Raw genomic sequence first — 144,179 nt, forward strand, 5'->3', positions numbered from 1 at the left:
GTATACGCGTCGAAGTCTATAACAAAATTATTTTTCAACAGCTCTGATAGCGTCCACGCAACAATGGTTGCATGTGTACTGTCAAATGCTCGCATTCTGCGGCCTAAAGCTCACGGCATGGTGCGAAAACGCCCTCACAGCGAAAGCAAAACATTGTGCGCGGACATGCATGCAGAGGCGCAGCCGGTCGCTACGAACCCATGCGATCGCCGCATTGAGGCTTCATTCTGTTATGCTCCATTCGGTTATACAGACAGCCTACTATAAGAACATATTTCCCATAGTTTACTCTCAGCGTTTGGCTACGTTTCACGTTCGGGAGACTCCATCGCGGTGGCCGGACGCAGTGGCGTTCACGGTACGTATTCGGTAATGACATAGCGTCTGTAAACGATTCTGTGGTTTCAGTTTGCCCAAGATTATTGTTATGACAGTAAAAAATTTCCCTCGTTTTGGGAGTACTTACAGAAATATTCAGGAGGGCTGCCGCCTGGTGTTTTTATTGAGCGCCGCAAGCCAAACGCGCCGCGTTATCCCTCATACTACGCAAGGGTGGCGCTTCCGACAGATGGCGACTCCTTAAGTCCTCGCCCGCAATAGTTTCGGGCGTAACTGGCCGATTATTGGGTATACACTAGAAAGATTTATTTTTGATCGCTTCATGACACGGTACAGTGATACGTGACATGTTAGGACGTTTGCACATGCACGTCATGTACCGAGATTTCCTGCGGCAGTTGCCGCCGGTAACCGTAATAGCCGCCATAACCGTGATGAACTATAACAACATGGTAGGCGCTCCAACAGCGCCTATACCACCAGCTTCGATCCGAATTCGCGCTTGTTACTGGCTCTCCGCCCTGTCAGAAAGAAACCACCGGCAAAATCTCTAATTCCTAAGTCTCATCTCAAGCTGAGGTCAAATCATTAGGCATGTTTCGTCGTAATTATTGAGATCTGCTGTTTGTTTTCGCGCTGCTAGCGCTAAAGACACGGCGCCGAGCCGTAAACTGGTTTGATTTCCAGTTAGCAGATGGCGCCACAGCTGTTTTAGCTTGAGAAATTCAGTTAGTTCGGTAGCTTCCTTGCGCCACGTGGACAGCCTGGGAATGGCTGGTTCGGAAATGTTTTGCCGAAACGGCGTCCGATGCTGGACGCGGGACGCCGTCGCATTTCTGCGCCACGGGACCCTTGCCGCAAGCCGCACCGCACGCGTGCGGTCGCGCGAAAGATTGCACGTATCAAACATTTGTTCACAAATTTAGGTTTACAATGTGCAAGGTATACACTGTGCACACAGTGTAAATGGTAATTTGCGCACAAGTGCTGGATACGTGCAATTTTTCGCGCGACCGCAAGTGTGCGGTGCGGCTTGCGGCGATGGGCGGCTCGAGCGTAAATCGGCCCTTTTAACGCGTTTAGTAACAAAGCGGCTATGCGAGCAAAGGAGCGAGGAGGGAAACCGTGGGAATAATCGGATACTTCCCACAGTATGTCGCCCAGAGCTTTGGGTATTGATATCCATCAAATGCGTTTCACGCGCACAAGACAGAAAAAGAAAGAAAAAGACCGTGAGAAACAAAACAACTAAACGCAATTACAGCACTGTAAGCTTAAAAACCAGACATGGTTTTACTCGAAAGGTGTTTGCTCTGCGCGGTATCGTTTAAACGAATTTCAATGCCTAGCTCCCACTTGAAATCAAGTCAGAGGCAGACAGTAAGACCTTGATGCAAAATGGGAGTGTTAAAGATACACTAGCATAAAGGCTTGGTCCACGTATATTGCTGCCACCTGCACTGTACTCCAGGAGACTATAGCCAGTACAGGTTCGTGTCACCAGGGATGCTGCGCCAGAGTTCGACGAAGGCTTTCACGTATTTTAGCATCAGTATGTGGAAAAAATAAAATAAATATAAGGTTATTTAAAACGGATTTATCAGGACATTGCATGCCGCGATGTAAAGATCAAGCATTGTGCGATGAAGCCGAACGAGAGTTCAAAGAAAAATGAGAATGAATATAAATATATCAACCTAAGCATGGATGCCTTGAAGATTAGTGGCAGTACTACAGTGCATTCACCTATCAACTTGACAGTCTGCACTGTCTCAATGGGTTCAAGGGTGTTCCTGGAGAACAGCCGAAAGCTTCAGCAAACTCTGGCATGAATTGGAAGCTCGAGTCACAGAGTCCGAGCACGCTTGCCTTTTGCGTGACCTCGCACTTCATATAGCAGGCAGCGATGAACAAGAGCTGCCTGTTGTCATATAATTCAAGTCCCATAAGTCGGTCGCCGTCCTCCTGCGCACCGCTCGTGTAGGCGTTAATCAGTGCTTTGCTCGTGATAATCTCAGCTAAGGCAACCATGGCGTTCCGGCCGTGCAAGAAGCTTCCGGCCGTAACGCAGTCCAACAAGGCGCTGATGTGCTTGCGCCTGGAGACGTCCTGCAGGTAGGCGGAGATAAATAGCATGCCCAGCGCTTGGGCAACTCCTAAACCCAGGCCTCCATAGTTAAGCGCGGGAACCAGGTCGATGTTGAAGTGCAGGAAGGTCAGGGAGTAGACCATCACTTGAAAGTCTTCTCCCGGCCGCAACGCGGCAAACTCGAGCGACGCGATGGCGCTTATGACGGCCTCGTCCCACTCACTCCAGTCGGGCACCAGGACTGACTTGCGCCAGTTCGCGACAAACGAGTCGCCCAAATCCAGATATTGAGGCGCGAATGAATGGTTGACGCCATGGCTCCCGCTGACTTCGATTTGGCTGTGGAATGCGCCGAACGACGTGTCCAGCGAGCGCCAATCGGCTACTACAGGAATGCTCTCGTCGTAATGAATCCACGTCGATAGCAGCTGGTGCACGGCTTCGCGAACCCGGAGAGCGAGTTGTCCGGCAGCGGTGAGCGTGTGCAGGTTTAAAGCCTTGTCACTGTATTTGTGGGAGAGGGCGTGTCTCGACAACCGGTAGGCTCTGCTCAAACAGAAGGCACCTTGACGAACCAACGCGCGAACGTTCGCTCCACCGTAAAAAGCTAGGATAAGGTCTTGGTTCGCGTACAGCGCTGCCACCTGCACTGTGCCCCAGGAGACTAGCCAGTACAGGTTCGTGTCCCCGAGAATGCGCCACAGCTCGACGAATGCTTTCACGTATTTTAGCCTCAGTACGCGGAAGACCAAGTCGCCGGTCACATTGAAGTCGAGTTCTGCGAGGACGCGGCGCCAGCTGCTCTCGGAGAGACTCTGCGACCCCCACCTGCTGAAGGTGCCAGGCGGCAGGTCTACTGGCGCTGTCATGACGTTGTACACCTGTGACAGCTCGCCCATGGCTATCTTCTCAATGTGAGTCAACTCCCTGAAGGTCGCTTCGTTGCCCGCGTCGCCGTTTTCAAAACTATTTTTGAGCGCGTAAAAGAAGTCTTCCTTCTCGACTAATGTCCTCTGCATCGTGAACTGATGGTTTAGCTGCACGAAGGACACACCGCGACTGACGACCACTACATCGCGACCATCGACCTGCATGGGAAATACGCGCAGGAAGACGTCCCAGCCGAGCTTGACGCTTGCGTACAGGGCCACGCGAAGGACGTCGACTTTGGCGGGACGGCGTGGCCACGTGATGCCGGCTTCGGCCAGGGCTTGCCTCACGGCGGGGAGTTCATCTCTATTGCCTTGGGCGACGTCGTAGCAGCTCTTGTAGGCGGCGGCCGCCCTCTGCAAGTCATTCTGGCCACTGCTGGGGACCTTGATACGGCGCACAAGGCGCCCGATGCGGTCCAGCGTCTCCCACACGAGGTCGTCCTGCACCGAGAGCGCGCTCTCTCGCCGCCAGCCATCGCAGACGAAGTTGGTGAAGCTGTGGCAGGGACTGACCGATGTGTTCAGCGAGGAGGCAAGTCGGCGCCCGTACTCGAGGCACTCGTGCGTCTTGCACGGGACGCTTCTCACGTCTGGCAGGAACATTCTGCTCAGCAAGAGGGCGAACACGATGGTGCAGGCGATGAGTGCGATGAGAGCCGTGATGAACCACTGAGGCATTGACGGGCCAGTTTCGGTGACCTGCGAGTACCGTGTACGCTTTTAGCTGCTACAAGAATGTAGGGTGGAATAACTATAACGAACGACGCCGCGCACTTGCCGAGAACAGATCAAAAGAAATAAATACTAACCAAGAGAAATTACTACCTATATTCACAATGTTATAACATCCTAAATATGCTCCAAGAACATAAGGTATGTGAACCGCCTCCCACCACCGTTGCCTATAAATGTAGGCAGCAGGTCGGGCAATCCTCGCAAACTGCAGCATGTTATGAAAATGTATGAAACTATACGGAATAATCACGTTGCTGTCATTGAAAGAGTGCACCAAGTTCAAGAAGTTGGCATTCTCTGTGCTTGGGCCAATAATTTGTAAAGAAGGCTGCTTTCTTTAGCGAAATAAAGAGCACTGAGTGTTCCGTCTAAGATTTTCGGGGTAAGGACAAAAGGCGAACATGACAAAAAAACGCTGAAATGCAACTCAGATGTTTTTTTTTTTTCTCTCAGGAGGGCTTGCCAGGACTCGGCCACGGCGACTTTATTCCCTATGCCAAATTTGTAGCTAACACGAAGACCTTTTCCAAGGTACCTAAGCCAGAATCACCACAGAAGATAAATATGAGGTCTTACAGTATTACACTTCTGAACCAGCAAGTAAGGCTTGGGAGCGGGCGAGATGGTAATGCATAAGTAGGGTTTTAAGCACGAAGTCGACACAGGGGACAGGGTAGCGCGTGTCCATAGGTCTGGTTCCCTGTCAGCTGTGTCAATTTTGCGCTTCAACTCGACTACAGAAAGCAACGCACATTAACCCAGTGGAAGAGCTTATTTTAATGCTATAGAACATGAATTGCTTTCCAGGGTTTTACGTGCCAAAACTGCGATTCGATTATGAGGCACGCCATAGTGGGGGACTCCGTATTAATTTTGACCAACAAAGGATCTGTAACGTGCCCCCAATGCACGCGGACACGGGCGTTCTCGCATTTCGTCCCCCATCGAAATACGGTCGCCACGGCCGGGATGGTCCCGCGACGTCGTGCTTAGCAGCGCAAAGCCATAACCTCTAAGTCACAGTGACGGGTTTACAGAAAGTAACGTATATGTGACACGAAAAGTGCCTTAAATGAAAAGAAAAGTCTGTCGAGACCCAACCTTTGAATTCACATTGCAGCTTTCGGTCCGTCAAGTATAAAGTGAACGAGCATACTCGTTCATTGCTTTGCCTATAGGCGAAGCAGTTGAGCAAGATTTTGAAGTTTCTCTAGTTCGCCATCCGTGCAGCCACTGACGTCACGGACGTGTGTCGGCATGTATTTCGCAGTCCTTTGCTGATATGGTTTTAGTATTTCGCAAAAGAGGTACAAAATAGCCTTTAATAGAGGACGTGCCCCGACTGTACTATACTGGAACAAGATAATTGCTCTAGCACAAGACGCCGATCTCTGAAACCAACCGTGGACTTGCCAAGGACCACAAGCTATTCTGGAGCCCTTCATCAGCCTCTTGTCCCCAGAGTTGACCGGCATTCTCACTTCAGCAGGTGTTTTCAAGATGACTCTCATTAAGAGAGCGCTACTACAGTTCCTGTTTGATGCACGATTGCATAAATTTCTATAAGCTTCTTTAAGTTACCCTGCCTTAAGATAGCCTACCTTGAATAAGGAAGAAAACGTATGCCTGCTTGAATTTTGTTTTTAAATGCTACGTCATTATCTCTTATTAGTGGAGAATAAGAGAACGGGAGAAGGAATCAAGTCGGTAAAAGACTCCAACGTCCGCAATTTTGGACCTATAGAGAAACGGGGGGAAGAAACGCTTGGTATTATTTGCGATTTATTTCTCCTCTGAGAATACATTTTTCCTGAATCATACAAAAGGCCGGCCTGAGCGAGTTCGGAAACAGTGATTTGCCACTCAGCGATAAAAAAAAAATAGAAAGCGCATTAGGTTATCGACTCGAGCTTCCGCGCTGTTTCCTTCTAGCGCTGCCTCTTTGTTTCTCCGAGGACAATCATGGCACTCCCTGATCCATGACATCTAAATCATTTGAGCATCCCGCGAAAAGCACGGCTTCAAAAAGTGTTTGGACGTGGTGTCAATTTAGTCAAGAGGATCGAAACTGGCCTGTACCACGCGGAGTAGCTGAGGGGGCCGGGATTGCCCAAAATGCGACGGTCAGTGTCTGTTGCAGTGTTCGAATCACGTGTCACGATTTTTCGGACGAAATATCGTGGCCTTTGATCAAATATTTAAAACTAACTGAGCACATGTGCTCAACTTTCCAAATAATTTCCTACCACACGGGGCGGATTGCAATATAAGCGGATCGGTATGTGTACCAGTCTTCGAATTGCGTTTCGCAGTTTATGTAGAACGAATTGGCGCACACTCAAATTCATTATTTGAAACGAACACGCGCAGTGTTCGACTTGTCAAATAATTTTCGAACATTCATATATTATTATTCAAACGTACTAGTGGCTCGGCTTCTGGGTAACAGAGCAGAGAGCTCGAAATCTGAGTGGAGTCGCCAACGGAGGATAAAAATAGAGAGCTCTAGGATAGCGTAAAATGCTTGCTTTAGCGTTAGCGAGCGAGGAAACGATATTGATTTCGTACGTTTCGGAGCAGCGCACAAACTAGTATTTTAGTACAGCGAAACCGAACGGAACGATAACGCAAAAGCAAACAGCTGCGATGCTATGTAGATGTAAATGTTCACATAGTAGAAGTAAACTTAATGCATATAAAATGTCAAACTAATACACTGATGTATCCACATTGTGAGCACAGCAGTCACCACGGTGGCGCTTCGTTTTTCCGCGAATTATTATTTCGCTTGGGGTCCCACCTGTACTAAAAACAAACAAGCATCCGTAATCTATGGCCTCTGAGATCGGGCTGCGCACGTGCCTTGCCGCTCGAGCTGTTAAATCTCGGAGGCCGCGTACGTAGCGCAACGATTGCTGTTAAGCCCAAAGTCCCGAGAAATAGAACGGATTTAGGAAACAGTGCTCTGTTGTCACTAATACTTTGTTATCCAGGTAACATGTCACCAATCTAAAACAAATTCAAGCATCTGTTGGGAACGAATGAACCAAACAGCGCAGGGCGATGAATTGATATGAAGCGGGTGACTCGAAGGCGCCGCCATGTTTTCCTCGATAAACCGTCGTAGCGAGCCGTGGAAGTAAGCGGAAAACGATGGAGGCATGCAAAGGCGCAAACCTAACGCACCGCCTGGAGGACGCATGCGCAGTTTGAACCCGCTATTTATTTGTGTATAGCATGGTGCCACTTGCGCTTTACTGAAACTGTTTAATCACCCCTAGAAGATTTTGAACAGCTAGCCGTCACCATAGACACATGCACATCAACAAATTCGTGCACGCACACACGCACGCACGCAGAACCGCAATTTCCTCGCTAAAAAAAATAATAATTTAATTTTTGTTTACAGGCAACTGTGCAAACGAATATGATGTCCTTGGACTAGTGTGCGAAAGTCTACTTGCCAATACATGCCGTTCTGGTGGCTGTTCATATAGTAGTCCGATAATTTCAATTATAATGTTACGGAATAGTTTTCCACGAATAACCTCTTAAAGCAGCTAAAGCTCAAATAAAATACGGACAGCAAAAAGAACAAGGACATACAGAGCGCTGTATGCGAGATTATATGCAGGTTTTCTCGCGTGATAAACTTAGTTGGAAAAGCGTTCTGTACGAGCTCGTTCTTTCCACTGTCCGTGTTTTATTTGCGTTTTACCTGCCTCAAGATGTCGCGATACCTCGGATACGGACCTATAGTTATTGAACTATAGGGTCCGTATCACATTGCTTTAAATTTTTTTTTTTTCTAGCATGTGAACCCGAACCCCATTAGAGGGTTCGAATGCATTTCTTTATCTTACGCTCCTATTAACCAAATGCAGTAGCCAGACTTGTTCCAGCACCAATAAATATGGAAGTGAGCTTTAGCCGAATTGGCGCTTGATTGAGTCGCATGAATCCAAAGATTGAGAAGAACATGCAGTCGTCCTGCTCTATAGTTTCGTGCAAACAGGTAACTATATTATTTTCATCTAAATTTTATTAACGCTGCTTGCAGATGCCGTTAATACCGCTGTTCGAGGTTAACGCATCGCTAGAGAATTTCCTCCTCCCCCCATTTTGCATTCTATAAAAATGCTGTCCCTTTAACAAATATTAGAGGCTATTCTCGCCTCAACTCACGCTCCGGTGTTGACATTTGCTTGTGCTTAAAGGGCAGAGAGTACGTTATTGGCATGACCTACAGTTAAGTAGATCCACAAAACCAAAGCACCATTAAGTCACGAGATGCACCTGAACGGCTTAAATCAACTTGGAAAAAAACTAGAGGGTAAATTATTTTGGAGACCAATACCAATAAGTTCGTCCGTTCGAGAATTATTCATGCCGTAGAGAGAAATATATCCTACATACATTTCAGAAGTGTCTCATTTGTAAATTATGTTTCGGAAATCGTTCGCTACATCCGCGATCTCTTTTTAGTACGAGTTTGACGCGCGCATGCAAAAAGGAAAAAAAAAACACGCACATCGACGAGGTCTGGTTGGACGTCTTTCCGCCACCGGGCGATCCCGCTATGAGGGGTGAAAACGTCGTGCGCCGTGGTCATGCGTGTCTTCATCACAGACTCGTGCTTTGCCACCGCGCCCTTGGTTGCGTCTTTCCTCTGTGTGAAAGGACGCATTGACATCATCGTTGAAGGTGGCAGGGTCGCCAGTGGCACCCGCGAAACCAGGTCCTCTTCGGGTATGTGGTGCGAAGCGGGCACCGCTGGCTCAGGCGATGCGAAAGCTGCCATCGACTCCGATGCTGCCGGCAGAAATGTCAGCGCTGATCGGGGTATCTCTGAAAAAGAAAAGGTGGCAGAACCCATCTCACGTATGAATGTCCACGGTAATGCGTTTAGCAATTAATGATATAGCGACACAACTTTGCCACCGCTGAAACGAGTTATGTATGAAGCATGTTCAGCAGCAAGACTGCTCTTTCGCGCTTACCTACAAAATTTATTCCATTCCCTAAGAACACTCAGCGCCATCTAGCGCCGCCACCACGAAGCCTGCGCGTGACCTCCGAAATGCAAGGCGCGCCGGTGCGTGCGACCGCGTGGGACGCGTCATGCGGCAACCGGTTTCCTCTCCCACCGTGATTATGTGGAGCGTGCCAGACGTGACGGAGATCTTCGAGGTAGTGCTACATCACTATGCATCTTCGGCGTGACCACCGTTTGTCCCATCAGACTGCGTTCACCAGCATAGGGAGCTGTGAAACTGGTTGCGTTGACATTAACTTAGATGAATAGAAGAAAAAACCGAAAGAGGTAAACCGGTGACCAAAACCTTTTGCGCGGTCTGAAGTATCTATAGGTTATCTATCCATATCTTACATATTGATAGAACGGGCGCGAAAATTACGCGCAACAACGGAAACACAGACGAATAAAGGGGCGTCCACCAAATTGGCGTTTGTTTGTGTCTGAGTCCGTCGCTTGCGCACGTGTATAATTATCGTGACCGTTCTACAATGGCATCAAAGCGACAACTCACTCAACAAGTATTTTCTTGCATCGTTTCTTTTTCTTATGTTGGTCTGACGTGTTTCTTTAAATGCAAACTGCGCAATACATTCGGTCGCGTTCTTTGGCGTCTTCAATGCACGAAATTGCGACACCGTGACACTGTGGTGCCACCTAAAAGGCTTTCTAGGGTGGGCGCGTTGTAAAGCACTTTCAATTGAGCGCATGTGAATATCGAGGTCGATACGCAAGAACTCTCGTGTTTTGAGTTTAGCATGCACTTTCAGGAATACCACTTGGGAGCCCTACGGTGTCGCTTATAACGCGTGCTCTCTTGCTTTCTCTTTTCTTCTTTGGGGATTTGGGAGTGGAGTTCGTAAAGAAAGTAAGACAGGCAAATAAACAAATAGGCGGATGCTGGAATAAATAAATAAATAAATAAATAAATAGGCCATAACGGAGTTGGCGCCCGCCCACGCGCATCGTACGACTATAGCCTGAACCACCAGCGACTGGCTTCATCGCCGCTCGAATGACCACAGGCGTCCCCAGTGCAGGTCACTATAATGGTGCAGTATAAATACCTGAGTTAGCGATGGCGCTTTGGTCCTCAGTGACACCCATACTCCCAGCGATCGACGTCCGTTCGCTCGCGGCTCGAGGGTCCTTGTGCCGTTCAGTGGAGGACTTCGTCGACGCCTCGGCCTGCGTGGACGTACTAGGCCGACGGGAATCCACGGACAGCGACAGGACTGCATCCTCCACCTCGGCGACGCCGGGAGAGGTTGTACTGCGTTTGCGGGCCCGCTTTGAGGATCGCCGCGAGGACTTTTTCTTGGGCTTAGCCCTGGACTTGGAGTGGCCAGAGGTTTTCTTTTCGCTCTCTGTCCCAGACCACATCGAAGAATCCATCCTCTTCGTCAGCTGCTGCTTCTTCTTCTGCCCGTGGCATGCGCCTACGAGGAGAAACTGCCATGGCGCGTGGTCAGCGTAGAGGCCTGCAAAAAAGACGAAATTAAATAACTGAATCAATCAAATTTATTTACTTTGTTAGTTAGTCATTTAGTTATTTAAACACTCTGAGGGCCGCTAGGGCGTTACGGAGAGGAGTGAGTAGCACATGAATAACAATGTAGAAATCGCGGTCTTGAATGAAGGCTCGTCGGTATTGCTGGCGATGGAGGCGGGGAGGTGGTTACAGTCAGAGGCAGTCTTCGGTACGAAGGAATTCGCGCACCGGTGTGTGCGGCAGCTGGGCACGTGGACCGTCAGACTGTGACCAACGCGGGAGTAAGGAAATGTTTGAAGCGGCAGCGACAAGTTCACGTTTTAGCTTTGGAATATGGATAAAAAGTTCTACCAGAAAAGAGGCACAGTCGGGCCCCTTTCCGTCTAATTGCTAAGTCAGGCAGTTCGAGAGAATGCTTGATGGCTGACCCGCTTCCGCTGCGAACGCAGTTGCGCACAGTAAAACGGGTACATCGATTTTGAATTGATTCAAGGGAACAAGGTAGAATCGAGTGGGGATCCCAAATATATGCGCCATATTCGAGTTTTGACCCGACGAGAGTTTTGTAGAAATTCCAATGGCGGAGTCGGAGCAAGTTTTTCTGCTCGTTTCGGAGCAAGTTTGTTCCAATGGCAGAGTGAGGGCGGGAGGAAGGTGTTCCAATGAGAGAGTCGGAGGGGATTCAGAGCGGGAGTCACTCCGTGGAGCAGAAAAAGATGCTCCGCCAAAATGGGCGGCAAGGACCGGAACTCTGCGTGACGTATTTCCTCTACCACGTTTGTCTGCTGGGAGGAATCACCATTCACGACTCGCGAGGAAGCAAAAGTTGCTGCACGCTTGGCAATATATCCATTCACACACTTTAAAAAAAACAACAGGTGAACGGCGCTGAAGAGACAAGTGACCGGTGCGGCGGCGCTGGGAGCAAACAGCGCAAGGAAATGACAACAAGCAAGGTATCCTGGGTAACTCGGTGATAGAACTTCCGCTTCGGCTTTGCTCTGCTGGCGCAGGTTGTGTTCCACTCGCGGATCTGGGGGCATTGCTCTGAGCCAGAGTCGAGTGCTCGCTCGCGGAATCCGTCGGCTGCTCCGACTCCGCCATTGGAATTAGCGCGTCTTTCTGTAGCGCGCACGCCCGTACCGGCGAGTGGAGGAGGAGGTGCGAAGCCGGCAGCGGCGGGCGCTTGGGAGAGAGCGCGCATGCGCATAGAGCAGGGAGGCGCTGGGCCAATATCGGCCAACGAGAGGGCACATGGGGTGCGCGTGCGTCGGCGACAAACTGTGACCTTGAACAAATTCGCGTTTGACCTTGGCTCCGAATGGGCAAAGAAATGCTTCGCATTTAAAATACTCCTTGAAGCTCCGTTTCGCCCGGTTGCACTTTCCCTCACCTGAACAATTCTTCTTTCTATCGAGACATCGGCTCTGCGTGTTTATCTCGACATACGCGATTTACTTTGGCAACACCAAACGATTGCTCCGCTAGTTTGACACTGGCTTTCCACTTTCTTTTTTTTTTTTTGCAATTCCCATCTGAATTTTGTTTTTCACTTAATTCATTTTTAAATACTACTGCATTGTTTCTCTTGGCGCTTTTTGAAATTTATTTCTACCACATTGCATTGGCTATACCTCCATTTTTTTTTGCTATGGTGTTGGGCTGCTGAGCACGAGGTCGCGGGATCGAATCCCGGCCACGGCGGCCGCATTTCGATGGGGGCGAAATGCGAAAACACCCGTGTGCTTAGATTTAGGTGCACGTTAAAGAACCCCAGGTGGTCAAAATTTCCGGAGTCCTCCACTACGGCGTGCCTCATAATCAGAAAGTGGTTTTGGCACGTAAAACCCCAAATATTATTATTATTATACCTCCATTTTTATGTAATTATGCATCTAAAAATAACTCTGGCTTCATTACTTGTAACGATGACGATGTTATTTGCAAGAACAAATTTAGCAATATTAGATGTGGTTGTTCACAGCAGTACAATGTTGTAGTCGTTGCGCTTCAAATAAATCAGCTACTGACTACGGTGTATGGGACACGAATCGTGTGGTAGGGATTTACGCAAAAATTATGAAATAAAGAAGGCAAAACAAATGAGAAAACCAAGTGGGCAATAGAAATCAGCTGAACTTCGACTTAGCGAAGTACATCTAAAACAATTATTTCGTTAAATCGAGAACTTAAATAGAAAACACTTAAAACACTCACGTGATTAGCAGTATTTATCCAACGGCGAAATAAAGGTGAATTTTTCGCCGGTGTAGGCTCTGTCGGACTAAGTGATTGGGAACGCACGTTTCAACTCTGCTACAGCAGAGCAGCTGGCGCTATTTGGTATACAGCCAACGCTAAGCTTGCAATGCTGAGCCACTGAGACTCACGGTTTCGTAAAAAGTAGCATGCCCCGCCTGACACCGGCAATGTAACGCAATTTCTCTAGGAATACGAATGCATTTCGTGGCATTTTTAACGCTACGGGTCTCTTACGACGTGTTTACCTACTTCTTTTATCACCACAAAAAAAACTTTCTTATATAGAGCGAAACGTTCGACTCACTTTGCTGTTTCGAGGCTTTCATCCCATTAGAATATATAAATAAATTTCCAGGAATCGGAGGCACTTCGCTAAACAAACAAATTTCGTAAAGTTAAGTTTCATTAGGCCGGGGCACATCTATTCGAATAGGACGACCATATACAGAAATAAACATGTTCTGCGCCAAATAGACACCTCAAAAAGAAGATGAACATCACAGACCATTACTACCTGCTGAATTCTAATGAAATGACTGTTTACTGAGTGGTCTTGCATTTTACTCGCTTTAATTTATCCGGTAAAATTATTTTTCTCTAAATTCATTAACACATGTATAAAATCTGCCCGGCTCTTGGTCAATGCGCCTGAGTGGGTATGAGCCATTGACTTTAGTCGTCGTCATCATCGTCATCATCATCATCATCATCATCGTCGTCGTCGTCGTCGTTTTCTTTTCCTGCTTGGTGAACACCAATATGCGAATGCACCATGTTCTACGTAACTTGAACCAAGAATTTAAAGAAAAATTAAGACTTTATTCTGTGAGATGCAGTGATCAAGCATCTGTGCTCTTCAGTCACTGCTAGAATGATCTGCCCCATATACAGCTGACTTCTGTTAATTCTTCCCTGACAGGACCAACGAAAGAAGCCATTGGAAAATGCCGCACGACTAGTTTCATGGCACTTTCATGTTTGCAGGCTTTCTTTCAGGATTGGAAAAAACTTCTATTATGTAGCATGCATTTGCAGCAGAAAACTGGATTGTGAAATTTTCAGGATAGTCTACAATTTCCTCATTGACACTTTTGCTGTGAATAGTTCATGAAGTTGATTAATAAATGAAATGTGTAATTAGGCAAACAACAAGAAAATTGACTTGCTCCAAGCAGCAGCAGACAACATTACCTTGGTTTTGTCCAGCTATGTGGCACTTTTTTAAACTTCGGCACAAGTTGTGTGGGACACATGTTATACATATGAAACTAATTATGCTTTAAAGTTTGAAATCGAATATAGAATAATTGTAATTAGAAAACTTGTAAAGAAGCTCTAAATATCTGGAATTTTGCTACAAAATTGTATAAACTGGCATGTGCAATATTGTGACACATGAGGTCAATGTAGCAAGCTTAAAATTGGAATTAAAAAAAAATTCCAAAAGGACTTCTTTTTGGGCAAGTTGGTGCTTAGATTTCCTAGGTACACTTTGTGGCGCAAAATACATTTCTTGAAAAGGGACAGAAGAAAGGAAGACAGTGAAGTGCCAAACTACCAAGTGTTTAGTGACTGCCTGAACAGACGTATAGAAGAAAATGCGGAAGTTGTATTTTCTTCTATACGTTTGTTCAGGCCGTCATTAAACTGTTGGTAGTTTGGCGCTTCACTGTCTTCCTTTCTTCTGTCCCTTTTCAAGAAATGTATTTTCGCCACAACGTATACCTAGAAAAAAAGAATCCGTTTTGTTAGCTAAAGCTGCAAGCAATGTCACAAAACAGCATTAGTAAGTACACTTCAAAGAGAGTTTCCTTTCTTCGAAGTGTTCTTTATTGGGCCTGGAAGCATACTTACAAAATGTATAGAGCTCCAAGTTGAAGCAGAATGGTTCCTATAGTTCTCAAGGTGTCAAAATGGAGCCAGTGCAAATCACTTTTAGAGTGCTACTTTCAACCATAAATGTCGTATTTTTTTTTTTTTTTTTTTTGTCGTCGAAGCATGTCACTGAAAGTAAAGCATCAGGAGCAAGCTATGCAGGCAGGCGTTTGGTCACTCAGCTTTTTAACCCTCAATCCCATGCCCTACTCCCCACAGGTTGTACGAATATTGCGAATGAAGAGTCGCGCTTCTTGAGACCGATTCTGCGCTGCTCCCATTGTCAAAGGCAGCTTACTGTCGGCAATGAGGGAAAGCTGCCCTCAAGGGCAGCTTTTCTGTATCTTTAATTTTTGTGTTATTTCTAACCAAAAACCAATCAAGTAATATATTTTCAGCATCACAATGACATAAAAAAAGAATTCTGACTGTACAAAAAAATTTCAGGAAATTTATGTTTTTGCTGGAATTATTTACGGGCTTAAAGGGTTAATAAGTTATCAGAAATCATTACATTGTTACAATAATTGATATTTATGGGTAATAAATCTACCTGTGTATGCAGGCAGCATGCAAATGACATTTGCGGTTAACGTGCGAGTACATGATGCCATTAAATGTGCCTGTGAAACCGTGGGATAACCTTTCGAGTGCCATATTCATCCTAATGAACCAATAATCGGCACATATTTAATCTTGCTGAATTATTATTGGTATTTTCTCAGCTTGAGAAAAAGGTATTGTTTTAATTTTTGTCTTCAACAAGGTTATTAATATGTTGAGAAAAGGCTCTTTTTCAAAATGCAAAGTTTTAATAAAACTGCCTAACCATGCTATACTGAAAGCATTATAAACAGTTCTAAAATTGTATGCAAGCTCAACCTCACAACCTGAAATAAGTACCCTTTCATTGTTATTTTACATTACAATAAAAAACATAGTTATATCTCCTGTGCTTTTCTTATCATGGCCAAAATTTTTTTGGGGAAACAACTTGGAAAAATGTGTGACTTGAACACGCTGAACGTGTGCACTTTCGGCTTGACAGACTTATCAAAAAAGCGACGCAGCACAAAACCGACAAGGTACTATCCTTCTACCCCCCTCGGGCGCCGTCTCTAGTGGCGTTTCCCACTGGTCGATTCCGAGCAGGATTTCTTTCGAGTCTCATCCGAACTGCGATACGAGCAGGTCGCACCACTCCTCGATCCCCCGTGGATCGCTTTTGCGCTCCGCTGGCCGATTCGGGTTTTAGCGCTCGCTCGAGGACTTCGGCGACCGCTCCAGATTGCCCAGTGGAAAACGCCATAAGCTTGGGCAGCCGTCGCGCCATATTAAGCACGGGAACAGGTATTTCTGTCACGCCTGCTAAGCGTGAAGAGGGGTTGCTGATGACTCCTAGTAGGCGGAATATGTACGCGTGGAGAAATATCATGCGTGGATTAGGCTTGTAAAAAAAAACTGCAAGCGTACGTTTAGATAAGCGTCGATTTTTCAGTGTACGTTGTTCATATTTTCTTCACCTGAGGCGTTGCCACAGGGACAGGACCACAAATTCAGGCTACGTCCTTAATTGTGCCACGCGTGAGAGCCATGGGACAATACAATGAAAACTTTTTATGAGGCAGCTTGTTCGTTTATTACTCTTCGGCCCAGATCTGGATCTCCAGGTTGATACTGCCGTTCGCTGTCATGTCTCGGGCAAATTCTTCTGTCACCCTCAACGAGTGCGGGTTTTCGCAACCTGGAACGACTACTTTCGTTTGCCAAAGATTTGATCCAACGGGGCTCCGTAGCTGAACCCTGTAAACATAATTGTCCTCACTGGAGCTCAGTATGAAGGTCTCAAAGGCGACCTCCCGGCTTGTCGGTCCATTTCGAGACATCACAAATGCGAAGACTAGACCTTGCCTCAATAGCAAGGCAATTCGCGTCGGATTTGATCTGGCGAATGCGTCTTCAATCCTGAAAGGATTTTCACCTGCAAAGGATGGTCAGAGAAATATAGAAAGAATTTCTAAGAGAGGACACTTGGCGAGAAATGGAATCAAAGAACACGTCATGGCCTAGTTACAACACCTATCGCTGCTTTGTAGCTCGTTTGAAAGCACGAACGCCGCTCCGCGCAAGTGCCTAATCACTCTTTATGTGCTTTTTATAGACCTTTTTATAAACCTTTGTAAGTCCTGGAACTATACACAGGAAAACACACTATATGGGTATTAGTCAAGAGCCTCCACAACTTCTCCATATAAGAATTTGTGTTTAAAGGAATGCTTCAAAAGTTTGTCTATTAATAATGGTTCATTACCTAGGCTGATAACAAGCATACTCTGAGTTGTTCAAGAAAGCATGAACCATACTGAACCGTTTTCTTAACGCATACGTGAATATTGTAAGGCTTGGCACGGGAGTTGCGTTAAACATCCAGCATTTCCCCGGTATAGTAAGAGCGTAGTTTCCAGCTTCGGCAACGATCCGAATCATGGGCTCTATGCAATTACTGCTCCGCACTGTGCTGCTCTTCTTTTATCCCCTGTGCTTCGCGTACACCTTGAATGCACCATTCTGAGCCTTCCTTGTATAGTGCTCATCCGAATTTTTACTTTTCGATCAGCATAACAACCCTGATTCATGCACGTCTTGGCGATCTAAGTAAATATTCATGTATGCGACGCGCCTTGTTAGTCACATTGCACAGTGTAAGGTGCCCTGCTCACTCATCCAATTGACCCATCGAATTAAAAAAAATGGCAGCAACTCATGCAAAGTTGTGGCAGAAGCGCACGATCAGCTTCGACTTTTTCTGTTCAAACACTCTTGGCTCCAATGTTGCGCTCCAAAACACTCTACAATGGCAAATTTGGTTTTAAAGAGGCTAACGTTATTATAAGTGTTGTCTTTGCCACGTGCCGAGAGAACTGTGGATTCGAGAATGCGGCATTTAGGGTTAATATGCATTCAGCAGTCAGCTTTACTATAATTATACCATATCTTAATATCATACTACCATGCTGTTCTGCCATACTACGTGGCTACCGCGAGGCGACGAGAGCTCCCACTTCTAATCAAGAATTCGACACGTTGTGCCATGCTACGAGCACCCCGTGGCGACCACGAGGCGACGTGTGCTGCCATACATGCCCCACATGGCTACCACGGGGCGACGAGGGCTCCCACGTCTCCGCGACGAATCAAGAATTCGACACGGGCGATGTCATCACCCTGCCCCGCATGGTCCCTGCCGACGAGAACTCGCCCAAACCGGTTCCTGCCGACGAGGGGTCGCCGAAGGGATTTAAGGGAGAACTGGCCCATTGTGAGATCAGAAGTTGTTTGCAGCCGCCCAGCCGGTCTAATGCGCTCCTACTGCTACCTGTACGCTATCATCCACTATCTGTAAATATTCAGCATAACAACCCTGATTCATGCACGTCTTGGCGATCTAAGTAAATATTCATGTATGCGACGCGCCTTGTTGCTCACATTGCACAGTGCTTATAAGGTGCCCTGCTCACTCATCCAATTGACCCATCGAATTAAAAAAAATGGCAGCAACTCATGCAAAGTTGTGGCAGAAGTTTCTCGTTTCTTCTTCGTCAACGGAACGCGTCCGGCTTTCGTCCTCCGCCCCGACGTCACAACAATGCCCAAACGTAAATACAGGACGTTTCACACTTAGGGCAAAACTCGGAGCGCATTGCATCGCGATGCGGCGAACGCTGGAGTCTGGTAGCGGCAGCAGCTCGCGCAGGCGCAGACGCCCCAGGTGCACAGTCTTGAACCGCGTTGTCTGCTACAGCGGCTCGCTCCGGCCGCATTGTCGGGAAGCGTGCTATTGTCAGTAGCAATGCGCGGATTTCTTTTTTACTGCGGGAAACGAGCCAACATTCCTTAGTAAGCGTTGTGCGACGCCAAACTCGTAGGTTTCGTTGGCCGGATTGTGGTTCTACAGACTTCTTCTGACAGCACGCTTCTTTAGTTCTTTCGTAAGGCTGGAGTACTGATTGCGTGCACGTATATTTCTTCGCTGTGTGTGCTGCCATAATACGCGTCGACAAAAAAGGGACACCAAATTGTTCGCGCAACATACTCGGTCTTTATTTGACACAATAGAATATAAACCACTCAACAATAATAACTATGCGGGTGAAACACGATGAAACAAACGGATAAGAATAAAACAAATGCTTCAAGTTAAGACAGTGCGCTGAAAGTTTCTTTTCGGCAATAGTTCATTGCTTAAGAGAGGCTCTGCCAGCCGGCGGGGAAATGCAAGCGTCACACTCCGAACATCACTTAGCATATGGTCATGTCCCCAGCGGCAGCGATGACAGCGCTCATGCTGGAGGGCAGTGAGGTGTAAATTGACTCGGTAAGCGATGTGTTCATTCGGAGCACGTCCCACTCGCTGATAATGTCGGACTAGAGCGTATCCTCGGACAACCCATGCAGAGGATGGCGCGCCAGCGGTACTTTCAACGAGCCCCAGGCATTTTCAATGATGTTGAGGTGCGGGGATGGGGGCGGCCACTCCAGGACAGCGACGCCGCGCTCATCGAGCAGTTCTTGCGCAGCACGTGCAGTGTGGATCGGCGACCTATCGTGCTGAAATATACAGTCACCTTTTGGAAACGGGCCGTCGAGAACGTAGGCAATCAGTATATCGTCTATGATTGCCCCACACATTTCAACGGTGAACTTGCCTTGTAAGCGTATCAGTGGACCAACACCATCTTTGCTACTGCAAGCCCACACGCTCGCACCAGTGCGCGCACTAGATGCGACCCGCTGCAGTTACAGCGGCATATAGCTGGGACAAGAAAGGAAAGCATACATTGATTACGGATATTTTATGATAGGTAATCGACTTGTCTAAAGAATCTGCGCCAACCTCACTTAAGCTGATGTTTACAGCATGGACTGCGAGCACTGGCTCGAATCACAAGCGCATGCACTGCCTCAGGCTCGACGATAAATCTGAAATACTGACCGCAATAAGCTGTTCAATCGCGGTGCACTGGCCCACCTTGTTAGGCAAATATGTAAGTCTAATATAGTTGCACTTTTTACTTCTAAAGTGGAGAAATATCTTAGCAATGACTTATTCGTGTGCCGAACGAAGTAAAATTAGACTGGATCTGAATGCGAGGTAAACCAACATAAATATTACAACTACCATCTTAAATGTATAGATGATTAATAATTGGTTCTAGAAGATAACTTACCGTGTCTCGCTGGTCGCCAGCGGTCGTAAACGTGGAATCATCACCGAATACAACGTTTTTCCCTTGTGGCACAGTCCACCGTTCATGTTCTTGTGCTAAACCGAGCCGCTTTGCTCTGTTTGTGGCCCTAAGTAATGGCCTTTGGGTGGCTGATCTGCTCCTTAGGCCGGCTTCATTGAGCCGCCGCCTCATGGTAGACCTTGAAGCCTTCAGCTTCAAGCTTTGTCGTAGCTCTTGAAGCGAGGCTTGGGGGGCGTCTACAGCAGCCGTAACAATGGACTCCCCGTCCGTTGTGGCCCTTGGTGGACGTCCGCGAGGGGTACCCTTGATGCGTCCTTCCTTCTTGTAGGCCTCCGGTATCCTGTTCAGAGCTTTAAGCGACCGTTTTGCCATCTCTGCTATGTTTTTTGAGTATAATTCCTAGAACACAGTTCAAAAACCTTCAGTCGTTCTTTCTCCGGTACACGGGCCGTGTGAACAAGGCAAACGATTTAGCACCGTTCTGGTGATACAAGAAGCTGAAATGAACTAAGAGAGGTGCGCGCCAGCTTCATTCAGATCAATCTTGAATCCTGTAAACCTGCCTGTATGTGCAGAAAGCCGCACCGTTGTTCGCTCACCAATGAGCGAAGGAAGGAGATGATACTGCATCGGCTTTTCAAGGTCATCTACTTAAGAAGTTTAAGAGCGCCAGATCACCACAAAGTCCACCATCGTCAGCGAGTGGGACGTGCTGCGAATGAACACATCACTTACCGAGTCAACTTATACCTCACTGCCATCCAGAATGAGCGCTGTCAACGCTGCAGCTGGGGACATGACGAGATACTAAGTGATGTTCGGAGCGCGACGCGTGCATTTCCGCGCTGGCTGGCAGCGCCTGTCTTGAGAAATGAACTATTGTCGAGAAGAAACACTTTCAGCTCACTGTCTTAAATGAAAGCATTTTTTTTTTATTCTTATCCGTTTGGGTCATCGTGTTGGACCCACGTAGTTATTATTGTCGAGTGGTTTATTTTCCTTTTGCGTCAAATAAAGATCGAGCATGTTGCGCACACAGTTCGGTGTGCCTTTCTCGTCGCTGCGTAATACGGCAGCCCACACAGCGAAGAAATATACGTGCACGCACTCAGTACCCTGGCCTTTCGAAAGGACAAAAGAAGCGTACTGTCAAAATAAGTTTGTAAAAACCCAATGTGGGGCCAATGAAAGCTAGGAGTTTGGCGTCGCACAACACCTAATAAGGAATGTCAGCTCAGTGCCCGCAGAAACAATGAAATCGGCACACTGCCCCTGACAGTAGCACGCTTCCCCACAATGCGGCCAGCGCGTACTGCCGTAGCAGACGACACGGTTCAAGAGTATACGCACGCGGGACGTCTGCGCCTGCGCGAGCTGTTGCCGCCCACCGATTCCCGCGCTCGCCGCATCGCGATGCAATGCGCTCCGATTTTTCCCCTAAGTGTGAAACAACCTGTACATGCTATGCAAACTGCAATAAAATAGCTTATAATGTGTCCCTTTGTCAAGCATAACAATACTTGAAGTTATGGGAGCTCAGAGATGCCGTGATGGAGAGTGCATGTACTCATCGATATCAAATCTGTTATTCGTTCGTTGTTATTATTCAAGCAGTAGCTTTCAATGAGCACCACGTTTTCCCCCAATATTCCGCCCACAAGCTATCAACGAGCTATCTTGAAGACCAATGCAGCTAGTTGCAGGCAATTTTCTTTCAGTGGAACTTCTTTGAACCTCATTTACATCCCCGTCCGTATACGCTCATAAGTTCTTGCTGATATAGAGAATAATCGGTTACCTCAAGATTACTTCCCATGTCTAGCAACTCTAATTATAAAGTATGACTCTTGAACGATCTGTACCCTAAATTCCCACAATTGAACGCAGGAATTCCTATAAACGGGCAATTACTGCCCTCCCAACCCAACAAGAATGCACCTGGAATTCTACCCTGACCGCAACTTCATCCGTAATATGAGCCAACCTGGGAGAAATCCCCACCAACGGTATTTCGCATACGCGCCGATGCACGAACATCAGTGACTAGGACGATGTACACCGTCTTCCAGGTCACGCCAAAGATACGCATTCAACTTAGCAATGGACCTGGTCCTTTGTCAAAAGCGTCAATGGGTATAAAAGTAATTACGTCCAGTAAGTTGTGGAAATATGTTAACCCTGTAATCACGAAAGGAGGATAACGACATCCCGATCATCATCAAGAGCGGAGGGCACGAGATTGGCGCTCGAACACCACCATCTTGTTCTCCCGACGTACTGTTCAGAGCTACCGCCTGTTCGCTGAACTCGTCCAATAAACCTCCCTACATTTGGTGGATCTTGCTGGGTACGCACATCACCGGCACCCTGAACTCCGATCCCGTACGTTGCACTCGACCATGCAAGCTGACGCTGCCCAACCGCCGCCATCTCTCCCGGCCGCCGTTTGCCCCGGCCCGGTTCGCCAGCGAGACCCCCCGGTATTTTCGGGTACGGAAGACCAGGACGTCGAGGACTGGCTGTCCGCCTACGAAAAAGTTAGTGGGCCCAACAAGTGGGATGACGCTGCTAAGCTGAGTACCGCGAACTTTTTTTTACTTGGCTGGCGTGGCGAAGCTGTGTTATACGAACCACGAATCGGAATTTGAGAACTGGCCCGCGTTTAGGGAGGCAATATCTGCCGTTTTCGGTCGCCCTGCCGTGCGGAAGTTACGCGCCGAGCAACGGCTGCGCACACGGGCACAGGAACCAAACGAAACTCTTACCGCCGATATTGAGGACATAATCGATCGCTGCAGGCGCGCCTATGCTTCAATGAGCGAGAGTGCCAAAATACAGCATATTATGAAGGGCGTCGACGACGATGTCTTTCAAATGCTTCTTCCGAAGTCTCCTGGCACAGTATCTGAAATCACACGTTGAAATCGCTGAAATCGTTAAAGAAGAGGTCCAGCGATCGCTTGGAGGCCCTGAGGCGCAACCACAATCACCGCAACCTCAGCCGGAAGCGATGACCTACGCCGCGTTGCCCGCCGTCAAGGTCCCACTCCGCTACAACACCAGGGCACTGTAACGCCGCAATTTCGTCATCCACAGCCGCCGCCGCCAGCACGCCCACCCGTCGCCCAGCGCAGCTACGCGACGAAGACGGACGTTTGGCGAGCCCCCGACCACCGCCCGCTCTGCTACCACTGCGGCGAAGCCGGCCATGTGTACCGTCGATGCCCAGACCGCGACCTGGGATTGCGAGGATTCACCGTCAACGCACCACGCCTTCGGGAAGGTGAACGCCCTCACGACATCGCCGACTACTTCGCCGCTACTCAGTGGAGCCTCCCGTTCGCCGTCACCAGGCCACTAAGTGTCGCTGCAGCGCCGTCCATACACTGGCCCAGCACGGGGCCGTTCTGCGAGCCCATATCCGGAAAACTAAAAGCAGCAACCGATGGAGGTGCGGTTGCTGTTCGTCGAACTGACGAAGATCCTACACCACCGACGAATACGCCAAAAATCTTGTCTAGACGACATGTCAACGAGACACCGCCATCCCGGCGGAGTCTGGAAGCAAAGAATACGCCGATGAAAGACGACCTGAGGACGCCACGTGCCAGCCACAGGTCAACGCGACGCAGCCGCGATCCGATGCCAAGGCCTAACTGTAACGCAAGACAAAAAACCAGTGGCGTAGCCAGAAATTTCGTTCGGGGGGGGGGGGGGGGGGCTCACGTTGCAGCTCGGCCTCATCCTTAAGAGGAAACTTTAGGTGGGTCTCCTATCTAAATACATGTAGAAGGAGAATTTGTTTTTCTCCGCGACCACTGCACCACATTTGATGATGTTTATCGCATTTAAAAGAAAAAACTTAAATTCTAGTGACTGTTTGTTTGGAATTTTCGGTTTAGGTAGTCAATATTTTATTGAAAAGTGGCAATAATAAAAAAAATTCGGTAGACTAAACAATGAAGTTTACAACTCTGTAAATCAGCAATGAAAATTGATATCATCACAATTCTGTGAATTGCATCTAGTAGTACATCTACAGCGGACAAAATATGTTACACATGAATCTAAAAAAATAAATATTATGGAAATACAGATTTTGCAGAACCCTTCTACATAACGTAACAAATTCACGTCAGATACAAATTGACATATCGAATTTGTCCGCTTTGAATGGTCTAATGAATGCCGTTTACAGAACCGCGATATCTGTTCTTGATGTAGAGCTAATAATTTACAAACTTCGTGCTTCTATTTTCTTGTTTTTTGAACTTTCAAAATTTTCAAAAATTTTTAACAAAGTTCAGGCCCTAAATCGAAATTCCGCTTCCAACAGACACTAGGCTTCAACTTCCTCTCTCAAATGCAACAAATTGCAATAAATGAGATTGAGGGGTTATCTCAGAAAAGCGTTTCTGCGTTTTACAGCTATTTGAATAGGCCGCGTTGGAGTTGGGCCCGAGCTAAAGCTTCCTGTTAAATACTTTGTCTAGCGATCAAATACATGGATAATACCTGCAGTGCCATTGCCAAACATGCTGCAAACGAATTCTTGAACGCTAGACACTGTCAATACAAGTAAAATATGTATTTTTTCATAAAAGAATGTACTCGTATGTGCCAAAAATTGTGCCCAACATAACTGATATCAACGCTTCCATGTGTTTTGTCTGTTTAATAAGTATAGAAAATATCACACGATCTTTAGAACTAAATCAATTCGAAACCAGCAAAGCAGTGCATTCCGCTGAAATGGAAAATGTAAAGGCCATGAAATGAACAAGTTGAGGACAAATATGTTAATGAAACTTCGTCATTCAAGATCCTTGTTTATATTCTTGTATATGTGCAATGGCCAGTGAAAAATCTCAATGACGCAGTCATTTGTTCCAATGTATTACGCAGGAGCAGCTGATCACCGGTCGTGTATCGTGAGTAATTGCACCGAAATTATAGTCGCAACAGAGAGCACGTATAAAAAGCAGGAGTTCTGCAATATATACGAGGGCAAGTCAAATAAAAGTGAGCCAATGTGAATATATGACAAAGAGGGTACTTTTTGGGGAGTGTAGTCCCGCAACTGAAAATCTAAGGCACCTGTTTGGAAATGTCAATGCACCTTTCACATGAAAAGTTTATGAGAACTTTATACCCATAAAGTTCCGGAATTGACATCCACGCGCTCCGTCGATTCCATGATAGAGTAGATTCCACGGCGAACCCGTTCACCATCAAAACGCCCTTGGAACTTTGTGATCGGATGGGGCTGCTTGCGTTATGTGACTCCCGGTACATGGGTGTTGCCGCGAAGTCCAGCCCGAGTTCCCAATTTTCGCGCTGAAATGTCTTTTCGAACGTAAAAAAGACGTTCTAGACAAAATCCAGAATGATTTCCGGCGTTGGGAGTTGCTTTGGTGGGCGGTGCATGGACAGCACGAAAATTTTGGGGGGGGGGGGCGAAGCTGAAGCTCCATAACCCCCCCCCCCTTGTCTACGCCCCTGCAAAGAACTACCCACCTCGACGTGCTTCTTAGCGGCCACGCAGTCACCGCCTTAGTAGACACAGGAGCCGATTACTCCGTCATGAGTGGACCCATCGCCGCCTTGTTGAAGAAAGTTACGACTGCGTGGGAAGGCCCGCAAGTTCGGACCGCTGGAGGAGACCTCATAACGCCGACTAAAATGTGCAAAGCAAGAATTACCATTCATGACCGGACTTGCCCTGCCACCTTCGTTATCCTCCAACAGTGTTCACGAGACATCATTTTCGGTATGGACTTCCTGAACAAACACGGCGCAATCATCGACCTGAAGTCGAAGTCCATAACGCTGTCGCAAGATCAGGCGATACCGCCGGAGAGCCCTCGTAGTCACTACGCTTTGAGTGGGCTCGAAGATCAAGTGAGCATCCCGCCTCGCTCCAGCATTGTTATTTCGGTCGGCACCGAAACACCCGCTGACGTAGAAGGCGCCATCGAAGGCGACCAACATCTACTGCTCGACGGCGAAATTTGCGTCGCAAGAGGGATCGCTCGACTGCACGGAGGAAACAGGAAAGTGTTGCTGACAAACTTCAGCCAGGAGTTCAAGCACATCAACAAGGGCACGACGATCGCATACATCGAGCAAATTATGGAAAACAGCAATGCGTTTGTCCTCTCGGATTCCGCCGCATCTACCCCGACGACCTTAGTTCCCGAGCCAGACTTCGACATAAATCCAAGTCTCCCCGCGATTAAGCACCAACAGCTCAGCAGTCTACTTCGACGATACAAAGAGTGCTTTTCGACGTCATCAAGTATTCGACAAACACCAGTCGCAAAGCACTGCATAACAACCGAAGAGTGCGCTCGACCACTCCGCCAGAGCCCTTATCGAGTTTAGACGCAAGAATGCGAAGCTATAAGACAAGTTGACGAAATGCTGCGCCATGACGTCATCCAGTCGTCAAAAAGCCTGTGGGCATCTCCTGTAGTCTTGGTGAAGAAAATGGACGGGACTCTGCGTTTCTGCGTCGATTATCGTTGTCTGAGCAAGATCGCGAAGAAGGACGTATACCCCATCACACGGATAGACGACTCATTGTAACGGCTCTGCAACGCTAACTACTTCTCGTTGATGTACCTCAAGTCTGGCTATTGGCAAATAGAAGTCGGCGAAAGGGATGGCGAAAAGACCGCCTTGATCACCCCAGACGGCCTCTACGAGTTCAAGGTTATGCCATTTGGACTGTGCTCGGCGCCTGCAACGTTCCGGCGCGTGATGAACAGGGTTTTAGCAGGATTGAAGTGGCAGACCTGTCTCGTTTACTTGGATGACGTCGTTGTCTTCGCCGGAAATTTCGACGATCATCCTAGGCGGCTTGAAACGGTACTAGAGGTCGGAAAAGGGCCGCTTCGCTTACGACAAGCTTCCGTTTATAGGCCACATCATCAGCAAATCTGGAGTCCGCCCCGGTCCGCAGAAGACAGCTGCCATCGCAAAGTTCCTGCAGACCATCGACAAGAAGGCAGTGCGTAGATTCCTTGGCATGTGTGCCTGCTATAGACGCTTTGTCAAGGACTTTTCGCGCATCGCGCAGCCGCTAACACATCTAACCAAATGTGATATCGAGTTAAAGTGGGAAACGCCGCAGGCCGATGCATTTCAAGAACTAGAACGACGCATGCAGTCGCCGCCGGTACTTGCACACTTCGACGATGATGCCGATACCGAAATCTACACTGACGCCAGTAGCCTAGGCCTCGGTGCCGTCCTAGTCCAGAGGAAAGACGGACTTGAGCGGGTGATATCTTACGCTAGCCGGTCGCTGTCAAAAACGGAAGGCAATTATTCTACGACTGAAAAGGAATGCCTCGCCATCATTTGGGCTACAGCAAATTCCCGCCCTTACCTCTATGGGAGGTCATTCAAAGTGGTCAGCTACCGTCACGCGTTGTGTTGGCTGGCGCGGTGGAGCCTCAGACTACGAGAATACGACATCACTGTAACCTACAAGTCCGGACGAGAACGCTCAGATGCCGATTGCCTATCACGCGCCCCCATTGACCTGCCGCCGCAAGATGACGAGGATGACGACGCCTTAATTCTTGGAATAATAAGCGCGAAAGACTTCGCTGAACAGCAACGAGCAGACGCCCAACTAAAAGGCCTCGTCGAGTATTTGGAAGGACACACCGACGTTGTCCCTAGGGCATTTAATCGCGAATTGTCTTCGTTCAGGCTTCAAAACAACCTAATCGCGAAGAACTTCTCACCAGTCCGCGCCAACTACCTCCTTGTTGTTACGTCGGCGCTGCGCCCAGGGCTACTGCACGCCCTACATGACGATCCAACCGCTGGGCAGCTCGGTTTCTCCTGGACGCTATCGAGGATACAAGAAAGGTACTACTGGCCGCGCCTAACCGCCAATGTCGCCCGTTACGTGAAAACCTGCCGAGACTGTCAGCGACGAAATACAATACCGACAAGGCCAGCGCGATTACTACAGTCGATCAAGCCTCATTAACCGACGTTTCAGCACATGGGGATGGACTTGTTGGGACCGTTTACGACTTCAGCTTCTAAAAATAAATGGATCGTCATGGCGACGGACTATCTCATCCTCTTCGCTGAAACTAAACTCTACGGAAAGGCAGCGCAGCCGAAGTGGCAAAATTTTTCGTCGAGAACATCCTGCTGCGACATGGTGCTGCGTAAGTCCTCATCACCGACAGAGGAACGGCTTTTACAGCAGAGCTCACCCAAGCCATTCTGCAATACAACCAGAAAAGCCACAGAAGGACAACTGCCTACCACCCGCAGACGAATGGTCTCACGGAGCGCCCGAACAAGACCCTCGCCGACATGCTAGCAATGTACGTCGACGTCGTGTACAAGACGTGGGATGCCGTCCTGCCGTACAAACCTTCGCTTACAACACGGCGGTGCAAGAAGCAACACAGATCACGCCGGTCAATCTGGGTTACGGCAGGAAGCCGACGACGACGCTCGACGCCATACTGCCGCTCCTCACTGACGAAGATAATCTTGACGTCGCTACCTACCTCCAGCGCGCCGAAGAAGCCCTAGAGCTCGCCCGCCTACGGCTCAAGAACCAGCAGCGTAGCGACAGCCGACACTAGAACCTCCGACGACGCTGCGTCCAGTACCAGCCTGGCGACCGTGTTTGCGTTAGGACCCCATTACGTCGACGAGGACTGAGTAAGAAACTATTGCGACGCTATTTTGGACCCTACAAGGTCGTCCGACGTATTGGCGAACTGGACTATGCGGTTGTGCCAGACGGCATTTCTCATTCACAGCGGCGCCGCTCACGACCTGAAGTAGTTCATGTTGTGCATCTTAAGCCGTTTCACCAGCGCTAATGAACTTTGGGGACGTCGCATAGCTGAACTTTCGATTTTTTCTGGACTGCGTCACCTTGGGCTTTGTTTCTATGTTTTCACTTTGCTTAACAAGTGTCCTTTTGTGTTTTACTCTCCTGTTATGTTTGCAGCATCGGGACAATGACTTTTGAGAGGGGGGAATTGACACGTGAACTCGTTTATCTTTTACGAGTGAGCGCTTTTACCGTCCACGAAATGTTATCGCTCAGCGCAGGTCGCGTCTACATGTATCGGAGTTTCTAGAATGTTATCGATGCTTCTATCCGCTGTCTGTCGTCGCCGAACTTTGTGTAATCAGATTGCATTGTATGCGCGACGCGAATGGCATAGAACTTTGTGGAAGGCATGCGGGTCCCAGCGATTACTCTGGAACATTCGACGACTGACCTGTATACGCCGACGCACTTGACCCGCTACTCAGATTTTCGACGATCACCGACTGTGTTCGCTGCTGTCGCGGTTCTTTGAGCGTAGCCTGTTTTTGAGGGCACAAGTTCGCCGAATGAAACGCGAGTTCCGTCTTTCCCAGTTTGGCTGCTTTCTTTACCGTCACTACCACGTGGCAACAAAGGAATACTCCGCACTTGACAAAGAGAGAACAGCCCGCGCTAGGCTCCAATCATCGTCGTCGTCTTCTCACTGCTCGCCTCTTCGTCATTGTAAACATTGTTCCGGAGCACTACCCCAGGCGGCGAAAGCGCCGTCCCGGAGCGACTAAAGGTCGGACTCGGAAGCAGTTTAGTAGGCCTTGAGCCTACTGACGTGCACGACATCAGTAGAGGCCAGAGTAGAGGACGAGGTTGAGCTCACAGGAGCGATTTCGTACGTCACAGGCGTCACCTGGTGCAGCACGCGGTAGGGCCCTGTGTATCGCGAAATGAGCTTTTCGGAAAGTCCAACGTGACGAGAGGGTGACCACAGGAGAACAAGCGCACCAGGCGAAAAGTGTACGTCATGGTGGCGGGCGTTGTACTGACGCTGCTGAGTGGTTTGCGAGGCCGTCAGTCGAGCACGGGCAAGCTGGCGTGCATGGTAGGCGAGAGCGATGGCGTGGCGCGCATACTCGCTTGTTGAGATCGCAGCACGAGGAAGTGCCGTGTCAAAGGGCAAGGTCGGCTCGCGACCATACAGTAGGTAAAATGGAGAAAATCCGGCGGTGTCGTGCAGGGAAGAATTGTACGCAAATGTGACGTTAGGAAGGGCAATGTCCAAGTCTTGGGGGTCCTTGGAAACGTACTTGGAGAGCACATCAGTAATAGTACTGTTTAACCGCTCTGTCAAGCGATTGGTTTGAGGATGGTATTAGGTACTCAGCTTGTGTTGAGTGGAGCAGAAACGCACAATATCGGCGATAACTTTCGAGAGGATGTTACGACCACGGTCAGTTAGCAGCTGACGCGGGCCTGGTGCGCTTGTTCTCCTGTGAGCAGTCGCGGCCTCCGCGCTGTACGGAGCCGTGTCCGCGCCTCCGCACCAAAGAGAAAGAGAGAAATCGCGTGACGGCGCGCTGTTCTCTTTCACGGCCGTTATGAGCGAGCATGAGCCGACCGCGGCTCATGCTCGCGGTCGCATCCGTCCGTGCGCTGGAATCGTGCCAACTGCAAAACCCCTCAATGTCCCAAAGTAGCGCCATTCACTTCCCTCCTCCTCCGCTCGGCGCGGCCCCGACGGTGGCGCCGCCGGTGGTGGGCCTGCCGTAGCAGACGACGACTAACACGCTCCCCAGAAAAGTTCGTTCGAGCCCTGCGGAGCAGTTTTTTGAGTCGAGATCGCGAAGAGTTTGAAGCGGTGGCGTTTTTGTTGCTTTTGTGCTTTTCCTCCTTTTCCGCGCGCTATCGACGGAGTAGCTGCTGTGCTTGGGCCGCGTTCTTTGTGTTAGACGTGGGCGACGGCGAAGGACCACCACCGGCGGCTGAAACGCTGCACTCGCTCGAAGTTCTGAGGCGTGCTATGGCCGCGGATGAAATCAGCGATGACACGTGCACGCCTTCTTATGGATTTGAACAAAGTCTGCTAAGTGACCTGACAAAGAAAAAGAAGCAGGAGGAGATTAGACTTTTTCTTCAAGAAATAAATGCTTTTTACGTGCGTGTGCCTGAGTGAATTCACCTCTGACTCTTAAATTTATCTAGTTTTCATTTTCCCGATGATACGAATTTCGGCTAATACAAATATTTTTCGTGACCCCGTGAGATTCGTATCATCGAGATTCCACTGTATAATGCAATTCGAATAGCATCTGCTGTTTGATTCGAAACTCACTATTCAGAATTTTTGAGTATTTGTTTCTCTTCGCATATCAGGGGACTAACAACACTTACCACCAGCCCATAGAAATGAAGACAAATGCAAGTGGAGACTTTCTAATGATTAGGCTGCGAGGGAGCAGGAGCTGCTATGCCGAATTACCAAATTTTGCCACTGTAGTACTATTGAACTAGCTAAGTGACATATCTCAAAAACTTATTTTACAAATGAGTTGGTTTTTTTTATAACAAAAGTGATTAAGGCCTGTTTTGAGATTGCTTGGTTAAAACTCGTTGCCTAAAAATATAAGCGGACGAAAGTTTTTATTTCTAGCGGCAGAAGCATTTCCTGCCACCATGTAAATGAGCTGTCATTTGCTTATTGCAGTGGTTCTTGCATTTTCAAAACATGCGCTGCATTTCCTTCTTGTTGAAATTCATTATTGTTATACAATAATTTCATGTTGCTGTGGTCACTGCCTTTCCTTAATTGCAGGGAGCTTTTGCCCATCTCCTGTCACTCGGTATGCTTCTACCTCACGAGATCCAGTTGCTTCTAGCCAAGGTATGGCGAAACTAACATTTTTGTGCAGAGAGGTACTCAGCATTGATAGTAAAGTGGCTAAGCCTCCTGTATTTGGCTGAACATTGTGTCTCTATCAGGGACCTGATGCCTGTGCTTTAAATTAGGCTACAAGTGATACTAGCATAAGTACTTCTAAGCTCTATGATCTATAGGCTAAAAGTATGTTTAAACCAATCCAGTTAGCATTTTTTGTCAATTTTTCTAGTTCTCTAAAAGAGCTATAAATTGGGCTACTTGGTGTGCATTCACTTTTTTTCTTGTGCTACGTACAGTAGGACACAACAGGACGTCAAGATGACAGTCGTCGCTAAAGAAAAAGTTAATATAACCAGGGAAATCCTAGAGGCTTTAGAAATAGAATAAAAAGACAACTGCGTGAGCACCCTTTAATCATGCTAACAAAAGCCGAAATCACTTGCGCAATGAATGCATACACACACAGAATGTACTTATAGAATCATAACCAGAAACGTGAGAACGCGATCCGAGTGTAGCTGCTGTAATCATAGTTCACGCAGTCGCAATACTTCGTTGTGTGCTTTAAGATAATGTGGTATGATCTGACGATAAACCAGTTGGTAGTTTGCGCTCTCGTGTGTCACTTCGTGTCCGCTTCATATTCAGTGTCCGGTTTGTCCCTGTTGCATCTTACTGTACATAGCGCAAGAAAAAATAAATGTTGGCTATTTGTAACCACCATTGCTGGTATAATTAGGCGAAAATATTTGCGGTTTGAGTCAGATTTTCTCTGCATATAGTTTTATTAATATATGTACAATACCTAATTTTGTTCCTTTTCTAACCACTAGATGATCATATTCTGTTAACATCTGATGAAACATATATTTAGTAGTTTGTTTTATGAGTGCTTGTAACTTACTCTTGTTCAGAGTTTTCCCTTTCTGTTTGACCGATTAGACCCGACATTCTTTTGCCCTTCTGCTTGAATGAGGTTTTCACAGAAACCTAAATATTATTTATATACTTGTACATCTTATATATAAGACGATGATACCATTAGTCTAAAATGCTCTGATATTGTTTACAGAAAAAGCAGCCGATGCCCCACACTTCAGGAAATATTTGATCTTGTACAATAGCTTCACATGAGACAGCTTGGTACGAATCACATTAAATGCACTGCTTGATAGAGCAAACACTGATACTTCCGTGTGTTGTTAAAGGGACTAACGCCAAATTTCATGCTTAGAACTTAGCCTTGCTGGGTCACCCTGATTACTGTGTTTCATGAACATGAATGCGTCTTGAATGAAAAAATTGCAAGTGGTTTGAAAATATTGCATTTTAGCCATGTGAAATATTGCCTGGGTAGCCAAAACTTGCGTGATCTAGCTACACCGAAGCAGTACAAATATCTGTAAAAGCTGTTTTCTTGGAGAATTAGGAATTTTGCAAGGTGGTAAAGTTAAACTATAGACCTTATCAGGCAAGGATGGCTTGTGCAAGCTGACGCGGTGCTGCTTGAATGTGTTGCCGTTGCGTGCTGTGGAACGATTTGGACATGTTTTAGATTGTTTTCCGCGAACTTTAAGTCATGTCAATTCATATGAGGTCATTGGGAAACCACTGTGTAGCCTTTCAGTGCAGTTGTAACCACAGTGTGCGGGAATTTCTCTTGGCTGCATATATGCTTGCGACGTGCATCAGCAGCTTAGGTGTGCACGTGCTGTTAACTATTTTCGCAGTATCGGTTTCCGCTTCACGAGGAGTAGCGATGTCTGAATGGCCATTGTGAATTCGAAAATTTTCTCATTGTGATCACATGTTGTGGTAACTAAAACAGAAAAGGGTGCTCGTGTATGGCCAACCCAGTGCGACCCGGAAGCGCCAATCATGATAAAATATTTGCATTGGTCACCGGCATAGTTCTCACGCATTTCAAGTCCAGTAGACTTGAAATCACCATGCTATATCTACACGAGCCTCCTGTATGGCGTTACTCAACACAGCAATCACTGCGGTTGGTAAACCAGCATGATGCATATAGCTTTGTGCATCGGAATTGCCTTTTTGCCGTGTAAAGCAGTAACGTCCAAAGGGGATCGCACAGAAAGAATCTGGCGGCCATTTGCGAGGACGCCATTTCCGTAAGACGAGTGAGGTGTCGTAGAGGATGGGATGAACAAAGCCAAAGAAAAAAAAAACCTGTTCTCATCCTCCTCTTCCACGAGAAAAAAAAAATGGGCTAACGTTGCAATAAGACCTTGCATGGTCATGCCACATGCTTGGATCATGTGCTACAAGGAACAACCACATCTATAACCCAGCAACTACCACTGCTTCGGATGCTCGCGCAGTCTACAGATGAGCATTCGACAAGTGTAATTCACTATATACGGCATGCTGTTATTACCAACAACAACTATGTTATTCGCGGGCAGAAGCCTTGTCCAACAAACAAGGTAGTCCCGCAATGTATCTGCAGGTAACAGTTCCAACGCTTGTCAAAGTAAACAGTACAACAAAAATTGCATTTTACAAGAACTGAGGCCTGCACACTTACTGCTTTTGTAACATTTAATGACAACTTTTCACTACAGGAGGTTAGCTTGTGTCAGTTCGCAGGAGTTTCTTTGCTGCTTTAAAGATATGGTAATTTAAGAGATATGGTAATTTAAGAGATAAAATGTTTTTTCCTATCATTGCAAGATTATCTTGCAATGACAAAATTCAAGGTGTAGTTTAAATGTTTGTCAAATCATTTAAACATAACAAAACGGTTCTTCACTGAACTTCTATTTGGATAGTAACTATCTGGACACTCCAAGTGCATTTATGCCGTCGGCGTCGCCGTGAGATTCCGTATAAAATCCAACGGCGATAAAACCGTCGCTGTGTGTGCGAGTGAAAGCGTGTGAGGGTGAGCCGCCAACCGCAGCTTATTCTCGAGCATGCGAGTGAGGAAAGTGGCCGGAAGCGCGTGGACTTAGTTCACTCGCGGTACACAGGGAGGAGGAGTCGGTAGGGGGGGGGTGCGTTCTGCTGTCGTGGCTGCTGCTGACGGAGCTGCCGCGTGGGCACTGTACCTTGAAAGCGATCTGCTTTGTGGCCGAAGTGTGCGCCCGCGGGGCCTCATCTTCAAAGCAATCTGCGATGGGTACGAAGTGCATATGCCGAGTGCTGGTAGCTTAGTATGCGCTGTGCTTTCGGTGTTCGCGTTGAAGCGAGACAAGCGACAGGGCGAAGGTCAATTTTCCTGCTGCTGCTGGCGTTCTTTCCAGGTTTTGACGAATTTCCGCGGTCATCAAGCGAGATGTGTTCATGTTTACCTGTACGCACGTGACACCGTGCTTGTTTACTTAGTAAGCGAACATTTACAACTTTATACAGATGATAAAACTACTATCCTTACTTCGGATAGCTGTCTACTAATTTGCTATCGCAATCGATGCTTCGCTTTTTGGGCGAAGCGGCAACTTTTTTTATTCATGTATTGCATTTCGTGTTGCAGGTTGGCTATTTCTCTATGAAAGGTGGCAGCGATGCAAAAGACGGAGTTCGCGGGGTGCTCTGACAAATCGTCTCCAAGACAGTTGCACTGCAGTGCAGCTGGGCTGGCTCCTGAGGGAAAAAATTTCCATTCAAAAGCCTCACAAATGTGCTGCATCTTTTGCTTGGTAAGCATCAACGTAAAACAAATAGTACTTTGTCATCTGCTGCGGCTTTCAATATTTCCCCCATTACGAGATTTAGTGTTATATAAACTTCTCTATGCTATGGTGTTGCAGTTACAGTTTAGATAAAATATTTGACCATGATCAGTATATTACAGACACTCCATTACTGATGTTTGTTTGGCAGCACATGCTATAGGTGCTGTTTTGCTCAGTTTTCAACAGTGGCTGGCCTCCTGAATACTGCATAGTTGTGCCATCTAGAGTAACAGAGTCAACAAGTTTGAAACACAGTTTCGCTACAATCATTGCTTCCCCAGTTCAGAGTTGGATCACCTTAGTTTGTGTTGTATGAACTTTCCTATTTTTTAAGCTCATAATGAAAGCAAGCACGCAATTTGATGGTTTACTACTGAGCTACACAACTAAGGTACAGGTTGCTTAGGGGAAGATAAAAAGTTTACCATAAAACAATGTGTTTCAAAATTTTCAGAAGACAGATTTATGCATTTAAGTGTGTAATTTTAAGGCGAAGCCTTAGGTGTCTATGTTGGCTGTGACATTGAAGAAAAGTGGCCAGCACCGCAAAAAATGCTTGAATTGACGTCACATTTCTCGGGGAGGTTCCTGTAAACAAAAACGTCGCGGCTGCTCTCTCCTCCCCCTGCTCCCCCACCCACAGCGTGGGTCGACGAGGAGGCTGGGCTCTGGGGAAGGCTGTCGTTGGTGTCCTCCTGGCTGACATTGAGGCGAGATGCCCGCTCCTCGTAGTCGGCCTTCTGTGGTGCCTGCAGGTTGCGCCACTCATTGCCCACAAGGCGACTGATGTCTCCAAAAGAGCGGTCAGGGTTGGACTGCACTATCTACTTGCGGATTTCACTTGAAAACAGCACGTAACCCGTGACGACACGCTTGGTACTTTTCTTTTTGCCAGAGGCAGATGACAGGTTGCTGTCATCCCTTGCCAAGGCAGAGCAGGGCACATCGTTGGATTCTTCATTGTCTGTCTCAGACATAACCCGGGAAGGCATTGGGGACATCTCGTCTCCCGTTGGCTGCATGTCAGCACCATCAGCGAGGCCAGCGTCACACTTTTGTGGGGTGATGGGATTCTTGAAGTAGTACACCTCGTCTGGTGTTGCCACTTCAGAGTGTGCAAATTTCTTGAGACCTTTTGGCAACTTTCGAATCTGTCGCTCGGCTTCAAGATAGCGAGATTCACAAATGTACACGTCAGTCTCATTGATTTCGGTCAGCCGGCAGGTGGTGTACTCCTTGCAGTCAAGCACGCTGCAGCGGCCAATGATGCTGAGCAGAGGATTGGTGTCTTCAATAGAGCTGAGAAACACCTCCTGGCGGTAGAATACCCGTGATGGTGGGTGTTGGATCTCACTCGGCAACACAAACCACGGTCCATGGAAGAAGCCATTTCCCTCCCTGTCCATCCACATTTTGTCAATGCGGCCGATAAGTGTTTTTGAGTGTTCTGTGCGAACATAGCAGCAGTCACCCAACTTAAACACCCCAGAAGGAAGATTGAGCTGCTCATAATATGTCACATTTTCCTCTTCATTTGGAGCACTTATTGTAACATTCGGACGAGGCCGATCAACAACTTTAAACTCCTCTTCGAGGGCGAAGCACATGGAATTGCTATTGTTGTCTGCAGACCGTTCAACGCCGTCCTTAAACACAGATGGCACCCGTACAGCTGACAAGACCTCTTCTCTGGGCACCAGCTTTGTGTGCTCATTCGGAACAAAGTTCCATATCTTTATCTTCTTGAATGCCTTGGCCTTTGCAGAGTAGCGTGACTCACACACGTAGACATCCTTGTCATCAAATCCCTCATCAAGCCACCAATTGGTGGCTTTGAAAAAAAATTTGGTACGTATCGGTCTGATTGGGTATCAAACCCGGGCACACCGGGGTGCGAGACAAGCACGCTTCCCTGAAGCCACGGCCGCTCCACTGTTCTCGCTTACTAAACGTATGCCTAGTGCGTGCCTGAGTTCACACGTCCCGTTGCAGCCATCTTGCTGTCTAACGGTGTGGCCTAGTGCATGCAATAACATACAGCATTTTAGGTACTACGTTAAGTGTTCATATGTGGCGTTAAGGAGGTCGCCTTAGTGCCACACCTGTACTTTCCATTGCGGCTCGTTATGTCTTACAAAGAAGTCTAGCCCTGATTGTATAACTTGATGCATCACCAATTGTCTTACAAAGAAGTTCAACCCCAACTGTATAATTTAAAGGATTACCAAATGTGCAGCAGGCTTTTGCCTTCTTGTGTTACAAGAGCGTAACACCTGCCGAACTCCTTTTCACTGGTGCAACACGTGCCCTCTTCGGCACGACTGATGCAGCTGTTGTGGACGCCACCAAAAGGTGGCTGACGTTTGCTGCGGACCAGGAGGGAGGCCGGACACACAGACGGCGCGTCGCCTTGTTGAGGCGATCTGATGCAAGCCAAGACAGCATCTCGTAATCTCTAGAGTTTGATGTAGCCTCTTTTCTAAATACAGTTCTGCTACATGTTATTTCACATATCAGAGATGTAAAGCTTGCCTAGCGTGGCGTACAGCGTCAATAATGCACAAGCAACTTCAGTGTCGTTGCTGGCAACGATGTGCCGGTAGCACTCCCTGGCAAGCAGTATTGCACATTTTCCCAGAACTGGATGGACTTGAAACCTATCCTTCAAGTTGATAACGCGTTCAAAGTTCAAATTCTGATGTGATTAACGATGTAATTTCCTGTGACGGAGAGCTTTGTCAATGACGATTTAGCGTGTTTGTTCTAGCACATGTTGCTCGCAGGGGGGGGGGGGGCATCTCACTGAAAGTGTGCCGTCTAGGTCACTCTTCTGAGGTCTCCACATCCACCCTCAGCATCTCATTGTCGCACATGCTTTTCAGAAAATCCTCTGTGATCTTGAGCTCTTCCACGTCTGGATGACCAATCATGAGCACCCTGCTCTTCCATAGGTTGCTTGATTTCCCGTTCGACATTTGTATGGAGTACATAAGGGCGGTAGGCAGGCAGCTAAGTGTGGTTAACTTGAGGCTAACTTCGCTGTTAAAGTTGCCTTCCCTTGTCAGCTCAAACAAGAAGACTGCGTCGTTCTTTATCAGCAGAGTCGTGATGGTTGACGTACTCCGTCTACAGGCTTCGTCGAAGAAGATGGCCTGTGCTTCGTCTGCAAAGGTTGATCAGAGAAATATAAAAAGAATTTCTAAGAGAGAGCATTTGGGGAGAACTGGAATCACGTAACACGTCATGGCCTAGTTGCTACACCTATCGCTGCTTTATAGCTCGTCTGGGAGCACGAGTGTCGCTCCGCGCAATTGCTTAGTCACTTATTTATGCTTTTTATAAACCTTTTATATATCTTGCGCGCTTTTTAACAGCGAGAAAAGACAGTCTTGCAGCTATCCACAGGAAAACAAACTACACGGGTATTCGTCAAGAGCCTCTACAACTTCTCCATATAAGAATATGTGTTTAAAGGGGTGCGCCAAGGTTCCTTTATTAATAATGGTTAATTACCTAGGCTGATAGCAAGCATACTCTGAGTTGTTCAAGAAAGCATGAACCATACTTAGCCGTTTTCTTAACGCATACGTGATTATTGTAAGCCTTGGCACGGGAGTTACCCTAACATCCAGCATTTCCCCGATGTACAGTAGCGGACAGATTAATATGGACCACTGCAAAGGCAGCCGGAGCTGCTGCGAGGCCGGCGTTGCTATCCCGCTTCGCGCGTTCACGACGAGAGTACCCCGAGTTGCGCCAAACTTCTCCACCGCACCCTCGCTCTCGCGCTGGAGCTTGTCATGCTTGATAAATTTGTAGTGCCGCGTTCAGCTGCTCTGCTGCTGACGGTCGGGACGAAGGGGCGCGTGAATCCCCAATAGTTCAGCACTTTGAGCTGTTGCGCAGTAGCGGATGGCCGCAGGCCATCAAACCGCCGCTCTGTGAAGGAACCAGAACCCATCTTTTTTTTAAAGCGAAAGGTTTTCTGGCCGCGAACTTGCGATTTCGCCGTGGTGGTGCTCCGAGGAGGCACATAAGGTCACAACGCGCGCCACGCCGCGGATATTACTCTCTCTCTCACTCCCTAGTCACTACTGCGCATGCGCCACCAGTAGCACCGAGCCACAGATGCTCTGCCGCTGCGCAGCGCCGCGCCTTACCGTAGCCGCCGTTTGGTATGACGTCGCACGCGTTCCTCGTCGTTGCCCTCGCCTCCGCTCGCTTCGCCAGCTGCGTCGCATGCCTGATAACATGTAGGAGGATTGCAAAGGAGAGTTCGCGTGCGCCGCAACCACATTTGAGGCGGCAGTATGGACGGCGACAATTCTGATAGGCTGGAGGAGGCCTGGAATCGACGTCGGAACGAGATGAAGAGGAAACTAGTCGCCCAGGAAACGGACGAACAGCGCGCCGAACGACTGGCTAAACGCCGCAACATAGCTAGACAACCAGACTAAACTAGACTTGCAATCAAGATTAACCACGGCTAACCATGATATGCCTTAGCTTTCGCTACGTATATCCTGGCATAGCCGAGCTAAGCAACTGACAATTTTGTCGGTGATTTGCAGTCGCGGACAATGAAACCAAGCATGGCTTCGGGTAAAAAACGCGGACCAGTGCCGACTGGTGAAAACGGCGCCTGGTGTCGAGACGTCTGTTCTTGCATGCGCATCCCTTTTAGCTAGCAGCCTCTCCAAGCCTCTAGCAACAGCTTTGCGCTATTTAATCGTAGGGAGCAGCGCGAGATGACACCGCTACTAGCGGTGAGAATTTGGAGTGGCTCCCTCCCGCCAGTGACGTCACGGCCAGGACGCTGCTCGCTCCGGCTCGCTCGGCTGCCGCGCGCGCTCGTTCCCTCCGTGCATGCTTGGGGTTTTTGCGGCGCGAGCCGTGCTTACAGAGGGATATTTCGGATTATTTCAGCTGCCATCCTGAACCGCAGTTTCTGCTTGAAAACCGCGTGAATCAAGACAATAATTTGCGACTTGGATATCGCAAGCTATGTAGCGCTGAAGGGGTCGATTGTCCCTACGATGCATATATGCGCCGTGTCTGTCCATAAATGTTGCTTAAACAGAATGTCTGCAAGCTCAACACTCGGAGTTATGTATTATGCTCCTCTAAACACTTAATATTCTCTCAGTACTTAGCTGTGAGAGACATCGCATTTTACATGAAAGGAAACCTGGATATTTGGTGTCAATATTATAAAATCGTGTTAGAAGGAAGCGTTCATCATGATTCTTATCACTCTGGTGAGTTTTAGCCAAATGTGGCTACTGTATTAAGGCCTAAAAGGAAGAGTTAGGCGCGCATTTTTTTGTGAAAAGGTTTGGTACTACTTTCACCGCTCTCTGAAACAGGCACCCAGAAGCGCATTGGCTGTTAACGGCGCATCATGTATTGTATATATATATATATATATATATATATATATATATATATAGAGAGAGAGAGAGAGAGAGAGAGTTAGCGAATATCGTAACAGCAATGACATGAAGAAAATTCGTGGTTATGATCGAGAACCAATCAACCGTAAGCGATAAAATTTATCATAGTGGCCTTCGCTAGTTTTTATTGACGACCTGGCAAACCCCACCCGCAACGGAAGCAACCGACTGTCATTGTGGCGAGGCACGCATTGTTCGCGAAACCGAGCCGTTTACTACAACTTCCAATTGAAACCATGAAGTAGCTCTTTACAGCGCCAATTACAATGCCTATAGCATACTCGAGGAACTACAGCGCAGCTTAGGCTCCCTTGAAATGGAAAATTCAACCACATTATTCTGCCTCGCCATGTTTCGATCCTGCGTTGTTTAATTATACAAACTTAAAGCTATTCCCTTCGTACGTACGTACGTACGTACGTACAATAAAACTTCGCATACCCGCCTCAGAAAGAAGACACCACAAGCCTTACACGAATTCACTTGACTTTGGCCTCCACTGGCGAACAATGATATCTTCAATATCTGCCACACTACTAATGAATGAGGCTTCGGTTTGTTGCTGGCTGCAGCGAAATGGTACAAAAGGCATATTTCACTCAAATATTTGGCCCGAGCAACCTGTGTGAGTTCTCCAAAGAGGTTCATCATGTCTGTTTCTCAAGCAAGAAGCACCAGTAAATTGCTCAAGTGAGCTGAACGTGTAGCATGGAAAGGCAATAAATATTGGCACATTCCTTTGCGTGCGCTGCAAAGAGCTGTAAGCCTCAATCAGCTTTGCTTTAAATTACCCGCACCTAAGTTTAACCAGTGCAGTACGGCCTTTTGAGAAGCAGTTAAAAACGCAAGTGGTGCTAGCAGAATCTAAATTGCAGTGTTAGTTAAGTCATCGTAGTATACTGCCGAGCGTTTCTGTGAAGAAATAGAACAATTAGATATTGTACCATGAACTACTCGTCGTCAGCAAACATGTTTTAGTGGTTTAAAGTAAAGATAAACGTTGTACAAGTCATATATAGCGAGCGTTTGATTGTGACAAGCATGTTGCACCATGGTGAATATGGAATCCTAACTGGATTCTTATGTGCTGCGCTTTTGCGTCTATGCTTTTATCATTCACGTGAGCTACCGCTGTGAAGTGTAGATCCGCGCATGAGAAACCCGTAATGGGCTGATCTGAGCTCCCTCGAGTGGCACTATAAAAAATTATGGCGTTTTACGTGCCAAAACGACTTTCTGATTATGAGGCATGCCATAGTGGAGGACTCCGGAAATTTCGACCACCTGGGGTCCTTTAGCGTGCACCTAAATCTAAGTACACAGGGGTGCATTTCACCTCCATCGAAATACGGCCACCGTGGCCGGTATTCGATCCCTCGATCTGATGCTCAGCAGCCCAACACCATAGCCACAGGGCAACCACGGCGCGTGAGTGGCACTATAGCGTTGCATTTGAGAAATATGTTGTCGTCTAGGAAATAAGCTCCTTGATTAAATTTTCGCGAAAGAAGACTTCGTAAAAGATATATTTGAGAGGCCCGCCATAAGTATATAAGCATAGTGAACGGGAGCGAACAAACGGAAACACTGCAGAAGGCGCCCGGCCGCCGCCCGAACTGCAGCAGACGACAACAGGCGCGAGTCCATGGAGCGCGAGTCCGTGCCCTGACGTCACGCGAGCGCCGCTCGCAGCGCCCCTCTAGCCCGTTCTGCGGACTAATAGCCCCAACGTCTGATGCGCTGCCGGATTGGGTTGTCGGGGGTGCGACTGTTCTCTGGGCCCAGCTCGCGCTGCAGCTGACGGCTGCCACCTCAAGAGCAAGCTTCAGCTCGTGCGCTACTCTTTTTTATTATTATTATTATGGGGTTTTACGTGCCAAAACCACTTTCTGATTATGAGGCACGCCGTAGTGTGGGACTCCGGAAATTTTGACCACCTGGGGTTCTTTAACGTGCACCTAAATCTAACTGCACGGGTGTTCTCGCATTTCGCCCCCATCGAAATGCGGCCGCCGTGGCCGGGATTCGATCCCGCGACCTCGTGCTCAGCAGCCCAACACCATAGCCACTGAGCAACCACGGTGGGTGTGCGCAACTCCGGCGTGGCCTATTCAAATACATGTAAAACGCAAAAACGTTTTTCTGAGATAACCCCGGGACCAATTTTAATGAAATTTGTTGCATTTGAGAGAGAAAGATAAATTCTAGTAACTGTTGGAACCGGAATTTCGATTTAAGGCTAGAATCTTGTTGAAAACATTTTCAAATATTTGACTGTTTACAAAAAATAGAAGTACGAAGTTTACAAATTCATAGCTCTGAATCAAGAACAGATATCGTGGTTCTATAAATGGCATTCATTAGGTCAGTCAAAGCGGACCAATTTTCTACATCTTACGTGAATTTGGTACGTTGGTTATAGAGGTTGTGCAAGAGCTGTATTTCCATATTACTAAATTTTTTTACATTCATGTGTAACATATCAGTTTTGTCCGCTTTAGAAGTACTATTAGCTGCAATTCACAGAATTGTATTATCATTTTTCGTTGTTGAGCTCCAGAGTTTTAAACTTCCTAGTTTTGTTTCTCGAAAATTTTGCATTTTTGCCAGTTTTTGATTAAAAATTGACGACCTAACTCAAAACTACGAAACCAACAGTCACTAGATTTTAAGGTTTTCTTTTAAATGCAACAAACCTCGTCAACTTTGGTGCAGTGGTTGCCGAGGAAAACGAATTCTCCTTTTACATGTATTTAGATAGGAACACCCGAGCTAAAGGTTCCTCTTAATGCCACAGGCCCTATACATTTTTTTTCTATAGCGTGATCACGATACCGCGTAGGCAGAGGATCGCTGCGGCGTCTCGTCTGCTAGACTCGGAATTACCCCGTGCGCGATAGATTGTTGGAATGACGGTGAGCGACCCACTCTTTACATTTGGCCATGCTATCTCGCACTGCTGGGTTTATTCGCAGTAGATGAAGCGGCTTCGGTAGGCTTTCTCCTATATTAACTGCTATCATCGAACCTTAGATTTCTTTTTCTCTTTGCTGGAACGTGGAGCGCTTGACGCCATGCAAACCATGCGGCCTGATGCTCTACCGCCAGCGGCTCGCTATTAGCAGATTGCTTGGCCGTGTCGTGAGCTTGCTGGCGGGCAGTTTTTACTCCGGCATGTCCCAGGCGACCGTTGCACTGAAGGGGCCTCGTTAGGGTGACGATCATGTTGAATGGAATTACCTCTGTTTATGGCGCATGGTATTCAAATCTGTTCGTCCAAGATTCTACAATAGCAATTATAACAGAGAAAGCCTACCGAAGCCGCTTCATCCACTGCGAATAAACCCAGCACTGCGAGATAGCACGGGTAAATATAAAGAGTGGGTCGCTCACCGTCATTCCAACAACCGATCGAGCACGGCTAATTCAGTCTAGCAGACGACAAGCCGCGGCGATCCTCTTGCCTACGCAGTATCGTGGTAACGCGACAGAAAAAAAAAAAAAACTTATAGGATCTGCGGTTTCAAGGTGGCAATTCCGTCAAATGCAGCGTGAGCTGGGTCCACAGAACAATCCCACCCCGACAACCCATTCTAGCAGGGCTCAGACGTTGTGGCTATAGCGGCGTTATCTCTCGTTGCTCCCTAGGATTCAATAGTGCTGAGCCGATGCTGATGGTTTGGAGAGGATGCGAGCTAAAAGGGACGCGCATGCAAGAGCCGACGTCTCGGCACTAGGCGCCTTTTTCACTAGTTGGCACTGGTCCGCGTTTTTTACCCGAAGCCGTGGTTCATTTTATTGTGTCCGTGACTGCAAACCGCCTACAAAAGTAAAAAGAAAACATCTAGTTTTGGTTCCTTCACAGCGCGGCGGTTCCTTAACAGCGCAGCGCGTGGCCCGCAGCCGCCCGCCGCTGCGCGACAGCGCAAAGTGCTGAACTATTGGCGATTCACGCGCCCCTTAGTACCGACCGTCATCAGCAGAGCAGCAGAACGCGGCACTAGAAATTTACCAAGCTTGACAAGCAACAACGTGAGAGTGAGGGTGCGGAGGAGAAGTTTGACGTCACTTGGGGTACTGTCGTCGTGAGCGCGCGAGGTGCGATAGCTGTGCTGCACATGGCTGCACCGGCCCCGCAGCCGCTCCGGCCGCCTTCGCCGTGGTCCATTTTAATCTGTCCGCGATTGTACGAGCGTAGTTTCCAGCTTGGGAAACAATCCGGAACATGGGCTCTCTGCAATTATTGCTCCGGACTGTGCTCCTTTTCTTTTATCCCTTGTGCTCGTGTACACCTTGAATGCACCATGCTCAACCTTCTTTGTATGGTGTTCGTCGGAATTTGTACTTTTTCTTCAACATAACGACCCTGCTTCTTGCTGGTTTTGGAGATCTAAATAAATATTCATGTATGGGACGAGCTTTGTTAGTCACATTGCACAGTGTAAGGTGCCCACCTCGCTCATCCAATTGGCCCATCGATTTCAAGAAAGGGCAGCAACTCATTCAAAGCTATGGCAGAAGCGCTCGATCAGCTTTGATTTTCTTGTTCAAACTCTCTTGTCTTCAATGTTTACCTCGAAAACACTCTACAATAGCAAATTTTCCTTAGAGAGGCTAACGTTATCTTCAGTGTTTTCTTTTCCACGTGCCGTGAGTACTGTGGTTTCGAGCATGCGGCATTTAGGGTTAATTTGCATTCAGCGACAAGATTCACTATCACTCTACCATATCTTACTATCCTACTAGCATGCCCAAACGTAAGTACAGGCTGCTGCGCATTCAGGGGTAAACTCGGTGCGCATTGCACCGCGGTGCGGCGAGCGCTGGAGTAGGGCGTCGGCAGCAGCTCGCGCAGGCGCAGAAGCCCAACGTCCGCAGTCTTGAGCCGCGTCGTCTGCTGCGGCGGCGCGCGCCAGCCGCATTGTCGGGAAGCGTGCTACTGTCAAGGGCAATGCGCGGATTTCTTTGTTACTGCGGGAAATGAGCCGACATTCCTTACTAAGCGTTGCGCGACGCCAGACTCATAGCTTTCATTGGCCACATTGGGGTTCTACTAATTTCTTCTGACAGCACGCTCCTTTTCTTATTTCGAAAGGCCGGGGTACTGAGTGCGTGCACGTATGTGTGTGCTGCCGTGATACGCAGTGACAAGAAAGGGACACCAAACTGTGCGCGCAACGTGCTCAATATTTCTTTGACGAAAAAGGAAAATAATCCACTCAACAATAATAACTACGCGGGTCAAACATGATGACACAAACGGATAAGGATAAAAGAATGCTTCAAGACAGTTAGCTGAAAGTGTTTCTTATCGACCATAGTTCATTGCTCAAGACAGGCCCTGCCAGCCGGTGGGGAAATGCACGCGTCATGCTCCGAACATCCCTTACTATCTCATCATGTCCCAGCGGCAGCGATGACAGCGCTCATTCTGGAGTGTAGTGAGGTGCACATCGACTCGGTAAGCGATGTCACCATTCAGAGCACGTCCCACTCGCTGGTAATGGCGGACTAGAGCATATCCTCGGACAAACCATGCAGAGGATGGCGCGCCACCAATACTTTCAATGAGCGCCAGACATTTTCAATGATGTTGCGGTGCGGGGATCCGGGTGGCCACTCCATGGACAGTGACGCCGCCCTCATCGAGCAGTTCTTGCCCAGGACGTGCAGTATGGATCGGCGAGCTATCATGTTGAAACATATAGTCACCTTCCGGGAACGGGCCGTCCAGAACGTAAGCAAACAGTACATCGTCTATGATCGTCCCGTACCTTTCAACGGTGAACTTGCCTTGTAAGTGTATCAGTGGGCCGAGCCCATCTTTGCTAATGCAAGCCCACACGCTCACACTAGCGCGCCCACTAGCTGCGACCCGTTGCAGGTACCGCGGCATATAGCTGGGATAAGAAAAGAAAGCCTATATTGATTACCGATATATTATGATAGGTAATTAACTTGTCTAAGAATGTGCGCTAACCTCACTTAAGTTCATGTTAACAGAATGGATTGCGAGCACTGGCTCGAATCACAGGTGCATGCACTGCCTCAGGGTCGACGGTAAACTTGAAATACTGACCGCAATAAGTCATTTATTTGCGGTGCATTGGCCCACTTTGTTAAGCTAATATGTAAGCCTCATATAGTTGCACTTTTTACTTCTCAAGTGGAGAAATATCTTAGCCATGAATTATTCGTCTCGCCGAAGTAAAATTAGGCAGGATGTTAATGCGAGGTAAACAAACATAAATATTAAAACTACCATATTAATTGTATCATCATCATCATCAGCCTGGTTACGCCCACTGCGGGGCAAAGGCCTCTCCCATACTTCTCCAACTACCCCGGTTATGTGCCAATTGTGGCCATGTTGTCCCTGCAAACTTCTTAATGTCATCCGGCCACCTAACTTTCTGCCGCCCCTGATACGCTTCCCTGCCCTTCGAATTCAGTCCGTAACCCTTAATGACCATCGGTTATCTTCCCTCCTCATTACGTGCCCTGCCCATGCCCATTTCTTTTTCTTGATTTCATCTAAGATGTCATTACCCGCGTTTGTTTCCTCACCCAATCTGCGCTTTTCTTACCCCTTAACGTTACACCCATCATTCTTCTTTCCATAGCTCGTTGCGTCGTCCTCAATTTAAGCAGAACACTTTTCGTAAGCCTCCAGGTTTCTGCCCCGTACGTGAGTACTGGTAAGACACAGCTGTTATACACTTTTCCCTTGAGGGATAGTGCCAACCTGCTGTTCATGATTTGAGAATGCCTACCAAACACACCGCAGCCCATTCTTATTCTTCTGATTATTTCAGTCTCATGATCCGGATCCGTGGTCACTACCTGCCCTATAGGCAGACGTATTCCCTTACCACTTCCAGTGCCTCGCTACCTATCGTAAACTGCTGTTCTCTTCCGAGACTGCTAAACATTACTTTAGTTTTCTGCAGATTAATTTTTAGACCCACCCTTCTGCTTTGCCTCTCCAGGTCAGTGAGCATGCATTGCAATTGGTCTCCTGAGTTACTAAGCAAGGCAATATCATCAGCGAATCGCACGTTGCTAAGGTATTCTCCATCAACTTTTATCCCCAATTCTTCCCACTCCAGGTCTCTGAATACCTCCTGTAAACACGCTGTGAATAGCATTGGAGAGATCGTATCTCCCTGTCTGAGGCCTTTCTTTATTGGAATTTTGTTGCTTTCTTTAAGGAGGACTACGGTGGCTGTGGAGCCGCTATAGATGTCTTTCAGTATTTTATCATAAGGCTCGTCTACACCCTGATTCTGTAATGCCTCCATGACTGCTGAGGTTTCGACTGAGTCAAACGCTTTTTCGTAATCAATGAAAGCTATATATAAGGGTTGGTTATATTCCGCACATTTCTCTATCACCTGATTTACAGTGTGAATATGGTCTATTGTTGAGTAGCCTTTACGGAATCCTGCCTGGTCCTTTGGTTGACAGAAGTCTAAGGTGTTCCTGATTCTATTTGCGATTACCTTAGTAAATACTTTGTAGGCAACGGACAGTAAGCTGATCGGTCTATAATTTTTCAAGTCTTTGGCGTCCCCTTTCTTATGGATTAGAATTATGTTAGCGTTCTTCCAAAATTCCGGTACGCTCGAGGTCATGAGGCATTGTGTATATAGGATGGCCAGTCTTTCTAGAACAATGTTGCCACCATCCTTCAACAAATCTGCTGCTACCTGATCCTCCCCAGCTGCTTACCCTCTTTGCATAGCTCCCAAGGCGTTCTTCACTTCTTCCGGCGTTACTTGTGGGATTTCAAATTCCTCTAGACTATTCTCTCTTCCATTATCGTCGTGGGTGCCACTGGCACTGTATAAATCTTTATAGAACTCCTCAGCCACTTGAACTATCTCATCTGTATTAGTAATGATAATGCCGGCTTTGTCTCCTAACGCATACATCTGATTCTTGCTTATTCCTAGTTTCTTCTTCACTGCTTTTAGGCTTCCTCCGTTCCTGAGAGCATGTTCAATTCTATCCATATTGTTACAGTTAATGTTAATCCGGCTTTATTTAGGGACGAGATTGATGGTGAAGTCAAGATGGCGTCCCGAGGCTGCACCAGCTAACGTCTTCTTCCTCTTCTGCTCGCCCGGCTCATGCCGTAGCAATCCCCGGTTGCCAGACGAAGCCCGCTGGGCAAGTCCAAATCACTCAGAAAGCGTAGGGTAAAACTGCTTAAGACGGGCAACATGTACTAACTGGGTCCGGCTAGACCGACGACCAGCGGACGTCAAGCGTACCACCACGTACGTCAAGTCACTCAAGCGATCTACAATGACGAATGGGCCCGTGTACTGGGGTAAAAACTTTTCGCATAGGCCACGTTTACGTTCCGGAGTCCACAACCACAGAAAGTCTCCTTTAACGTACGAGACAGACTGGTGTCGGCTGTCATAACGCTATTTCGATCGGTGTTGCGATGCCACAGTACGAAGACGAGCGATACGCCGGGCTACTTCGGCAAGACAAAGCGTCTTGGCAACAGAGTACTCGCAGTGAAAGTCAAACGGTAGTATAGTGTCAATGCAGCTTAGCGATGAACGTGCGTAAATGAGATACAAAGGACTGTAATCGGTCGTCTGATGCTTTGCAGTATTATAAGCATAGGTGATGAAGGGGATACGTCATCCCAGTCCTTGTGATCGGAAGATACGTACATGGCCAGCATGTTAGTTAGAGTTCTCTTCGTGCGTTCTACAAACCCATTTGTCTGAGGGTGATAAGGCGTTGAATGACGGAACTGCGAACTGCAGAGACAAAGCAGCTCTTCTACGGCATCCGCAACGAACTGACGACCGCGATCGCTAATGATGACACGGGGGGGGGGGGGGGCATGTCGAAGAATAATGAATCGAAGCAAAAACCTCGCAACGGACGCAGCTGTTGAAGTTGGTACGGCTGCCGTTTCCACGTAACTGGTCAGATGGGTCGACCACCTGACCGATGGTGCGGCCGCCGTTTCAGCGTAACGGGTCAGATGGTCAACCCATCGGTTGTCGTTCGATGATCGGGGAAATGGGCCCAGAAGATCGATACCCGCTTGTTCAAATGGCAGGCGAGGCGGCGGCAGAGGTTGGAGAAGACCTGGCGGACCGGTCGTAGGGCGCTTGTAGCGTTGACATTGTTCGCAACTGGCGACGTAGTGCTTGACTGTGTCCCGCATTTTGGGCCAGTAACAACGCTCCTGTGTCCGGTTCAAAGTTCTGGTGAAACGTAGATGGTCAGAGGTCACATTGTCGTGCATGGCTCTCAGTATGTCCGTTCGCAGACTCTGCGGCACCGCCAGAAGGAAGCGTGCACATTTAGCTGAATAATTGGCCTTGTAAAGCAGACCGTCGCGGACACAAAGTCGACCGGTGGCTCCAGGACGCGATGCGGCTACAAATAGAGGTTCCAAACTAATATAATTTTCCTGCTCGGCTTTGAAAGTCGTCGAGTCTGGGAATGTAGAAGAAATGGGAGCAAAACAGTAATCAAAATTGTCTTCGCCACACTCCGTCGTCGTCAGAGGAAGGCGGGAGAGACAGTCCGCATCTGCGTGGCGACGCCCGGACTTGTAGGAAATAACGAAGTCGTACTCCTGCAGTCGAAGAGCCCAACGTGCCAGTCGTCCACTCGGGTCACGGAGATTCACCAACCAGCACAACGCGTGGTGGTCAGTAACGATAGTGAACGGGCGTCCGTAGATATACGCCGAAATTTGTGGACAGCGAAAACAGCTGCCAAGCATTCTTGCTCGGTCACAGTGTAATTGCGTTCCGCCTTAGTCAAAGAGCGACTAGCATAAGCCACAACGCGTTCAGCTCCGTGATGAAGTTGCACTAGTACGGCACCGATGCCGATGCCACTGGCATCAGCGTGCACTTCTGTAGGTGCGGATGCATCCAAGTGACGCAATATGGGCCCTGACGTTAGTAGAAATTTTAGCTGGCGGAACGCGTCGCCGCAAGCCGATGTCCAGTTGAAAGGGACGGCTTTTTGGAGAAGACATGTTAGGGAGTACACCACGTCGGCGAATCTTTGGACGAAGCGACGAAATTACGAGCACAGGTCCAAGAAACTCCTCAACTCCCGCACTGACTTCGGTGCTTCGAAGGCGCTGACTGCCTCAATCTTCCGTGGATCTGGCCTCACACCGTTTTTGTCGACCAGATGCCCAAGTACTAACGTCTTGGTTTGCCCAAAACATTTCCTGGAATTTAGGATCAAGCCGGCTTGTTTGACATAATCCAGAACAAGACTGAGACGGCTGTTATGCTCACTCAATGTGCTGCCAAAAGTCACCACATCATCTAGGTAGCACAAACAAATTTCCCATTTAAGCCCTCAGAGGATAGTATCCATGAATCGTTCGAATGTTCCTGGCGCGTTACAAAGGCCGAACGGCATAACGTTAAATTCATAAAGACCATCTGGTGTCACGAAGGCCGTTTTATCCTTATCGTGTGTGTGCAGGGGTATCTGCCAATACCCTGATCGCAAATGCAGTGCTGAAAAGTAGACAGCGGAATGTAAACAATCAATGACATCATCAATTCTAGGAAGTGGATACACATCCTTTTTGGTGACTGCATTCAGTTTCCTGTAATCAACGCAAAACCGCCACGATCCATCCTTCTTCTTTACTAAGATTACTGGTGCTGCCCACGGACTAGAGGACTCTCGAGCAACATTTTTTCCGCAGCATGTCTTTCACCTCTTCAGCAATAACTGTCCTCTCTGTTGAAGAAACGCGGTAAGGCTTTTGCCGAATGGGGTGCGCAGATCCGGTGTCAATTCTGTGGCGAGCACGAGAACGCGGGAGTGAAGCCTGCTTGTCGCCTTGTGTGAAATCGAATACAGAAAGATGTGCCCACAAAACTTGTGCGAGAGCGTGGCGCTCGTGTGAGGGCAGCGCCTTGTTGATCATCCATAGGATCTGCTCTTCAGAAGTGCTTTGTTGAGGATCGCTAGTATGAGACTGCTCCTCCTCGCTTAGAACTGTAATGGAGCTGTAAGTAATCTCGTCAAATTCAGCGAGCTTCATATCACGCGGAAGAACAGCAGGGACGCAAGAACAATTGAAAGCCCACAAATTTGAGGCACCATTCACTACTCTCACGACAGAGCGTGGTACAAGTACATCTTTCTTTGCGCAGCTCGACGTAAGTGGCTGGACTTGCGCGTCAAACGATGAAAGGTCGGCAGCAGCGAAGTTGACAGGGATACGTGACAGAGACCAAGGCGGTAGCAGCAAATCGTTGGAAACAACACAATAGTTTTTCACTGGTAAGGATGTGTCGGCAAGGGTGGCGAGAAGCGCGCTATTCAAAGTAATTTCGCCTGTGCCACAGTTAACGGATGCACCACAATCCTGAAGAAAGTCAATACCGAGAATCACATCATGAGTGCATCGCGGTAGTACGAGAAATTCTGTTTTAAGATCTTCTTCTCCAAACAAAACACTTGCAACACAAATACCAAGGGGAACTAGGCACTCTCCACTGACACCACGAAACGTCACATCACCATTCCACGCGAACATAACTTTCCGACCCAGCCTCTCTTTGAAAGTCACACTCATAACGGAAACGGTAGCGTCAGTATCCACTAATGTTGTTGCAGGTATACTATCAATCAACACATGCACTTTGTTCTTTACCATCACAATAGGCAGAGGAGTATTTCGCAGTGACACAGACTGTCCGGCGACCTTATCTCCATCGGCCGCACCGGCTAGTTTCCTGACTGCGGTGGTGACGCAGCACGTCGCCGTGGGGACGGTGAACGACGTTGGCGACTGGTTGGGGGCGTCAGGCTGCGGTCTGAAGCTGGCGAGCCACTCCTTCTACTATATTGACGGAAGGTATTCCGGGGTGGCGCGCCTGTGGTGTTTGCAGTATCAGGGTCTGTCGGCCAACGGTCGTCATAACTGTCACGTTAAAAATTAGGCCAAGTTGGCGGTGGGCCATATCTTGTTGTCTGTCGGGGCCGGCGACAAAAACGAGCAATGTGTCTTGAGGCGCCACAGCTGGAACACACAGGCGATGCGGGACCGACGTTGTAAACCTCGGGGTCAAACCTGGGACGCTGCGAATAATAAACGCGATCTTCCGAGCACCGATTCGTGGTGGTAGCTCGACGAGTTCGTTGATCGTGCGTCATGTCGTCGGGAAAGGTACGTCGGTGCTGTCGCAGCTGATCGACTCGACACACTACAACGCCTGGCATGGCAAACATTGCGGAAACAGCAGATGCATGTTTTGAGGTTGGCTGGGAGCGCAGCCAAGCTGTTCGACATCCGCCCCATTGGTGTGTCTCAAGTTCTTCGCGGACAATTTGCCTTATAGTTGCCGCAAGGTCAAATTGAAAACTGTAGTTGTGATTGTCTTCAACGCTTGCCACCGTTGTGACATTTGCTAACCTGCCGAATTTTGGCGTGATACGGCGCAGCTTCAAGGCCTCAAATGTGCGGCAAATGCTTGATGAGGTCGGCGACCGAGGCGAGACTCTCCTTTCCGATTAAATAATTGTACACATCCTCGGCTATGCCTCTGAGAAGGAGTCCAACCTTGTCCTCTTCGGACATTCGAGGATTGACCGTTCTGCAAAGCTTCAGGATTGCCTCTATGTACGTAGTACAGGTCTCACCTGGGACTTGAGCGCGCTGAAGCAATGTTTGCTCCGCCCGCTTCCTTTTCATGGTGGAATCGCCGAAGCACTCTGTAAGCTGAGTAACGAAGCTGTCCCACGTTGTGCAGATATCTTCATGGTTCTCGAACCACACTAGCGCAGTGTCTGTGAGGAACAGAACCACATTGTCGAGCTGGGCCGTGGAGTTCCAGCCGTTGTACTTGCTCACACGCTTGTAGTGGGTGAGCCATTCCTCCACGTCCTCGCCGAATTTTCCTGAGAAAGGGCGGGGCTCCATCTGATGCATCCAGGCGCTGGTTGTTCGCACTGGAGCTGCCAGAGAAGGCTGTTGGTCACCGCTGTGGGACATCGGGATCTCAAGTGGTGTTGGGGGCAGTCGTGCGAGGCGTCGGCTGCGGCGTGGTACTTGCTGCAGCATCTCCGTCGTCTTGGTCGAAGTACCCAGCACCTCCACCACAAAAAAGTTTTACGGTTAATGTTAATCCGGCTTTATTTAAGGGACGAGATTGATGGTGAAATTCCTCTTCTGCTCGCCCGGCTCATGCCGTAGCAATATTATAGTTCCTCATTTCAGCTGTCTTACGCTTGTTGATTAACTTAGAAAATTTTGCCAGTTCTATTCTAGCTGTAGGGTTAGAGGCTTTCAAACATTGGCGTTTCTTGATCAGATCTTTCGTCTCCTGCGATAGCTTACTGGTATCCTGTCTAACGGAGTTACCACCGACTTCTATTGCACACTCCTTAATGATGCCCATAAGATTGTCGTTCATTGCTTCAACGCTAAGGTCCTCTTCCTGAGTTAAAGCCGAATACCTGTTCTGTAACTTGATCCGGAATTCCTCTAGTTTCCCTCTTACCGCTAACTCACTGATTGGCTTCTTATGTACCAGTTTCTTCCGTTCCCTCCTCAAGTCTAGGCTAATTCGAGTTCTTACCGTCTTATGGTCACTGCAGCGCACCTTGCCGAACGCGTCCACATATTGTATGATGCCAGGGTTAGCGCAGAGTATGAAGTCTATTTCATTTCTAGTCTCGCCATTAGGGCTCCTCCACGTCCACTTTCGCCTAACCCGCTTGCGGAAGAAGGTATTCATTATCTGCATATTCTTCTGTTCTACAAATTCTACTAATAACTCTCCCCTGCTATTCCTTGAGCCTATGCCATATTCCCCCACTGACTTGTCTCCAGCCTGCTTCTTGCCTACCCTGGCATTGAGGTCACCCATCAGTATGGTGTATTTTGTATTGGCTTTACCCATCGCGGATTCCACGTCTTCATAAACGCTTTCGACTTCCTGGTCATCATGATTGGATGTAGGGGCATAGAGACCTGTACGACCTTTAATTTGTACCTCTTATTAAGTTTTACAACAAGACCTGCCACCCTCTCGTTAATGCTATAGAATTCCTGTATGTTACCAGCTATATCCTTATTAATCAGGAATCCGACTCCTAGTTCTCGTCTCTCCGCTAAGCCCCGGGGGGTAGCACAGGACGGGCCCGTTTTTTAGCACTGTATATGCTTCTTTTGTCCCCCTAACCTCACTGAGCCCTATTATATGCCATTTCCTACCCTCTTATTCCTCCAATAACACTGCTAGACTCGCCTCACTACAAAACGTTCTAACGTTAAACGTTGCCAGGTTCAGATTCCAAATGGCGGCCTGTGCGGAGCCAGGGATTCTTAGCACCCTCTGCTGCGTCACAGATCTGACCGCAGCCGTGATCAGTTGCTTCGTGGTTGCTGGGGACTCAGGGCCGGGGTTTGATTTTTGTATTCATATAGGAGGTTGTGGCCAAGTACTGCACCAGGGTGGCCAATCCTGCTCCGGTAAGAGAGTGCGTTACCAGTTTTGGTCACTGGGATCAGGCCGCACTCCAGTCCTGTTTATGGAATTTTCTCATCACGCGTTTTTTTTTTTCGGTGGAAAATTCAGCGGCACCGGGATTCGAACCACGGTCCTCTTGCACGCGAGGTGGATACTCTGCCCCTTCGCCACCGCAGGAGTTGTACGCCTCATTCAACCCATAGTGGTGCCTTCTCCGATCAGTCAAGGTGGACCAATCTGAGCTCGGTAAAACCGCACAGGTGCGCTCAACTGGAAAAACCTGGTAGTTTATGACCTGCACATGAGTGGCCATACATAATAGAGGAGAATGTTTTTTTTTTTTGTTAAGAGGGTCCCCATGCGGACGGTCTTGGCAAAGATATGCAATTCCCTCGTATAGTGATAATATAAAAGAAAAGAAATATAAGAAAGGGAGGAAAAGAAGGAAAATAAAAAAAGGAAGACAACACGGGATTTGAACTACTGACCCTTAGATTTTACCCGGAGAGATAGCTCAGTTGGTTGGTCCGTCAGGCCCGAGGTTACATTAAAGCGCCATAGCTCCTGTCCAAAGCCTCATACTTACGTGGAAAGAGACTGATATTGTCCGCGAAGGTCGATTTTGGTTTGGTTGGAAGGTAGAAAAACCTGAGTGGGCCGTGAGATCGTTCACATATTTGTACCGGAAAAACACTGATTCACAGAGGAAGAGAAGGACCAGGAAGCTTAGTAGCAAGTATGCGACCAGTATGGTGAGCAACGTGAAAACAAAATACGTCAAGCGGTAACTCGGAGAGGCTGACATAATCTCATAGGCGGCGGCAACGGGAAAGAAACCTGCAATGAGTAACTACTTAGAAGGAAAACAAGTGACAGCAGGGAGGAAACAATTGATGATAACTGAAGGGGAATCTCTTTCATTTTCTTCTTTAATCTCTTAAACAAGTGGTTGGAAGGCATACTTTCTTGGAAAAAATAGCCGCCCGTCGATGAAAGGGAACTCGAGCGGCTCTAGAGACTAGGAAAAGCTTAAGCAGGTGCGCGCGCGGCACGCTTAGCGTGGGAAGCTAGCCCGAGTAACTATCCCAACGACTGCTGCTCACGAGAGCGAAATACCTTTGTGTAATAATAATAACCCTAATAAGAGTACTTTCGAATGGCCCAGAGGGCTGTACTACGAGTGCTATGACTGATAATTCTCTCTCTCTCTCTCTCTATAGGATCGAATGCGACCGCTGTTGCTTTGTTTCTGCGTGTAGTAGTTAAGAGAACGAGTTTAAAACGAAGGAAAGGCAAATTACTGAATCATCATTGCAGCGCCGTGGTTCTAAAGCGCAGCAGCGGTAGAGAAACGGAAGGAGATATAAACGTGCGTGGCCATGGTACGCAGGCGAAAAACTGCCTCAATAAGTTTAGAGACTTGAGAATAAGTTTCGTTAACAGCCGATAACATGGTAATCAGCATTCGAATACGAGAAGAGAAATTATTGAAACATGGAAAATTCCCTTGAATTAAGTGTGGTTTGCGAGAGAAATGCTTGTAAGTATTGAAAAATTTTAGAAGATGAGGGAATATAAGATAGTCTCTTAATTGTATGGATAGTAATAATTCGTTCTAGAAAATACCTTACCGTGTCTCGCTGGTCGCCAGTGGTCGTAAACGTGGATTCATCCCTGATTACAAGGTTTTCCTATTGTGACAGAGTCCACTCGTTATGTTCTTGCGCAAAACCGAGCCTCTTTGCTCTATTTGTGACCCTAAGTAATGACGTTTGGGCGGCTGATCTGCTCCTTAGACCGGCTTCATTGAGCCGCCACGTCGAGTAGACCTCGAAGCCTTCACCTTCAAACTTTGTCGTAGCTTGTTACGGATGGCCGGCGGAGGCTGCCGATCTTCGGGTAACCACGACGGAAAGGCGCCACCATGGCTGCTCCAACGACTGGCTTTGAAAGGACGAAATCTGCCTGGCCCGCTGCTATGACTCACTTTGTTAGGACTACAATGCTCGAATAAACAGCATTTCGACGCTGGAAGGTCTGCGGTGACAACCTGCTTTGTGACGACAAGAATGCGCCACGTCAACATGGGGACGGCACCCAGATGGCTATTTGTAGCCGCAGTCGGCGGAGGAAGTATTGTTAGTGTGTATGCCGTCACCGTCAAGGTTTGGTTGGAGAGGGGGAATTCCTGGAAGGAGATGCTTGGCGGTGCCGTCTCACGCAGCATAGAAGTCGTCGGTCAATGGACAGACGCGGCAGCCATTGTCTGTGGAGTCGACTGTGGGATAAAGAGGCGCCTGCTAGGGTCCAGCACCGTGTCTGCGAGAACCCACTCTTCTCGAAGTGGTCAGTGCAACCTGTGCGGAAGTGAGTGCGTCGGCCCTTTCCCTCAAAGGCGGCTCGGCTACGATGCCGTTGGACGCTCCGAATTGGCAGTGAACTGCCATTTTCCCTCACTTAGGGATCTAGGGATGACAGCGTGTATTTAAGGAGCCGTTGGCGGCTCCTCAGGGTACATTCCTCGTTCAGTCATGCTAGACTGATGAACTGTAACGTTCTCATGTAGATACTGCAAATAAGTCCCCAACTCCTCGTTCTCGCGGTGGAGCAGTCCTTCCCTTCAACAACGTCCTCAGCGTAGATTAGTTGGACGACGGCGTGGGCCAGCTACCATCTATTTCATGCCCGGCTCCAACCATCACAACTGGCTGACAGCGGTGAGACGGACTTTGCGACGCGGTGCTGTGTCTGCGGTGAGTGCTTGGTTCTTGCTTTGAATCTCTAGGCTTCATTTTGTGGTTGTTCTGTTTAAAACAGAAGGGAAGCTAGATTGTTGATTGTTAGCTAGGTTGTGTTTTCCAAGGTAGGTTTAGCGAGCAGGGCCAAGGCAGTAAAGCTGCAATCATGGAGTTAAGGACACTGCTGAGATACGAATTGCTGATTGTTGGTGAGGAACTGGGCCTAGAGGTACGCAAGGAAACGCTAAAACCGCAATTATTGCTGCTGATTTCCGAAAAGACCAGTGAGTAGGACATGTAAATGCGGTTGTAACTTCTTAAGGAAAGAGAGAAACGGGACAAAGAGAGATAAGAATGGGACAGAGAGAGAAAGAGGAATGCGAGAAAGATCGCGAGTTAAGAAAAATGCAACTTGAACTTGAAAGCAAACGTTTGGAATTGTCTCAAGGAAGTGAAGGAGCTCTGGGACGAGCAAGTGAGCCAGAATTATACCTCATGGACAGGCTGTTAAAGCCATTTGAGGTCAGGAATGACATAGGCTTGTTCATGGGAAATTTTGAAAGGACTTGCAAAAAGATGAACTTCGGCCCGAGTTCATGGCCACAGCGGTTACTGTCTATGTTGCCGTGTGAGGCTGCGGAGGTAATCGCCAGACTCAGTGCGCATGATGAATATGATTGTGCGGAAGTTAAGGCTAGTCTTTAGAAAAAGTACCGCCTTTCTGCCGAAGCCTTTCGGCAGAGGTTTAGAAGCACATGCAAGAAGGATAGCGAGGGATATCCTGAGTTTGCATAGAGCTTAAAAGCCAACCTAGTGGAGTGAATTAAAAGCGCGGAAGCGTACGAGAGCAGAGACATGATAATTGAATGCATGTGTCTAGAGTAGTTTTACAGAGGCATCCCACAATCTGTGAAGCTGTGGGAGCAAGGCAGAGGAAATGCCAACACTGTGGAAAGGGCGGCTGAATTAGCCGAAGCGTACGCACCACGTAGAAAGCTGAACGCCGAGGACGGAAATTGGGGCGGCCGAAATGGACCACGGGAACAATTTCCATTCAAAAAGGGTTCACACACTAGAAGACCGGAGCCTGTAGACGTGGAGGAAAAGCCCTCAGAAAAGAGCATGGAGAAATCAAACAAATCTTTCGAATTCGAAACAAATTCGAATCTTTTAGACCAATCCGCTGCTATAAGTGCTACAAACTCGGACATATCACTGTAAACGGACATATCACTGTAAATTTTTCTTTCGACGTCACTGCTGCAGTATATTGACACGTGGACTTGTTTATTTCTTACGAGTGGGCGCTTTTCACTGCCATACAAATGTTATCGCTCAGCGCGGGACACGCCCGCATGTATGGGAAGTTTCTAGAATGTTATCGATGGTTCTGTGGTCACCAAAGCTTGTGTAATCTGATTACATGTGCGACGCGAATTGTGCAGAACTTTCTGGAAGACACGCGGGCACCGCCGATGACTCTGCAACTTTCGATGACTCGTGTATAGAAGCAGACGTACTTGACCGGCAGATCAGTATTCGATGACTGCTGACTGTGTTCGCTGCTATTACTGTGCTTTGAGTGTAACTTGCTTTTGTGGGCACAAGTGCGCCCAATAAGAATTTAGTTTTGTCATACAGAGTATTGCAGCTGCATTATTCACCGTCACGACAACCGTGACAATGTCACTAAATACCTTCCGAGTACACGCCGTGGTTGCTCAGTGGCTATGGTGTTGGGCTGCTGAGCACGAGGTCGCGGGATCGAATCCCGGCCACAGCGGCCGCATTTCGATGGCGCGAAACGCGAAAACACCTGTGTGCTAAGATTTAGGTGCACCTTAAAGAACCCCAGGGGGTCGAAATTTCCGGAGTCCCCCGCTACGGCGTGCCTCATAATCAGAAAGTGGTTTTGGCACGTAAAACCCCATAATTTATATTTTACTTTCTGAGTAAAGGATAAATTGAATGTATCACGCTTCCGTATTCTGACCGGCCCCTGTGCACGGTAGTTCCATACGGCTATTACGGCTATCTGCACGCTACAAAGGCAAGTTTTCATGTCGATGTTACGGCGACGTTCAGTGCAAGTAATGACCTATGATTATTACATTGGAATACACTTCGCACTTTCTTTCTTGGTATAGTGACTTACCTGCGACATGGTAATATGGGCACCCGTGTGCGCTCACTAGATGCCCCGCCATGTCCCCGACCCTTCCGATGTAACCACAGGTTCTTCGATGGACGCAGCGTAGCAGACTACAGGAAGATAAAAGAAATGACATTCATCAACATCTTTCAGGTTGTACCAAGAGTCGAACTAGTTTTACAGCGAAGTTCTCGAACACCTTAAACGCCTGCTCCACAATTTTCTCAGAAATATAGATAACTCCTGAAGGTTAGATTTGGAGACAAGAGGATATATTGTTACACGAAGGACGAGTCAGTAAGACGAGCAACTATTTACACGTTACAATTACAAAAGCGGTTGCAGCGCTGAGCGGTTAGATTCGCCGCGCGAGCCCAGCTCGTTCTTTCTTCTCGTTTCTCGGGTGATGGCACCCACCACGCGCCTCGTTCAAACAATCAAATGCCACTCGCGTGTAGCATAATCCCCCGGCGACAGAAGCGATGTCCCGGAGCGTCTAAATGTCATCACTGGGAGACTTATACTGCTTCAGTCGTGTGACGTGCAAGATGTCACTGGACTGAGGAGCAGATGGCGCGTAAGGGGCAATCTCGTATGCGACAGGAGTCACGGCACGACGCACTCGGTATGGGCCTGTGTAACGAGACAACAGTTTTTCTGACAGGCCGACCTGACGTGACGGAGACCATAGAAGCACCAAAGAACCAGGCGGGAAGTATACGTCTCAGCGTCGCCGGTCGTTCAAACGCCTTTGACTCTCTTGGGATTTCAGAAGGCGCTTCCGGGCAATTTGCCTTGCGTGGGCACAGCGGGCGATAACGTCAAGTGCATATTCACTCGTCCGTGCCACATGAACAGGGAGGGTGGTGTCGAGGGGCAGTGCTGGTTGTCGGCCGAACAGAAGCGAAAATGGGGAATAACCGGCAGCGTCCTGGCGCGAGGAATTGTAAGCAAATGTGACAAAGGGTAGAGCGAGGTCCCAGTGAGGGTGGTCTGAAGAGACATAATTCGCGAACGTCTGTGAGAATGCGAGCGAGACGCTCCGTGAGGCCATTTGTTTGCGGATGGTATGACGTGGATAGCTTGTGCCCCGTGGCACAGGACTGCAGGATGTCCGCGCTAACTTTTCAAATCAATTCAAATCAAATCAAGTCATATCTTATTCTCCAGCAAGTACCTGGATGGTCTGGATGATAAGAATGTCCGGCCACGGTCTGTGAGAAGTTGTCGTGGAGCTCCATGTAATAAAATTACGTGGCGTAGAAGAAACTCGGCGACATCTGTGGTGCAGCTTGTCGGAAACGCTCGGGTGATGGCTTATAGAGCGTGGCCTAATTCGTGGCCACAGCGATCCACCTGTGCCAAGAGGTAGAAAGAGGAAAAGGGCCAAGTAAATCCAAACCAACCAGAAAAAATGGTTCCTCATAGAACGTCGAGTGGTTGAAGGTACGCAGCAGGGAGCGTCGATGGTGTTTTGCGTCGCTGGCATTTCTCACACACAGCTACGTATCTTCGAACAGAGCTAGCTAGCCCTGGCTAAAACAAGCGTCGACGGATCCGGTCGTAGGTGCGTGACACACCCAGGTGACCGGCAGTGGGGAGGTCGTGAAGTTCGCGGAGAACAGCCGATCGAAGGTGTTTAGGGATCACAAGGAGTAATGCAGGGCCGTCGGGGTGAAGGTTGTGGCGGTAGAGTACGCCATCTTGAAGTGTGAATAGGCGAAGGTGCCGGCAATTGACGATTCGAGGCGGTCAGTGATGAAAAGCAAGGACGGGTCGCGGCGCTGCTCGTCGGCGACACGGAGCAGTGGAAAAACACAGAGAACACAGGCGTCGGCGTCAGTGTCAGACGTAGAAGGCGCGTCTTCAATTGGGTAGCGAGAGAAGCAATCGGCGTCCATTTGCAAGTCACTGTGTGGGCATACTCTTGTAGTCGGAGGGCCCAACGATCGAGCCGGCCAGTAGGATACTTGACCGACGAAAGCCAACAGAGAGCATGATGGCCTGGGATTACTGAGAAGGGCTTGTCATATAAATATGGACGGAACGTTGAAACAGCCCAGACAAAAGCAAGGCATTCGCGCTCGGTAATCGAATAGTTGCATTGGTTGTTAGGAAATTATTGAATATAGCTTGACCTTTCTGACTAGCATGTTTGGCGGCTTTCTATGAAACTCCTACTATGTGTCCTCCATGCATTGGAGGGAGGGGGTGGTGGCGGGGCGAGGAAGTGCTGCGATTTCTTATGTTGAACAAGACAATAACGCCATGCTATCACTTGGGCACATTAAACGTTTTTAATGTGTAGGTTAGTATTGTGTTTTAAAAATATTTACTAAATGCTTCTTGTACTTGTTCACTCCCTATTTCGATACGTTCTACGGAGCGTGTACTTGGCTTTCCGTGTCGCCTCGGAGACGTATGCAAAGCAAGCAGGTTTAGTTTCATTCATGTACATATGCGTATTGTGTAGGATGTACGAGCAATGTTTCGTATAGGTAGATTATTTACAACCTTTGTACAAAAATGACCATTCAAATTATACGCGATGTCGCACAGCTTCTATCCAAGATGTGTTTCTTGCAATCGTAAACATACTGACACTGTGTTGAACATTGATAGAATTGTAGGGTATACACTCTTAGACAACATTACACCCACACAACAATAACTGTCACCTGTCTTGTCCGCATTTCTTTTAACGCTTTGAGCTCAGTACTTCGAAGTCACGAACGGCATGCGCGTCCTGAGCATGACAGAGCATTCTCGACAGGAAAGCAGCCAGCGCAACGTTTTCAAGAGAGGAAACGCAAGCAAGACAGATGATTATTATTGTGTGGCAACGTACGATTCAAAGGAGGTACATTTGTTTAATTGTTTAAGAACATAGTAAGTTCGATGTATGTGCAAACTTAAACGATCGCAGGCTAATTGGACATGTTGCAAGTAGCTCAACCCTCCTGTCTCCGCCTATCTTTAGCGATATACAAGTTATGTTGTTAGTTTCACCGTTGTTCTCTGCGAACGGAACAATCACGTTCTTCGACCTTAAGGGGACACGGTATGTGTAATTGCAGGCAAACATTAATGACTGTAGCTTAATAGCGACTTTTGCAATATATCAGTTATTCAAGTGCTCCCCAGTGTTAGGATTGTGTTTAATGAGCAGCGCAATATCCACCCCGCTCTATTGCAATAACAAATTACACCGAGTGTTATCAAGAGAAAATAGTGGAGAACGCTATGGAGAAACTGTATACGCTTCTAAGTGCTTGTGGACGAAATACTGTCTTTGCGAAAAATTCCTAAAGGTGTGCCAGAAAGTGTCTCAGCACCGGAGTCAGCTATGTTTCCTAAACACGTGAGACCATTCTACGCTACATCTAATATATGTTTGGCGGAAATAGGGGGCATGTTAGGTCTAATGTGTGGCCATATTATAACTTTGGTGCCTTAATGAGCAGAGTTGAAGATATCTGCTGAACCCACGTTGTCATTTGGGTTTATGCGTTATACGTTGTTCATATTACCGTGTCGTCTGTAAACTAAACTAGACATCTCTCAAATATTCAGCTAAAATTAGGGAAAATTTATTGGTTAGGTGTAAGAAAAGTTGAGAACGTGTGGCCTTTCATGATTTAAAATTCAATAGAGATGGTCGGCTGGGTGCACGAAAGTGGTAACCGTTGCCTTCGCTACATTTATATTGCTCTACAACCAGTGACAAATGTAGTACGGGAGTTGAAAGGCCGCAAGCATAATGAACAAAGGGCGCAATTTTTCATTTTTGCTTCATCTAGTTATTCGTCGTGAGATTCGGGAAACAAGAGGTTATGACCACCGAGAATGGACACTATATTGTGCAACCTATGACGATCAGCAAAACCAGCCAAGCGCGGACAAATCAGCGGATCTCTTAGGCATGTAGGGCCCTCTGGGCCGTACTTTTCGGTGGCAACGTAGCCTAGCAACCTGCGAGATTATCTTACTGAGCTATGCCGAATGCTCGGCTGCGGCAGTCGGAAGTACAAATCCCCCCGTCTTTTTTTCTTTACATTTGCAGGCTTGGAGTGACACCTGACACCGGTGAAAGATGCCGAGATCGAGTGGGGCTATACTAATCCAGGTACAACCAAATTAGGAAGACCACCACTAAGCTGAACAAAGACACTCTCTCACCAGAACAGCAATTGGCCTCCTTGGTGCAGCTTTGGCAGCAACCTCCCTAGTGATATATTCAATTAACCAATGGCCCTCAGTCCCCATCGGCTGCAGAGCATCTGATCAAGGCGGCGGTCATACTTGTAACGCTGCAGAGGGCGGTAATATTCTCTGGGTCCGGACAGGCTGCCAATGGAAACTGACCCTGCAACGTTTAACACCCGAACCCTCTCGAGTGATGCTAGCTTAGCAGGATTACTTGAGGAACTATCAAACATTCTTTGGTATATTATCGGTCTTATGGAGATTAGAAGAACTGGTGAGGCTTACACATTGCTGAATAACGGCCATGTCCTCTGCTATAGAGGTCTCCCGGATAAGAAGGAATACGGGGTAAAATTCCTAATCCATAAGGACATAGCGGGTAGCATTGACGAATTCTACAGCATTAACGAGAGGGCAGCAGTAGTCGTAATCAAACATAACAAGAGGTATAGATTAAAGGTGGTACAAGCCTACGCTCCAACATCCAGTCACTACGATGAGGAAGTAGATCAGTTTTACGAAGATGTTGAATTAGCGATGAGAAAAGTGCGAACTCGGTATACAGTAGTAATGGGTGACTTTAATGCAAAAGTTGGGAGAAAGCAGGCGGGGGAACTAGATATTGGCAACTACGGTGTCGATTCCAGAAACACTAGAGGAGAGATGCTGGTAAAATACGCAGAAAGCAATGAGCTGAGAATAATGAACACCTTTTTCAGCAAACATAGCGACAGAAAGTGAACCTGGAAAAGCCCTAATGGCGAAACAAGAAATGAAATTGACTTCATACTTATTGCTGATCCCAGCATAGTGCTGGATGTAGAAGTGATAGGTAGGGTAAAGTGCAGTGATTATCGGTTAGTGAGGGCTAGGATTCACCTCAATTTGAAGAGAGAAAGAGCAAAATTGGACAAGAAGAAAAAGGTCAACTTGGAGGCAGTAAGGGTAAAAGCAGAGAAATTTAGGCTGGTACTTCCAAACAAATTTGCAGTCTTAGAACAGAGAGATAATGATGATGACATAGAGGTCATGAATGAAACCGTAACGAAGCTCGCTTCAGAGGCAGCAACTTAAGTGGGAGGCAAGGCAACCAGCCGGAAATAAGCTCCCCCAAGTAAAAAAGGACCCAATAAAGAAACGACGAAAAATGAGTGTCCAACTCAAGAGATAGGATAGAATTCGTGGAACTGTCAAAATTGATCAACAAAGCGAAAATAAGAGATATTCGAAATTATAACGTGAGAAAAACTGAAGAAGCCGTAAAAAATTGGCGCAGCCTGGAATCAATGAGAAGGAAACTTGGTATACGACAAACCGAGATGTATGCACTGAAAGATAAGCACGGTAATATCATCAGTAATCTCGAAGACATAGAAAAAGTGACGGAAGAATTCTATACTGACTTGTACAGTACCCAGAGGAGTCACGATACCTCAATTACAAACAGTAATGAACAGGATACAGAAAATACTCCTATAGCTACAGATGAGGTAAAAAGGGCCTTGTAAGGCCTGAAACGGAAAAAAGCGGCCGGAGAGGATAGAATAACAGTCGATTTAATCAAATTGATTTGTTATATATGTTATGTGTATATGTTATATGTTATATATCTGTTATGTTAATAGTCGATTTGATAGAGGAGACATAATGCTATGAAAACTGGCGGCTCTCTATACCAAGTGTATATAGACTGCAAGGGTCCCAGAAAACTGGAAGAACGCAAACATTATACAAATCCACGACAGGGGAGACGTTAAAGAAGTGAAAAATAATAGGCCCATTTATCTTACTCCCAGTTATATATAAAATATTTACTAAAATAATCTCCAATAGAATAAGGGCAACACTGGACTTTAATCAACCAAGGGAACAGGCTGGCTTAAGGAAGGGATACTCTACAATGAATCACATGCATGCCATTAATCAGGTTATTCAGAAATACAGAGTACAATAAGCCTCTGTACATGGTTTTCATCAGTTACGAAAAAGCATTTAATTCAGTAGAAATACAGCAGTAATAGAGGCATTGCGTAATCGAGGAGCACATAGCGCTTACGTAAATACCCTGGAAAATATCTACAGAGATTCCACAGCCCCCTTAATTCTACACAAGTAGGAAGATACCTATAAAGAAAGGAGTCAGACAAAGAGACAATCTCTCCAATGCTATTCACTGCGCGCTTGGAAGACGTGTGCAACTGGGGAAGTTTAAGGATCGACGGCGAATACCTCAGTAACCTTCGCTTTGCCGATGACATTGTTCTATTCAGCAACACTGCGGACGAGATTGAAGATTAATATGCAGAAGACAAAGATAATGATAAATCACCGGGCAAGGGAACAAGAGTTCAAGATCGCAATTAAGCCTCTAGAGTCTGTGAAAAAGAACTTTTACCCTTGTCAACTGATCACAGGGAACCCTGACCACGAGAAGGAAATTCATAAAAGGATGTAAATCGGTTGGATAGGGGGGGGGGGGGGGCTGGAGCGGAGAGGCATATGGCAGAAACCGTGAGCTCCTGACTGGGAGCTTAGCGTTATCATTGAAAAGGAAGGTATGAAATCCGTGCATTTTACCGGTGCTGACATATGTGACAGAATTGGAGACTGACAAAGAAGCTTGAGAACAAGCTAAGGACCGCGGAAAGATCGATGGAATGAAAAATGCTAGGCATAACTTTAAGGGACAGAATGAGCGGCTTGGATCATAGAGCAAACGGGTATAGACGATATTGTAATAGACATTAAGAGAAAAATATTGCAATGAGCAGGTCATGTAATGCGCAGATTAGATAACCGTTGGACCAATAGGGTGATAGAATGGATACCAAGAGAAGGGAAACGCAGTAGAGGACGGCAGAAGACTAGCTGGTGCGTCGAAAGTAGAAAATTTGCGGGTGCTAGTTGGAATCGGCTGGTGCAGGACAGGGATAATTGGAGATCGCAGGGAGAGGCCTTCGTCCTGCAGAAGACATAAAAGAGGCTGATGATGATTATGATGATGATGATGACTTATTCATCAGAAACAACTCTAACGGGAAAGCTGATAATTGTTAAATGTGTCTCGAAGTGCTCAACCTTACTGCTTTCTTACCCCCTTCACCTTGGACGCCTCAACCGCTGCTAGCCACTCCCGCTGCCTGCACGGCGGAAACTTCTAATAGAAATCTACCCTATACAAACAAGTTTGTCTGCTTCCTGCTTGCTGGCAGCACCCTAGCATGGTTCATTCGATGTTCTCAAGCATTCACCCTTCCGTTCATGGTCACGAAGAGGCTAACTCCAAGAAGTACTGGAGGCCAATTACCTTGACCGGACACGGCCATCCTGCACACTCTTCACGCTTAACAGCACAAACCCCTACGCAGTCCACTTCTTGCGGTCCCTTCTTTCGCAGGCAATCCGTCTCCACGGCCGCTCAAATGAGTTCCTCATTAGCCAAGTCTTCCACATTATAGCAAGAGGGGGGGTGACGTTACCCCTTCTACTGACTTTCCAGGATGTTGTGGTCTTGCTGATGCGCGCCGCTAGGTTCCTTGCAACACCACAAGGTGGCACTCGCCTCGTGGTCAGGCTCGCTTGCGCCACGGTAGTGTTTCACAGTGTGTGCATACGGTACGTCCTGTGCTTGCTTTCATGTGCAATGAAAATGCAGGTAGTAGGTTGTAGAGGTCGCGTGCTGGACTGTGATAGTTTAAACATTACAATCGTCCATAGGCTGAAGAGAGAGCTTGTAGCTGGCGTGTCAACAGCGTGCTGCCAACGTATGCAGAAGGAGCGCGTAAACACGTGCCAGCAGATCGGCTCCAAAGCGTGGAGTCAGCGTCGAGAACACTCAGACTCAAAAGAAGCGTCGCATGGAAAAGGAACGCCTTCGCCACTTAGTGAAACGTGAAGATCGCGGCTGTATTTATGCAATGTATGCATAAAATTGCAAATTAACTGATTGCCATACAAACTCGTGATTCAAATAGAGTTTAACACTTCTGCCAGGTCAACCAAAGTAAACATCCCCCAAATCTTCCCTTACATCCGACAGTGCTTGAGATCCGCCAATTTCTTGTAAGACTGAAACTACCTGTCTTTTTTTTTCTCTCCGCACTTTCCGAACCATCTTGGAGCGTTTTAGCATTGCAAACGAAAGTAACATGTCAACAACGAGCACCCTCAGACCTTATTTGAGGCTCCAGTAGTAGCATTTTCTGTCACATTTCTCGGTTTGTTATTCAGCAACTAAAAAGAATGCTTAATGTTTTTTTCCTCATTGTGTTAGTCTATGTCAAATCACCTAATTTAACAAATTTATAAGGTAGAATCCAGGATTAGTTATTTTTATGAAGAGGTGTTTAAAATCGTGTTCATTTTTTAACATGCCAGAACATGAACGCTTCTTGTGGATTTCTTACCCAGCGAGAGGAAAGTATTTACTTCAAATTTCAATGAATTTCTTGCGGCGAGTTTCCAGGCTGGCAAAGTTGAAAAATGTGCTCTCTTCATAAGCGGAGGTAAAAATATTTGATCTTTCGCCAACGTTGTGCAATGTTCACTCCTTGCATTTTTTGTTTATCTTTCACAAATTAATAGCTGTCATACTTTGTAGTAATACTTTAGAATCGACGTTATTTACCCGTAAGCTCTCTTGCTAAATATTCTTAGACCCGTGGACATAGTGCCTTTTCTATTCGAGCTAACCATGAGGTGAACTTCTACGACGAAATCCGCAAAAAGCTCTTATTACGGACACGGCGCTTCTGCATTTCTTTCGTGATGACATCTTTTTCTCGCGATAGTAACACTCATTTATTTGTTATTGGTACTCAGGCAGAACAGTGCGATCATTTTTTGTTTTTCAAAACTAAGAGTGGCCACCAGATATGTTCGGCCGAACTCATCTGACCTTCTCACACGTTCGCCGCCTTCAGGATCGGCGTAAGCAATAGCAGCACCCAGCGTTGCGTTTCACGTCCCGCTCTACACGTCAATGGAGAGACCGCCGTTTGCGAATAACATCACGAACAGCAGCGCGTATCACCGTCGCGTAGGTCATGGATTACTAAGTGTAGCCACGGAACATACGTACACAACGGCGACAAGACCTTTCAACAAAAAGAACGCAAGACGGACGCGAGCACAGTTTATATGGTACAAAACAACATCACGTTTGCTTATTTTATACAGTTGCTTGATAAAAGCGCATTTTCACACGCATGCTACCTCTGACTCCCAGCGTTCCGGTAGAAGTAACACATGAAGGCTGGTTAATCAGCCAATTCTATGTGTACTTAGAATTAATAGTACGTGTCGCACAGTAACCACAGTGATAGCAGCAATTAAGATCTCGAGGTATCGTGTGTGTGCTGCAGAAGTACTCTTTCATATCCCTGCAAGGACACAGCAAGTGGCCTGCAAACTTATAAAGCTAGTTTATTTTATCTGACAGTTTTGCCACGTGCATAGTCGAATTGGGATAGACGTACAGACGAACAACAACCTCAATGAGTTCTAAACAAAGGTGTTTATTGGAGAGCTCCGGGATCATTTTGGCATTTTGCAGGTTTTAAACAGCCCCTAAGGTTGCAGGTCGCTTTCATTTCTGCCCCCTAGCAAGCCAGAAGTAGAGCATACACACACGTTGAAATTGTACAAGCGAACGGGCTTCCGCCAACCTGACCGCGCCGTGAAATACTTTCTTACCTGAAAGGACATGCTGCTTCGTGGTCCGTGACTGCGTCCATCGGGAGAACAGCGGGGCAACCATGGGCGCGGTTGGCACAGATTGTGAAAGTCATCTACATCAAAAAGTAGGCAAAGTTATTAATCGTACAAGGCACGAAAATAGGAGCGACCATTTTGATGCTGATAAATAGCTCGTCTTCACTACTGTATCGTAAAGAGGCCATAAACGACAATTTTCGAAGCCCGAAAATCCCCTTTGAATGAGTAGGGTGCCTCCAGGGATATATAGCCGAAATAGTTTTTCAAAATGACGTTACGCGCTTAGTTAATACGTGCGCGCTATTTATTTATTTATTTATTTACTTATTTGTTTGTTTGTCTGTTTGTTTGTTTATTGCATACTGCAGACCGATCTGGTCCAAGCAGGACGGGCAATACAATTTACAGAATATTTCTATTGCACAAAAAGAGAACAACAACAAGAAAAGAAACATAATAGTACAGGAGGAAAGAACACAAAAGAACATAATCATCTAGTCATATAGTGCGTCATTAGGTTCTGTTAGGCTATTCCAGTCGGACACAGAACGCAGAAAAAAGGAGAACTTATATATGTCTGTTCTTGCAAAGTAAGGGGTTAGAAAGTGTGTTTGGTAATGTCGCGTAGGTCTTGTGGCCAAAGGGGAAAGAAACTGCGCCTGATCAATAGCCATTTTACCGTTAAGAAGTAAGTTTAAAAAATTCAAACGACATTTTTTGCTTCTCGATTCAAGTAGTTCAATGATGTTAGCTTTCATGAGCTCAGAAGGAGAATCAGTATACTTAAATTTAGAATAGATAAACCTGTCAGCTTTTCGCTGAATCCTCTTTAACTTTTTAATGTTATCCTTAGTATAGGGATCCTAAAAATATAGCAGTATTCAAGCTTAGGGCGTATGAATGTGAAATAGCTAAGAAGTTTGACCTTAGGAGGAGAATTACGAAGATTATGTCTTAAGTAACAAAGTTTGTGGAAACCTGAAGAGTAAATGTTATCAATGTGCAGATTCCAATAGAGGTTATTAGTGATTGTGACTCCTAGGTACTTGTAACTGGTAAGTGGTACTAGTTTGACTCTTAGGAACTGTAACTTGTGACTCCTAGGAACTGTAACCACTAATTAATGTCCCATTCGCCCAGCGTTTCTCTGTTCCGAAAGAGCGGAGGAGCATTTCTGCCGTCGCCGTCGCCGTGAGGTTCCGTATAAAGACCGACGGCGATAAAATCGTCGCCGCGCGCCGTATGCAGTATGTGTGAGAGAAAGCGTACGAGGCTGAGCCGGCGATCGCGGCTCAACCTCGCGCATGAAAGAGGAGAAGCGCACCGTCTGCAGCACTTGCAAGGCTCAGGGAAGCGGGTAGAGTGGAGGGACGCGTTTTCCTCCGGGCGGCCCGGCCCGTGCGCCTGCGCGCGCGCGTTTGGCCCGCTGTACTTTGAAGGCCATTTGCGATGGGGACAAAGTCCGCCGGGGGTAGGGTAAGTGTGGGGAGGGGGGGGGGCGGTGCGTTATACTCAGTGGGGCGCGGTCGGTGGTAGTAGTAGCAGTAGAAAACGCTTATTCACGAAAGAGCGAAAAAAATACGGAGAAAAAAAATGTACAGTGAGTGTAGTCTTCATTTCAAAACCCCAGTGGCCTTGGTCGCTGCTCTCGCCTGGATTACCAGTCCGCGCTGGGTCTCCAGGTCTAGGCTAGACAAGGTGGCTTCCCACTGCTCCTCCGGCTGTTGTGATTGCATGTCTGGCGGTTTGGGGCCCGTACACCCCACGTGACGTGATAGTCACTGGGCTGTTCGTTACACCAGGGGCATGCGTCTTTGTAGTGTTCTGAGAAGATGCTGTATTTGTGTAAGTTGGGGAAAGTGTTGGTCTAGAGCTATCTCCAGTCCCGTGCTTCCTGTGCGTTTAGCCTCTTGTGTGGTTGGGGGGGGGTGGGAGGTAAAGCTGTCGTTGTTTGCGCAGGTATTGAAGTCTCGCGCCGTAAGCCGCTGGGACAGGGACGATAGAAGAGGAATCGAGGATTGTGGCCGCTCGGTTTGTTTGACCTCGAGCTAGCCTGTCCACGACCTCGTTATCCTCATGCCCCGAGTGCCCCGGGGCCCACGTAATCTGGCGTTTGAGTGATGAATTTGTAGCCATTGAATTAGTCGTGAATCTAGCTAATTACTGAAGTATTCTTCCTGCTAGAAGGAGCCGACACGCTGCTTGGTCGTCTATTACTACTTGTAGTTCTCGGTTTGTCGCGTCCCCGTATTGAACAGCCAGCACGATCGCCGCAGCTTTCGCTTCTGTGACCGTACAGTGCGGAATGGAGATATTGTAGACTTCTGTGCTTGATTTAGCACCAATAAGTACTTAAGCACGGAAGAAAAGTTTTACGCCTGTCTTATTTGTACCAGTAGTTAAATCGAAACTTTAAGCCAAATAAATTTAGTGAGACCGTGACTGTAAGAATTCTTGTCAGAAGGAAGATTAAAAGTTGCGAACGTTTGGTTTCTGATGGCCCGAGAGCGTAAGTAAAATACAGATTGTTGTAAGGGCAGGTTATTTTTAAGAAAGCTATAGATATGCGGAAATTTTTATTATATGTATCCTATCATAGGGCAATACATTCTACTAACAAACCCAGAGTAGGTTCATAAATCTTGAGTGAGTAATTATTCACTAAGCTCGTTTAACTATCTGGCGAATGGGTTCAAGAGAAATTTTGTACGTCGCACCACAAGATTCATTACGATACCTTAGACGACAGTGAATTAACACAAAATATAAAATATGCAATGTTTATACTAAGTTATGTCATGCTCGTGAGAGTGCATAGCATCCTTTCATCAGTGCAGGTTATCAAATAACACGCCGCGATATTGAAATGAACTTCATCCAATGTGATTTCGTTTATTAATAACAGTAAATCTTCAAGTGCCAGGGAGTTGCTACATGTCCTAAATACAACATATTTAGTTTTCCTAACGCTAATTGCAAGTTTGGCGAATAAAACCATTTTCAGACGTTTTACCTCTTCGTTTCCGTTATCTTCTAGACCATAAACGATGTCGGCTTTAAGCAAAATACAAGTGTCGCCGGCAAACAAAAGGGCTGTATTTGATTTCATTATTGTTCTTAGGACATTACCATATAAAGAATATAGTATTGGTTCGAGAAAGGATCTTTGCGGGATCCCAGTACTCACGCTCAAATTTGTTGGAAAGGATGCCCTGTCCATAGCTTTGGGATCAAGCTGCGAGTGACTGCAACCAGTGATCGTGGAACTGCAGACATGAAGGGAGCATAATTTCAGTATAAGAGATAAATGTACGATTTGAAAAATACTTATCTAGCACGAAGAATACTTAGGACGAGAAGGACAAGAACGAAGAACATGTCATGAAAGTCCTTTTAACTCTAGATAATTTTCGATTTATTTCTTTTTCACTTGCCATCTTGCACACTTAGAAAGATTCACTCATACACCTTGTACACTCATACAGATGGGAAGACTGGGTAAAAAAGCTGATTTTTGGCAGCTTGACGAGGCCCGCAGCCCCTGAAGTCAGTGCTTGGAAGCACGCAAGGAAGCACGCACGAAGCATGCAAGAGTCCTAGGCCAATTTAATAGTCCAATGAGTATCTCTAAGATAATATCTCTAAGGGAACGCGGCAAATCAAAGTTTACCAATAGGTTCCGTGTCTTCCCCATGATTCGAAATCCTAAACTGTTTACAGATTCGCCGCGAAGGTGATTTGTGATGTATTCCTTGGTGTGACCCGATCGAATATTCATGACTCCCTTGCCAGTGACTTGAGCAGGTTGGCTTGCGTCGAATATTTCAACAGGAATCCTACGCGCTTTAGCTGGCGATCCCATGGTTAGTGTGAGCTCTCGTTGTGCCGGCAAAGTTTTGAAGTACATTTTATTCCAATTGGAAAGCGTTAACAGCATTGGCTTTAGCTATGTAGCCAAATGCCAAGTGTTCGGTTGCAACGCTTCTAGGGGCAGTTTCTCCTATGAAGTCGTAAATGGTTGACTTGGGGATTTCTTCTGCAGACATCTGGTTAAGCGGCCTGACGAACTCGAAAAAGTGGGGCCCACCCACCCGCTCCGATAGCAGTTCAGCTTCGAGTATTCGCATCGTGTATCTGCGGTAGTTGCGTCATCGTCTGATGCGTCGACGTCGTCTTGCTCCATACTGTCCGTCATCAGGGGTGCCGAGCCGGCGGATTCTCCCTTCGCCTGCACCTCGGAAACCGCGCGCCTTCCCCGCCGCATTGAGTTGGCGCCCGGAAATTTCACGGTGATTTCATCCGAACGAGAAGGCATGGTTCATTCTACGGGACGATCTTATTGCTGAAGTGGGCCTGCGAAGGGTATAGGGGCGTTCGTCGAGTCCGTGCTGAAGAAACCTAGTCGCAGTCGCAAGTCAGCGAGGCCATACTCGAGCTAAGCCTAGGCGCAGTTAGGCCTAACCCGTCGACCAAGAGCAACAAAAATTTGGAGGACTCTTAAGCTTCGCATTTGAGAGTGGAACGCCATAGCATTCAAAGGTCCCTGACTACTTGTCACGCTTCCTGGCAACCGCAGCTCTCTTTGAAAGCGAAAGCTTCACTGGCCGCGAACTTGCGATTTCGCCGCGGCAGCGCTCTGAGGAGGCACATGACGTCACAATGCGCGCCTCTCCTTGAATGTTTATCTCTCTCTCTCTCGCTATCTAGTCACTACTGCGCATGCGCCACTAGTAGCACCGAGCCACGGATATTCCGCCGCGGCGCAGCGGCGCCCCTCAGCACCGCCGTTTGGTATGACGTCACACCGCGTTGCTCGTCGTTGAGCTCCCCTCCGCTCGCGTCGCCAGCTGCGTCGCATGCCTGATAACGTGCCGTAGGATTGAAAAGGAAAGCTCCAGTGCGCGGCAACTACAGTTGAGGCGGCAGTATCGACGGCGACAATTCTGATAAGCAGGAGGAGGCCTGGAATCGACATCGGAACGAGATGAAGAGGAAACGAATCGCCCAGGAAACAGACGGAACAGCGCGCCGGACGACTGGCTAAACGCCGCAACATAGCTAGACAACCAGACTAACCTGTACTTGCAATCAAGATTAACCAAAGCTAACCATGTTATGCCTTAGCTTTCGCTACGGATATCCTGGCATAGCCGAGATAATTAAGCCACTGCCAATTTTTTTTCTCCCCCTTCCAGGCAAGCGCCATCTAGATGAGTGTGTTTCAAGGAGCCCAGCGGGGGCGCCGCTCTATGAATGGTAGAAACGCTGGAAGGAGGGGTTTTGTTTCAGCTTCTGTATAACAATTTTCTCGTATATTCAAGTTACAATCCAACGCTGTCATCTCCGTAGGTTGCCTGTAGGTCGTAGTTTACGATTTTTCTGGCATATTTTATATCGAGGAATGGAATTAGTTCAGTAATGCATCTGTACCACGCAGAGGGACTGCGTGGTTGTGGTTCAGAATGATCTTTAGCTAAACGATGGTCGGCGCCTGAGCATCCGAATGGCGACACCGGATGTTTTGCAACATGGGGCCTTTAACGTTGTCTGGAGAGGTTCACGGTCCCGTACACAAAGATTAGTAAGTAGACAGTGAGGATATTCGCTGTAAAGCTGAAAAAACAGAGTCCTTACGAAGCACGCCTTTATCACGCTGCGCGTTCGAAGCCATCCACTCCGCCCCCCCCCCCCCCCACCCCCCACCTACGGTGTGAATGCACCTCGAGCGTTCGGTAAGTTGCTTGCGTAACGCTGAAACGCTAAACTTGAGAGGAACCGTGGCTAGAGTGCATCGCGAACGCACGACTGCTCCCGCAGGATACGATTCCTCCGCGCGCTAAGCAATGTGATTCGGCAAAAGAAAGCTTGAGCGCGTAGTGCCGCTGAATCAGAAATTTCGATCGTTTAAGCACATGGCTAGCTATAAGCTTCACACTGAGCGTCCCACAGGCGGACGTTTGGCAGGAAAGTCGCTCACCTCTGGTGCCTCTCTCGGCTGACCCTCTTCTGGACCGGATTCTTGAAGCCAAATTCTTGAACGCTCGAGCAACGCTTCCACGAGCTTTCTTCGCCTGGCCTTCTTTTTCTTCCAGTGTTATTGGGGGCAGATTCAAGATATTTCCCTTAAGTGAAAACGCTACCTTAAAAATGAAGGAACTTTGTTAGCGTCTTAATTAGTTGTGGGAGATAATTTTTCAGCAATAATTATGTCCTTACGCTTTCTCTGAAGAAACACAGCGAAAGTTGGTCCCCCACCCAGCGTTTGTGAAACCGAAACTCAAGGTCACAGTTTTATGCTGAAATTGTGTAGTCTTTCTTTTTCAACGTTTTGCATTATTAGATTCAAACAAGTAATATAGGCTGGAAAGCATTTGAAACGCGTTCCCATATGTTATAACGATGATGATGATGCATAATGTTCTGCGGCGCATGAACCACTAATTGGCCAAGAGCGCCTCCCTCACCAAAAAAAAAAAGTATGATATGATTGATGGTGGGACACCGGAAATATCGGACATGGCTGTATAGTGTAGGCCATTTGTTGTAAGTGCATAAAATGTATATGTATTAAAGGAGCCCACAACCACTTTATATCAAACTGCGGAAATGCATCTGAAGTGAATATAGGATATTTAAGAGATACTTTGCTGCCAAAAGTATTTCCAAGCGTTCAGCAGAATCGGAGTTATTGGCAATCAAACACGGCCTCCGCTGTGCTCCCGTTCCTACTACGCCTACTGCGCAGGCTACGGCGGCGTAGGGCGCGCCTACGACACTCCGCACTCTAAATGTCACCGTGGCGCGCTGTTCAAATTGCATTTTGGATGGTGAAGGCCAACTGCAACGAAATTTCACTTGTGATAAATTTATTACAAATGCTCCGCGCATTCCTCAATGTAATCGTGGCAAAGACGCACAGGCTGGTAACTGCATAATTCTGTTATTAGCAGCTATTAAACAGCGCCTATGCACGACGCATGCACTTGGCGGCAAAGCGGCAGCCATCCGGGTGTGGCGAGTGAACCGTACACAACTGTTGATCTCCTGGTTGCGCCTAGGCAGCAAGGCGCAATGCTCGCTCATCATGTACGAGTTGACGGCCGCCTGTGTAGGCGTTCGTGCTTCCTTTCGCCCTCGCTATTCGAGCTGTTGTAAGAATGTCGATGCGTTGGATGGCCGTCGGGTGCTTGAATACGTACTCGAACACGAGCGATGGTTGTGCGGTTGGAAAGGTGTTAACGCTAAAATGCGGGATAGTCCATGCCGCTGTGTTCGTTGGGGCAGCAGATGCCTGCATCACACGACTGCTTCGCAATGGAAGTTGCAACGGCAATTGTTGGTTCACACAGATGGGACGCTCTGTCCAATCCGTTGTACTGCTGGTCGCCGCTCATTACCACGCTACCAAGCGCCACGAAGGCTAGCACTATGCCTGTAGGTAGGCGGCTGAATGTACCGTAAGAGACACGTGTGCGCGAATTTATTTAATTTTATTTATTTCACAATAACCCTAAAGGCCCTCTAGGGAGGGTATTACATAGGGTAAATGTTACATAGATGAGGTGAACAGTGCGTAACTGTAAATACAAAACAAAACTGGGGAAAAATTAATTACAGTGCATCAATGTACAAACACAAAAAATAATGATATTTATCAGTACAGCAACTCTAAATGATTTGTACATAATGTGACTCTGTAGTGGAAGCTTTGGTTAACGGCGCATTAAAAAAATGTTTACAAATGCTCGCTGTTGCCATATGGTTGGCAGCCAATGCGAAATGTATTGTCTGAACTTTATGCAGTGATTGAGTGCCGTTTCATGTCGCTGTTATCTCACTTGGTTACGGTTCAAGTGTTATGTTTCTCGGATGTGACGACCTGGTCAGTTGCATTGGGAAGCAGTAAGCTTTTGTTCCTGCAATCTGCGCACCGATATATCTTCCAATTTCCATGCCCCGTGATTCGTGTTCCCCGCTCGTCCTTTATTGCTACAGCCATGGGCAAATTATGCCTGTGGCCTCTCCCTGCCGGTGGAAAGGCCTGCAGAAATGCAAAATGGGTGGAAAGGCCTGCAAAAATGGCTGCCGAAGGTGATGGCCACAAAAGCGGCTTGCCCACATTCAGACAAAGTCGGACACCAAATGTGAGCCATACATTAACGGCCGGCGAAAGAAAACAAGCGTGAAGGTTGAAAAGGAATCGACGCTGAAATGCCGGGTAGTCCATGTCGCTGTGGAGGTAGCGGCAGCAGATGCCTGCATCACTCGATTGCTTCGCAATGCAAGTTGCTCGTCATTAACGGCGACTGCCGATGGAAACAGGTGGGACACTGTCCAATGTGCTTGTGCCGCTTTTTGTCGCTCGTTACCGCCATGTGCGACGACGATGGTGAGCCGTTTACGAGCTCGCGTCAATGATTCCAGCAATGGCTGCGATTAGACATGAACGGAGACCAACATACGTGCCTACATGGTCCGATGCGTATGAAGTTGATAGCCACATGGGTGGAAATGCCCGCAAAAGTGGCTGCCGAAGGTAATGCTGACGAAACCGATTTGTCCGTATTGAGACCAAGTGGGGTAGCAAGTGCGAGCCACACATTAGTGGCCCACCGAAAGAACCGAAACGTGCAGGTTCAAAAGGAGTTAACGCTAAAATGCAGGTAGTCCATGTCGCCCGCAGAAACAATGAAATCCGCGCACTGTCCCTGACAATAGCACGCTTCCCGACAATGCAGCCAGCGCGCGCCGCCGTTGCAGACGACATGGTTCAAGAGTATACGCACGCGAGGCGTCTGCGCCTGCGCGAGCTGTTGCCGCCCACCGATTCCAGCGCTTGCCGCATCGCGATGCAATGCGCTCAGAGTTTTCCCTTAAGTGTGAAACAACCTATACATGCTATGGATCCGCAAACTGTAATAAAATAGCTTATAATGTGTCCCTTTGTCATGCATAAAAATACTTGAAGTTATGGGAGCTGAGAGATGCCGTGTTGGAGAGTGCATGTACTCATCGATACCAAATCTGTTATTCGTTCGTTGTAATTATTCAAGCAGTAGCTTTCAATGACCACCACGTCTCCCCCAATATTCCGCCCGCAAGAAAACCCAACAAAAACAACATTGATTTGTTTAAGGAGCTGTTACATCCTGTGTTATGTGCCGTGCGTGAGTGTGCGGCCTTTACACATTCTCATTGCGCTGATGTGCCTTCCTTTGTACCTGAGATGTGGGATGGTATTCCACTACAAATATAGTTAAGTGCGTTCATATCACAATTGGGCTGTATCAAACCTGGAGCTTAGGGGGTACGCATCAGTGGGCTTCTGATGCTTAGCGAGTCCTAGCAGCAGAACACAAAACGCCAAAACATTTCCTCACGTGTGTTTTGCGCGTTACCATATGTTCAGTCAGTGCGTGGCATTAAAGGTAATTTTTCTTTCGACGTCACTGCTACAGTATATTGACACGTGGACTTGTTTATCTTTTACGAGTGGGCGCTTTTCACTGCCATACAGATGTTATCGCTCAGCGCGGGACGCGCCCGCATGTATCGGAAGTTTCTGGAACGTTATCGATGGTTCTGTGGTCACCAAAGCTTGTGTAATGTGATTACATGTGCGACGCGAATTGTAACTTTCTGGAAGACACGCGGGCACCACCGATTACTTCGCAACTTTCTATGACTCGTGTATCGAAGCAGACGCACTTGACCGGCAGATCAGTATTCGATGACTGCCGACTGCGTTCGCCGCTATTACTGTGCTTTGAGTGTAACTTGCTTTTGTGGGCACAAGTGCGCCCAATAAGAAGTTAGTTTTGTCATACAGAGTTTTGCAGCTGTATTATTCACCGTCACTACAACCATGACAATGTCACTAAATACTTGCCGAGTACCCGCCGTGTTTGCTCAGTGGCTATGGTGTTGGGCTGCTGCGCACGAGGTCGCGGGATCGAATCGCGGCCACGGCGGCCGCATTTCGATGCGGGCGAAATGCGAAAACACCTGTGTGCTTAGATTTAGGTGCACGTTAAAAAACCCCAGGGGGTCGAAATTTCCGGTGTCCCCCGCTACGGCGTGCATCAAAATCAGAGAGTGATTTTGGCACGTAAAACCCCATAATTTATATTTTACTTTCTGAGTAAAGGATAAAATGAATGTATCACGCTTCCGTATTCTGACTGGCCCCTGTGCACGGTCGTTCCATACCACTATTACGGCTATCTGCACAATACAAAGGCAAGTTTTCATGTCGATGTTACGGCGACATTCAGTGCAAGTAATGACCTATGATTATTACATTGGAATACACTTGGCACTTCCCTTCTTGGTATACTGACTTACCGGCTACATGGTAGTACGGGCACCCGTGGCCGTGCACCAGATGCCCGGCCATGTCGATGACTCTGCCGACGAATCCGCAACTTCTCCGATGGACGCATCGAAGAACGCTACAGGAATATAAAAGAAATGACATTCATCAACATCTTTCAGGCTGTACCAAGAGTCGAACTAGTTTTATAGCGAAGTTCTCGAACACCTTCAACGCCTGCTCCACAATTTTCTCAGAAATGTAGATAACTCCTGAAGGTTAGATTTGGAGACAAGAGGATACATTGTTACACGAAGGACGAGTTAAAGCCCCTCCATACACGTTTCCGCCGATCAGGTTAAGTACCGCCAACCTGCCCTCCTCCTCCACGCTCCTCTCCGACTCACCCCCTTAGCTTCCGGCGGCAAGCGGAACTTGCGTAGCTGCAGCTTCCTGTTACGAGTGGAAGTGGCGCTTTGTTTTTTAGCGTTGTTTACTTTCGCGTCGCTGGAAAGTCGTTAATTCCACGAGCTGCGGTTGAAACTGTGAATGCGATTCCATCCAAGAACCACCGCCTACTGTAACCAGCGATCTGCTCGTGTTCGCTGCATCGCGTCAACCTGCAACGGGTTGTGGCACGAGCGACGACGTACAGCGGAATGTAGTGCCTAGGCGCTAGGAGACCACTGCCGTTTTTCGTGCATTTGGAAAACAGCGACCGCGAACTACTACTTCAGCGGAATACACAGCTTCTCCCCTTTGCATTCTTCTTCTGGTGACTGCCACAGCTCTGCTAAGCACGCGCGGGCGTCTCACCATCTTCCAACGGCAGTCAACGCGGAAATTCCCGCAGCGCAACTCCAGGAAGCGGAAACGCCGGAACCGGAAATTTTTAAACCGGAAATGCCGGAACCGGAAATACCGGAACCGGATTTGGTGTGAGGGGAAAAGGCGGCGCACAACAAAGGTTGTCGCTACTTAAGAAAGCGGCGGTGGCGCGTGGATGTAGGGGCTTTAGGACGAGTAAGTAAGACGAGCAACTATTTACAGGTTACAATTACAAAAGCGGTTGCAGCGCTGAGCGGTGAGATTCGCCGCGCGAGCCCAGTTCGTTCTTCCTTCTCTTTTCTCGAGTGGTGGCACCCACGCGCCTCGTTCAACCAATCAAATGCCACTCGCGTGTAGCATAATCCCCGGGCGACAGGAGCGATGTCCCGGAGCGCCTAAACGTCATCACTGGGAGACTTATACTGCTTCAGTCGTGTGACGTGCACGATGTCACTGGACTGAAGGCTCAACCAGACGTACGCGTTGCAATGCGTCCGCACACGCCGCGCTGACTCGACGTCGCGTGGCGCCCGACGGAGGAAGAGGGCGCGCACCCAAACGATGCACGAGTTGCCGCGCGTAGCCGCGCGTCTCGTCGCGGCGGCGCAGTGTTGCTAGCTTGCCATGTTCAAGGCAGTCTAGCCTTCGCTTAACGGCCTCGTTAAGCAATGTGTTACATATTAGACAGTTTTAGTTTAGCGTCAGCAACTACAGCGTACGCTATACGCTATAATATAGCGTACGCTAAGCAGCGCACGTGTTCTACAATTTTAGTTGACCGGCGATATCTTCGAATCTCAGAGGCCATATGCCGTTGTTGCGGCTATTTCGCGCCATTAGCGACAGGTGGCGTTGACATCTCGAACGTTTCTTTCGTTAGGCTTCGACTCGTTCGAAACGAGAAATGATCTCGAAAACACCACGAGGTTATCCATAATACTCTGTCGTCGAAGCGGCCTGAGACTAAGCGAAAGCCGTTTACACAGTCATTTGCTACGAACGAAGTGCATTTTACAAAAGCAACGCCAAATTCAATTCGAAGCGGGCAGCCGGGACCGCCGCCATGTTTCCCGCAAGCTCCGCAAACCCCGCAACAACGCTGGGGTGACCCGGCCTTGCCTGAACCTCGCGCGAAGAGTCGTTCCGGAAGTGACGTTGGCTTGCAGTGGTCATGTGAGGTGTGTCATGCTACTGACGCGAGCGGCAGCTTCCGGCGTGGGCGCAAGAATTCTAGCGGTTGTAGGTCTCCACGCCGCCGCGCGCCGACACGCGAAACAGCCTCCGCGCCTGACGCCGTACGCGCCCAGGCGTGGTGCGGCGCGTGCGGGCGCATTGGAACGCGTACGTCTGGTTGAGCCTTGAGAAGCAGATGGCGCGTAAGGAGCGATCTCGTATGTGACAGGAGTCACGGCACGACGCACTCGGTATGGGCCTGTGTAACGAGACAACAGTTTTTCTGACAGGCCGACCTGACGTGACGGAGACCATAGAAGCACCAAAGAACCAGGCGGGAAGTATACGTCTCAGCGTCGCCGGTCGTTCAAACGCCTTTGACTCTCTTGGGATTTCAGAAGGCGCTTCCGGGCAATTTGCCTTACGTGGGCACAGCGGGCGATAACATCAAGTGCATATTCACTCGTCCGTGCCACATGAACAGGGAGGGTGGTGTCGAGGGGCAGTGCTGGTTGTCGGCCGAACAGAAGCGAAAATGGGGAATAACCGGCAGCGTCCTGGCGCGAGGAATTGTAAGCAAATGTGACAAAGGGTAGAGCGAGGTCCCAGTCAGGGTGGTCTGAAGAGACATATTTCGCGAACGTCTGTGAGAATGCGAGTGAGACGCTCCGTGAGGCCATTTGTTTGCGGATGGTATGACGTGGATAGCTTGTGCCCCGTGGCACAGGACTGCAGGATGTCCGCGCTAACTTTTCAAATCAATTCAAATCAAATCAAGTCATATCTTATTCTCCAGCAAGTACCTGGATGGTTTGGATGATAAGAATGTCCGGCCACGGTCTGTGAGAAGTTGTCGTGGAGCTCCATGTAATAAAATTACGTGGCGTAGAAGAAACTCGGCGACATCTGTGGTGCAGCTTGTCGGAAACGCTCGGGTGATGGCTTATAGAGCGTGGCCTAATTCGTGGCCACAGCGATCCACCTGTGCCAAGAGGTAGAAAGAGGAAAAGGGCCAAGTAAATCCAAACCAACCCGAAAGAATGGTTCCTCATAGAATGTCGAGTGGTTCAAGGTACGCAGCAGGGAGCGTCGATGGTGTTTTGCGTCGCTGGCATTTCTCACACACAGCTACGTATCTTCGAACAGAGCTAGCTAGCCCTGGCTAAAACAAGCGTCGACGGATCCGGTCGTAGGTACGTGACACACCCAGGTGACCGGCAGTGGGGAGGTCGTGAAGTTCGCGGAGAACAGCCGGTCGAAGGTGTTTAGGGATTACAAGGAGTAATGCAGGGCCGTCGGGGTGAAGGTTGTGGCGGTAGAGTACGCCATCTTGAAGTGGGAATAAGCGAAAGTGCCGGCAATTGACGATTCGAGGCGGTCAATGATGAAACGCAAGGACGGGTCGCGGCGCTGCTCGTCGGCGACACGGAGCAGTGGAAAAACACAGAGAACACAGGCGTCGGCGTCAGTGTCAGACGTAGAAGGCGCGTCTTCAATTGGGTAGCGAGAGAGGCAATCGGCGTCCATTTGCAAGTCACTGTGTGGGCATACTCTTGTAGTCGGAGGGCCCAACGATCGAGCCGGCCAGTAGGATACTTGACCGACGAAAGCCAACAGAGAACTTGATGGCCTGGGATTACTGAGAAGGGCTTGTCATATAAATATGGACGGAACGTTGAAACAGCCCAGACAAAAGCAAGGCATTCGCGCTCGGTAATCGAATAGTTGCATTGGTTGTTAGGAAATTATTGAATATAGCTTGACCTTTCTGACTAGCATGTTTGGCGGCTTTCTATGAAACTTCTACTATGTGTCCTCCATGCATTGGAGGGAGGGGGTGGTGGCGGGGCGAGGAAGTGCTGCGATTTCTTATTTTGAACAAGACAATAACGCCATGCTATCACTTAGGCACATTAAACGTTTTTAATGTGTAGGTTAGCTATGTGTTTTAAAAATATTTACTAAATGCTTCTTGTACTTGTTCACTCCCTAATTCGATACGTTCTACGGAGCGTGTACTTTGCTTTCCCTGTCGCCTAGGAGACGTATGCAAAGCAAGCAGGTTTAGTTTCATTCATGTACGAATGCGTATTGTGTAGGATGTACGAGCAATGTTTCGTATAGGTAGATTATTTACAACCTTTGTACAAAAATGACCATTCAAATTATACGCAATTTCGCACAGCTTCTATCCAAGATGTGTTTCTTGCTATCGTAAACATACTGACACTCGGTTGAACATTGATGGAATTGTAGGGTATACACTCTTAGACAACATTACACCCACACAACAATAACTGTCACCTGTCTTGTCCGCATTTCTTTTAACGCTTTGAGCTCAGTACTTCGAAGTCACGAACGGCATGCGCGTCATGAGCATGACAGAGCATTCTCGACAGGAAAGCAGCCAGCGCAACGTTTTCAAGAGAGGAAACGCAAGCAAGACAGATGATTATTATTGTGTGAGAACGTACGATTCAAAGGAGGTACATTTGTTTAATTGTTTAAAAACATAGTAAGTTCGATGAATGTCCAAACTTAAACGATCGCAGGCTAATTGGATATGTTGCAAGTAACTCAACCCTCCTGTCTCCGCCTATCTTTAGCGATGTACAAGTTATGTTGTTAGTTTCACCGTTGTTCTCTGCGAACGGAACAATCACGTTCTTCGACCTTAAGGGGACACGGTATGTGTAATTGCAGGCTAACATTAATGACTGTAGGTTAATAGCGGCTTTTGCAATATATCAGTTATTCAAGTGCCCCCCAGTGTTATGATTGTGTTTAATGAGCAGCGCAATATCCACCCCGCTCTACTGCAATAACAAATTACACCGAGTGTTATCAAGAGAAAATAGTGGAGAACGCTATGGAGAAACTGTATACGCTTCTAAATGCTTGTGGACGAAATACTGTCTTTGCAAAAAATTCCTAAAGGTGTGCCAGAAAGTGTCTCAGCGCCGGAGTCAGCTATGTTTCCTAAACACGTGAGACCATTCTACGCTACATCTAATATATATTTGGCGGAAATAGGGTAATGTTAGGTCTAATGTGTGGCCATATTATAACTTTGGTGCCTTAATGAGCAGAGTTGAAGATATCTGCAGAACCCACGTTGTCATTTGGGTTTATGCGTTATACGTTGTTCAGATTACCGTGTCGTCTGTAAACTAAACTAGACATCTCTCAAATATTCAGCTAAAATTAGGGAAAATTTATTGGTTAGGTGTAAGAAAAGTTGAGAACGTGTGGTCTTTCATGATTTAAAATTCAATAGAGATGGCCGGCTGGGTACACGAAAGTGGTAACCGTTGCCTTCGCTACATTTATTTTGCTCTACAACCAGTGACAAATGTAGTACGGGAGTTGAAAGGCCGCAAGCATAATGAACAAAGGGCGCAATTTTTCATTTTTGCTTCATCTAGTTATTCGTCGTGAGATTCGGGAAACAAGAGGTTATGACCACCGAGAATCGACACTATATTGTGCAACCTATGACGATCAGCAAAACCAGCCAAGCGCGGACAAATCAGCGGATCTCTTAGGCATGTAGGGCCCTCTGGGCCGTACTTTTCGGTGGCAACGTAGCCTAGCAGCCTGCAAGATTATCTTACTGAGCTATGCCGAATGCTCGGCTGCGGTAGTCGGAAGTACAAATCCCCCCGTCTTTTTTTCTTTACATTTGCAGGCTTGGAGTGACACCTGACACCGGTGAAAGATGCCGAGATCGAGTGGGGCTATACTAATCCAGGTACAACCAAATTAGGAAGACCACCACTAAGCTGAACAAAGACACTCTCTCACCAGAACAGCAATTGGCCTCCCTGGTGCAGCTTTGGTAGCAACCTCCCTAGTGATATCTTCAATTAACCAATGGCCCTCAGTCCCCATCGGCTGCGGAGCATCTGATCAAGGCGGCGGTCAGACTTGTAACGCTGCAGAGGGCGGTAATATTCTCTGGGTCCGGACAGGCTGCCAATGGAAACTGACCCTGCAACGTTTAACACTCGAACCCTCTCGAGTGATGCTAGCTTAGCAGGATTATTTGAGGAACTATCAAACATTCTTTGGTATATTATCGGTCTTAGTGAGATTAGAAGAACTGGTGAGGCTTACACATTGCTGAATAACGGCCATGTCCTCTGCTATAGAGGTCTCCCGGATAAGAAGGAATACGGGGTAGGATTCCTAATCCATAAGGACATAGCGGGCAGCATTGACGAATTCTACAGCATCAACGAGAGGGCAGCAGTAGTCGTAATCAAACATAACAAGAGGTATAGATTAAAGGTGGTACAAGCCTACGCTCCAACATCCAGTCACTACGATGAGGAAGTAGATCAGTTTTACGAAGATGTTGAATTAGCGATGAGAAAAGTGCGAACTCGGTATACAGTAGTAATGGGTGACCTTAATGCAAAAGTTGGGAGAAAGCAGGCGGGTGAACTAGATATTGGCAACTACGGTGTCGATTCCAGAAACACTAGAGGAGAGATGCTGGTAAAATACGCAGAAAGCAATGAGCTGAGAATAATGAACACCTTTTTCAGCAATCATAGCGACAGAAAGTGAACCTGGAAAAGCCCTAATGGCGAAACAAGAAATGAAATTGACTTCGTACTTATTGCTGATCCCAGCATAGTGCTGGATGTAGAAGTGATAGGTAGGGTAAAGTGCAGTGATTGTCGGTTAGTGAGGGCTAGGATTCACCTCAATTTGAAGAGAGAAAGAGCAAAATTGGTCAAGAAGAAGAAGGTCAACTTGGAGGCAGTAAGGGTAAAAGCAGAGAAATTTAGGCTGGTACTTCCAAACAAATTTGCAGTCTTAGAACAGAGAGATAATGATGATGATATAGAGGTCATGAATGAAACCGTAACGAAGCTGGCTTCAGAGGCAGCAGCTTAAGTGGGAGGCAAGGCAACCAGCCGGAAATAAGCTCCCCCAAGTAAAAAAGGACCTAATAAAGAAACGACGAAAAATGAGTGTCCAACTCAAGAGATAGGATAGAATTCGTGGAACTGTCAAAATTGATCAACAAAGCGAAAATAAGAGATATTCGAAATTATAACGTGAGAAAAACTGAAGAAGCCGTAAAAAATTGGCGCAGCCTGGAATCAATGAGAAGGAAACTTGGTATACGACAAACCGAGATGTATGCACTGAAAGATAAGCACGGTAATATCATCAGTAATCTCGAAGACATAGAAAAAGTGACGGAAGAATTCTATACTGACTAGTACAGTACCCAGAGGAGTCACGATACCTCAATTAGAAACAGTAATGAACAGGATACAGAAAATACTCCTATAGCTACAGATGAGGTAAAAAGGGCCTTGTAAGGCATGAAACGGAAAAAAGCGGCCGGAGAGGATAGAATAACAGTCGATTTAATCAAATTGATTTGTTATATATGTTATGTGTACATGTTATACGTTGTATATCTGTTATGTTAATAGTCGATTTGATAGAGGAGACATAATGCTAGGAAAACTGGCGGCTCTCTATACCAAGTGTATATAGACTGCAAGGGTCCCAGAAAACTGGAAGAATGCAAACATTATACAAATCCACAAAAGGGGAGACGTTAAAGAACTGAAAAATAATAGGCCCATTTATCTTACTCCCAGTTATATATAAAATATTTACTAAAATAATCTCCAATAGAATAAGGGCAACACGGGACTTTAATCAACCAAGGGAACAGGCTGGCTTAAGGAAGGGATACTCTACAATGAATCACATGCATGCCATTAATCAGGTTATTCAGAAATACAGAGAGTACAATAAGCCTCTCTACATGGTTTTCATAAGTTACGAAAAAGCATTTAATTCAGTAGAAATACCAGCAGTAATAGAGGCATTGCGTAATCGAGGAGCACATAGCGCTTACGTAAATACCCTGGAAAATATCTACAGAGAATCCACAGCCCCCTTAATTCTACACAAGTAGGAAGATACCTATAAGGAAAGGAGTCAGACAAAGAGACACAATCTCTCCAATGCTATTCACTGCGCGCTTGGAAGACATATTCAACTGGGGAAGTTTAAGGATCGACGGCGAATACCTCAGTAACCTTCGCTTTGCCGATGACATTGTTTATTCAGCAACACTGCGGACGAGATTGAAGATTAATATGCAGAAGACAAAGATAATGATAAATCACCGGGCAAGGGAACAAGAGTTCAAGATCGCAATTAAGCCTCTAGAGTCTGTGAAAAAGAACTTTTACCCTTGTCAACTGATCACAGGGAACCCTGACCACGAGAAGGAAATTCATAAAAGGATGTAAATGGGTTGGATCGGGGGGGGGGGGGGGAGCGGAGAGGCATATGGCAGAAACCGCCAGCTCCTGACTGGGAGCTTAGCGTTATCATTGAAAAGGAAGGTATGAAATCCGTGCATTTTACCGGTGCTGACATATGTGACAGAATTGGAGACTGACAAAGAAGCTTGAGAACAAGCTAAGGACCGCGCAAAGATCGATGGAACGAAAAATGCTAGGCATAACTTTAAGGGACAGAATGAGCGGCTTGGATCATAGAGCAAACGGGTATAGACGATATTGTAATAGACATTAAGAGAAAAATATTGCAATGAGCAGGTCATGTAATGCGCAGATTAGATAACCGTTGGACCAATAGGGTGATAGAATGGATACCAAGAGAAGGGAAACGCAGTAGAGGACGGCAGAAGACTAGCTGGTGCGTCGAAAGTAGAAAATTTGCGGGTGCTAGTTGGAATCGGCTGGTGCAGGACAGGGATAATTGGAGATCTTAGGGAGAGGCCTTCGTCCTGCAGTAGACATAAAAGAGGCTGATGATGATTATGATGATGATGATGACTTATTCATCAGAAACAACTCTAACGGGAAAGCTGATAATTGTTAAATGTGTCTCGAAGTGCTCAACCTTACTGCTTTCTGACCCCCTTCACCTTGGACGCCTCAACCGCTGCTAACCACTCCCGCTGCCTGCACGGCGGAAACTTCTAATAGAAATCTACCGTATACAAACAAGTTTGTCTGCTGCCTGCTTGCTGGCAGCACCCTAGCATGGTTCATTCGATGTTCTCAAGCATTCACCCTTCCGTTCATGGTCACGAAGAGGCTAACTCCAGGAAGTGCTGGAGGCCAATTACCTTGACCGGACACGGCCATCCTGCACACTCTTCACGCTTAACAGCACAAACCCCTACGCAGTCCACTTCTTGCGGTCCCTTCTTTCGCAGGCAATCCGTCTCCACGGCCGCTCAAATGAGTTCCTCATTAGCCAAGTCTTCCACATTATAGCAAGAGGGGGGGGGGGGTGACGTTACCCCTTCTACTGACTTTCCAGGGTGTTGTGGTCTTGCTGATGCGCGCCGCTAGGTTCCTTGCAACACCACAATGTGGCACTCGCCTCGTGGTCAGGCTCGCTTGCGCCACGGTCGTGTTTCACAGTGTGTGCATACGGTACGTCCTGTGCTTGCTTTCATGTGCAATGAAAATGCAGGTAGTAGGTTGTAGAGGTCGCGTGCTGGACTGTGATAGTTTAAACATTACAATCGTCCATAGGCTGAAGAGAGAGCTCGTAGCTGGCGTGTCAACAGCGTGCTGCCAACGTATGCAGAAGGAGCACGTAAACACGTGCCAGCAGATCGGCTCCAAAGCGTGGAGTCAGCGTCGACAACACTCAGACTCAAAAGAAGCGTCGCATGGAAAAGGAACGCCTTCGCCACTTAGTGAAACGTGAAGATCGCGGCTGTATTTATGCAATGTATACATAAAATTGCAAATTAACTGATTGCCATACAAACTCATGATTCAAATAGAGTTTAACACTTCTGCCAGGTCAACCAAAGTAAACATCCCCCAAATCTTCCCTTACATCCGACAGTGCTTGAGATCCGCCAATTTCTTGTAAGACTGAAACTACCTGTTTTTTTTTTTTCTCTCCGCACTTTCCGAACCATCTTGGAGCGTTTTAGCATTACAAACGAAAGTAACATGTCAACAACGAGCACCCTCAGACCTTATTTGAGGCGCCAGTAGTAGCATTTTCTGTCACATTTCCCGGTTTGTTATTCAGCAACTAAAAAGAATGCTTAATGTTTTTTTCCTCATTGTGTTAGTCTATGTCAAATCACCTAATTTAACAAATTTATAAGGTAGAATCCAGGATTAGTTATTTTTATGAAGTGTTTAAAATCGTGTTCATTTTTTTAACATGCCAGACAGAACATGAACGCTTCTTGTGGATTTCTTACCCTGCGAGAGGAAAGTATTTACTTCAAATTTCAATGAATTTCTTGCGGCGAGTTTCCAGGCTGGCAAAGTTGAAAAATGTGCTCTCTTCATAAGCGGAGGTAAAAATATTTGATCTTTCGCCAACGTTGTGCAATGTTCACTCCTTGCATTTTTTGTTTATCTTTCACAAATTGATAGCTGTGATACCTTGTTGTATTACTTTAGAATCGACGTTATTTACCCGTAAGCTCTCTTGCTAAATATTCTTAGACCCGTGGACATAGTGCCTTTTCTATTCGAGCTAACCATGAGGTGAACTTCTACGACGAAATCCGCAAAAAGCTCTTATTACGGACACGGCGCTTCTGCATTTCTTTCGTGATGACATCTTTTTCTCGCGATAGTAACACTCATTTATTTGTTATTGGTACTCAGGCAGAACACTGCGATCATTTTTTGTTTTTCAAAACTAAGAGTGGCCACCAGATATGTTCGGCCGAACTCATCTGACCTTCTCACACGTTCGCCGCCTTCAGGATCGGCGTAAGAAATAGCGGCACCCAGCGTTGCGTTTCACGTCCCGCTCTACACGTCAATGGAGAGACCGCCGTTTGCGAATAACATCACGAACAGCAGCGCGTATCACCGTCGCGTAGGTCATGGATTACTAAGTGTAGCCACGGAACATACGTACACAACGGCGACAAGACCTTTCAAGAAAAAGAACGCAAGACGGACGCGAGCACAGTTTATATGGTACAAAAGAACATCACGTTTGCTTATTTTATACAGTTGCTTGATAAAAGCGCATTTTCACACGCATGCTACCTCTGACTCCCAGCGTTCCGGTAGAAGTAACACATGAAGGCTGGTTAATCAGCCAATTCTATGTGTACTTAGGATTAATAGTACGTGTCGCACAGTAACCACAGTGATAGCAGCAATTAAGATCTCGAGGTATCGTGTGTGTGCTGCAGAAGTACTCTTTCATATCCCTGCAAGGACACAGCAAGTGGCCTGCAAACTTATAAAGCTAGTTTATTTTATCTGACAGTTTTGCCACGTGCATAGTCGAATTGGGATAGACGTACAGACGAACAACAACCTCAATGAGTTCTAAACAAAGGTGTTTATTGGAGAGCTCCGGGATCATTTTGGCATTTTGCAGCTCTTAAAACAGCCCCTAACGTTGCAGGTCGCTTTCATCTGTGCCCCCTAGCAAGCCAGAAGTAGAGCATACACACACGTTGAAATTGTACAAGCGAACGGGCTTCCGCCAACCTGACCGCGCCGTGAAATACTTTCTTACCTGAAAGGAAGGGACACGCTGCTTCGTGATCCGCGACTGCGTCCATCGGGAGAACGGCAGGGCAACCGTGGGCGCGATTGACACAAACGGTGAAAGTCATCTGCATTAAAAAGTAGGCAAAGTTATTAATCGTACAAGGCACGAAATAGGAGCGACCATTTTGAAGCTGATAAATAGCTCGTGTTCACTACTGTATCGTAAAGAGACCATAAACGACACTTTTCGAAGCCTGAAAATCCCCTTTGAATGAGTATGGTGCCTCCAGGGATATATAGCCGAAATAGTTTTTCAAAATGACGTTACGCGCTTAGTTAATTCGTGCGCGCTATTTATTTTTTATTTATTTATTTATTTACTTATTTGTTTGTTTTTGTTTGTTTGTTTATTGCATACTGCAGACCGATCTGGTCCAAGCAGGACGGGCAATACAATTTACAGAATATTTCTATTGCACAAAAAGAGAACAACAAGAAAAGAAACATAATAGTACCGGAGGAAAGAACACAAAAGAACATAATCATCTAGTCATATAGTGCGTCATTAGGTTCTGTTAGGCTATTCCAGTCGGACACAGAACGCAGAAAAAAGGAGAACTTATATATGCCTGTTCTTGCAAAGTAAGGGGTTAGAAAGTGTGTTTGGTAATGTCGCGTAGGTCTTGTGGCCAAAAGGGAAAGAAACTGTGCCTGATCATTAGCCATTTTACCGTTAAGAAGTAAGTTTAAAAAATTCAAACGACATTTTTTGCTTCTCGATTCAAGTAGTTCAATGATGTTAGCTTTCATGAGCTCAGAAGGAGAATCAGTATACTTAAATTTAGAATAGATAAACCTGTCATCTTTTCGCTGAATCCTTTCTAACTTTTTAATGTTATCCTTAGTATAGGGATCCTAAAAACATAGCAGTATTCAAGCTTAGGGCGTATGAATGTGAATTAGCTAAGAAGTTTGACCTTAGGAGGAGAATTGCGAAGATTATGTCTTAAGTAACAAAGTTTGTGGAAACCTGAAGAGTAAATGTTATCAATGTGCAGATTCCAATAGAGGTTATCAGTGATTGTGACTCCTAGGTACTCGTAACTGGTAACTGGTACTAGTCTGACTCTTAGGAACTGTAACTTGTGACTCCTAGGAACTGTAACCGTTAATTTATGTCCCATTCGCCCAGCGTTTCTCTGTTCCGAAAGAGCGGAGGAGAATTTCTGCCGTCGCCGTCGCCGTGATGTTCCGTATAAAGACCGAGGGCGATAAAATCGTCGCCGCGCGCCGTATGCAGTATGTGTGAGAGAAAGCGTACGAGGCTGAGCCGGCGTTCGCGGCTCAACCTCGCGCATGAAAGAGGGGAAGCGCACCGTCTGCATCACTTGCAAGGCTCAGGGAAGCGGGTAGGGTGGAGGGACGCGTTTTCCTCCGGGCGGCCCGGCCCGTGCGCCTGCGCGCGCGCGTTTGGCCCGCTGTACTTTGAAGGCCATTTGCGATGGGGACAAAGTCCGCCGGGGGTAGGGTAAGTGTGGGGAGGGGGGAGGGCGGTGCGTTATACTCAGTGGGGCGCGGTCGGTGGTAGTAGTAGCAGTAGAAAACGCTTATTCACGATAGAGCGAAAAAAATACGGAGAAAAAAAATGTACAGTGAGTGTAGTCTTCATTTCAAAACCCCAGTGGCCTTGGTTGCTGCTCTCGCCTGGATTACCAGTCCGCGCTGGGTCTCCAGGTCTAGGCTAGACAAGGTGGCTTCCCACTGCTCCTCCGGCTGTTGTGATTGCATGTCTGGCGGTTTGGGGCCCGTACACCCCACGTGACGTGATAGTCACTGGGCTGTTCGTTACACCAGGGGCATGCGTCTTTGTAGTGTTCTGAGAAGATGCTGTATTTGTGTAAGTTGGGGAAAGTGTTGGTCTAGAGCTATCTCCAGTCCCGTGCTTCCTGTGCGTTTAGCCCCTTGTGTGCTTGGGGGGGGGGGAGGTAAAGCTGTCGTTGTTTGCGCAAGTATTGAAGTCTCGCGCCGTAAGCCGCTGGGACAGGGACGATAGTAGAGGAATCGAGGATTGTGGCCGCTCGGTTTGTTTGACCTCGAGCTAGCCTGTCCACGACCTCGTTATCCTCATGCCCCGAGTGCCCCGGGGCCCACGTAATCTGGCGTTTGAGTGATGAATTTGTAGCCATTGAATTAGTCGTGAATCTAGCTAATTACTGAAGTATTCTTCCTGCTAGAAGGAGCCGACACGCTGCTTGGTAGTCTATTACTACTTGTAGTTCTCGGTTTGTCGCGTCCCCGTATTGAACAGCCAGCACGATCGCCGCAGCTTCCGCTTCTGTGACCGTACAGTGCTCGAATGGAGATATTGTAGACTTCTGTGCTTGATTTAGCACCAATAAGTACTTAAGCACTGAAGAAAAGTTTTACGCCTGTCTTATTTGTACCAGTAGTTAAATCGAAACTTTAAGCCTAATAAATTTAGTGAGACCGTGACTGTAAGAATTCTTGTCAGAAGGAAGATTAAAAGTTGCGAACGTTTGGTTTCTGATGGCACGAGAGCGTGAGTAAAATACAGATTGTTGTAAGGGCAGGTTATTTTTAAGAAAGCTATAGATATGCGGAAATTTTTATTATATGTATCCTATCATAGGGCAATACATTCTACTAACAAACCCAGAGTAGGTTCATAAATCTTGAGTGAGTAATTATTCACTAAGCTCGTTTAACTATCTGGCGAATGGGTTCAAGAGAAATTTTGTACGTCGCACCACAAGATTCATTACGATACCTTAGACGACAGTGAATTAACACAAAATATAAAATATGCAATGTTTATACTAAGTTATGTCATGCTCGTGAGAGTGCATAGCATCCTTTCATCAGTGCAGGTTATCAAATAACACGCCGCGATATTGAAATGAACTTCATCCAATGTGATTTCGTTTATTAATAACAGTAAATCTTCAAGTGCCAGGGAGTTGCTACATGTCCTAAATACAACATATTTAGTTTTCCTAACGTTAATTGCAAGTTTGGCGAATAAAACCATTTTCAGACCTTTTACCTCTTCGTTTCCGTTATCTTCTAGACCATAAACGATGTCGGCTTTAAGCAAAATGCAAGTGTCGCCGGCAAACAAAAGGGCTGTATTTGATTTCATTATTGTTCTTACGACATTACCATATAAAGAATATAGTATTGGTTCGAGAAAGGATCCTTGCGGGATCCCAGTACTCACGTTTGGAATTTGGGGAAAGGTTGCCCTGTCCATGGTTGGGGTCGAGCTCCAAGGGACTGCAACCAGGAATCTGGGAACTGCAGACTTGAAGGGAGCATAATTTCAGTATAAGAGATAAATGTACGATTTGAAAAATACTTATCTAGCACGAAGAATACTTAGGACGAGAAGGACAAGCACGAAGAACATGTCATGAAAGTCCTTTTAACTCTAGATAATTTTCGATTTATTTCTTTTTCACTTGCCATCTTGCACACTTAGAAAGATTCCCTGATACACCTTGTAGACTCATACAGATAGGAAGACTGGGTAAAAAAGCTGATTTTTGGCAGCTTGACGAGGCCCGCAGCCCCTGAAGTCAGTGCTTGGAAGCACGCAAGGAAGCACGCACGAAGCATGCAAGAGCCCTAGGCCAATTTAATAGTCCAATGAGTACCTCTAAGATAATATCTCTGAGGGAACGCGCCAAATCAAAGTTTACCAGTAGGTTCCGTGTCTCCCCCATGATTCGAAATCCTAAACTGTTTACAGATTCGCCGCGAAGGTGATTTGTGATGTACTCCTTGGTGTGACCCGATCGAATATTCATGACTCCCTTGCCAGTGACTTGAGCAGGTTGGCTTGCGTCGAATATTTCAACAGGAATCCTACGCGCTTTAGCTGGCGATCCCATGGTTAGTGTGAGCTCTCGTTGTGCCGGCAAAGTTTTGAAGTACATTTTATTCCAATTGGAAAGCGTTAACAGCATTGGCTTTAGCTATGTAGCCAAATGCCAAGTGTTCGGTTGCAACGCTTGTAGGGGCAGTTTGTCCTGTGAGGTAGTAAATGGTTGACTTGGGGATTTCTTCTGCAGACATCTGGTTAAGCGGCCTGACGAACTCGAAAACGTGGGGCCCACCCACCCGCTCCGATAGCAGTTCACCCTCGAGTATTCGCATCGTGTATCTGCGGTAGTTGCGTCATCGTCTGATGCGTCGACGTCGTCTTGCTCCATACTGTCCGTCATCAGGGGTGCCGAGCCGGCGGATTCTCCCTTCGCCTGCACCTCGGAAACCGCGTGCCTTCCCCGCCGCATTGAGTTGGCGCACGGAAATTTCACGGTGATTTCATCCGAACGAGAAGGCATGGTTCATTCTACGGGACGATCTTATTGCTGAAGTGGGTCTACGAAGGATATAGGGGCGTTCGTCGAGTCCGTGCTTAAGAAACCTAGTCGCAGTCGCAAGTCAGCGAGGCCATACTCGAGCTAAGCCTAGGCGCAGTTAGGCCTAACCCGTCCACCAAGAGCAACAAAAATTTGGAGGACTCTTAAGCTTCGCATTTGAGAGTGGAACGCCATAGCATTCAAAGGTCCCTGACTACTTGTCACGCTTCCTGGCCACCGCAGCTCTCTTTTAAAGCGAAAGCTTCACTGGCCGCGTACTTGCGATTTCTCCGCGGCAGTGCTCTGAGGAGGCACATGACGTCACAATGCGCGCCTCTCCATGAATGTTTATCTCTCTCTCTCTCGCTATCTAGTCACTACTGCGCATGCGCCACTAGTAGCATCGAGCCACGGATATTCCGCCGCGGCGCAGCGGCGCCCCTCAGCACCGCCGTTTGGTATGACGTCACACCGCGTTGCTCGTCGTTGAGCTCCCCTCCGCTCGCGTCGCCAGCTGCGTCGCATGCCTGATAACGTGCCGTAGGATTGAAAAGGAAAGCTCCAGTGCGCGGCAACTACAGTTGAGGCGGCAGTATCGACGGCGACAATTCTGATAAGCAGGAGGAGGCCTGGAATCGACATCGGAACGAGATGAAGAGGAAACGAATCGCCCAGGAAACAGACGGAACAGCGCGCCGGACGACTGGCTAAACGCCGCAACATAGCTAGACAACCAGACTAACCTGTACCTGCAATCAAGATTAACCAAAGCTAACCATGTTATGCCTTAGCTTTCGCTACGTATATCCTGAAATAGCCGAGATAATTAAGCCACTGCCAATTTTTTTTCTCCCCCTTCCAGGCAAGCGCCATCTAGATGAGTGTGTTTCAAGGAACCCAGCGGGGGCGCCGCTCTATGAATGGTAGAAACGCTGGAAAGAGGGGTTTTGTTTCAGCTTCTGTATAACAATTTTCTCGTATATTCAAGTTACAATCCAACGCTGTCATCTCTGTAGGTTGCCTGTAGGTCGTAGTTTACGATTTTTCTGACACATTTTACATCGAGGAATTGAATTAGTTCAGTAATGCATCTGTACCACGCAGAGGGACTGCGTGGTTGTGGTTCAGAATGATTTTTAGCTAAACGATGGTCGGCGCCTGAGCATCCGGATGGCGACACCGGATGTTTTGCAACATGGGGCCTTTAACGTTGTCTGGAGAGCTTCACGGTCCCGTACACAAAGATTCGTAAGTAGACAGCGAAGATTTTCGTTGAAAAGCTGAAAAAACAGAGTCCATACGAAGCACGCCTTTATCACGCTGCGCGTTCGAAGCCATCCACTCCGCCCCCCCCCCCTCCCCCTCGCACGGTGTGAATGCGCCTCGAGCGTTCGGTAAGTTGCTTGCGTAACGCTGAAACGCTAAACTTGAGAGGAACCGTGGCTAGAGCGCATCGCGAACGCACGACTTCTCCTGCAGGATACGATTCCTCCGCTCGCTAAGCAATGTGATTCGGCAAAAGAATCTTGAGCGCGTAGTGCCGCTGAATCAGAAATTTCGATCGTTTAAGCACATCGCTAGCTATAAGCTTCACACTGTGCGTCCCATTGGCGGACGTTTGGCAGGAAAGTCGCTCACCTCTGGTGCCTCTCTCGGCTGACCCTCAGCAGGACCGGGTTTTCCGGGCTAGATTCTTCAACGCTCGAGCAACGACTTCCACGAGCTTTCTTCGCCTGGCCTTCTTTTTCTTCCACGTGTCTGCGGGGGCAGAATCAAGATATTGCGCTAAGGTGAAAACGCTACCTTAAAAACTGAAGGAACATTGTTAGCGTCTTAATTAGTTGTGGGAGAGAATTTTTCAGCAATAATTATGTCCTTACGCTTCCTCTGAAGAAACACAGCGAAAGTTGGTCCCCCACCCAGCGTTTGTGAAACCGAAACTCAAGGTCACACTTTTATGCTGAAATTGTGTAGTCTTTTTTCTTTTTCAACGTTTTGCATTAGATTCAAACAAGTAATAGAGGCTGAAAAGCATTTGAAACGGGTTCTCATATGTTATAAAGATGATGATGATGCATAATGTTTTGCGGCGCATGAACAACTAATTGGCCAAGAGCGCCTCCCCACCAAAAAAAAAAGTATGATATGATTGATGGTGGGACACAGGAAATATCGGACATGGCTGTATAGTGTACGCCATTCGTTGTAAAGTGCATAAAATGTATATGTATTAAAGGAGCCCACAACCACTTTATATCAAACTGCGGAAATGCATCTGGAGTGAAAATAGGATATTTAAGAAATACTTTGCTGCCAAAAGTATTTCCAAGCGTTCTGCAGAGTCGGAGTTATTGGCAATCAAACACTGCCTCCGCTGTGCTCCCGTTCCCACTACGCCTACTGCGCAGGCTACGGCGGCGTAGGGCGCGCCTACACTCTTAGGCAAAGTTACACCCTTTGGCTTGCCGCTTCTGCCACACAACAATAATCGTTATCTGCCTTGATGCGTTTCCATTCTTTAACGCTGCGAGCCCGGAACTTTCCAGTTACGAACGGCACGCGCGTTATCAGAAGGGGCACTCCAAACGGTCTAAACTGTTCTATGCTGATAACGCGCGTGTCGTTCGTTACTGGAAAGTACCGGGCTCGCAGCGTTAAAGAAAGGAAACTCATCAAGGCAGATAACGATTATTGTTGTGTGGCAGAAGGGGCAAGCCAAAGGGTGTAACTTTGCCTAAGAGTGTACGACGCTCCGCACTCTAAATGTCACCGTGGCGCGCAGTTCAAATTGCATTTTGGATGTTAAAGGCCAACTGCAACGAAATTTCACTTGTGATAAATTTATTATAAATGCTTCTCGCATTCCTCAGTGTAATCGTGGCAAAGACGCACAGGCTGGTAATTGCAATAATTCTGTTATTAGCAGCTATTAAACAGCGCATATGCAGACGACGCATGCACTTGGCGGCAAAGCGGCAGCCATCCGGATGTGGCGAGTGAACCGTACGCAACTGTTGATCTCCTAGTTGCGCCTAGGCAGCCAGTCGCAATGCTCGCTCATCATGTACGAGTTGACGGCCGCCTCTGTAGGCGTTCGTGCTTCCTTTCGCCCTCGCTATTCGAGCTGTTGTAAGAATGTCGATGCGTTGGATGGCCGTCGGGTGCTTGAATACGTACTCGAACACGAGCGATGGTTGTGCGGTTGGAAAGGTGTTAACGCTGAACTGCGGGATAGTCCGTGCCGCTGTGTTCGTTGGGGCAGCAGATGCCTGCATCACACGATTGCTTCGCAATGGAAGTTGCAACGGCAATTGTTGGTTCACACAGGTGGTACGCTCTGTCCAATCCGTTGTACTGCTGGTCGTCGCTCGTTACCACGCTACCAAGCGCCACGAAAGCAAACATATGCCTATAGGTAGGCAGCTGAGTGTACCGTAAGAGATACGTGTGCGCGAATGCTGACTGTTGCCATATGGTTGGCAGCCAATGCGAAATGTATTGTCTGAACTTTATGCACTGATTGATTGCCGTTTCATGTCGCTGTTATCTCACTTGGTTACGGTCGCCGTGTTATGTTTCTCGGATGTGACGACCTGGTCAGTCGCATTGGGAAGCAGCCAGTGGCGTAGCTAGGTCGTCTGGCACCCGGGGCCCATAGGTCTTCTGTCACCCCCCCCCCCCCCCCCCGTCTGATGTAGCTGAGGAAGGCGAGGATATCGACAATTGCCGGGTTTCAGCACCAGTACAGCCGCCTTGGATACCGCGCGCGTTCCCCGGGTCCCCCTCTCCTTCGCTTTCTTTCCCAGAGACCGCGAATGCAGCAAATATACACGCTGTTTTACCTGCGCCAAGTACCACAGGGTACTGCACTGATAACGAGTGATAAGCCCATGTGCACATCTTCTGTCAGACTGTAAGGCTTAGCAGCCAATACAAATGCGGCATCGTGGAAAACATGACTCTCGTCGCAAGTAACAAAAAATATCTTTTAATAAAGTTTTAATTACCAATTTTAGCGGCAATATTGCGTTTGCAAAATTGAAGCCCGACATTCATATCTTGCCCAACAACAACTTTACAAAAATCGTCGTAGGTATTATGGCACGCAGTATTTTGTCTGTGGGCAGCCCTGAACGAAAACGAAAATTAAATTGTTTGTCAGTGACGCTGATATTCCCACCCTATTAGAAACGCTACCTGCCTCCCCGCTGCGCGGGCGCCAATCCTATGACAATTACGAGTTCTCTTCATTCTGATCAATAAAGCCTTGTTTTCATTTGCTGCTATACGGACAAACGTGATTATCCGAGCTGCGGTACCACCGCAAGATTGGGAACAGAATAGAGCACTCTTCGCGTCGATTCTTGGCGTGCCCATAAAAAAAGAAACAAAAGGCCGCGATGAAGCCCGTGCCAGCGAAAGCGTGCACTACTGTTGGTCTGCACTCGCTATGGAGAGGATTAAGGGATCAACGTCACTCGTCCGCTACTTCATATTTCTTTCGCTTCTGCGATGTACTGGGCGCCGCCCGACGTGCCAAGTACTGTAGGATGTAGCACCCAAAACGATTTTGTTTAAGAAGTTTTTGTTGAGGTAATAATATGACTTTGGAGTCCTCAGTTCTCGAATTGAAGTGCTTCCTCTATAAGTACTAATTACGGGATTATTAAGGATATGGTTATTACTTATCTGCCATATTCTTCGAGTTACTGAGTTCTTAGTAATCACAAAAAGACATAACTTCATAGAATCTCGATCGGAAAATATCGTTACAAAATTCACCTTTCTTTTATAAAATTCTGTGCAGCTGATACAGACACTGTACTTGTGACATGAAGTCACACAACAACAACAGTTTTCTGAAACTTTCGAGGGTAAGAAGGAAAGCCTGAAACATAACGGCAGGTTTCGCAGCGGCTTCTCGGAGCGAGTGGGAGAGGGGAAGTAAAAGCGAGCCGGACATCGCGGCGGGCCCGCGGCTACAGCCTGTAGAGTCATACACCGCCAAACTCTTCGGCCGAACCGAGTCTGAAGATGATCCAGATAATCCCATTCGCGACTTTTGACGGCCCCACTTATGCAACGTCGCTCTTAACGAACGCTTCGCCGTAAACGCGAGCGCCGGGCGCTCTGGTTGAACGCCCTCTTGCTGCTGTCTTTGTTCGTCTTCGCTGCGCGTTCTGAACGGAAGAGGGACCCAAGAGCCCCAGCGCCTTACAACGCCTCAGTGTATGTTTAGCGACTCCTGCTCCCAGCATGAACGCACAGCGCGAGCGCACCCCACAAGAAACGTTCCGCTAATGCGAGTAGTTTAGTGACCATTTCGCGAATTACATTTTTTAGCCCGCACATTCGTGCAATTATTTTGTGGGGTGTTGACAGAGCTGCAGCCGACAATTCTGCGGCGCAACGCATCGGGTGCATGAGCTCGGGGTACTGGATACCGGAGCATTCTTTGCAACTTGTGCCCAGTCAAGCCGGCGGAAAGAGGGGTATCTTCGTATATGACACCCCCCCCCCCCCCGGCCCCTTGCACCCGGGGCCCACGACCCCCCGGCCCCCCCTGTTGCTACGCCACTGGAAGCAGCCTCTTGAAGTAAGCATTTGTTCCTGCAATCTGCACAGCGATATAACTTCCAATTTACATGCCCCGTGATTCGTGTTCCCCGTTCGTCCGTCGGCGTTGTCGTCGGCCTCGTAACCAGCTCCGCCCCCCTTTCATCCCCCCAGCGCTAGCAGCGACCGACTGATACCGCTGGATGTCGCTGACGCCGCTAGAGAGTCAAGTTAACGTGACTGCATAGAACACCGTCGCCGCCATGCAGAAAGAGGAGGAAAGGGTCCCCCCCCCCCTGTTCTTGTGTGGCGGATAGGGTGCTCTTCAGTTGCCGACGCGCCGGTTATTTCACGTAGGCCCCGGCACGTCGACGAATACGTGACCACCTTCCCACGGCTAGACCTGGTTCTTAGCGCTGCGGAAGCGAGGGTATCATATTGTTTGTGTCGGCATCGGCGGCGTTGTCCCTGAAACCAACTCCGCAGCTGGGGTTGACTCACTATTGGCGTCAGCGGCATCAGTCAGTCGCTGCTATCTCTTCCCTCCTCCCTTTATCGTGTTGTCCGCTTGCTGCGCGCGCTTCTGCCCCCATCGTTTGCCGCTGGGTGTACACGCCGCCCCCCTCCCCCCTCTTCCTGCGAGTCTCCGGTTGTCAAAGCGCCGGCTCGAACTTAATTCCTTTCTTCGCTCCTCCTCCAATGCAACCCCTGTGCGGTGGCAATCAGAGAGCCAGATCGGTGGCGGCGGATCTGTATATGTGCACCGCCCGAGCCGAAATTGCCGCTGCCGTTCGCCCTGTGCGGTGGCAATCAGAGAGCCAGATCGGTGGCGGCTTGACATAAAGACAAACAGCAATTTCCTAACACTTATGCGGGAGAACATCCCGTTCCTCTCGCTCGTAACGCGTCCCACGGCTGTGACAACCTCGCGAGGCACTTGTATAGATCTCGTCTTTGAGAATCAAGCATTGGTGTACCAAGTCGAACATATATCAGTCTATTTCTCCGACCACAAAGCTTCCTTCATGACTGTCAAGAACTGTTAGTGGAGTCTTTGTTAAAGGAATACGTGTGAAAAATAAAAAAAAAAATTCTGTGATAGCGCATACATATGTTGCTCGATTTCTTTGCCTCAATCTATCGAAAAGGTGAAACAGCTTATTTGCTGCGCTCAAATTTCGCATTAGGAAGTAACGTAATCGTCGGTAATTTTTTTGTCTTTTTAACCCTCGGTCGATATTCTGAAATATCATTCTGAAAAAAAATTTTCCCATTGAGTTACACTTGTGCATTGCTGTGAAGTTCCGAAGGAGAATGTCCAGAATTCCTGGACATGATTCAGCACTGTACAAGGTTAAAGAAGGCACTCATATTAAGGAAGTTTATTTGTCGTGAAAATAGAAGTAGGTAAAGGGACCCGTTGCGTTAAACACGCCGCGAAATGTATTCGTATTCCTAAAGCAAGCGCGTTACAATGCCTGTATCAGGCGGGGCATGTTAGTTTTTACAAAACTGTGCGTCGCAGTGGCTCGGCATTGCAAGCAAAGCGTTGGCTCTACCAAATAGCGCCAGGAGCTCTGTTGTAGCAAAGTTGAAACGTGCGTTCCCAGCGCGTAGCCCGACAGAGCCTACACCGGCGAAATATCTTGCCTTTATTTCGCCGTTGGATATATACTGCTAATCACGTGAGTGTTTTAAGTGTTTTTGATTCAATAAAGTTCTGGACTTAACGAAATGATTTGTTTCGATGTAGTTGGTTAAAGCGAGGTTTAATTTGTCCTTGCTAATAAAATCATCATTCTTACAAGTAATGAAGCCAGATTAATTTTTTTACGTGAACAATTATTTAAAATGGAGGAACAACAAATGTAACGTGGTAGAAATAGATTTCAGAACGCGAGAAGAGAAACAATGCAGTATTATTTAAAAACGAAATAAATGAAAAACAACGTGTAGAAGGTAATCGCAAAAAAAGAAGGGAAATGGAAAGCCAGTGTCAAACTAGCGCAGCAATGTTTTCGTGTTGCGAAATTAAATCGCGTATGTCGAGATAAACACGCAGAGCCAATGCTGTGATAGAAAGGAAAATTGTTCAGGTGAGCTAAAGTGCAACCTGGCGAAGAGGAGCTTCAACGAGTATTTTAAGTGCGAAGCATTTCTTTGCACCATTCGGAGCCAAGGTCAAACACGAGGTGTTTCAAGGTCACAGAGTTTGTCGCCGACGCACACGCGCCCGCTCCACGCGCATGAGCGCATTCTCCCAAGCTCCCGCCGCTACCGGCTTGGTGCCTCGTCCTCCACCACTCTCCGGTGCGGGCGCGCGCGCTACAGATAGATGCGGCTCGGTTGCGCTAGCTACTCTGTGTTGCGCGTGACCTATACTTGCAGATACCTCAATGAGTCCTGGAAAGTAACAAGCGGAAGAGTGCCAAGGCTCCGCAGTGACTGCGAAGGTATTGGATGCAGGCTGAAGCGGCGAGGCAGGATGTGAAGCGACACAGGCCAACGATTATGCGCGCGGCCAAAGAGCAGCGGCAAGCCAAGCGAACGGCTGCAGGAGGTGCTCCGGTTTATGTGGAAAGGAGTAATTGTTCGAGGACGTACTTTTGGAAATGCGGTTGTTTGCTTTAAATCAGAGGCACAATCAGGACTCGATGGGAACCAAAGGTCAGAGAATCGCCTCTCATTGGGCGCTCACGGGAAGACTACAAATGAAGCTGTGCAGGGTGATATGAGCTGGACTAGTTTTGAAGGGAGGGAAGGTCGCAGTAAAATTGATTATGAAGAAAGACTGAGGAATATGGAAGAAAGTAAATGGGCTGGGATAGTGTTGAGGTATCTGTACCGGAAAAACATTGATTAACAGTGGAGGAAAAGGACTAGCAATATTACTAGCAAGTATGCGGCCTGTAGGGTGGGCAACACAGCAACAAAGAACGTCAAGCGGAAAGTTAGAGAGGCTGATATAATCTCATGGGTGGCGGCAATGAAAAAGAAACCTGCCATGAGTAACTACTTAAGAGGAAAAAAACGACATCGGGAAAGAAACAATTTATGATAACTCAAAGGGAAGCTCATAACTTTTCGAAGCGAGATCGGGATGCCTTAGAAAACGCACCTATAAAGCGAGACATAAGAAAGCAGAAGAAGCATGTGCTTGCTGCGGTAAAGCTATAGGGGAATGATGGAGCATGTTTTATTAGAGTGTGAAGACGTCTGCCCAGCGGTCGATTTAGGCACCACTGGCCTCCGTGAAGCCCATGGATTCAGGGTGAGCCGGGGAAATATAATGATGTCCGCATAGAGATTAGTAAGAGGTGATGGGAAGATTGGTGGAAGTAGGGAAACGACAAAAAAAAACGGAGACGTACAAAAGCAAACTTCGCAATAGGGTGTCAAAAAATTTGGTTGTGTGAGTTCATAGGGTTTCTTTTTTAACCTAGGTAGGACATTAGCGAGTATAATAGCAAAATATTGGTTGCGCAACCCACCGCTCCGCTCCAAGGGGACGCTCATAACATCCATCCATCCATCCATCCATCAATCCATCCATCCGAGTTCCTACAGCATCCCCACCCGTCATCGCAAATAGAGGCACGTTTTCGCCGCCGGACGACACACTGCCCTATTTCAGTACACCATAAACTCAGTACTCGTGAGAAGTCGCTTATACAGCTTCGTTTTGATGCATCACTTCGCATTCTCATATATGTGGGAAAGATTTTTGTCTAGGCATTTCCACGTTGGGGGACACCGCACTATCTTGATTCACAAACTACTGCAGCAGAAACACGGGTTAATTCGAGCGGGTGGATAACTCATGCCTGTTCGAATATTAACAAGCAGGTTCACAAATTATTTTTAAACATTATTCACGAAATTCGCTATTCACATGGCTGGGCAAGCAGACTGCCAATGGAGCCAATCCACAGAGGTTGCTTATATACGAATTCTTGGAAAGCACCCGGATTTGCTCTGGCTATTTTGCAAGTTTCGTATCCATATCTAATTTGCTTTATATACGACATCAATGTAAAAAATTTCGGAATGCAATTTTTAAGATTCCTCCATATCCTTTAATATAAGAACTCCAATAACAATTCATTATGCATGAAACTACACGTTTCGATGCAAAATGTCTATCTGTACTGTCGGAAAACTGGGCTTCTTGGTAAAACCGCATGTAACGAAAACGTAGTACTTAGGGAGCCTATACATGCCTGTGTTAGGTCCTTAGCTATACTATTGACGCGCATACTTCCTTATTTTTAATGCCTAAGCATTCTTTGGCGAGTACGCCAGCTCCTTCACGTGAAAAGTGTAATGCCTTGTATTTGCACAAATATGAGTAATTTGCGAAGTTAAGGGTTATAATAGTGTAAACGTTCAATTATGGGGTTTTACGTGCCAAAACCACTTTCTGATTATGATGCACGCCGTAGTGGAGGGCTCCGGAAATTTTGACCACCTGGGGTTATTCAACGTGAACCTAAATCTAAGTACACGGGTGTTGTGGCAGTCCACCCTCATCGAAATGCGGCCGCCGTGGCCGGGATTATTCTATGCCGTGACCTCGTACTCAGCAGCCCAACACAATAGCCACTGAGCAACCACGGCGGGCAACAGTGTGAACGTGGATGACTGGAAGCTTTACTAGAGCTTTACAAGTGATAGGAATTACTGTTCTTTTTTTGTTGTTGTAAAATGATCAGAGAGGATACCCATAGCAATACATAGGGTTCCATAGAAAATGCACGGGGAAGCTTATATAGTAGTAGCGGGCCAACTTGAAATGTCGGGGTGGGCCACCTGAAATTTGGGGCATGCTTACGAATACTTAACCAACTTCATAAGTGTTTCGGCATTATTTTTTGTTATAAGTGTGAGCATAGAAGTACAGGGCAAGATGGCGGCGGTATCTCCCACGGTCATGTCTTCGGTCATGTCTTCGTTCGCAACGCCCTCTCTTTCAATAAGGTTTCTTCACTCGCTCACTCAACGCCCTCTCTTTGTCGGCGTTCCAAGCGCTTGCGTATCTAGTTTCCTTTCCCTCGGTTCTCCGGTGGTGGCGATGCCGTCGAAAATTCACGCGTGTCTATAGTTCCCTCCAGCTCCTCGGGCCGGCGGTCCCACCGTCCATGTGAATGCATGTAAGAATCAGAAAGATAAGTTGCCGTTCTCCGTTTTGAATCTGACTTCTCTTCTGTCGTCGTAACGGGAAGTCCCCGGACTCCCGAGGAGCAACACGCAAACGTAATAAGCAGCTTCGATGGTCATCCGCCTTCACAGAATGGAATGGCTCATGATTTTTTTTTCTGTCAAGAACGTTTCTATTTGAGAACTATACAAATATCTTGTATTTTTCACGCTCCTTAGAGATTGCTTCCCCCAATAAAATTTTTATTCTCTGGACACAGCTATAAACAGTTCCATCGCCCTCATATCGAAAATATGTTAGGGTTGCTTTCTTCTTTTTGACTACTTGAAGAATACGATTTCGGGTATAACATGAGCGACATAGCACGACAACTCCTGGTTTTGTTTTGTCTTTCGAAGGCATTCTACGAACGACATCAAGTTCACCCGTTGATATTGGTAATCGGAACTTTTCAGCAACTGATATAGTACTGTTAGCCATCTTCATCTTTCTTCAGTGGGAGCCCCTTGATTTCAAGATTTTGCTGTCTGCTGTACTGTTTCAGGTCTAGTATTTCACTGCGTGCTGCATCAAGGCACTCACGCGGTGCTGCACAGTCTTTCTTTAAGGTTGCGTTATCTTTTCTTGGAGTCTCAAGGGTATTCTTTAGGTTTTCAAAGTGGCGATTCATAAAGTGAACCACTCGATTGTTCTCTTGCATCTCATTTTTCAGGGTGGTGTTGTGTGGATTCACCTTATCCAAAATTTCGAAAAGCAATTTAGCTACCTCCTTGATGGTTGTCGGTGCCTTATCACCCATATTTCAACTGTTTACATGTAAGCGCAAGATTAATACCACTGTAGTACAGAGCAGAAAATGAGCTACGGAAAAACTAAGAAGCTTAGTATTTAAGAAATGTATTCTGCACACATACCTACGTAGGGTAAAAGAGGCGATTACTGAAGTCTCGTGTTTCAGTTGCATGGACTGCTCTGTAATGAATCGCTACGTTGAACGCTACGTCATCTGATTTCCTACAACCAGCCAATCAGCGTGCGCCAGACGGCGTTACTATCGCCGAGGCGGCACTGTCGCTGAAAGAGATAGCCGCAGAGTGCGTCTCCAGGGCTACGGAGCCTTTGTACGCGCACGGCCTGTGACGCTGAGCGTACGCTGTAAAATAGTGCACTCCCTTAAGAACTGAATATTGGTGTAAATCTGTAAACAACTCATGCCCTTACAACGTGAAAGCGCGTGAGTTTGTGAGTTACACACACATCTACAACCTCATTCACTTTTAAGGGTGTAGATAATTTTGCAATGGTAGGCGTGTACGTAACGCTCCTTACACGGACCCGCTCGAATCAATCCCAGTGGTTGGACTTTTACAGCGACGCTGTATATAGCTTCCCTCCAACGGTAGTCGATGTAAACCCGTGAGCAAAAGTATACGGACCAGAGGGTCTCCGAAAAAAAACTAAATTTATTTGCCATTTGCGCGCATAAACTGAAGTTGACGAGTAGACTGGAAAGTTCGCAATGCTAAATTTGGACCGCAGCCCTCAGTTAATATACCGGGCGATTATATTTAAGCTATAGAGATCGAAAATCGCTTGTGGCTGATGGCATAATTCTATACGTTGACCTGGATTGTTCGAAGAGGCGGACAATTATAGTACGAGAGATCGAAACATGTCAACTAATCACAATATTCTCCTAATTACCTTCCCAATTATTTGCTTTACGGAGAGATTACAATTAATGAATTGTAGCCGATGAATTGGCAAGGCACGAGCAGCCATAACGAATTTTCAGGGTGACACCAGTTTCGAGATATTCATTGGCAAAGTCAGCGAAAAATTATGTGTGCGTTGCAGTTTTGTGCTTCAATGCATAAAGGTAGTGACTACTGTGACGGGGCCCGGCACTTTAACAGCTGTACTACAGTGACGGGGCCCGGCACTTTAACATCTGTACTACAGTGACGGGGCCCGGCACTTTAACATCTGTACTACAGTGACGGGGCCCGGCACTTTAACATCTGTACTACAGTGACGGGGCCCGGCGCTTTAACATCTGCCCTGCAGTGACGGGGCCCGTCTCCACTTTAACGTCAACACTGTAGGGACGTCAATGGCCGCACTTCTTTCAAACAGCATTCTATGCAAACAACTTCGAGCACTTCACGGCAGGCAGTGAACCTTATTAAGGTCCTAAGGAGCGACTCCGAAACCCTCTTATGAGGGAGGGGCCGCCGCGAGCCGCTCCCACGTTGGGGCGGGCAGGCCGTGCCTGACCGCCTCCTCCCACTCTTCCGTGGTGAGATGATCGTGGTCCCGTAACGAGGGACACCGCCAGAGCATGTGTTCTAAAGAGCAGAATGGACCTCCGCAATCCGGACACGAGCCCCGCACGGACGCGGCGTTAGGTTGCCCCTGTGATCCACCACGGCCGCTGCGAACCGGTCGGACGAACCGTATTGGGCGACGTCGAAGAACGCGGCCGATCGTGGATCGTCGGCGACGGACCCGAGAAGTGTGGCCGCCCGGGCCCGGCGTCTGCCTACATAGCGTTGCGGGTGCACGTTGCGCGGGAACGGCGAGACCGTGACGGCCTCCCGCGACCACGCGTCGAGCGCGCACCGCCTTTCCATGACGGGTTAAAGTCCAGCGCCTCCAGGATCCGCCTCCACGCAGGCGAGGAAGCGAGCCTGACAACCTGGACTAACTTCTGTGACTCAACCTCATGGAAGGTGTTGTGGACCCCCAGCTGCATGAGCTTCGTGGTGCTGGCGTCTATGGGGATGCCGAGCACTTCACGGACCGCGATATTTTATTGCAGTACTGTCCACATTATATTTCGCATCCGGACCCAACCACTAGCTTGAGGTGCCTCGTGCACCGCCTATAGAGGCGCCACTGAAAGCCACCTAGTGGACGCTTCCAACAGTACACGCGGGAGCAGTAGCAGACGGCAACCCTTTGCAGCAAGGATGGCTGAAGTTCGCGGCTGCGATTTCTCCTTTGTTCGGGTGCCAGGCTGCTTCTTCTGCGGTGACAGCTGTAGGGGAGATGCTGACCTCTGTACGAGCGGGTATGAACACGATGTTACCGGTGTTTGGGACAACATGGCCCGCATACGTGCAAGGTGTGTCCCGCAGACAAACGCTATGAACCCCATTTACATGACGTGGATCTCATGTTCACTAGCCGGTAAATTTTGTTGAGTCATGCGATCTCTCGATGCTTTTTTTTATTCTACCCTTGCCGCAATGCTGCTTCTGTACCTGAATAATAAGCACCCGTCGTTAGTGCAGACTTATATCAAACAAATCCGCACGGTGCAATCTCTGCATATGTCGTTGTGATTTTTCTGCCGATGAATACATGTGACATCGCCGAATAAGTGCAGTCGAAGTCACCTCAAGAAGAGTAATTGCCAATTTATTGATGGAAACGCGTACTCTAGCCAACGAAGTCACCAAACACACGGGTTAATAAAAGCGCGTGTTAGTGCTGTACCGCCGATGAACTACCGTTCCCGCTGCAGTTTGTGCAATCTTAAATTCCCCAAGGGAGCTGCTTGGAAACGTACAAAGCTAAAGACTGACTAACTTTTCAGTATTTTTTTATATTACTAGAGAGAGGTGCCACATGATATATTTAAAGGCAGAGCAGCGCCAGTCAAAGCAGATGAGCGCTGGCGGCAAGGCCCGGTTTAGTCGTCTGCTGCGTAAGTATAAGAATTCAGTTGAGTGCAAAACTCATATGCAAGAAGGGACTACGTTGTGAAACAAACAAATCACTCGGCGTGTTAAGTTTGCTCAGGCAGCATCGAGGTGTGATGACTTCCCAAACGGGACGCGAGCTTTTCAGCGAGAAATGGAACAAAAATACCATATGCAGCAGCTATAGCGATTCTCGCCCTGAACTACCTATTTTCTAAACACATTTCCAAAAACGCATACAATATCTAAGATGTCCTCGGGCGAAAAGAATAAAGCTGTTAAAGAAGCACTTCCTTAATTGGTAGCATTCCGATATAAGACACAGCGTGATTTATACTTTTTACAAACAAGGCAGGGTGAAAACTTCGCAGCTCAAAAGAATCGACAAGAGTTATGCATGGAGCAACTAGCAACAGTTGAGCATGTGCTAAGCCACGCATAAAATAGATGCAAAAACATGAAGTGCGTGACAGCTGGTGCGAGGATTTACCGCGTCACATGAAACCAACAATTTCAGTTCTTGCATACTTCAGTAGCTTTAACATACAACGCAATGCGCTCGTGCAGTCGTGCTGCCTAGCTAGCGCAACGCGGTAAGGAAGCGGAAAACCATATAAGCGGCAAACAGCATTCCGAATTTCAGCGAAATGCCTTTAAACCTCATGCTGCACTGCAGACGACCTTCGTTGCTCACGCATCTAACTATGATCGAGTGGAAAAAAACACCGACGAGACGAAGGAAAGGATGAGAACAAGAAATTTCCTTCCGAAGCGACGATCCATTTTTGCTACCGTTGCTCCCGCTGATGAGGCTTTGCCGGGAATGATTAGAACCGTATCGCCGGCATGTTTTCACCGGTATTTGAGCCCCCCACCCTGCAACAATTCTTCTTCGACATTCCCTGAAGCTTTGGCCACCCCACACGTGCGAATGGTGTTGCCTATCTTGCTCTGAAAACGTGAATAAGACAAAGAAGCACGATATACGACACAACAAACTACGGCGCGCGCCAGGCTCCTCTCCCGCGTGTTCTGCGCAAGGCCACCACCAGTGGCGCAATCTTTTGCGTATGCACTGTAACACCTATGATGATTATAATAAAGAAAGTTCACTGTAATGGAAGGGGAACGTTAAAAAACACATTTAAAAAGGCACGGCACATGTTCCTGCTTCTGTAACGCCAGACAATGAATATTCATTCATTGTCCAAGACTTTAGAAGCTTCCAAGACTTTAGAAGAAAAGAAAAAGAAAATTAAGACTGAATCATCGCGACGGAACATCACAAGTCGCCGTAGGCGTCGAAGACCCTAGCTATAACGAAATTATTTTTGAACAGCTCCGATAGTGTCCATGCAACAATGGTTGCTTGCGTACTGTCAAATGCTCATATGCTGCGGCATAAAGCTCAGGCACGGTGCGAAAACGTGCTCGGAGCGAAAGCGAAACATCGTGCGAGGACATGCATGCAGACGCGAAGTCGGTCACCGCGAACCCGCGCGATCGCTGCATTGCAGCTTCATTCTGTTATGCTACATTTAAGAACATACTTCACATAGTTTTCTCGGCGATTGCTTACGTTTCACGCAAAACAGTTCGGGGGAATCGATCGCGGCGACCGCGCGCAGTGTCCCAGCTTACTGTACGTAGTAGGCAGATAGCGTCTGTAAACCATTCTGTGCTTTCTGTTTGTCCAACATTATTATTTTAAAGGTAAAATACTGCCATTTCGAGAGTACTTGCACAATTGCTCAGGAGGGCTGCCGCGTAGTATGTTTATTTAGCGCCGACGCATGTGAGGCGCTTCCGACAGATGGCGACTCCGTAAGTCGTCCTCGCCCCTAATACCATAGAGTTAGTAGAACAACTCTAGAGGAAAAGCTGGGCCGGAAAAGTGGGAACCTCTAGGGCGCCGCCCTGTTGCTACTGGTCAATGTGGCCAGCGCAATTACTATTGAAAGAGCTGAAAGCAAGTACAGGTCACCTTATGCTTTCTCATCTAAAAACGCATACCTGATGGCTTTATGAAGGTGGTACGTTAATATTAAGTTTACAGAAAGCGATCGCTAAGTCCGCGACTTATGTAAATCACGATGTACGCATTCTTGCAATAAAGGATGACGCGAATTTCGGTTTCGAATCTGTTTTTTGGATGCGTAGTAGTTTCGTACAGTTTAGGTTTGACATGCGATCGCGCGTCGACATCGGACGCTATGGCACACACACTCGTGCCTTGTGTGCCACCGAAGCCCCGAAGTGCTCTGGCATATACCTTCACATGTAAGTAAACAAATGTATCTCCTTGTTGAGAATATCACGCGAGTAGGCAGCTCTTGTGGTGCATCACAATCGTTTGAGAAGCGTCACAGCAGAGCATTTTTCTGCATGCGGAGCGGTGTTTTTATTTGCAGGTTTCCCTTCAGTAGGAAATTGCTGGACAGGCGGACCAGTGCACCGGAATTGTACTGGCGAAGCCGCAAGCAACTCAAAGAATCTGTTTAATTGTTGCACTTTGAACAATCATGCTTCTACAAAGGCCACAGCAGACAAACAGCCTGATGCCGAGTATTTCTGTGCCACGAAGTGATCAAGAGGCGAGTGCCTAATGCGGACGAAATCGAGTGCATCGAGACTTAGAACGGCAGAAAGCTCAGCTACTTGGTAAGGATTCATTACGCAAAACAGAGGTGAGGCGTGCAGACAGGACACAAGAGTAGAGAAGTGGGTGGCGCTCGTGTTGTTTGCTTGTAAATACTCTACTCTTGTGTCCTGTCTGCACGCCTCACCTCCGTTTTGCATAACGAGTGCATCAACCCACATAATAATAGCGTAGGCGTTTTATTAACTGTGCAATATTTTCAACACTTCCTTGCATGCCATTTCATATGGAATATCTTTTCTGGTCACAAATTTGTGCAGCGAATCTATATGCATGATTGACTCCGGGCCTGCGGGAACGTTCACTTGCACTTGATGCTGAGTCTTTTACATGTATCCATAAACTGAAGATATGCACATCAGATCCCTGCGAGCATTTTCAAAATTAATTATTTGAGACAACAGGCACCATATGCAATACTGACATAATCTCAAATACCACTGAGCAGCTGGGACACACTTTTGTTGAGTATACTCGCAGGTAAAATAAGTGATCATGTGGACAGCTCCAGCTCATTCTCCTTAAGTCAGTGTGTACAAGGGGTATGCAAAGATAATTTTTTTCTCGCGCACCGATTATTTTGCTGTATAAGCAAGAGAACCCACCACCGTATCTTGCACATCACACTAATATGTGCTTTAATTTACCAAGTGAGATGAGTTACTTTTATGGCTTATTCAGTCGTATCACACTGCAAGCAGCATTCATCAATCTTCAATTGGATTTTGCAAATGTTTAATGAAACATGCTTCCCTTTTATGCAGATATGCAATGGCAAGCCCTTCCGTGTGTTCCAAAGGTAAAATTTAAGCTCTAAATTAAAGAAGACATTTTTAGTCAGAAACAAGCAAAAATGGTGAATGCAGAGTATCGAAGCCCAAGGTACAGAAATTATGAGAAGTGTCGAATGATTTTAAGGAAAGAGTCATATTTGAAAATGCAAGACTCTTTAGTGGAGGTCAAGTAAGTCAATATAGGTAGAATATTCTGCAAAATTATGCAAGTGAGGGGATGTCAAACAATGGGTCAGGAAATGCGTTGTTTTTCTGCAAAACAAAAGCTGATTGCCATTACATAAGTCATTTTAGCATCATGAGACTGGTGCTTGATAAATTCAGAAATAAACCAAAAAACAAGACAAGCAAAAATAAAAAAAAGCTATTTAATGATGCTCTCTCCACAGTGGGATAAATAAAAACAAACACATCACATCTAATGTGGACATATCAGACATCTTGTGAAACACTAAAGGAAAAATTCAGTTTCGAGCTATGGAACTTGCCGCATAGTTGTGGGGGGCCTTGCACTAATAGTGATAGTTACCACTGCATTTAGAAATTCAAAGCATTCGTGCAGACAAGGATGATTCTTTATATTTTTGGCTACCACTTCAAATGCCTCTACCAAGTGTTACAATGCTGCACGCAGCCATACTAAGGATCTCGCAGCAACACCTGCAGGTAAAATGCAGAAGCAGTCAAAGTCCTGGTGTGTACTGGACACTATGTTTGAAAATTTTTGGGCAAGAAGAGTGCAAGAAGCAGACATAACTGCATTGATTTCAATAATTTCCCATTTGAATGGCCTTTTCTTTTTGCTTAGACAATGCCTACGCCTTGTCACAGCAGCTCCCTCATACAGACTCCGCAAGCCAAGAGGCCGTGGAGGCAAATGCAGGTAAGAGGCAAGAAGCAATAGCACTGGTATCGACATTCATCTAATTTCTTTCTTTTTCTTTCGTTTAGGCAGCCAGCACACCTCGAACAGCCACCTTGACTGCGGGTGTGTCACCCTAGTCGCCAAGGAAACATTTGAGGGAAAGCGGCAGGCAACGTGAACGGCCACTTCTCCATGTAAACGATACCCTTTCTCTTGGATGACTCCTTCGCCACGCCAGCACACTTGTGCACAAAGATGCCGTGGAGGCACGTGCAGGTCAGAGGCAAGAAGCAGTGGCACTGGTGTCGACATTCACCCAATTTCTTTTTCTTACACTGAGGCAGCCAGCACACCTTAAACAGCCACCTTGACTGCGGGTGTGTCAGTAGATTCCTGTTGTACATATGCTCATACTAAACTTCAGTAAACTTGAACTTGATAATAAACTTGAAGGCAAATGGGGCATTGATGCATTGTATTTTTGAACATTTATTGTACACATACAATATATGTTACACTTTGCAGTGCTACAGAGCGTATTTTGAACCTTCCCCCTATATTTTGCACCTTTAATTACGTATGTGTTGTGTGGCCCTCAATGCAGTTCATGTTGTAGCAGCTGCTTTGTCTGTGTATCGCACATTGGCTTAAGCTCGTGATATCCACATACTTCTCTCACATATACAAAATAAAGTTCTATGTAGTCCTCAGTGTTACAACAAAAAAATGAAAGTAAACAATCCAATCGTGGAATTGTGTTTAATACAGTGATTCCTATAACAGTTACTGACAAGTTGACAACTTGAACTGGTCAATTGTTCCATAGCCTCCTCTATTTTTCAAAAATAAAGGAGGCTATGGATCCGTCATGGCAAGGAATTGTATGTATACATAAAAAGAGGGGGGTATGTGTGTGTGTGTTTGTAGTAGGGGGTATAGGATTAGGGCGGTACGAAAAAATGTACCAACGCCGTCCTCTAGACCCATTGCGTTAAGGTACCGTAACAAAGCGTATTATGCTTTGTTCACACACAACCAACTCTGATATTACTGCACACGCCAGGCGACGCGAGCTACATTTGTCATGACGCATTCGCGACTGTACCGGATGCCCTCCATATTATTCTCTTTAATCGTGCACACTGCACCGAGGCAAAAGAAAGATGATGGGCGCAGGTGCCTTTAAGTTATCTCGACCTTGCGAGGCTCTGCTGCGCGTGCCAGGGGAGCTGTCCGTGCGAACACTCCCTGGCACACACCTGCCTCGGCGGCCCCAACCTACGTACCGTTCTGCTTCGAGCTTTGATCTCCCCACTGTCCCTTGGGTGCCCTGGAGTTCCTGCGCCGCCTGCTTTATTATAATCTCAGGTGCTCTCCTGAGACTTCCGTTTGTAGGTTACATGTGCCCTACCCCAACTGGATCAGTGCTTATAATAATAAAAAAGCCCGATCTATCGTCGCGACGATATATCGCGAAAGCGGCTTTTGCAACATACCGCGCCCGTGCGAAGAGAATTACGGAACGCCAACGAGGAATCTGACCACAGCTTCGAGCTCGTAACCTCGTCGAGTGACACTCCTGCAACAGGCGTGACCGCTGAAAACCGCATACCACCGGAAACTTCAACAGGATCATCCCTCGGTTGCATAACTGCCACCTGTACGGCCAACATGGACCACACCCGCACCGTCCCGCAACATAGAAGAACCAACTTATAAAGCCCAAACACACGGCTGCACGCACACATCACGACAGTACAAGCGAGACGCCATGCTGCTACGCTGCTACTGTTGCCGGATTAAAACTGACTACTGTCACCAAGTCTAGCAAGCGTCTCAGGAGCTGGACACCTCGGCGCGTAGCAACATGGCGGCGCTCTTGCGGTTCCCGATTTCAATGCATGGGCCCTATGGGTAGCTTGTCCTCTAGAGTCAGTATAGTAACTCTATGCCCAATACCATATCGTGACGGCCCCGTCGCTGCAGTGCTGTTGTTAAAGCGACGGGCCCCGTCACCGTAGTGTGGATGTTAATGTACCGGGCCCCGTCACCGTAGTGCAGATGTTAAAGTGCCGGGCCCCGTCACTGTAGTCACTACCATGCATAAAATAGCGTGTTGTTAACTAAAAAAGTAAGTTGAACAGCGTACTTTTACCGCTAGTGTTATGGGGCGTTTGAAGAAACCCATACCATCCTCAAAATTAATGTTAAGTGGTTATGCCTTGCAACCTCATCGGCTAGAATTCGTAAAGTGAAATACGGGATTTAAAGTGATTAATTAAAAAGTTAATTCGTGAATTCTTGTCAATTAGTTGATGAGGCGCTTCGATTTCTCGTGCAAATAGTTTCCACCTTTTTGAATAATCCTCGCAGAGGAGTACTGTGATTGTGCTGTCTGCCATAGCTAATATAAAAAAAATAATTTCGTGATACTTAAAAGCGATCACGCTGTATAGTTGTGCAAAATGAAAGCTCAATGCTTGTTGAATTCCCATTGGGTTGAAAATTAAAGAAAATTGCTCACGGTCGAAGTGGCCACTTCTAATTTCCTTTTGCCATACATGTTGCCATGGTTACTGCTGCCGGCTTCGCAATGACGCAGCGTCTACTCTTGCGAGCGGCGACAATAGCCGAGCCGTCTGCTCGCGCCGTGACGTAGCGTCTATACGTGAAAACCGAGACAATGCAGCAGACAGTGGCGCCGGCGTGCACGCAGGTAGGTCACGTGCAAGTCTGTTCTGCTACAGCAACTGCGTCAGCAAAAGCTGGATTCGCACGACGGACCAAAATCGGCGGACAATCAAGCACGACGTGGCTAATCGGCAACGGACATGCAGCCTCCCGCAGCCTGTATCTCTGCTGCGTCTTTGTGGAGTGCGTGATTGGGCAGCACTGAGCCGCACGATGCTCGTTCGTGGAATGAGGCCCGTCGTGTGAATCAGGCTTCTAAACGACGTTCGTTTTTGTCTGGGGGAGGGGCTATGGAGACTTTCGATGCGTCGCCGTGCGTCCCGGACAAATACGACCATACAAGCGCAAGTAGAACTCATTCCGTATAACTCTCAGTGATGTGAAACGCCATGAAAGTTCTTACAAATCAGAAATGACGAAAGGTAGGTTCTTATTCGTTTTATAGTCAACACTCAATGCGCATGAGAGATTAGCCTGCTGCAGTATCATGGCGAAGAATAGAACCATTTTGTTCGAATGTCGAAGTCCAACAAGTTCGAGCTCCGTTTTCAACGCAGTTGGGTGGATTGCATGATGCAGCTGAAGGGCGTATACCTGCTAAGACACGTTTCTTTCTGTCTCGTTCAAGTGCTCATAGGGAGTCGTAGTTCTAGTGCTCATAGTGAGTCATAGCAGACGTTAGGGTGCCATGTTTTATGTTGCTGCAATGACAGGACGCTCAAACCAAGTTTGAACTGTAGTGATACGGAACTTAACCGTAGCAAATCATGTGATGTCAGCTTTATGGTTTTTGTTCTGTCAGCGAATCCTTCAATTTATTGCTTAAATGTTATCTGAGTACCTCGGAATCATTAAACAAGCTTCGTGAAGGTTGGAGAACTCTTCAGGATCAACTCGCGCGAACATATTCAGAAGCCGACGGAATGAAGTCCCACCTTCTCTGTGTATTGATGCAAGGCACTGACGGCCTCCTCGAGTTTCAAGCTTAAGAAAAAAAAGCCGACAAACACGAACCAACACATAATTGCACGACCCGTATTTTGCCTGTCGGTATAAGGCATTGTTTTTTTTTTTTAATAAGGATGTGAAGTCAAGAAGCCATTACGAAGTGGTTTTGAGATTCTTGCAAAGGGTTAAACATGCAGTCCTACAACTGCTTCCCGTCACATTTAATGAATGAAATGAGAAAGATTATTTGCTCTTTTACTTACCCGTTTCTGTATCTGCCTCCTTGATCAGAGCGAAATCCTAAAGGTGAAGGAAAACGTGAACTGAATGCTGTGAACAAAGGATTTGAATTTGTCGCCTGCTTCCGCGTCGTCCTGAGGCCCAAACAAGATGGCGTGCCTTGTGGGTATCGCGCACCGACGCACGAGACGTTCATGTGAGGGATCGCCAGTCGTTTGTGCGCAGGCGCGAGTATGAGCGGCCGCGAAAGAGAAAATCTGGGGACTTTTGCTCTTGGAATATTTGACTCTGCCTAGGCACTACGTAGGTTTCTTAGCGCGCGTTGCATGCGTTTGTCCCCTAGACATGGCGGCATTGCGGAGTGCGGTCGAATTTACGCCCCGCCTCTGGCTGCCCGCGCGGTATGGCAGTGGGCACGGATGCCACTTTTGGTGTTCGCTGTGTCTGAAGGGCCAAGTTAATTTCTGACTGGTGTTGTATAAGTCGCGGGTCGGTTTGTTCTTCGCGACGATAGATTGGATTTTTCACAAGCACTGCTCCAGGAGGGCACATGTAAACGGCAAACGGATGCCTCAGGAGGGCACCTGAGGCCTCCGTGTGTGTGCACTACACACACGCCTACATTGCAAAATTATCTACATCCTTAAAAGTGAATGAGGTTGTAGATGTGTGTGTAACTCACACAATGACGCGCTTTCACGTTTTAAGGGCTTGAGTTGTATACAGATTTTAACAAATATTCACTTCTATATCAGTTGCTGAAAAGTTCCGATTACCAATATCTCCGGGTGGACTTGGATGTCGCTCGCAGGCGGCGCAGGATTTTCAGGGCGTCCAAGGGGTAGCGGGGGGATCAAGGATAGAAGCAGGGCGGCCCGTGGGTTGGGGCCGCGGAGCCCGAAGCGGACCAGGGGGTGTTCGCCTAAGAAATAGGCTCTCCGCGATAGCGGGCAGCAGATCTTATGCAATAATGCGAAATATTATGCAATAATGCTATCGGTTGCCCGGTGACCGGGCAGCCGATAGCTCGCAGCCGGCGACTGTGTTCATGTGTGGTTGGCGAGCGCGCTGTCCAGCGGCCGACTGGCTTTGGTGACGGTCAGTCAGTCAGTCAAGAACGTCAGTGAGGTCCTGAGGAGTTTTAAGCCGTTAGAGATCCCATGCGGGGAGCTTCTCTGGCCGAAACCGTAGGCGACGCCCAAGTCGGGACGGAAACGTGGTGACGCTCCGCCAGTTCTTGGGCCCTCTGGACGGCCTTGAGCTGGAGTTTGAGGTCCGGGCTTTTGAGGGCTTCTTCCCATTCGGGCTCACTAGAGAGAGGGCCCTTTGGTAACGCGGTACATTGCCATAGCATGTGCGAGAGTGGGCAATAGAGTTCTTGGCAGTCTGGGCAATTTGCAGGGATGTCTGAGTTATAGTGACTCAGTAAGCCTCGTGAAGGATACGAGTCCGTTTGTAGCATTCGAAACGCGGCCGCCTGCGCGCGTTCGAGTTTGGAGTGCGGGAGCGGATATTTCATTCTGCCTTTTCGATAGTATGAGGTGATTTCGTGATAAGTGAGTAGCGGGTCATTAAACTGAATGTCCAGCCCCTCGGAGGCCGTAGGACCGTCGCGGCGGGCAAGTTCTCGCGCACGGTCGTGGGCCGTTTCATTGAGGTTTGGTTTCCGCGGGTGAATGACTTTCCCCATGTGAGCGGGGAACCAGGAGAGGCGTCGTTTACTCTCCTTTGAGCTCGCTAGTAGTATGTGCGCCACTTCTTTACATACGTTGCCGCTTTCGTAGGCCCGAATTGCGGCACGCGAGTCCGTGAGGACATGAGTAAATGTGGGGTTTGCCATGGCGATGGCTACAGCTATCTAATCTGCTTTAGTGCTGGTGGTCGTTTTAACCGATGCGGATGATCGTAAGGTTCCGTTACCATCCACGACTGCTATCGCGAAAGTGGATGTGTTGCCGTACTGGGCCGCATCCACAAATGCGGTGTCTTCACGATCCGCGTCGGTGCGATCGAGAATCGCGCGGGCGCGGGCCCGGCGCCTGCCCACGTTGTGTTGTGGGTGGACGTTTCTAGGAAATGGTGAGACCTTGTAGTTGTCTCTAATTTGGCTCGGTAGGGTAATCGCATGCTCGAAATAGGGAGATGGGGAGATATTAGCTTCGTTTAGGATTAGTCTACCGGCTTTGGACGAGGATAGGCGTAGTATTTGCGCCATAGTCTGAGCCTCGATCACTTCGTCGATGTTGTTGTGCATGCCTAGCTGGTCAACCTTTGATGTACTTGCTCTTTGCGGAATGCCCAAGACCTGTTTGATGCTCTTGCGGATGAGTGTGTTTAGTTTCGTCTTTTCTATTTTCGTCCAGTTGTGGGCAGAGGCGACGTAATTAATGTGGCTCATAAGGAATGCGTGGTATACGCGCAAAAGGTTATCCTCGCAGAGACCCTTTCTGCGCCCCGAGACTCTGTGGATGAGCCTGATCATGTTTTCGGTTTTGGCGGTTAAATGTTTGATAGTGTGTCCGTGGCATCCGGTGGCTTCGATTAGAAGCCCAAGAATGCGTATGTGGTCGACTCGCGGAATCTGTTGTCCGTCTCTTGTGTGTAGTGCCATCGGAAGTTCGTCTAGAGGTGTTAGGTAGCGGACTCCTTGGCAAGACTTGCGAAATAGTAAGAGTTCCGATTTCTTGGAGGATAGTTTCATGCCTGTGTCTAGTAGGTAGTCTTCCGTGGCATCTAGGGCAGACTGTAATGCGTGCTCCATGTCTGCCAAGGAGCCTCCCGGGCTCCAAATGGTGATGTCATCTGCGTATAAAGCGCAGTTTACGTTCGGGATGTCTCGTAGTTTGTCTGCGAGTCCCTTCATCACTATATTAAATAGTAATGGAGAGATGACTGAGCCTTGAGGTGTTCCGACGGAGCCCAGCGTGTAAGGGTCCGACTTTAGTTCTAAGACTCGCAGTCGGGCTTCTCCGTCTTTCAGGAAGGAGCGTACGTACTCCTGAAATCTCTGGCCGAGGCCGAGGCCTGCAACAGACTCCAGTACGAAGCGATGCGAGACGGTATCGAATGCTTTCGTGAGATCGAGGGCGAGGATGCCTCGAACGTCTCTTGTTTTAACGTCGAAGATCTGTCTCTTTAGGAGTAACATACGAGCATTTTTTGTCCGACTCCGTAGTGTCTTGGGGAGCGTTGAGTTGCGACGCGTTAAGCTTCAGGAATGCGAGCGGCCGAGTTCTCAGCGTGCGCCGGGAACGCGCGATGGCGTTCTGCTTCACGCTCGCGTGTCCCTCGCTGCACCAAAGCGAAGTTCGCCTGTCGACGCCGTTGCCTTTCTGCGCCACATAGCGCAGCAGTTTAAGATTCTTAGTTGGCGCCATCGCAAGCGAGCAGTCAGCGACGTGTAAGAAATGCTGATGCATGTTGAAGCAGCACTTCGTAGGTTACGAAGCGCCACAGGCTAATCCGACAAGAAAGGAAAACCGTGTGCACCAAGTGCCAGCACCAGGCATGTATGGAGCCTCCGCTGCGCTACGACTACCGAAGCGATCCGTGTCGTTGCTCGTTAGTATCACGGTGCAGAACTTCGCTTCAACGCTCCTATCTCCATGGCACTTGCAGCACTGCCGAAGATACAAGGCGCACACAGGTAATATCCTTGCGCAGGGGTATGTAGTTCTGGGCATAACTGGCCGATTATTGGGTATACACGAGAAAGCCTTATTTTTGATTGCTTAATGATACGGTACCGCGATACGTGACATGTTAGGACGTTTGCATATGTGCGTGATGCACCAAGAATTCCTGTGACAGTTAACGCCGGTAACCGTAATAGTCAACATAACCGTGATCAATTATAACAACATGGCAGCGCTCATACAGCGCCTACACCGGCTTCGATCCGAATTTGCGCTTTGTCACTGGCTCTCCGCCTTCTCAGAAAGAAACCACCGGCAAAATCTGTAATTGCTAAGTCTCATCTCAAGCTGAGGTCAAATCATTAGGTATGTTTCGTCGTAATTATTGAGATAGGCTATTTGTTTTCACACTGCTAGGAGTATAGACACGGCACCGAGCCGTAAAACTGATTTGATTTCTAGTTAGCAGATGGCGCCACAGCTGTCCTAGCTTGAGAATTTAAGTGTAGTAGCTTCCTTGCGCCACATGAAGAGCCTGGGTATGGCTGGTTTGAAAATGTTTTGCCGAAACGACGTCCGATGCTGGACGCGGGCCGCGACACGCGACACAGGGCCTTTAAAGCGTTTAGTAACAAAGCGGGTATGGTGGGAAAAGAAGCGAGGAGGGAAATCGTAGGAATAATCGGATGTTTCCCCCAGGATGTCACACAGAGTTTTGAGTACTGATATCCATCAAATGCGTTTAATACGCACGCGCGCAAGAAATTTAAAGAGAGGGAAAGAGGAAGAAAAAGAGCGTGAGAAGCAAAAGAACTAAACGCAATTACAACACTAGGCTTAAAAACCCCACAACATGGTTGTACTCGAAAGATATTTACTGTGCGCGGTATATCGTTTAAACGAATTTGAATGTCAAGCTCCCACTTGAAATCAAGTCAGAGGCAGACAGTAAGACCTTGATGCAAAATGGGAGTGTTAAAAATACGTTAGCATAAAGGCTTGGTCCACGTACATCGCTGCCATGCCACCAGCACTGCAATCTAGGAGACTGTAGCCAGTACAGGTTCGTGTCACCGGGAATGCGCCAGAGTTGGACAAATGCTTTCACGTATTTTAGCATCAGTATGTGGAAAAAATATAAATGTAAGGTTATTTAAAACGGATTTATCGAGACATTGCATGCAGCGATGTAAAGATCAAGCACTGTGCGATGAAGCCGAACGAGAGTTCAAACAAAAATGAGAATATATATAAATATATCTGCCTAAGCATGGATGCCTTGAAGATTAGTGGCAGTACTGCAGTGCATTCACCTATGTACTCGACAGTCTGCACTGCCTCAATGGGTTCAAGGGTGTTCCTGGAGGACAGCCGAAAGCTTCAGCGAACTCTGGCATGAATTGGAAGCTCGAGTCACAGAGTCCGAGCACGCTTGCCTTTTGCGTGACCTCGCACTTCATATAGCAGGCAGCGATGAACAAGAGCTGCCTGTTTTCATATAATTCCAGTCCCATAAGTCGGTCGCCGTCCTGCTGCGCACCGCTCAGGTAGGCGTTAATCAGTGCTTTGCTCGTGATAATCTCAGCCAAGGCAGCCATGGCGTTCCGGCCGTGCAAGAAGCTTCCGGCCGTGACGCAGTCCAACAGGGCGCTGATGTGCTTGCGCCTGGAGACGTCCTGCAGGTAGGCGGCGATAAATAGCATGCCCAGCGCTTTGGCAACTCCTAAACCCAGGCCTCCATAGTTAAGCGCGGGAACCAGGTCGACGTTGAAGTGCAGGAAGGTCAGGGAGTAGACCATCACTTGAAAGTCTTCTCCCGGCCGCAACGCGGCAAACTCGAGCGACGCGATGGCGCTTATGACGGCCTCGTCCCACTCACTCCAGTCGGGCACCAGGACTGACTTGCGCCAGTTCGCGACAAACGAGTCGCCCAAATCCAGATATTGAGGCGCGAATGAATGGTTGACGCCATGGCTCCCGCTGACTTCGATTTGGCTGTGGAATGCGCCGAACGACGTGTCCAGCGAGCGCCAATCGGCTACTACAGGAATGCTCTCGTCGTAATGAATCCACGTCGATAGCAGCTGGTGCACGGCTTCGCGAACCCGGAGAGCGAGTTGTCCGGCAGCGGTGAGCGTGTGCAGGTTTAAAGCCTTGTCGCTGTATTTGTGGGAGAGGGCGTGTCTCGAGAACCGGTAGGCTCTGCTCAAACAGAAGGCACCTTGACGAACCAACGCGCGAACATTCGCTCCACCGTAAAAAGCTAGGATAAGGTCTTGGTTCGCGTACAGCGCTGCCACCTGCACTGTGCCCCAGGAGACTAGCCAGTACAGGTTCGTGTCACCGAGAATGCGCCACAGCTCGACGAATGCTTTCACGTATTTTAGCATGAGCACGCGGAAGACCAAGTCGCCGGTCACATTGAAGTCGAGTTCTGCGAGAACGCGGCGCCAGCTGCTCTCGGAGAGACTCTGCGACCCCCACCTACTGAAGGTGCCAGGCGGCAGGTCCACTGGTGCTGTCGTGACGTTGTACACCTGCGACAGCTCGCCCATGGCTATATTTTCAATGTGCGTCAACTCCCTGAAGGTCGCTTCGTCGCCCACGTCGCCGTTTTCAAAACTATTTTTGAGCGCGTAAAAGAAGTCTTCCTTCTCGACTAATGGCCTGTGCATCGTGAACTGATCGTTTAGCTGCACGAAGGACCCCCCGCGACTGACGATCACCACATCGCGACCATCGACTTGCGCGGGAAATACGCGCAGGAAGACGTCCCAGCCGAGTTTCAGGCTCGCGTACAGGGCCACGCGAAGGACATCGACTTCGGCGGGACGGCGTGGCCACGTGATGCCGGCTTCGGCCAGGGCTTGCCTCACGGCGGGGAGTTCGTCTCTCTTGCCCTGGGCGACGTCGTAGCAGCTCTTGTAGGCGGCGGCCGCCCTGTGCAAGTCATTCTGGCCACTGCTGGGGACCTTGATACGGCGCACCAGGCGCCCGATGCGGTCCAGCGTCTCCCACACGAGGTCGTCCTGCACCGAGAGCACGCTCTCTCGCCGCCAGCCATCGCAGACGAAGTTGGTGAAGCTGTGGCAGGGACTGACCGATGTGTTCAGCGAGGAGGCAAGTCGGCGCCCGTACTCGAGGCACTCGTGCGTCTTGCACGGGACGCTTCTCACGTCTGGTAGGAACATTCTGCTCAGCAAGAGGGCGAACACGATGGTGCAGGCGATGAGGGCGGGGACAGCCGCGATGAACCATTGAGGCATCGATGGGCCAGTTTCGGTGACCTGCGTGTACGGTGTACGCATTGAACTGCTACAAGAATGTACAGCGGTGTAACCATAACGAACGACGCCCCGCGCTTGTCGAGAACAGGTCAAACGAGAAAAAAAAATACTAACCAAGAGAAATTGCTATGAATATTCACAATCCTATAAGCGCCTAGCTCCCTCCGCCATTGCCTAAAAACATATGCAAGCAGGTCGGGCAATCCTCGTAAAGTACAGAATGTTATGAAAATGTATGAAACTATTCTTAATAATTACGTTGCTCTCGTACAAAGAGTTCACCATGTTTAAGAAGATGACATCCTCTGTGCTTCGGCCAAGAATTTGCTAAGAAGGCTGCTTTCTTTAGCACAGTGGAATGAAGAGCACTGAGTGTTCCGACTAAGATTTTCCGGGTGAGGACAAAAGGCGAACATGACAATTAAACACTCAGATTCTTTTTTTTTTTTTTTGAGGAGAGCTTGCCAGGCCTCGGCCACGGCAACTTTGTTCCCTATGCCAAATTTGTAGATAACATGAATACTTTTTCTAAACTACTTAAGCCAGAATCACCACAGACGATAAATATGAGGTCTCGCAGTATCACACTTCTGAACCAGCAAGTAAGGCTTGGGAGCAGGCGAGATGGTAATGCATGAGTAGGGTTTTAAGCACGAAGTCGACACAGGGGACAGGGTAGCGCGTGTCCATAGGTCTGGTTCCCTGTCAGCTGTGTCAATTTTGCGCTTCAACTAGTCAAGCAAGTCACATTAATCCAGTGGAAGAGCTTATTTTGATCCCATAGAAAATGAATTGCTTTCCAGGGTTTTACGTGCCAAAACCATGATTCGAATATGAGGCACGCCATAGAGGGGGACTCCGTATTAATTTTGACCAACAAAAGATCTGTAACAGGCCCCCAATGCACGCGGATCGGCCGGGACGATCTCGCGACCTCGTGCGTAGCAGCGCAACACCATAACCGCTAAGCCACAGTGACGGGTCTACAGAAAGTAACGTATATGTGACACGAAAAGTGCCTTAAATGAAAGGACAAAGTCCGTCGAGACACACTTTTGAATTCACATTACAGCTTTCCGTTCCGTCAAGTATAAAGTGAACGAGTAGGCGAAGCAGTTGAACAAGATTTTGAAGATTCCTTAGTTCACCGTCCGCGCAACCACTGACATCATGGACGTTTATAGGGACGTATTCGGCAGTCCTTTGCTGATTTGGCTTTAGTATTTCCCAAAAGAGGTGCAAAATAGCCTTTAATAGAGGACGTGCCCCGACTGTACTATACTGGAACAAGATAATTGCTCTAGCACAAGATGCCGATGTCTGAAATCTACCATTGATTTGCCAAGGCCAACCTATTCTGGAGCCCTTGCTCAGTCTTCCTTGTCCCCTGAGTTGACCGGCATTCTGACTTGAGCAGATGTTTTCAAGATGGCCCTCATTAACAGAGCGTTACTTCAGTTCCTACTTGATTCACGATTGCATGAACCTTTATAAGCGATTTTAATTTACCTAGCCTTAAGACAGCCTACCTTGAGTAAGGAAGAAAACAGATGGCTGGTTGAATTGTGTTTTTGAATGCTACGTAATTATCTCTTGTTAGTAGATGATAAGAGAACGTGGGGGAAAGAATCAAGTCCGTAAAAGAATCCAACGTCCGCAATTTCGTACCTATAAAGAAACGGGGGAAAAAATAACTTTGTATTTGCGATTACTTTCTGCTCTGAGAATGCATTTTTCCTGCGTCATCTAAAAGCCCGGCCTGAAAGAGTTCGGAAAAACTGATCAGCCACTCTGCGATAAAAAAAAAAGGCATTAGGTTATCGACTCGAACCTCCTCGCTGTTTCCTTGTAGCGCTGCCTCTTGGTTTCTCCGACGATAATCATGGCACTCCCTGAGCCACGACATCTGAATCATTCGAGCATTAACCGAAAAGCACGACTCACAGAAGTGTTTGGACGCACAGGGTGTCAATTTAGTCGAGAGGATCGGAACTGACCTGTACCACGCGGAGTGACTGAGGAGGCCGGGATTGCCCAAAATACGACTGTCAGTATCTGTTGCAGCGCTCGAACCGCGTGACACGATTTCTCGGACGAAATATCGCGGCCTTTGATCAATCATTTAAAACGAACTGATAACGTGTGCTCAACTTTCCAAATAATTTCCCTGCACACGGGGTGGTTTGCAATATAAGCGGATAGGCATGTGTACCAGTCTTCGAATTGCGTTTCGCCGTTTACGTAGAACCAATTGCCGCAGACTCAAATTCATTATTTGAAACGAGCACGGAGTGTTTGACTTGTCAAATAATTTTCCAACATGCAGATATTATTATTCAAACCTACTAATGGGGCCGCTCGGCTTCTGGGAAACAGAGCAGAGAGCTCAATATCTGCGTAGAGTTGCCAACGGAGAGTAACAATAGAGAGTTTTAAGATAGCGTGTAATGCTTGCTTTAGCGTTTGCGAGCGAGGAAACGATATTGCTCTCGTACGTTTCGGAGCGCCGTTAAAACTAGTCGTTTAGTATAGCGACACCGAACGGAACGATTACGCAAAAGCAAACAGGTGCGATGCTACCCACAGATGTAAAAGTTCACAAAGTAGAAGTAAACCTAATGCACATGAAAGAAAATGCACAAACTAATACACTGATGTATCCACATTGTGAGCACAGCAGTCACCACGGTCGCGCTTTGCTTTTTCGCGAATTACGATTTCACTTGTGGTCCCCCCATCTGTAGAAAAAACAAACAGGCATTCGTAATCTATGGCCATTGAGATCGGGCTGCGCATGTGCCTTTCCGCTCGCGCTGTCAAATCTCGGAGGCCGCGTACGTAGCGCAACGACTCCTGTTAAGCCCAAAGTCCCGAGAAATAGAATGGATTTAGGAAACAGCGCCCTGTTGTCGCTAATACTTTGTTATCCAGGTATCATGTCACCAATCTGAAACAAATTCAAGCATCTGTTGGGAACGAATGAAACAAACAGCGCAGGGCGATGAATTGATATGAAGCGGGTGCCTCTCACCTCGAAGGCGCCGCCATGTTTTCCTCGATAAACCGTCGTAGCGAGCCGTGGAAGTAAGCGGAAGACGATGGAGGCATGCAAAGGCGCAAACCTAACGCACCGCCTGGAGGACGCATGCGCAGTTTGAACCCGCTATTTATTTGTGTATAGCATGGTGCCACTTGCGCTTTACTGAAACTGTTTAATCACCCCTAGAAGATTTTGAACAGCTAGCCGTCACCATAGACACATGCACATCAACAAATTCGTGCACGCACACACGCACGCACGCAGAACCGCAATTTCCTCGCTAAAAAAAATAATAATTTAATTTTTGTTTACAGGCAACTGTGCAAACGAATATGATGTCCTTGGACTAGTGTGCGAAAGTCTACTTGCCAATACATGCCGTTCTGGTGGCTGTTCATATAGTAGTCCGATAATTTAAATTATAATGTTACGGAATAGTTTTCCACGAATAACCTCTTAAAGCAGCTAAAGCTCAAATAAAATACGGACAGCAAAAAGAACAAGGACATACAGAGCGCTGTATGCGAGTTTATATGCAGGTTTTCTCGCGTGAAAAACTTAGTTGGAAAAGCGTCTGTACGAGCTCGTTCTTTCCACTGTCCGTGTTTATTTGCGTTTTACCTGCCTCAAGATGTCGCGATACCTCGGATAAGGACCTATAGTTATTGAACTATAGGGTCCATATCACATTGCTTTAAAAGTTTTTTTTTTCCTAGCATGTGAACCCGAACCACATTAGGGGCTTCGAATGCATTTCTTTATCCTACGCTCCTATTAACCAAATGCAGCAGCCAGACTTTGTTCCAGCACCAATAAATATGGAAGCGAGCTGTAGCCGAATTGGCGCTTGATTGAGTCGCACGAATCCAAAGATTGAGAAGAACATGCAGTCGTCCTGCTCTACAGTTTCGTGTAAACAGATAACTATATTATTTTCATCTAAATTTTATTAACACTGCTTGCAGATGCCGATAACACCGTTGATAGAGGTTAAAGCATCGCTAGAGAATTTCCTCCTCCCCCATGTCACATTCTAGAAATGCTGTTCCTTTAACAAATATTAGAAGTTATTCTCGCCTCAACTCACGCTCCGGTGTTTATATTTACTAGTGCTTAAAGGCCAGAGAGTACGTTATTGGCATGACCTACAGTTAAGTAGATCCACAAAACCAAAGCACCAATAAGTCACGACATGCATCTTAACGTGCTTATATCAACTTGGAAAAAGAAAAAAACACTTGAGGGTAAATTATTTTGGAGACCAATACAAACAAGTTCGTCCGTTCGAGAATTATTCATGCCGTAGAGAGAAATATATCCTACATACATTTCAGAAGTGTCTCATATGTAAATTATGTTTCTGAAATCGTTCGCTACTTCCGCGATCTCTTTTTAGTACGAGTTTGACGCGCGCATGCAAAAAAAAATTTAAAAAAAACACGCACATCGACGAGGTCTGGTTGGACGTCTTTCCGCCACGGGACGATCCCGCTGAGAGTGGTGAAAACGTCGTGCGCCGTGGACATGCCTGTCATCATCACAGACTCGTGCTTTCCCACCGCGCCCTTGGTTGCCTCTTTCCTCTGTGTGAAAGGACGCGTTGACATCATCGTTGAAGGTGGCAGGGTCGCCAGTGGCACCCGCGAAACCGGGTCCTCTTCGTCTATCTGATGCGAATCGAGCACCGTTGGCTCAGGCGAAGCGAACGCCACCATCGACTCCGAGGCTTCCGGCAGAAATGTCAGCGCTGATCGGGGCATCTCTAAAAAAGATAAGGTGGCAGAACCCATCTCACGTATGAATGTCCAAGGTAATGCGTTTAGCAATTAATCGATATAGCGACACAACATTCCCACCGCCGAACCGAGTTATGTATGAAGCGTGTTCGGCGACGGGACTCCTCTTTCGCGCTTCCCTAGAAAACTTACTCCATTCCCTAAGAACACTCAGCGCCATCTAGCGCCGCCACCAGGAAGCCTCTGCGTGGCCTCCGAAATGCATGGCGCGCCGGTGCGTGCGACCCCGTAGACGCGCGTCATGCGGCAACCGGTTTACTCTCGCATCGTGATCACGTGGAGCGTGTTAGACGTGACGCAGATCTTCGAGGTCGTGCTACTTCACTATACACCTTCGGCGTGAGCAGCGTTTGTCCCGCCAGACTGCGTTCACCAGCTTGCGGAGCTGTGAAACTGGTTGCGTTGATATTAACTTAGATGAATAGGTAAAGAAAGCGAAAGAGGTAAACCGGTGATCAAAACCTTTTGCGCGGTCTGAAGTATGTATAGCTTATCTATCCATATCTTACATATTGAGAGAACGGGCGCGAAAATTACGCGCAACAACGGACACACAGGCACGTACAAAGGGGCGTCCGGCAAATTGGTGTTTGTTTGCGTCTGTGTGTCCGTCGCTTGCTTACGTGTAGAAGTATCGTGACCGTTCTACGATGGCATCAAAGCAACTCAGACAACACGTTTTTCTTGCATCGTTTCTTTTTGTTATGTTGATCTGGGGTGTTTCTTTAAATGTAAACTGCACAATACATTCGGTCGCGTTCTGTGACATCTTCAGTGCACGAAATTGCGACACCGTGACGCTGTGGTGCCACCTAAAAGGCTTTGTAGGGCGGGTGCGTTGCGAAGCCCATTTAATTGAGCACGCGTGAATATCGAGGCCGATGCGCAAGAACTCTCGTGTTTCCAGTTTAGCATGCACTTTGAGGAATACCAGTTGGTCAAATTTATTTGGGAGCTCTACGGTGTCGCTTATAACGCGTGCTCTCTTGCTTTTTCTTCTTCCTTCCTTTCTATTGGGCAGGGGGGGGGGGTGGCTAATAAACAAAGTAAGATAAGTAAATTAACAAATAAGTGGATGATGGAATAAATGAGTGAATGAATAAATAAATAAGTAAATAAATAAACAGGCAATAACGGATTTGCGCCCACGTACGCGTACCGTACGACTGAACCACCAATGACTGACTACATTGCCACTCGAATTCCGATTACAGGCGTCCGCTTGCGGGTCACTATACTGGTACGGTACAAATACCTGAGTTGGCGAGGGCGCTTTGGTCCTCAGTGACGCCCATACTTCCAGCCATCGACGTCCTTTCGCTCGCGGCTCGAGGGTCCTTGGGCCGTTCAGTCGAGGACTTCGTCAACGCCTCGGCCAGCGTGAAACAACTAGGCCGACGGGAATCCACGGACAGCGACGCCACTGCATCCTCCACCTCGGCGACGCTGGGAGAGGTTGTACTGCGTTTGCGGGCCCGCTTTGTGGATCGCCGCGAGGACTTTTTCTTGGACTTGCACTTGGCCCTGGACTTGGAGCGGCCAGAGGTTTTCTTCTCGCTCGCCGTCGCGGACCACATCGAAGGATCCATCCTCTTCGTCAGCTGCTGCTTCTTCTTCTTCTGCGCGTGGCATGCGTCTACGAGAAGAAACCGCGCATGGTGCGTTGTCAGCGTTGAGGCCTGCAAGAAAGAAGGTGAAAATAAATAACTGAATCAATCAAATTTATTTATTTAGTTAGAGAGAGAGAGAGAGAGAACTAAACTTTTATTTTCCGAAACGGTAAACGGAGTCAGAACCGGTTCACCCTAGGTGGGAGGATTCCTTATTCCAAGAACCCTCTGGCTTGGGCTGCCTCCTTGACCCGGGCGATCAGACTGCGTTGGTCGTCCAGGTCATCAGAGGAAAGCTTGGCCTCCCACGTTTCAGTTGTCGTATATATCTGCGGTGAGTTGGGGCGCTCTTCTTGTGCTTCTATGGGGCGGCTTTCTTTGGAGTCGTCTTGTGAAGCTTGTGAGGTGGGGTCTGCGGATGTGTCACGCAGTGGGCAATCCTGGACCATGTGTTGCAGGGCGTCTGGAACGTCGCACTCGGGGCATGTGTACAAGTACTGCGTAGGATACAGTCTGTGCATGACTATTTCGTGTACGTAGGTGTTGGTCTGTAGGCGGCGCAGGATGACTTCTTCCTCTTTGCTGAGATTCTTGTGTGTTGAAGCGTACTTTCTTCTGCAGAGTCGGTGGTGTTGCAGGAGCTCCGAGTACTTTAGGGCGATGTCATCAACGTTGGTGGCCGGCCTGGTGTGGGATTGCAGGAAAACCCGGCTGGTATGCTCGCGGGCAGCGGCGTGTGCCGCCTCATTTCCTGTCATGCCCTGATGGCCTGGAACCCAGTTGATGAGGGTGTCTTGGAGCGGGGCGCGTGCGATGTGATTTCTAAGTAATTTGAGCGCGGTTTCTGATATGCGTCCTTTTTGATAGTTGCGAGCTGCTGCCTGGGAGGCTGTTAATATTACTGCTACTTCAGGGCAAGTTGTTATTGCCAGAGCGATTGCCGTTTCCTCTGCAGTCTCGGGCGCTCTTGCTCGGATAGTGACAGCTGCAAGTTCTTTGCCTTGGTGATGAGTGACGCTTAAGGCAAAGGCGTTTCGTTTAATATACCGGGCAGCATCGGTGTAACTCGTATCAGGGTCTCTCCCGTATTTCTTGCTGAGTGCGCGAATGCTGCTTTGCCGATGCTCCTTATGGTAAGGTGGATGCATATTGCGTGGTGTACTTGCAACGCTGATACAGTCCCGGAGTGCAGGTGGGATTCTTGCTTTCTGGGCTGTGTCTACAATGAAGCTTTCGCTGTAGTTGAGGTAGAGCAAAACTGCACGTCCGGTAGGTGTGAGCTTGAGTCGCTCTAGTTGGCTGATCTTATGAGCCTCCACAAGCTATTCCCACGTATTGCGGACGCTGAGCTTGAGGAGTTCCTCCGTTGATGCCATGGGTGCGAGGGTCAAGGCTACTTTGATTGCCTTTCTAATGACAACACTGTGTTTCTTGATTTCTGCCGGCTTGAGCGTCAAGTAGGGAGTTCCGTAGGTGATACGGCTAGTTAGCAGAGCTTGAATTATGCTCAGTGTGTCGTGCTCCTTGAGTCCGCTTCTTTGGTTTGTGATCCTCTTGACGAGGTGCGTGGCTTGTGACAGTGTGCGCTGGAGACGCGGGAGAGTGGCCGCCCCTGATCCGTCCTTGTGGATATGAAGTCCGAGTACGCCAAGAGAGTCGACTGTATAGGATTTTGGTTCCGTTGAGCGAGACGCTAGGATCGGGTTCGATATAGTTAAGTGGTCTTCCTCTTGTCCGTGCTCTATGGACGAGAAGCTCCGACTTTTCGGGTGCGCATTGGAGACCGCAGTCTCGCAGGTATCTTTCGATAGTATCGACGGCTTCTTGTAGATTGCGTTCTTGTTGTCCAGTAGTAGGTGCTTTGGTCCAGAGCGTGACGTCGTCGGCGTAAAGGGCATGGCATAGGTTTGGGATGGCGTTCAGTTGTTTCGGTAGCTTGATCATTGCGATATTGAAAAGGAAGGGTGCAATAACAGATCCTTGTGGGGTTCCTTTGTCGGGCAGGCGAAATTTATCGCTGCGGAGGTTGCAGACGCCTAGTGTTGCTGTTTGGTTTGTCAAAAAGCTGCTGATGTAGTTATAGATCCGGGCTCCGCAGCCTGTATCTTCGCGGTTGCGGAGAATGGCTTCGTGGCTCACGTTGTCAAATGCGCCCTTTACGTCGATTGCCAAGATTGATGATTTGCGTCTGTGATCGAGGTAGTAGAGCAAGTCTTCTTTGAGGAGCAGGAGTACGTCCTGCGTGGACAGATGCTGTCGGAATCCGAACACGGTGTGCGGCAAGTGTCCGTTGTCCTCGAGGTATGTTGTTAACCGGTCGTGCACCATGTGCTCGAGGAGTTTGCCCACGCAAGATGTGAGGGAAAGGGGATGGAGATTTTTGATGCGAAGGGGTTTGTTGGGTTTGGGGATCATGGTGACCTCCGAATGCTTCCAGGCTGCTGGTAGGTCCCGGTTTTCCCAGCAGTTAGTTAGTCATTTATTTAAACACTCTCAGGGCCACGAGGGCCTTACAGAGAGGAGTGATTAGCACTTGAATAACAATGTAGAAATGGCGGTTTTGAATGAACGCTATAGAGTCGCTATTGCTCAGTATGGAGGCGGGGAGGTTGTTCCAGTTAGAGGCAGTCTTCGGTACGATGCAAATCGCGCACTGGTGTGTGCAGCAGCTGGGCACGTGCGTGCACCTTCAGACTGTGACCAACGCGGCAGGAAGAATATGTATGGAGGGGCAGGGCGGCAAGTTCACGTTTTAGCTCTGAAATACGGATAAAAAGTTCTATCAAAAAAGAGGCACAGTCGGGCCCCTTTCCGTCTAATTGCTAAGCCAGGAAGTTCGAGAGGAGTTGGCTGACACGCTTGCGTTGCGGACTTAGTTGCACACAGTAAAACGGGCACATAGATTGTGAATTGATTCAAGGGGACAAGATAGAGTAGAAAGGAGATCCCAAATATATACGCCATGTCTGAGTTTTGACCCGACGACAGTTTGCAGAGAACTAGTTTAGAGAGCTCGGAGGGAGGAGAAATTACGGCGAATGAAACCGAGGCTACGATTAGCATTAATAATTGCGCAGTTTATGTGCATTTTCCATGAGAGGCTATTCATATAATGATGCAAAGGTATTTATAAGACTTAACTTAATCTAGGGGTAGACTGTTAAGCCCATACTGGTATATTTCCGAGAGGCCGCCTAAGCGCGATATTCTCAAAGACTTGCACTCACGGATATTAAGCGTCATCAGATATTTAGGACACCAATGCGAGACATTGTTAAGATCGGTTTGAAGGAAGACATTGCGTCATTTGGGTTGGTTATTTTGCGTTAAACAACACTGTCATCAGCATGCAAGCTGATGGTTGAGGAATAATAATTTATTTGTTTAAGGCTCGTCCGACGCTGTCGTCGCCTTTTGTAAATTATTTTAATAAACGTGAAACAATTCACGATCACGCGCAACACAGAGTAGCTAGCGCAACCGAGCCGCGTCTATCTGTAGCGCGCACTCCCGTACCGGCGAGTGGAGGAGGAGGTGCCAAGCCGGCAGCGGCGGGCACTTGGAGAGAATGCGCATGCGCGTGGAGCAAGAAAGGGCTCATGGGGGCGCATGGGGGTGCGTGTGCGTCGGCGCCACACTCTGCGACCTTGAACAAATTTTCGTTTGACGTTGGCTCCGAATGGGCAAAGAAATGCTTAGCATTTAAAATACTTGTTGAAGCTCCGTTTCGCCCGGTTGCACCTTCCTTCACATGAACAATTTTCGATTCTATCGAGGCATCGGCTCTGCGTGTTTATCTCGACATACGCGACGTACTTTGCAACAGAAAAAGATTGCTGCGCTAGTTTGACACTGGCTTTCCATTTTCCTTTCTTTTCGCAATTACCATCTAAATGTTGTTTTTCATTTATTTCATTTTTAAATAACACTGCATTGTTTCTCTTTTCGCTTTTTCAAATCTATTTCTACCCCACTGCATTTGTTATTCCTCCATCAGCGAGTAATAATGCACGTAAAAAATATATCGGGCTACATTACCTGTAAAAATGATGATGTTATTTGCAAGGACTAATTTAGCAGTACTAGAAGTGGTTCTAGGCAGCAGTACAATTCTGTAGTCTTACCCGCTTCACGTAAGTCAGGTACTGACTGTGGTGTATGGGACATGAATCGCGTGGGAGGGATTTACGAAAATATTATGAAATAAGGAAGGCAAAACAAATTAGAAAACCAAGTGGGAAATATAAATCAGTTAAACCTCGATTTAACCAAGAACATCGAAACAAATTATTTCGTTAAACCGAGAACGTTTTCGAATCCACAACACTTGTAAACAAATGATCTGTGGCATTGTACTGAAGTAAAAGTCGGAAGGACGTGCAAAGTATTGAAAGTGTGACCATGGCCGCCTGTATAAAAGCGTACCTCGATCTCTGGGCCGTATAGCTGGTAGGTCCACCTGCTCGTCGAGAAATAACAGTAGGATGCATACGACGTACGCCTCGCGCGACGGTATGCACGTGACATATTGTCGAATAGGGACGGGAGAGCGAAATTATATTACGCTCTACAACGCGGATATCGTCTCGGTTGGTGTAGCCTCAAATCGTGGCTCTGCTCCCGTGGCTGATTCGCAACACTGGCGGCTATGAAAAGCAGCGAGAAAAGAAATGATGAAAAGCAAAAGCAATAGGGCGGGGCATCGCCGAAACGTAGGAGCGACAGAATTTCGACACAGCACACAAATGCGTTTTCAGTTTATATAACTAAAGTTCTTGCTGGAAAACTAAACACACCAAATCAGTTAAATACGCCAGCGTCTGGGGTAACGCTCTGGTTCTTCACCTGTAAATCACCATTTCCCAAAATTATCCAAGCTCTCTTTCTCGCGGAGGTCATTGCGTAAGTAAGAGGCGAAAAAAAGAATGATATAGCCTTCACGTGTATTGTAGTGAAGCGCTATTCCGTGCGGGCTGCAGTCCTCAACTTGTAATCGCGGCTTCAGCTTTACTTCTAAATGTATTTGGCTTTCTGTAGGCTAAAATAAAAAAAAACACTGTCAGCATTGCGACACGGATCTGTGCAACATTGCTTGTGAAAGCCCATGACACCGTGAGACATAACGTGAAGTGTTATCTCCTTTCGTAGGCAATCCGAAGCATGCTCTTGTAGAAAGTAGTTGAGTCTTTAATATCGTAACATTATAGGCCAAACAGTCACCGCACTGGCAAGCGCGCATCACCGAATGGGCCGGACGTCAGTGATGGTAACTTCTTTTAGAGCGCAGCACTTAATAAAACGTTCCTGTGCCGAGAGTCGGCGGTGGCGTAACCGAGCGAACGAGCACAACAGCGAAGGATGAAAGAGAAAAGCGCAGTGCCGCCTGTTGCCGTGCACCGTGGGGCCGCGCACAACGTGTTCTGCGACGATCGCTACGAGATGGCGCCAGAGTACCACACGTTGTCTGTTCACTTCTTCGTCTTTCTTCGGTCACTGTTTTTTTATCGCCTAACAAATGTTAAGCTTTCTCCCTCGACGCACCATGCGCCTATACGTATCGAAAGTATCTCGAATGTTTTCGATAGTTCTATCCGTTGGCTGGGTAGGTATTCTGTAAAAATCCACCTATTGGACATGTCGATTTCGTCTGTTGCTGATGTGCTGATTGGCTGTGCCACCTCGCTGCTGCGGACGCGCAATCCGGCCCAGCCAATCAGAACTTCAACAGCAGGCGAAATGGACATCATCACTAGGTGGACTCTTACAGAAAAGCTCCCCTGTTCTCTCCAAATCCTTTTGTAATTTGATTCTATGCGTGGCGCGAATTGTGTAGTACTTTCTGGAAGCCACTCTGACGCCAGCGATTCCTCAGAAACCTTTGACGAGTCATGTATAAAAGCCGACTCACTTGACCCGCAGATCAGATTTTCGGCGATCGCCGACTTTGCTCACCGCTATCGTTGTGATTGAGTGTTACTTGTTTTGCAAAGCTTCGCTCCGTTTACAACGTGCCGCGCGAGACAGATTGTCCGCGCCAGCCAATAAATCGCGAAATGAAACACGTATACAGCTGCGCTCAAATTTCGCATTAGAGATTATTTAATCGTCAGTGTATTTTTTTCTTTTTGCAATGCCGTAGCCCAAAGATACTCTATTTCTTAGAGGTGTACATGTCGCTAAGTGGCGATTATGTAGACTTCCTTGTAATTTTGTCGTTTCACGTTTTAGTTGTTTCTAGACGCCGTCCGTGTATATTTTAAGCTAACGCCTTACCCTTACAAAAATTCTTATAGAAAGTCTATAAACAGTCTATGGACATTTGTCTATGAAGTCTATAGGCTGTCTATAGACATTTCTTTAGACTAGTCTATAGACAGTCTATAGACTTATGGCCATACACTTTTTATAAACTAGTCTATAAAAAGCCTGAGTCTATAGACTTCCTATAAGGCAGTCTATAGTCTTATGGCTATACACTTTTTATAGACTAGCCTATAAAAAGTATGAATCTATAGACTGTCTATATACTGTCTACAGACTGTCTATAGAATAATGAAAATTCTTGTTTGTAGACAATTCCCTGCAGAATGTCTATAGACAAGTCTAAAGAGAATGCTTATAGAATGTCTATAGAATAGAATGTCTATAGCCAAATGTGACTAGAGTATCTATAGACTATTCCTAGAGACTAGTTTATAGACGGTCTATAGACTTATGGCCATACGCTTTTTAAAGACTAGTCTATAAAAAGTATGAGTCTATAGACTGTATATAGAGTGTCTATAGAATAATGAAAATTTACGTTTGTAGAAAAATGTCGGCAGGAAGTTTCTAGGCAAAAGTGTATAGGGTTGTACAGTTCTACATTTCTAGACTGAAGTCTATAGCATGCCTATAGACTATCTATAGACATTTATCTATAGACATTTTATAGACTTCATTCTACAAAAGTATAACTAGATATACAGTTCTACTTTTGTAGACTGAAGTCTATAAAATCTCTATAAGCAAATGTCTATAGACTACCTATATACGTATGTCTATAGATATTCAAGACTTCAAGCTACAAAAATAGAATTATATATTCCTATACACTTTTTTCTGTGACATTTTGCAGGCATTTGTCAACAAACATGAATTTTCGTTACTCTATAGACAGTCTATAGACAGACATTTTATAGACAAGTCTACAAAGAGTGTATGAGGCCGTAAGTCCATAGCTATCTGCTATCTACAAGTTAGTTTACATTTCTATTTCCATGTGGTAGCAAAATTTTTAAAATTGATTTATGCATGTGCACCTGTTCCTTTCATCTGCACTGATGCATTAACGTTAGTACATTAATAATGCTCCAGAACCAGCAGTACTCTCACATATGTTGCATAAACAGACAGAATTGAAGTGCTGAATTATGCAGTGCAAAAAAGAAAAATTCACCGGCTATGAATTACCTGCTTTTATTGCACGATATAATAGATGAATTTCTTAATATACATGTCTTATGTTATTATGGAAAGAGACTAAATATTTACACTACTTCCCCTTGGCAAGCATGGTCGTCAAGCTGGCCTTGACCTTTGTGTCATTAGACCCAAAGGTGATGCAGGTGTATGCTGCAAATAAGTAGATGCAGCAATATGAGGCAAAGATAACAAGTGTGTATTTTTGTATGTTCATTAAGCAGCTTAATATATTTGCTCAAACCATCTAAGTCAATACGTAATGCAGTTTAGCTATGACTAATGGCTGCTGGTCAATACAAATCAGTATCATTATACAATGTTTTATTTTGTGGTATGGTAAACAATAAAACAGTCACAACTGCTGCTCGTGCCAGCAACAGTGTGTTCCCTTTTATGATAAGTTCATATAAGATGCATTAATGTACTTATCCCAAATTATTTCTATATTTATTGCTGAAACGTTACCCAGTTGGACTGTGTGTACATTTTTTTGGCTGGTAGTTAAATATGCCCGGGCAGAGGGATATGCTCAGAAGACGTGACAGGAGTATTCACAGTATCATGCGAAAGATTATAATTTATTTTGCTTGAGACACATTTCAATGTCTTTTTCATACTCTTAAATGAATGGGTCATTGGCCATAACTTCAACAGAAGGCAGATGGATTGATTGTATTGATATGGTCACTTAGTTGCTTACAGCTAATGAGGCCTCTAGGGCGTGCTAACAGGTTTCCAAGTTGGGTATACCACATGAGCACCCAAAATACCACGCGAACACTTTGTGTCATGGGATACCGATATGCACCTCCTAGGAAACAAAACTGATACTATAGTTCAAATGAATGCTATCGCAGTAAATTAATTAAGGTACTCTCAAAATGAAAATTTTTTGTAGGGTTTCGAGGTTCAGGACTTTTAGTTAACGCAAAAAAACAAAAACAAATTGAGTAGCAATGCCATGTTAGTATGCTTGACTTTCGTTCTTTTTTTCAATAAAGGGGACCAATTTCCCTCAACTTTTTATCAGGTGAAACGTTTTAAAAATATTTTTAACAGAGAGATTCTCTGGTAACCTTGTATGACATATAACAAGACAGCTTACCTATGTGGTCATTTTAATATTCCCCGATCTTCCGCGGCTTTCATGAAAATGAAAATTTTCTGGCAATCTATTACATCCGCATCTTAAGTGCAACAAAAAATATTATGATTTAATGCTTGCCAAGTACTGCCCGTCCATAATATTAAGATAAAACGAAGAACACGTCAGTCACTTCACAGGCAGTATTAGATTCAACTGAATTGAATCCCTTGTTTAATAAAGCTAACAACGGTTTGGGCAAGTTCGTAATTGATGGCCACACGAGCACAGCACGGAAGGCAAGGACACAGAGGCACACACGTAAAGCAAATGCAACAGGGGTAGGGAAAACTATTCAATGAGTTATTTTTAGGGTTTAGTAGTAGTTTTGTATATAATTTGCTCTCATCACTTACGCCCGTTAGTTTGTTTACCTCTGACTAAAGACTACATGGCAATATGAATCAGCACCATTATGATGTTTCGTTATGTTACACTATGATGAGCAGTTAGGCAACATTAATGGTTGCCGGAGTCAGCAACGGTACGTTTCATTTCAAGACAGGTTCATGTGACACACAGTGTACTTATAAAAATAAAGGAAATGGGAGAATTCCAAACGATTCCTATAATAATAATAATTGCTAAAAAAAAACATACCCGGCTGGACTGTGCACATTTTTCAGGTGTTAATGTAATATGCCCGTGCCGAACGAACATGCTCATCATAGTGACTGCAGTTTAGAACAATCACGTTAAGAATTGCAATTTATTTACGCTTAGATCAGTCTGCAATGTCTCTTTTCTCATACTTCGAGATGAATAAATTTGCCACACTTTCTGTAGAATGGACATGAATGGGGTGTATTGATAAGGTTATTTATCAACCAGAACATGTTACGATCTCTTAGGTGTGTTTTAAGGGTAGAACAAGTGTAATGTCCACTAAATTATTTGAATAATCTACGCGTTATCTACTAAGGAAAGGCCACCAAATGAATAATCTGGCTCTTTTTTTTTTGTACAGCGCATATAATATACAGTCTGTCCAAGACGACGACACTAAATGCAACAGTAATGAAAACCGCAACACTTACTACGCACGACAAGGGCTTCATCCCATGCACGATTGGCACAATGCAAATCTGCGCCAGCAGCTGCCTAGTGATTAACAGCACGTAAACTGCATAACGCTGAAGCATCGAAAGGTGCTTAACGCTTTTCAAATGCCCTGTAAGATAACTACTGCTGATAAACTGTTTATAAAAGAGACCCAAAAACCATCTTCCAACAACCGTCAAACGCAATGCCTTCAGTTTGAGACGTGCAAAGGTGCTTCCCGGAGCGACTAATTTATTGTTCTGTAATTTTTTCGGCTAAGTTGCGAAGCTGCGAGTGACTGAGCTTATCGCAGGTTTCATGCTCCAAAAGCGTTTGTAGTTGCACATATTTAGATTGGGTGAATCTAGGTATTTCTTCAAGTCTCGTGTTTTGCTTGCGGTAACTTCCCTACTCTCGTCTATAGACAGTTTAAAGACGAAGAATGAATAACAATAAATAAAGAGTGTATCGACTTTTGTCGATTGGTAGTCTATAGAGGGGAAGTAGACAAAAAAGAAACAAACACCTTATCGACTTTCTTCTAGAGATGGTCTATAGACTGCCTATAGACAAAAAGAAATAGAAGTCTTGTCGACTTTCGTCTACAAAAGGTCTACAAACACTAGACAAAAATAAATAGAGGCTGCATCGACTTTCGTCTACAGGTGTCTGTTGTGGGGAAGTAGACAAAAAAGAAACAAACACCATCTCGACTTTGTCTATAGACCGTCTTAGAGGGCGAATAGACAAAAAGAAATAGAAATCTTATCGGCTTTCGTCTATAGAAAGGCTATAGACAAATAATAGACAAATATAAATAGATACTGTATCCACTTTCGTCTATAGGTAGTCTATAGAGCGGAAGTAGACAAAAAAGAAGCAAACACTTTATCGACCTTTTCCTATAGACCGTCTATAGTCTGTGAATAGACAAAATGAAATAGAAATCTTTATGACTTTCGTCTATAGAAAGTCTATAGACAAATAATAAAGAAAAATAAATAGAGGCTGTATCGACTTTTGTCTATAGGTAGTCTGTAGAGGGGAAGTAGACAAAAAAGAAACAAACACCTTATCGACTTTTTTCTATAGACCGTCTATAAACTGCGAATAGAGAAAAGAAATAGAAGCTTTATCGACTTTCGTTTATAGACGGTCTATAGACTTTGTATCAACAAAAGTCCAAATCTGTAGAAAGGCAAGGTCGTCTATGAAAAGTCTATAGAATTTCTATAGACAGTCTAAAGTCATTTTTGTAAAGGAAAGTTATAACTACATTGTGGCTGGCAAAGCAACCATCGGAGCCTGAAAAGAAAATATCATGCAGTACGGAAGACACATTTCGAAATCTATGTGAAGCCTGGCTTTCGGGAAGTGGTACATGAAAGGCTATGAATTTCCCCATTTCATACATGCGTTTTTTGGCGAATTTACGGGCGTTTTAGGGCTCCGTGCCGGCGACCAAATCCTAAGATTTGGTGCATGCTTTGAGCTTCCTCTTGTTTTTGATTTGCTGATTTTTTTAGCCTATAAATATTAATTTGATAGTTTTTTGTTTCTCCCTTTTTTCGTGTGCGCGGGTCTGTTTCGTGTAGATTTGGTTTTGCAGGATGGAGCGTCCTTTCGCGTCCCGTGCTTCGACACGTGCAACCGGGTGGGACGTTAAGTCTTTATAGCCTTTAAATAGTAGCGTGAAAGTGGCAAGACTAATAGCTATTAGTGATTTTCCTGTGTTTATTTTGGTACGGAAGTGAGAGCGTGGCCGCGTGGTTGGACACGTGCGAAAACGTGTCATACCTTAAGTCTCTGCGGCATTGATTGCTTTTGAAACATTGGTGAGAATTACTTTGCGACATTTTAAGGATTTAGATCCTGTGCGTATCGGCTTTTGCTAGAAGGCACGTGCTCTGCTTTATTATAGTATTATAGTATAGCAAAAGCCGTGCAATACATGGCAAGAAAGCCGGAAAGCGGGCAGTGTGCGGGGGCTCCTTCAAGGCAGATGAGGGGACGGATGAGAATGGCGAGGGAATCGAGTCAATCAGCACACACTGTGATGTCGATGCTAGGCTGACGAAAATGGAGACTTTCCAGGAAAAGCTTGTCGAACAGGTTGAAGAGCTAAAGAATGAGCTAAATAGGGAGCGTGATGCACCGAAAGTAGTGGAAAAGGGAC

General features: G+C 47.3%; 3 protein-coding genes and 2 long non-coding RNA genes across 6 annotated transcripts; 1 reads left to right on the forward strand and 4 right to left on the reverse strand.

The window, feature by feature from the left end:
* Nucleotides 1-1,648: 1,648 nt before the first annotated feature.
* On the reverse strand, nucleotides 1,649-80,616 carry LOC142575755 (uncharacterized). The gene is made up of 4 exons (XM_075685373.1): nucleotides 80,509-80,616; nucleotides 10,198-10,611; nucleotides 8,627-8,943; nucleotides 1,649-4,059 (listed from the first exon to the last, which is right to left on the reverse strand). The coding sequence occupies exons 1-4, from the start codon at nucleotides 80,558-80,560 to the stop codon at nucleotides 2,089-2,091; spliced, it is 2,754 nt and encodes a 917-aa protein (XP_075541488.1). The 5' UTR covers nucleotides 80,561-80,616; the 3' UTR covers nucleotides 1,649-2,088.
* On the reverse strand, nucleotides 35,942-60,348 carry LOC142575756 (uncharacterized). The gene is made up of 2 exons (XM_075685375.1): nucleotides 60,247-60,348; nucleotides 35,942-38,565 (listed from the first exon to the last, which is right to left on the reverse strand). Exons 1-2 carry the CDS (start codon nucleotides 60,296-60,298, stop codon nucleotides 38,225-38,227), a joined length of 393 nt encoding a protein of 130 aa, XP_075541490.1. The 5' UTR covers nucleotides 60,299-60,348; the 3' UTR covers nucleotides 35,942-38,224.
* LOC142573803 (uncharacterized) lies at nucleotides 61,575-79,009 on the reverse strand. Its single transcript, XM_075683055.1, has 5 exons — nucleotides 78,951-79,009; nucleotides 76,142-76,249; nucleotides 73,352-73,430; nucleotides 70,144-70,238; nucleotides 61,575-61,599 (listed from the first exon to the last, which is right to left on the reverse strand). Exons 1-5 carry the CDS (start codon nucleotides 79,007-79,009, stop codon nucleotides 61,575-61,577), a joined length of 366 nt encoding a protein of 121 aa, XP_075539170.1.
* Nucleotides 80,617-92,023: 11,407 nt separating the features above from the next.
* On the reverse strand, nucleotides 92,024-98,104 carry LOC142575757 (uncharacterized). The gene is made up of 3 exons (XR_012826708.1): nucleotides 98,007-98,104; nucleotides 95,225-95,308; nucleotides 92,024-92,111 (listed from the first exon to the last, which is right to left on the reverse strand). It is a non-coding gene; the product is annotated as an uncharacterized LOC142575757 (long non-coding RNA).
* A 14,539-nt stretch (nucleotides 98,105-112,643) lies between these two features.
* Nucleotides 112,644-115,477, forward strand: LOC142575758 (uncharacterized). 2 transcript variants are annotated; one of them, XR_012826709.1, is made up of 4 exons: nucleotides 112,644-113,069; nucleotides 113,201-113,450; nucleotides 114,213-115,125; nucleotides 115,194-115,477. It is a non-coding gene; the product is annotated as an uncharacterized LOC142575758 (long non-coding RNA). The 2 variants fall into 2 exon arrangements; XR_012826710.1 differs by lacking the exon at nucleotides 113,201-113,450 and having other exon boundaries at nucleotides 115,194-115,476.
* The last annotated feature ends 28,702 nt before the right edge of the window (nucleotides 115,478-144,179 follow it).

The sequence above is a fragment of the Dermacentor variabilis genome, chromosome 3, assembly GCF_050947875.1.
Source record: "Dermacentor variabilis isolate Ectoservices chromosome 3, ASM5094787v1, whole genome shotgun sequence".
Taxonomy (NCBI): domain Eukaryota; kingdom Metazoa; phylum Arthropoda; class Arachnida; order Ixodida; family Ixodidae; genus Dermacentor; species Dermacentor variabilis.

Excerpts from the sequence above, each read along its gene's own strand:
- LOC142575756 (XM_075685375.1), bottom strand. The coding sequence starts at position 60,298 with ATGGCGGGGCATCTAGTGAGCGCACACGGGTGCCCATATTACCATGTC. Across the intron at positions 38,566-60,246 it reads CCCATATTACCATGTCGCAG|ACGAAGCACAGGCCATCTTC; the intron begins GTAAGTCACTAT and ends CAACCTTTGCAG.
- LOC142573803 (XM_075683055.1), bottom strand. The coding sequence starts at position 79,009 with ATGCGGCAAGCGCTGGAATCGGTGGGCGGCAACAGCTCGCGCAGGCGC. Across the intron at positions 70,239-73,351 it reads CCTTTCCAACAAATTTGAGC|ATGACTTTCACAATCTGTGC; the intron begins GTGAGTACTGGG and ends TTTTTGATGTAG. Across the intron at positions 61,600-70,143 it reads GAAGCAGCATGTCCTTTCAG|GTGGATCGCTGTGGCCACGA; the intron begins GTAAGAAAGTAT and ends CTCTTGGCACAG.
- LOC142575755 (XM_075685373.1), bottom strand. The coding sequence starts at position 80,560 with ATGGCCGGGCATCTGGTGCACGGCCACGGGTGCCCGTACTACCATGTA. Across the intron at positions 10,612-80,508 it reads CCCGTACTACCATGTAGCCG|GCCTCTACGCTGACCACGCG; the intron begins GTAAGTCAGTAT and ends TCTTTTTTGCAG. Across the intron at positions 4,060-8,626 it reads TCCAACCAGACCTCGTCGAT|GTCACCGAAACTGGCCCGTC; the intron begins GTGCGTGTTTTT and ends CGGTACTCGCAG.